We start from the raw sequence: 117166 nt of genomic DNA on the forward strand, positions 1-117166 counted from the left end.
AGAAAATTGGCCGTTGTTCTTGCCTATATTTAGTTATTCGTTTTAAGTATTTGTTACGCAATTCTACTATTCTTCGGCTTTCCAAAACTGCTTGACGTTTGTTTATTATTTTAAATCTAAATCCTAGTTTCTTTCCAATTCTGAAGAATTTTGTCAAAGCAGCTCACATAATGGCCGGAAGTATTCAATTTCTTCCTTATGATTTCAGTTGTAGGTATCTCATTGCTTTTGTAACTCGTATATTGTTTTTTCAATGATTTTATTAGATGAACATTTGAAGGTTTTTTTTAATCCCGTACCACATCGCGTCTTGCGCCCATAAGGTTTGTTTTTGACTATTTAACGTACCTACAGTTGAGAAAGGAATTTCGGTCAAATCTGATATTGCTTGTATTGGTTTGTTTCCCTTGAAAGCAAATTTGAGATGTAGATTCTTATACACGTTGAAACATACTCTCTGTGTTTCAATATTCAAATGCATTCGAATCTTATTCACTGGTATCTCTTTTTCGCATTGTTATTCATCTCTATTGGAATCACTACACAGGAAAAAGGCTGCGTTGTTATCACACTCGTTATTATTATTAGTACTTGTCCAAGGAAGCTACATTTTGAACAGATAACAAAAATTTTAGGTAATTATAACTGCACCAAATCGCGATCAGTTCCTGAGCTGAACATTGACGACACAACGGTGATACTCATTCCCACATTGTATTCGTCACCGTAACATGACTTCAAATTTAATTTTATAATTCTTCAGCCAATCATAAAACTCGATTAGTGAAAATTATCCAATACGAACCGCCAATCCTTCAGTCCACGTGGACTAGTTGGCAGCGGCATTATTTCTCTGTATTGGTTTTTTCGGCCTTTGAGATGCCAATAGCTTTAACTATTCACAATACAAGTTACTGCGACTATACCATCGGTTGATTGGCCAAACCACCAATACCAACACCAAAACTGCAGTGGAATCCACTATTTTTCTTATTGGTCAGGCAGAAGAATTCAGATGGAAAATCAGAGAACAGCTAGATCGAGAACCAGTTCCAACTTTTAACATTGAAAGGAAGTTGTACCAGACTTTGTATGGACTACCTCAGACCGATTATTAGCTCAGCCACTCAAAACTTGTTCAGATTTTTTATTACCAATAATTAAAACACTGCAAGGTAAAACATCATCTTTTGTGAAAAATTCAATGCATTTTGATGAACTACTAGGGGAAATCGAAGAGCAAAGATCAGTTTCGACGTGGAAAGCCTCTAGACTAACGTTCCTGTCGAAGAAGCATTTCAAACCATACCGAAGAAGCTATCCGAAGATGGAGACCTGAAAGACAAAAAAACTTACCGATACTAGTAATCATGGAATTACTAGGATGCTGTGTACGAAACTGCTACTTCCAACTGAAGGACGAATTCTTTACGCGTCACTTTCACCGATTATAGCCAATATATATATATATATATATATATATATATATATATATATATATATATATATATATTATATATATATATATATTATATATATATATATATATATATATATATATATATATATATATATATATATATTATATATATATATATATACAGTGTCACACATAAAGTCTTTTCTTCCCTGTCCAATTTGATATTTTTTCCAAAAAATTTTTACAGTTTTTCGAAAATTTGACATTTGTCGATTTCTCAAATTTAGCCAAACCTCAACAAAATTAGTGCTTTATGCCTAACTTATCTTTCCAACGCATTTTTATTACCAATTGCAATTCTAAATACAACTTATTTCGCAAAAATTTAAAACACCAGAAAAAATTATGCCAAAAATGATGCAAAGTTGATACAGTTTTTAAAAATAGATAAATATTTCACTTCATTTCTACTTTTTGCTTGATACATAAGCATAATCAAAAAACAATATCAATGAAAAGTTAATAATTTATTCTTTACTGCACTTTTCAAACAGTTAAACTTTGATTTACTAATTACGAAAAATTACAACACAATTAAACTAAGGGTACTGTGGAAACAATTGAACTGAACTGAATAAGCACAAAATTTTATTGTCATATGACATTTGTTGAATAACTCAAGATAGTGTTTATCAGTTTTAGATTTAAAATAGTTTATTCGTTGTCTAGTGTGTTGTTGAAAATGCTGAATCTTCAAGAGAAAATTGAAATCGTATTAATATGCGGCGAGAATACCGGTCACCGACAAGTAGCTGATATTTTCAATGCCAGACATCCTGCAAAAAATATTCATCAGTCAACAGTTAGTAGGATAATAGCTAAGTTTAAATCTACTGGCTCGGTTGAGAGTAGTTTTAGAAAAGACATCAGCCTTCTAGACATACTGAAGAAGTGGAATTTGAAATATGTTTGGATGTCGTAGAACATAAAAAACAAGTATTCAAGATATTGCAGATAGAACAGATGTTAACCGAGAGAGTGTACGACGTATTTTACACAAAAATAAATTTACGCCTTATGAACCAAAATTTATCAATACATTAAAAGAAAGGGACTTCGATATGCGCTTGTATTTTTCTTTTTGCTTTCAAGGGGAAAAAGAAGAAAATTATCATTTTCCTTATCAAATTTATGGACAGATGAAGCGACCTTCTCTTCAAATGGCGTTGTGAACTCGCAAAACTGCAGGTGGTGGGCAAAAGAAAACCCACATTTCGTAATCGAATGTCGAGATCAATATTCGTGTAAGACGAATGTATGGTGTGGCATATTAAACGATCAAATTATAGGACCATACTTTTTTAGACATAATTTAAATTCTGCGGACTACCTACACTTTGTGAATATCGAGCTATCTGAAGTTTTGGATAATATACCCCTTCAAGAAAGAAATGTTGTGTGGTATCAGTGTGATGGTGCACCTATTCATACTACAAGGGTGGTTAAAGAGCGTCTTTTGGAAATATTTAGGGGCAAAGTAATCAGTCGCAATATGGAACACTTTTGGCCGCCTAAATCTCCTGATATAACCCCACTAGATTTCTTCTTGTGGGGTTACTTGAAACAAAAGTTGTATAAGCAAAGACCTTTTCGAGATATAAACCATTTAGAGGCAGTTATTCGAGAATGTGTTGTAAGCACGAAACCCCGTAGTATAAAGAATGCAGTTAAAGATGTTTGAAAAAGGACAATTGATTGCATTGAACGTGGTGGAAGGCACACCGAAATGTGACTTTTTATTTTGTATTTCTATTGGTTTAGGCATATGTTTCGATTTGATTTAGTGTTCTTAATTTAAATTATAACTTTATTTTAACAGCTGTTTGTTAGAATTTTTTACGGTTTATTTTTCTAGGCAACAAAATCTTAATTGATTTCTGAAGTGATTTTGTTCATTCATACCTCATAAATAATATTTAGTAAATGTGAAATTACTTTCGTATAATTCCTTCCCTAAGTTTAATTGTGTTGTAATTTTTCGTAATTAGTAAATCAAAGTTTAACTGTTTGAAAAGTGCAGTAAAGAATAAATTATTGACTTTTCATTTATATTGTTTTTTAATTATGCTTATGTATCAAGCTATTTCGCAGAAAGTAGTAATAAAGTAAAATATTTATCTGTTAAAAACTGTATCAACTTTGCATCATTTTTGGCATAATTTTTTCTGGTGTTTTAAATTTTTGCGAAATAAGTTGTATTTAGAATTGCAATTGGTACTAAAAATGCGTTGGAAAGATAAGTTAGGCATAAAGCACTAACTTTGTTGAGGTTTGGCTAAATTTGAGAAATCGGCAAATGTCAAATTTTCGAAAAACTGTAAAAACCCTAAATTTGTTCTAGAGAGCTGAAAATTGGTATATGGGTACAAAATTGAAAAACAATAATCTTTTCTCCTTACCGATTTTCGAAATTTCGAGCAATAACTGCTTTTCTGAACATTTTTTGGGAAAAATGTCAAATTTGACAGGGAAGAAAAATCACTTGATCGGTCATATGCATGTCATTTGGCATCACAACCTAATGGAGATATCAAAAGTTGCTTGAAGAGATGAACAAAAAAAATCCCATTTGATGCGGACTGAAAAAGTGTAAATATCTGGGAATTATTTTAAATAAATATATACTCTTGATAAAAGTTTGTGCATTTCCTAAAACTAAACATGCACCAACGAAATACAGTAAATCACACGTAATATACGAGGAGCCTTCAAATATTTGATTTTGAGACAGGAATAAAGTACTCTTATTTTGAAAAATTTTGAAAGTTGTTCAGCATTGAAAAATACATCTATTATATATATATATATATTATATATATATTATATATATATATATATATATATATATATAGATACAGAGATATAGATATTATTGAGTGTGTATGATATAAATCACAAGGAGGAAATTCGTGGACATGCCACTCAGGAAATATGGAGGCAAACCGCGGACACGTGTTTCTGGCTATTGGCCTCATCATATATATATATATATATATATATATATATATATATATATATATATATTATATATATATACATAAAAACTTGGCAAGTTGACTTGGGTGTCACACCAATAGGTGGTTCCACTTATGTTTCGCTTGCGTTTACGCAGCTATTTTTATCCAAGTACTTTCTTGGTTTTTCTCATTTTGTCTTCAATCCAGGACTGCCTGCCCGGTACTGACGATGCCCAATAGGCTGAAACAGCTTTCTACCGGTGGCTCTTAAATTGAAATCAATATGGGAATGATCAATAAGTACTATCTATTTATTTTTTGATTTTCATGGAATTATTTTCCAGCAGCTTGACTGCATTAACCTTTCTAGATTATATACAGGCTGATTCACGGTGGATGGCACATTAGACGTTTCTGGTGAACCAGACAACGGATCACTTTGAAAATTTAATGGAGGGCATATTCGGACATTTTCTATCCAACTAAAATATTTTCGTCAATGCGGTGTTGCCGCTTCTATTAGAAAGCAGTAGCAACTTTGATTTTTCAAATGGAACACTCTGTATATAATATTATTTTTGGAATCTCCAACAAATGCCCGACAACTTTTCTCGATATTTCCCTATACATATCTGTTACCGTTTTCGAAATAAAAATTAATTTCAATTTTTTTCTTCGAAAATCATGACTTCCAAAAATGCCGATATCTTTTAGTTAAGAAGTACTATGATATCAAAATTTGGTTTGGAGTTAGGTGATACTTGGACACTTTCCACACGTCAGCCTAATCTCCGTTACTTCAATACAGGGTGGTAAAAAAATACAGTTTTTTCGTTTGCTTGAAAAAGTTGCTGAAATTTGATTATTTTAAATAGAACACCCTGTATATTATTGAAAATTCGGAAAGCTGCTGAAATTTGCTTTCTTTCTATGTATATCATACCTATACCTAACTAGTCAAGTTTGGGACTTATGAACATTTATTTGTGAAAATGTCCCTTCGAAATGGTATTTCCATTCGGTATTTGGTAAGCAGGCCATGATTACTATTTGACAGTAGCGTTGTGACATTCTCCTAATAATATCGACATTTTCGTCACTTCAGAAGTTGCAAATACCTTCAAAACGATGGAACAAAACTATTCAAACGAAGTTCTTATGAATTTGTTTATTATTTTTGGACAGTGTGACAAAATTATCAGCAGAACATGTAGAAAGTTCAATGAAATGTATCCGAATCTACCACCAATGAACCTCAAGAAATTTATACGAATTCAGAACAATTTCAATGCATTTGGATCAACTTTAAAAGCACCAAGAAACTTGCCTCGACCCGTAACTTTCGAAGACAACCAGATTAATGTCTTAGCATATTTTCACGCATTTCCCGAGTCATCGATAAGAAGTGCTGAAGAAGATTTGGGTATAAAATATTCATCGGTTCAAAGAATCTTGCGAAGACATAAAATGCATGATTATAAATTCACCAAAATTCAAGCAATGAAGCCTCAAGATCCTCAACAGAGAGTAGAATTTTGTGAAATGTTGTTGACACGCATTCAAGAAGATCCACTTTTTTTAAATAAAATTATTTGGACTGATGAATCGAAATTTTCGAGAGAAGGGATTTTCAATAGAAAAAATCGTCATTATTGGTCCAGTGAAAATCCTCACGTCACAAAAGAAGCCGGATTTGAAGAAAAATTTAGTTTTAATGTTATCTGCATGTTGATGGACAACAAATTGAGGTACGTGATATACGAGGAGTCATTAACATCCAGAAGCTACCTGAATATTTTGGAGAATACTGTAGACAGTTTCGTGGATAATCTGCCACTCGAAGATTATCGAAACTGTTGGTACCAACTAGACGGAGCTCCTGCACATTGCACAAGAGAAGTGAGCGCAGAACTGGATAGACTATTTGACGATCGGTGGATGAGGCGCTTGGGACCATGGAATTGGCCAGCGAGATCACCCGATCTTAATCCATTAGATTTTATTTGTGGGGAATGTTTAAAGAAAAAGTTTACAAAATACCCGTGCGTTCGAGAGATGAATTGTTAGAAAGGATTGCCCAAACATTTGAAGATTTGGATCCCAATGAAATCAGATCTGCCACCACGAAAGCAGTCAACACCCGCATTTTAAAGTGCTTGGAAGTGAACGGCCAGCGATTCGAACATATTTTGAAATATTCCACATGATTGTTTTACTTTTTTATAATTATTCATATCAATATTTCCAATTTCAAGTTTCTTGGTGCTTTTTTAAAGTTTATCCAAACATATTGAAATTGTTCTGAATTCGTATAAATTTCTTGAGGTTCATTGGCTGTAGATTCGGATACATTTCCTTGAACTTTCTACATGTTCTGCTGATAATTTTGTCACACTGTCCAAAAATAATAAACAAATTCATAAGAACTTTGTTTGAATAGTTTTGTTCCATCGTTTTGAAGGTATTTGCAACTTCTGAAGTGACGAAAATGTCGATATTATTAGGAGAATGTCACAACGCTACTGTCAAATAGTAATCATGGCCTGCTTACCAAATACCGAATGGAAATACCATTCTGAAGGGACATTTTCACAAATAAATGTTCATAAGTCCGAAACTTGACCAGTTAGGTATAGGTATGATATACATAGAAAGAAAGCAAATTTCAGCAGCTTTTCGAATTTTCAATAATATACAGGATGTTCCATTCAAAATAATCAAATTTCAGCAACTTTTTCAAGCAAACGAAAAAACTGTATTTTTTTACCACCCTGTATTGAAGTAACCAAGTTTGGGCTGACGTGTGGGAAGTGTTCAAGTATCACCTAACTCCAAACCAAATTTTGATATCATAGTACTTCTTAACTAAAAAATATCGGCATTTTTAGAAGTCATGATTTTCGAAGAAAAAAATTGAAATTAATTTTTATTTCGAAAACGGTAACAGATAGGTATAGGGAAATATCAAGAAAAGTTGTCGGGCAATTGTTGGAGATTCCAAAAATAATATTATATACAGAGTGTTCCATTTGAAAAATCAAAGTTGCTACTGCTTTCTAATAGAAGCGGCAACACCGCATTGTCGAAAATATTTTAGTTGGCTAGAGAATGTCCGAATATGCCCTCCATTGAATTTTCAAAGTGATCCGTTGTCTGGTTCACCAGAAACGTCTAATGTGCCATCCACCGTGAATCAGCCTGTATATATATATATATATATATATATATATATATATATATATATATATATATATATACAGGGTCCTGCAACAGTGGCGCGGTGTTCCATATCTCTATATAGGAAGCAGATAGGAATCTAATTTTCTATAATATTACCTTATTGCTCGAGCTCGACAAAATAAAAATATTGGCGGTCACACAGGGTGTTCGATTTTTTCTGGGCGGATCCCAACTGTGTCTTTTTAAATGGCAACCTATATTTTTTATCGCTTTTTCGGTTTCTTCATAGAAAATAAAATAAACTTTATGTATATCTGCACTTCGAAAATATTGACGGTTTTCGAGATACCTATCTAGCATGACAGGTTTTTTTTTCCAATATTCGTCACTCAGAATATTTGAAATTATAAAGTGGTGCCAAGTCCAGTCGAAATTTTTTTTTGGTCGAATATTCTACATTGGTAACTCTCTCAAACGATATATCTGAAATCGACCTGTGATATACAGGGTATGAAAAACCGCTTGCCAAATATTGTAAATGAAAATTTGCAAAATCTTCCTTATATTAAATGGAACACCCTGTATATTATTGATCCATAAGAAGCGCCAACGAAACCTCTACAAATTTCATTAAGTATTCCCTATGGCTAAGTTCAATAGTTTTTCTTAAATGAGCATTTCTTTCGAAAAATGGTCATTTTTTCAAAGCGAAATCCATTTGACGACTGATAAGAATATACAAAAAATACCCTTTCCTTAAAATATCGCCCATTCCTAAAATTACCTGTTGCTAGATAAACAAGTTGCGAATTACACCACAAAATGGACGTTCTTGAATAGTTACAATAATTTCAAAAATCTCGGAATTTGTGCCATATTCTTTCGGTCTAAAACAACCTTTCAGCGAATGAAATATTTATTGGAAATCAAGTAGTCTGGCAAATGACAGAACAAAATATTTGGCTGCAAATGAATATTGAAATTTTTAGTCAATCGTGAAGTTGAACTGTCGGTATAATTTCATCAGAATGTTGTTATCAAAAAGTGATTTGATTGATATGATTTTCATATTAGGTGAATCAGACAGGAATTGTTTATTGGCAAGTAGAATTTATTCTCAACGGTATCCAGATAGAAGGCATCCAGATGAAAGATCTTTCCGAAAGGTCTTGGGACGATTCGTTGAAACTGGATCTATTAATTATTCCAAACATGAGCGCATCAAGCCAGCTACTAATGAAGATAATGAATTGCAAGTTCTTCTTGCTGTTGAAGAAGATCCTAGTAGGAGTCAAGGACAAATTGGGGAAATAGTGGATATAAGTGAGAGATCAGTGCAACGAGTATTGAAGAAACATCGCTTGCATCCATACCACGTTCAGTTACATCAAGAACTACTGTATGCTGATTTCGAGAAAAGAGTGAGATTTTGCAATTGGGCCATGAACAAAATTCGTCGAAACGAATATTTTTTCAATAATATTTTATGGTCGGATGAATCGACATTCCATAAAAATGGATTTGTAAATCGACATAATTACCATTATTATGCGACAGAAAATCCTCACTTATTGAGACAGGTGGATTATCAACATAGGTGGTCGATAAATGTCTGGGGAGGCATCATTGGAGAATATGCAATTGGTCCATACTTTTTTGAGGGACATATGAATGGTGCAATGTATCTCAATTTCTTACGAAATGATTTACCAGGTTTGTTAGATGATATTCCTCTTGACCTCCGCAATAGAATGTGGTTACAACATGATGGTGCACCTGCTCACTATTCGGCAGAAGTGAGAGATCATCTAAATGAAGTATTTCCCAATAAATGGATAGGACAGAATGGGCCTGTACGGTGGCCCGCTAGATCACCAGATTTGACGAAACTAGATTTTTTCTTATGGGGATACATAAAAAATATGGTTTACGTTGAGCCACCAACTTCTCCCGAAAATATGCGACTTAGAATAACGAATGCTTTTCGCAGCATTACACCAGCTGTCTTGCGCAGGGTAGAACAGTCTTTCAAACATAGACTTCAGCTCTGCATTCAAGAAAATGGAAGACATGTTGAACATATTTTATAAAAGTTTCATTATCAACCTTAATTAAACTCTCCCTTTTGTAGTTTTGTAATTTGCCAGTTGACAAATTTGAATATCTAGAACTCAAGCTCTGAATGAATATAATAACATGAAAAAAATAGTTATTTATAATGTTTCTTTCTTTTAACTTGTTTGGTTTGATATTGCACGATTTATGAGTGAAATTCTGCATCCAATGAAAAAATAATTTTCCATTTAGCAAAAAGTGATAGGTACATACATTTATTTCGTTAAAAAATATTTGTTTGGACACCTTCTAATGTACAAAATTGAAACAAGATATCTTTCGTATATTTTTATCAGTCGTCAAATGGATTTCGCTTTGAAAAAATGACCATTTTTCGAAAGAAATGCTCATTTAAGAAAAACTATTGAACTTAGCCATAGGGAATACTTAATGAAATTTGTAGAGGTTTCGTTGGCGCTTCTTATGGATCAATAATATACAGGATGTTCCATTTGATATAAGGAAGATTTTGCAAATTTTCATTTACAATATTTGGCAAGCGGTTTTTCATACCCTGTATATCACAGGTCGATTTCAGATATATCGTTTGAGAAAGTTACCAATGTAGAATATTCGACCAAAAAAAAATTTCAACTGGACTTGGCACCACTTTATAATTTCAAATATTCTGAGTGACGAATATTGGAAAAAAAAACCTGTCATGCTAGATATTTCGAAAACCGTCAATATTTTCGAAGTGCAGATATGCATAAAGTTTATTTTATTTTCTATGAAGAAACCGAAAAAGCGATAAAAAATATAGGTTGCCATTTAAAAAGACACAGTTGGGATCCGCCCAGAAAAAATCGAACACCCTGTGTGACCGCCAATACTTTTATTTTGTCGAGCTCGAGCAATAAGGTAATATTATAGAAAATTAGATTCCTATCTGCTTCCTATATAGAGATATGGAACACCGCGCCACTGTTGCAGGACCCTGTATATATATATATATATATATATATATATATATATATATATATATATATATATATATATATATTTAAATTGAAATCAATATGGGAATGATCAGAATAGTACTTATCTATTCATATTTTGATTTTCATGGAATTATTTTCCAGCAGCTTGACTGCATTAACCTCTATACATTCATATTAAAAAGTCAAAAAGGGGAACTTATGTCACCCTCTATTCAAAATACTTCCCCCTGATTTGAATTTTTTTTTCATGTCATTGAAAATTGTATTATTGTATTTGATGTTTTTTTTTCATATTCTAGTCAAATGTTAAAAATATTATTGAAATAATTAATTTTGTTTTCAACTCAAGTTATTTCTCTTTTGAAAGTAAATAGGTACTATAAACAAATTCGTCATACATCAATGAGACCTACTATTTCTCATATTATAGCTCAATACGTAATGGACAATCTCTTTGAGAATACACTTTCTAAATTCAGTTTTGGAATTGTATCTGAATTTGTATTACTGCCAGTATTGAAAAGATTTTTTCTGGGATAATAATTTTCGATCAATATGTCTCTGAGAAGTCTAATATTTTTTTGTTTGGGGAAAGGGTGTACTAATTTTTCTACAATTTTATAGTTATATAAATTATCAATTTTCATTGATAATATCAGCAACATATATAGTAACTTACTGGAACTACACCAAAAACATAATGATAATGAAAATCGTATCAATTAATAACTCTCTCTTAGAGTTAACGATTATCCTATTAAATTATCATGCTTCGTTAAAAATGACATATAAGTGAAGGTATACCATTTGTCATGCAAAAAAATAACTCATCTAAAACATATTTTGCTAAAATCGGTGAAATATTCGAACCTATAGATGTTCCAAATATCTGTTCATAGAATTTGTTATTGAAAACAAAATAATTAGTTTCAAATATAAACCTTAGAATCTCCATGAAAATAATTTTGTCCAAATAATAATGTTCTTGGATTTTGAAATATTTTTATAATTTTTCAACTATAGTTAATGACAAATTTGTGTACAAAAAAACGACTCTATTCCTATTATTCGGTACTCTATAATTATTAATGAAAAAGAATCTCTTACGAACTGTGGATTTTCAATTTCAAGAGCATTTGTGAGTATGTTTGTGAGGAATTTTGCAAGTTTACTTTTGAGTGCATCTCATACATGATAATATCGATCACATTGTTGGTTTATGTCTTTTTGGCAAGGAATAAAAACGAGGAGTTATCAAATTATAGATCATGAGAAATTTGGAGGTGGAAATATCTATTAGTTTTCCGTCTATAAAGTTTGTTTTCTGACTGCAATCCACTAAGGATTTATCAAAATTCTGCTTTACTTTCCCGAAGTTTTGCTTCTAATGAGAAGCTTTTTCAGGGCCTATAATTTATAGAATTGTGGATTTTTTCTTTGAATAACATTACAAAATTATATTATTTGCACTAAAGATGAGTAAAGTACTCCTTGATAAGTATAAATTGTACGGTTTTAATCATCAGCAACTTTACTTCCAGCCCCATGTTGCTTCTGCGTCCTATGATTGGTGACAGGCGTTGTCTGGCGTGTCTAGCCATTCTATTCTATGCCGTATGTGAGACTGAAATGTTAGTTTCCTGTCTAGAATGACCCCCAGGTATGTCGCTTTGTTGGCCCACGGAATCTCATGTCACGTAGACGATTGTAGATACTAACAATCGAAACGTCGTGACGTAACTTGGTTTGGAATCTTTCAATTTAAATTTTTTTTTCAGCTTTTATTAATATTTCAATTTTTTATTTTCTGGTTGTAACTTGTATGTTATTTCCTTGTAATTTCAGTTTTTTGTTTTAATAAAATTGTTATTTTCGGTTAATCTTCGATTTTTTTCAGGGATTTCAAATCAATTTATATTATATTAGATAATGGAAGTCCGAACTGATGAAATACAACTATATTCCAGCTTACATTCATCCGCCAGAGAGGACCAACACTATATATTTGTAACCACTAGGAAAGGGTGCAATCACATAGTGGCTTATCAGTCAGCTGTGAGGTTATTCGTCATAAATTTATCCAATTTTATTGCCTCAACGGTGTATAAGTTCTTTGGTTATATCTCACTCTTAAAATTGAAATGTGTCTATGAAAGTTTTTTTATTTGTGAGTATGACCATGCTATGCATCGTATTAATATTTTTCGAAAGAGGGAAAGTGCACGTTATGATATCGTGCACTTTCCCCAATTTCCTAATGGTACTAATATATCCAATATTTACGTTATTTACATATTTTTCAATAGTTTTTTGTTCAGAATATTAGACGCGATATCTAATCTGAAATTTTAGTGGTCCGGTTTTTTGGAAAAGACTAATTTAATTCGAAACTTCGTAGGACATGACCCAGGTGAAACTAGAAAGTTCAAATCATTTTGTTGGCCCGTCATGCACGTACAACGTTTTAATGAAGGTTCATAGGTTTCCAGAAAGGAAAGCAATGTTACCCTAGCCCTACCATTAGCGGCCACTCATTTGCTCCATCTTGTCTTACTGGGACAGTACTCTGTTTTCCCCACAATATTTTATAGAAGGTATTCTATAATGTTTGTTTTAACCTTACATTCACAGAAATTTTCTTCAACTTGATATATTCAGCGTTGTAAAATTTGTCTATGTTTTGGTACTTTATTCATTTTGAAAACAGAATTACATGCGTCAATGAATCTCTAGAAAAATGAGTTACTGTTTTAAAATTTATTGATAATATATATAACTCATGAACAATTTCAGTAAAATAATCAGCTAGGGTATTTCAGGGAAAGAAATTCCTTTTTTCTGTAGAAATATTCATTAAAACGTACAGCTGCATATCTGAAAATAAAAAATGGTTATAGTAAACTGAGTTATGTTCAATATCAGTTTATGATACTATAAATGTAATTTCTTTAGAAGTATCCGGATTTCTGCAAATATTTCGAACTGAAATACTCGGTATAGTTCCATTTTGTATTTATAGTTTGTGACACATCGAGCTTCCATTAAAGTTTGGGATAGGTGGTGAAGTCATCAAAAATGATCTGTACAAAAGATTCAGATATTGATGAATTGGGCTTTTTTGAAATATGCTTCAATATACAGGGCACCAGATAGAAGCGTGGTGTATCAATGTTAGATTTGTTTTAATAAGTGGCATATTTTGTTTTCCATATTTAGAGTCTGTCAGAAAAGTTTTTTTCAAAAAATATTGAATGGTGCGGGTGAATAACAAGCCTTAAAAATGAATCTATTCAACGGTCCATATTTTATTGTTTATTATAAACACTTTTCAAAGAATCAAAATTGCTCGACCTCAGACAACTTTACTTCCTAGGAACTGTTGTGGAAAAACACAAAAAACGAATAAAACTGAACTATGTAGATCACAAGCATAATACAAGATTTAAAACCAATGCACAACTGAACACGACATGCTCAACAAAAACAATCGTTCAAAGAACATATATTCATCTTGCATACCGGCTCTACAATTACTTACCTCTGAAAACCAGACTTGCACCGACAACTATATCATTTGAAAAAGATGTCAAATGTTTCATTTCAGCAACAGATAGAATTTCTATCGATTAATTGAACCTCGAATGCATGAAATGCGATTATGTTCATAATCCTTATATTTCTGTATATTTTTTATACTCCTTTAACCGTATACATTACTTGAGTGTTCCTTTAATGCTGGAAAAATGTGTATATGTCTACGAGTCAAATACAATATTCAATGTCTAACGTCACTACTCCACTCTTTTTTTTTTGATATTATACATATAATTATTCAAAAACCATACACGATGAAAGAACAGCCACGCCTAGGCATTTTTTGCATTTTATTTTTACATATTACCTTTTTATATTCTTACATGATTATATGTTTACATTTAAACATTTCTAACATTAAAGATTACCACATCTTTACATTTTCATAACCTGAATTGTGAAATCCATTTTACTCTCACTGTTCTGATTTATAATGCGATTAAAACAGTAATACCCACACACAGAGAGTTCTTTGTTCAGAATGTTCAAATTGTTATTGACTGATCCTTGTACTGAAAATTGAATAAATTCATATATTATTATTATAAAGATATTTTAAAATGTAGTTTCTTCATTTTCAAATGATTATTTGAACAAAAACATTCTTTATTCACTGGGTGCTTCAAAACTCTCATTTTGATTTATTGAATTCTTCCGTGAAAACCTCTTTCTAAAATCATGAAGTTTCATAACTCTATTTTCTCAAAGAAAACTTTATATGATTTCAATGATTTTTCGTCGTAATTTTGGGGTACACCTGAAAATCTATGAATTTTTCTGGAATTTATTTCACTACGAAATTTCGTTTTCGAAGTTTTTGCTAGAGAGTTCAATGTTGAAAGTATTTCTGTTATTACTTTGGAACCGCTAAGGTATCCACCCATATTTCAGAGAAAGCTTTAGAAGGAGAAATCACATCTTGAATAAAATATAGTGTTCCATTCGAAAAATCAAGAAAAAATTGTTTTTGAATTCCGATTTATACGTGTTTTAGGAAATGAAGGTTATTGTTTGCATTATCATTTTATAATTTAAAAAGAAAACTACATTTTTGATGTTACTTTTGGTATAACTTCTGAACGACTCAACAATTCTATATTTTTCAAAAGTACTTTCCGGGCAGAATCCAAACATGGAAAGCAAAATTTCTCATTGCATTTTGAAAACCTACCATTGATACGATACGCTTCTTCTAGGTCAACCTGTATGTTGAAGAATACTTCAAGAAAGTCCAATGCATTGATATCTAAAACTTGTATACTGAACATTTTTTGATAACTTCACACTTTCATTTCAAACGTCTGTCTATGACATGGCAAAATCATCTTATGTCCTAAATTATCAATTTCAGTTCTTCATATCAATGAGAATTGTCAATTCGTGGTCACAAATCAGTATTGATCAATTAGAGGAACTCATTTTGAAAATATTATTGAGAAAACAACTCCCGTACAATTTATAATAATAAAATCATAAATGACTGATGAAGTGGTGTATTGAAATCACACGTTGAAAGGTAAGACCTCGTTAGTCCTTAGCTCGCACAAGTTTCGACTTCTGAGGGTTGTCGTTCGTAGGGCTGCGATAGCTGGTTAACGGAAAAACATATTTTAAACATATTTAAACATATTTTAAACATTTCAATATCCGTTCCAATAGAGTACTCATTATGATCTATGTTATATGCAATAAGACAAAGGCTCTTGTCCAGAACTACGTCATAGAAATAATGCAGTTCCAATTCAACCTAAAGTTTAGCACGATCACGTACAGTAGAATCATTCAAGAATCACACACTCAGTACAGACAACACACAAAAGGTTCTAGCACTAGTCTAAAAAGCAGTTCTGATGGAAGTTGTCGCGAAAGTTATGCAAAACCTAAATTTGACATAAATATATGAAAATTTGTATGAATATTTTCCATTACTTTCCAAACTTTTTTTGATGAAAATATGCATATAACTGTTGGTCATTGCCTCAAGCTTTTTATATATCATTAGTAACTAGTACTGAAATGTGTCATTTACCACAAGTAGTACATTTTTACCAACTAGCTGAATGGGTTTCTTTAAAACTCACCCTATGTAATCAAATTCGATGTAGGAATGCTCTGCTTGAATAAGGGACCATACTCCCCAAAAAATGTGTGCTAATAGAGCAAATTGATTCACTTCAACATATAATTTCTCTATTTCCAAATTACTTGGTTCCATTTGATTGAACTCACGGAGGTATATCTTCAACCAATCCCTTTGAAATTCTTTGGTAGGATATTTCGCAAAGTCTGGACTTTCCAAACCTAAAACGGTATTATCAAGTCAGATACCTGAATGAAAATATAATAGTATAAAAATATAATGTCACATAGAAGAGTTTTCAGTAATATTCTTGATATATTTCTTTTATATTATATTTTTGTAGTCCCCCTCAATTTCATGAAACACAAAGTAACTAGTAATTATTCATTTCAGACAATTGTGCTGCCAAAGAATATAAAATTTCTCATAGGGAATAGTGATCTCGGTATACTTTACAGAGATTCCAGTGGGAAATATCAAGAAGTCGATATCTTCACCATTAGGTACATTGTGATTAGAGGTGATGATTTCAGGTAAAGAAAGGTTTTGATTTCAAAATAAACTCTGTACGAAAATGGGTAGAACATGTAAAGAAGTAACTTTCAGACACGAACTGGAAAAAAGCCATCTAGCCATAATTACTTTCATATGAACACGGAATTACACAAAAGAAAAATGCCTTCGAAACAGCTACTTTTATATGAACATTGAACATGTTTTCCTATTCAGTTTGTATTCCAAACATTCGCCATGGAATTAAATCTGATATCATTCACAGGATTGATAAACAATGTGGTGTATGAAAGAGGTAAGATTTCACTTATACTGGAACACTGTCATTTTCAATGGCGGCCATCCGATTTTTCGCAATAACACACTTGCCTTTTTGCCTCTTAGCACCAATCTGGATAAAATTGCAAGATGAAGCATTGAATTTGTTCATGGAACTAGGACTTTATGTCACGAATGAGTTGAATCTACTCATGTCATCAAGGACAGTACGTAATGGCATTCATTCGCTTATTTGATTCAATCCCAGCCAAAGGAATATTTTTTTGTAAAAATATACCCCTTTCGATTGTTGTGAAAATTTTATTGATAAACGTGAGGCATGGTTTTTTGGAGGATTAGTTTTGGAGATGTTTATGACTCTGCAAAGATACAGAATTTATTAATTATCCCATCTAACAAAAGTGACATGTCTTTAAATAACTGTGAAATACTCCTACATGATCTCAATATTTCACTATATATGTTACAAAATTCTGTTTACAGCATGGAGTATTGTATTTGTTTATGTTATCTTCGTTGAATAATAGTGACATTGGGTTGACATGAGAGTTCATATGTAAAAACGTTAAAATTCTTTTAAAAAAACCTATAGTAGTGTTAAAGGCATGACCATCACCTCATTATTACCAACGCCGATGGTTTTTATAACTGAAAAATGCTCGTAAACTTATGTGATTACTTTTTGAAGGCATACAGGGTTGAAATTCGAAAAAAATATATTGATAGAAATCAACGATAGTTTTTCAAAGGCTGCCTTTCGCAAATAATTTATCTGTAGAAATTGTTCGAGTCTCAAAGTGGCAAATTCATTCTCCAGCAGAAATATACTTGAAAATCATCAAAACATTATTTATTTAGGGTTGAAATATCTGAAAATCTGAATGAACGCTGGAGGATGGGTAGGGGTGAAATTAAGAGACAAACTGTTGGTAATCAAGATTTATTAGTTCAGCACGTTGAGTAATTTCAGTTTGTGTTCGAAAAACTTACCTGCAAATTCTATGAAATGGTTTCCTATATCGTAAGCCTGGTAGTTGAAACCAGCGTATTCATAATCTATAAAAGTTACAGTATCTTTGCTTTCAGTATAAATTACGTTTCCTAAAAGTAGATCGTTATGTGCAAATACAATAGGAGTATTGAGTTTTTCTAGAATGCTCCTCAATTCCATTGCTTCTTGAATTATTTTAGACTTATGCGTCACAGAAGTTTGATACCTGGAATCAATTGGAAATCATGAATTTCAAATATATTTCGTTGGAACCTTTACTTTTCGCAAGTTTTACATATACACAATCAATTGTTAATCATTACGTATTATTCGTGCCCATTTGCCTGAGAAATATACATACGAGTAGAAGAGGAATATTTTTTAATATTATAGCTCATCGTGTAAAGAATGGAAAATACACAAAAAGGTAAAATTGTAGAATTTTTTGAGGTTTTTGCTGAACTACTGATATTTTACATCACATTATAATTTTTTTCTATTAGAAAGCTCAATCGTATTCACTGGTATGTAGGTTAGTCTGACAGTCCGAGTCTCTGAATATAATGATTTGAATGACATTGAACTGTAAGAAAGCCTCTTAGATATTGTAGTTCATCCCTACTGTAGTCCAACAACTGTTTGGTATCAAGCTTCGAAGGGTAAATAAACGCTTCGAAATGAGCCAACCCTGGAAGATTCAGCCAGAAGTCCATAAATCTTCTTGCCATCCAGGTGTTCAATCTTTGTTTGACAAAGCCTAAAGTGATGCCAATGACAGATTCTGGTTCGATGAAGCTTGCAGCACCCTCCTCTGCAAGGGAGTCAGCAGCCTCATTGCCTTCCAAGCCAGTATGGCCAGGAATCTAGACCAGAGACAATCTGTTAAGTCTTCCTATCGAGGAGAATCGATTTTGGCAATTTGCCACCAATTTAGAGGTTGCTCTGTAGGAGCCAAGAGCTTCCACTGGTATGTAATTATAATATTCAACTGGGACGGTAGCCGGTTGGATTGGCGTGAGTGGTCTGCTCCATTGTGTTACGAAGCAGTTTACTTCTGGCAGTCGCCGAATACGACACTTTCCGAAAAACTTTTTTGAATAAGTTGGTGTAAGTTGGTAAATCCTTCCCGTTGAGAAATGATTTTTTTTCTGAAAGTAGTGGAAAAAACTGGAAAATTTTTCGATTTTTTTTTTACAATGTTCAAATTCACAACACTTTCGATTGGTGTTTCGAAAAAGAAATCTTCACCACACTTTCCGACAAAGAATATGAATAAATTTAAAGTCAAAACACTTTCCACGAGTATTGTATACTACATTCTAGGAACAGTTTACATAACAAGGGAAAACAATTCTGGGGCTGGAACCCGAAGCCTCTCCAAAAAACAGTTAGGTCAAAAACCAAGTTTCTCACTGGACCCCAGACCCCAATACATAAATCAATACATCTGAAAGGTCCGGATAGTGACAGAAAAAATCTGTTAAGTGACACCTCATCACTAGGCGGGCCTAGCAGAGGTGTAGCTGTAAAGAGAAAAAGATATATTCAAAAATCCAGAAGATATCTAAGATCTTCAGTAAACCCAAAACTCACAAGAACATACATGGGATTTCAAGGAGATCCAAAATTGTTGGAGAAAGTACTATCTGACTCTTGACCCCAATTTTGTTCCACAATACGAAACAGAGGAGGGTTCAGGCATACAGGATGATCCCAAAAACCAGACAATTCAAACAAACACAGCAAATAAACCAGGAGATAGCAAAAAGATGGAAGTAACCGACCTGAAGAATAGCGACAAAACTGTTATGCAAAATTTGAAGAAACAAATGGAAGAAGATATCTCGGTAAAATACACCGGAAGATCCATGCTTGTATACACGCGTAAGCGCAAGGACCATTACTCAATCGTTAACACGTACATCCTGCCAGGGGACAAAACACACGCGTTTGTCCTCCGGGGGTTAGACTATGCTCCACCGTTAGAGAAAATTGAGGATGACCTTAGCAACGAACGTTAAGTCAACGTATAGGCCGTATATAGATTGAGAACGGATAGACGTCCCCTTTATTAGGTCGTAACCCACAAGAACGTCACACTCAATTTTCAGAAACTCAACGTCTCACGTGTCCTTTATACCAGGGTCTCATGGGAGTTACAAATTAACAGCAGGAGGCTGGTGTAATGTCATAGATGCCAGCTTTGGTGTGCTGAAGGACACCAGACTGCCGGAAGCCTAGAACAGAGCCGTTCATTCGTGCAACGAATGATTTCTTCAACTTCATGCGGGTGCTACTAGCCCACTGGAGAAGTGGAACGCGTTTGCGACGTTCGCAGGTGTTATCAGCAATTGCAACTTCTAAATGTCTATAAAGGCATGCATGCTGAATGTAAACGAAGTTAGTAAAAAATACTCCAGTGTTGTTAACTCCATTCATCCTCATAATGTTTCTATCCGAAACTAAGCTGCAACAGAAACAAACTACTAGGTTTCACCACTGTCCGGATAGACCGCCCTAGTGGGGTACCTATCTTGATAATAAAAGGTATCGCACATAAGCAGATACCTCAGTACCGGAGCAGCATCGAACATATTGCTGATGGTACCTGCATACAACAAGCCGTATGGACGCTTCACTCACATGATTTGGACAATCTGTTAAACATCAACACTGCCCATATTGTCTGAAGCATGCGGAGGTGGTGTCATCCATAAGTCTGGAAAACGAAAAAGTCTGCACTGCAGCTGGAAGTTAGCCCAAAAACCGTATGGAGAGTTCTACAGAGAAACCTCCTACACCCATTTCACATACAGAGGATCCAAGCTCTACTAGCCAAGATTAATGTTTTGCAGTTATAATTTCTGAGAAACATTTGAAAAACAACCACTGATATTCTCGATCAGAAAACAGATTATTGTGGAGTTAAAATGAATTATGGGAATTTTTTTCACAATGAAACAGTAGATCTATAACTTATATATCAATGATTGATAAGCAAGACTTATGCCAAGTTGTATTTAAATCTCAAAATAGTGGAATTCCAAAGTGAAATTGATTACCTTTTCTGTTTCTTTTCATCACAAAAAACATCTGGGACCAGATCCAGAAACTGCTGTAATTTGTTCCATATCAAAGGTTCAGGTTGAACTTTCTCTTCTCTTAACACGTTGTGTAAGTTTGCCATCCTTTTGGCAACCAAGTAGTATATATTTGGTCGAATTATGGTATCACAGTTTAAAGTATTTCCAGGAATGAACCGGTAGGCTAAGCCATTATCAAAAGTTGCAAAAAGATCAGGGGCCAGTCCTGCCCTGTTCAATAAAATTATATTTCTGGAAGATTATATTAATAGTGTTATAATGAAATCATTATAAGGCATAAAACAATCATTGTGTCTAAATATGTTTGTAAGTCTTGTAACTCGGGAAAGTTAACTAGAATGAATGAAACTATATCATTGGAATCATAATGTCGCTTGATTCAGATTAAAGATAATGTGAGAGTATGATTTTAGAAGCTGTATTAGCCAAAAAGGAGAAATAAATTTGAAGATGGCAAGAAATGTATTTGATTATGCTCCTTAAATGAAATAAAAAACAAATTGGTATGAGACCTAGGAAGAAAACTAATTTAGATAAGATTTTCATATTTGCTAGTGTTATACCGAGTATTACTCAATCTAAAATGAAACAATATAATAACATCATTCTGAATAAACGTAGCCGAATTTACCTATGATTTTGAATTTGTTACATTTTGTTCAAATTTTTCATAGCAGAAAGTAAGATGTTGTGGAATTTATAGATAGGCATAAATTATATTCTCCCAGAGTTTGAATGCCACGAACATTATGGTGAAAAGAAATTTAGTTATTTGATATTTTTTTGAATTGGCATTATTGTATAAGTATAGGCCACAACCGCCCTTTTCTCTTTGTATATATAACCTGTAGTTTTATTGGGTTAAATATCAGCCTGATACAAGTATTTTACACTTTTTCATCTCCTAGCCTGATCATGTTCAATTGAACATTATTCATTATTGGCTTCAATATTCATTTTATCGGGAGGTGAGCCTTATTGTAATCTAAATAGGTGTCTATAAATATATCTAACTTTGGCTTGATAAAACATCACAAGCTTGTATTCGAATCGAAATTCGAAACATTCAACTCTTCCAACGTCCCTACACTTTGGGGAAATCAGACTGAATTTCATTTCTGTTGGAGTTGCGGTGAACTGGATACTTTTTGTCCGCTTGCGGTCTTGTTCACGAGGTGGAGCTGTTTTTTTGTAACTTGGGAGCTGTTTTTTAGTCCAAGTCTCCAGAAGACACTGCAGCCTCTTAGGCTTATTGCGTTTATTCTCACATCTTCTCATGACACCCATTCCATCAGTCTCGTTCCCTGTACTAGTTTGTTCAGGTTCCGTGTTGGATGTTCGTCATATTCTTCTGGGCGTAATTTTGTACGTCTATATATTGCCTGCCTCCTGTGATTCAGTGCCTCACATTTGCATAAGATGTGTAGAGCTGTTTCTATCCCTTCGTTGCATAGTCTGCAGCTGAGGTCTCCGTTGTACAGCCCCATTTTATTCAGGTGTCCTCTAAGCGGAAAATGACTGGTTAGTAACCCTGTAATTATTCTGAGCCGATCCCTACTATATTGAAGTATTTCTTCGGTTCTTTTCTCGGACGGTTCCCTAATGAACGTTCTACTGTCTTTGTTGCCAGGTACTTTTGTCCAGTACTCTGTGTGCTTCTTATTGGTCCATGTCCTAATCTGGTTTCGTACCAATGATTTTGGTACCCTCAGAGCTGGTTCAGGACCTGAAGTTGATGATCCGCGTCTAGCGCATTCATCAGCTTTATCCATTACCTGTGATTCCTGAATGCTCTGGTTAATTTGTTCCTGTTTGCAAGTTCATTCAGTTCTTCATGGCATTCCCAGACCAGTTTTGATGTCACCTTCGGGTTTGTCCGAACCCCTAGTGCCCTCTTGCTGTCTGTAAAAATATTGATCCGCTCATTTCTTTGAGGTCTCAATTTAATAAGCCTTGCACACTGCAAGATAGCATACACTTCCGCCTGAAAGACAGATGTGTATAGTCCTAGCGGATAGCTGTAGTTTAGATGTCTATCCGCTCAGTATATTCCAGCTCCCGTTCCATGTTTGGTCTTCGATCCATCTGTATACCAGGTGTTCTCTCCAAACATGTTTTCGGGATGACTAATGATCTTCCACTCTTCACGGCTTATAATTTTGGCCGTGAAGTTTGTGTTAAAGGTGTACTTCGGTGTCATGTGGTCCGTGAACATATTCAATATGTGCTCCTCCACTTGTTCCGAGATTTCTGTTCGGTCCGATCTTTTGTAGTTCGGTGAATTTTCCAGTCTGGATTGGCCCATCCTGGCCTCCCCCATTATCACAAAGTGTAAAGGAGGTAGATTCAGGAGTGCCTCCAATGCAGCTGTTGGGGTAGTTCTCATTGCTTTCCTCATTCCCAAACATGCAAGTCTTTGCACCTTGCCTAGTTTGTTGATGGCGGTCGCCTGCTTCATCTTTGGCCACCAGACCAGAGATGCGTATGATATCATGGTATATTGGCTATACACCATCCATCGTGTATAGCCAATATACCATGTCTGGTTTTAGCCCCCATGTTTTTCCATAGGTGCGTTTGGCGAGCATCAGTGCTACCTCCTCTTCATCCTGTCCAAGTGTTGGTTCCAGGTCAGTTTGGAATCTAGGATTACTCCCAGATATTTGAACTCCCCCGACACTTGAAGGTGGAGCTGTTACTACTACACTTTATTCAATAGATCTTTTCTCAGACGAAGGTTAGACGAAGGGTTAAAATGTTAGGACTTGTAACTCAGTAGTATGTTATTTGAACTCAATTGCGGTGAACAAAATCGAATGCCCATGAAAGACTTATCCAAAAAACTCAAATGTCTCCCTTATCAAAAATAGTTTGTTGATGAAAATTTCAGAGTATATTCCTCAAAACTATGTCTATTGATGTATTTCAACGACTTCATTTCAATAATACGGAAGGAACGTATGGTACGGAGATCTGTTCAAACACGTCAATAGACATACTCTCAAATTTTCATCATTAAACTACTTATTTTTGATAAGTGAGAAATTTGACTATTTCAGAATGATTAAGTTTCGAATATACGGAACATTTTTTTTACACGGATATACTCTGGATTTTCATCGACAAAATAATTTTGATAAGGGGAAAGACTTCATTTCAATGATACAATCTTGAATATACGGATTTATTTTTTACACCGAAGAAATGTATGGTAGACAGATCTGTTTAATAACGTCAATAGGATTCTTTCAAGAAATTTAATCTGAAATTTTCTACAACAAACTATTTTTGATGAAGGAGAAATTTTACTTTATTTCAATGATACACACTTGAATATACGGAACTATTTTATTGCACGGAAGGAACGTATGGTACACAAATCTGTTCAAACACGACAATAGAAATGCTTTCAAGAACTATACCCTGGAATTTGTATCAAAAAACTATGTTTGATAAGGGAGAATTTTGAGTTTTTTGGATGAGTTTTCCTTGGTATTCAGTGTTGTTCACCGCAAGAGAGTTCAAATGACATACTTCCTAAAATTTCCACCAAGAAACCAATTTTCCAATTCCCATAAGCCACCTGTTTTCGTACAAATACATTTTTCTTAAATAATATTATACTCTCATTTCACATGTTTTCTTGTATTAATGCTTGTATTTTGTATTGGGATAGTTGGCTGACAGAAATAGATTATCTAGAATGCTGACTTATTTATCCGTCATGTTTCAATGATATTTCGTGTTTTTGATTTGATTATGTGCAAACTTTCAACACTGTTCAAAAATTTTATTCCAACCCTTTCAGTGATATAATCAGCCTACGAAAATTTTCAATTCACAAAATGAAATTATAGAAATATAATTTTATGTTTTGCCATTTGTATTGTTTACATAATGTAAGTAGTATTACTGATATATATACATGGATTTTTTTTGTATCGTCTTGACTACCTACTATTACCAAATGACCATTAGGTAATCTCGATTGTAACGCAGCAGAATAAATCCACCATCAACTAGATATATTTTCGCAAGACAAATATCTAGTCAAAGGTGGATTCGAACTCACCACCACTTTTGGATCGTGGGTCGTGCACCTACCACTGCGCTATTTCACCGGTTAAAATATTATTTTATTTTTCCCCAATGTTTTTGCCAGTCCTGATGTTCGAGTAGAAAAATTCATTTGAAACAGATAAATATTACTCACATTCTTCGCATTGATATCTTACCTTGTTTCTGCCTTCCTGTCGATGAGCAAATCGGTTTTGTTTCCATATACTCTGACCAAAATAGTTTCGCTTTCATCCGCTTTCTCGGACTTGCATCCCACCAATTTATTGGTAATGCCATCTGTCAACAGCTATCATATTCATCTTTTATTCGAAAAAAATCAAGTTGGGATATTTTGCTAACATTTCAAAATATAGTTTGAGTATTTTAGAGAAATTTTATTCGAGGTAGAACTATAGCACCATATAGAAGTAAACACAAGTAAGTTCACTCTCCGCCATATTTGGGTCAAGATTCCCCACCTCGAATTTTATGCTAAGCCGACCTATAGCGCAACCGACTGAATCTGATGCGTTCACCAAGCGAGCCAAGTTGAGGCATGGAATATTATTACAGAGTGGAGGTTTTTATTTGTGAAAATTTCGTTACTAGTTTTAAAATGAACAAGTGTCAAGCTGTGGCTTGCTGTAAATTGCAGGGTAATGTCAGTATTACTTTTTTTTCGTTTTTCAATTGACGAAAAAAGGTATGTTTTTCCAGTATTTATTATGTAAGATTGAAGGAATGAATATATAACGAAAATCATACAATAAATTGTTAAATACCATAATAGTGGGATCATTATTATTCAACATTTTTTAATGAAATTAATGAAATTGAACTTTACGAATAGTATATGCCTCACAAGTAAATATGTAAAATGACAAAACAATCGAAGTTCCAGTGGAAATCCACAAAGGAAAATAATTGTTGAATCACATAAACTTTTTGATTTGGCTAGTATGTATCTGTAGGAAAAAAATTACTTCTACAGAAATCTCTGCCAAACCAAAGTATCAAATGTATATCCAAAATACCTTTTTTGGAGCCTACTTTCCATTTATATGTTCCAAATAATCTACTATAAATAGCAAACATGTCTATTCTTACATTCTGTCATCAATAAAAAGGAACATAAGAATTTCATTCGATTGACACACTTCATAATCAACAAACTAGGCAACCTAAAACTAAGAGATCTATATTTTATACTGATTTACAACACACAACCCAATAATATAAAAAAGTTATTTCGGAAAAACGATTCAAAACCAAACTAAATAAACGTTTGCTAAACTACATCTTTCTTGTCTATCTTCAAATTCTGATTCAATCTATTTAATACCATTTGTTTCGATGAAATGAGCATTAAGTCACACTTATTCTACAATATAGGAGCGGATAGATTAGTTGGTTTCGAGAAATAATTGAACAAGAAAACGGCATCCATAGCAGAATATGCCTTGGTAGTCGTGGCAAAAAGGCATACATTCGAACCGGAAACAGCCTGTTGTAAACTTTTTTACCAATTCATCCACATCAATACTGAATATAAAAAGTATTGTGATTAAAGCTCTTAGGCAATTATCAAAAATTGGATTGAGAGTTGGGGGCATCATTTCAGATTTAGGTTCTAATTTTTATAAACTTGCCAGAAAAGATTTCGAAGTGACTGTAGAGCGGTCAAATTTCTTTGTTGATGAGAAAAAAATATTTTACTTTTTTGATACTCCTCATCTGCTGAAATGTAGTCAAAACCATTTTTATGATGACTTTTTGAAATTTGATAAATATACGACGAACAAAAGTCATCTTGAACAACTTTACGACTTGGATAAGGAAAAACAATATAGACTAGCACCCAAACTTACTGTTTCTCATTTATTTCCAACTAACTTTCAAAGGATTCAGATTAAACTAGCCAGTTAAGTTTTCAGTCATTCGGTAGCTACAGCGATGAATAATCATGCCAGTTTCAATCAGATACCATCAGCAGCAATAGGGACGGCTACATTCATTGAAAAAATGGATAAAGTGTTTGATATTTTAAATTCAAATCGATTTGATGATGTCAAAGATTTCAATAAATCTTTTTTCAGAACATCGAAACAATTTGATTTTTCTGAAAGAAATGAAACTGTAATACCAAAAAAAGGAAAAAACACGACAGGACAAATGAGATTCATTGAGGGGTTACAGATAGCAATTTCGGCATTTCTGCAACTTTTGGAAAACCTACATATTGACGAGGAATATAAATCAGAACTGTGTGGAAAATTATTTTAATCAACTGGAAAATACCTCATCTTGTGTAAAGAATTCGTCCTTCGTCCTTCACAAGATGAGGGACTGCCAATGGGATCGCCACTTTCACCAGTCATAGCCAACATATATATGGAGTGGTTTGAAACTCTGGCCATTGAAGAAGCCCACAAGAAACCTCGAGTCTAGTTGAGATATGTTGACGACACTTTCATAATATGGAACCATGGGAATACTGAACTAGACGCCTTCCTGAAACACATCAACAGCGTGAGACCTTCCATCAATTTCGCAATGGAGAAGGAAATCCAAAACGAATTGCCATTCTTAGACGTTTTGGTGAAGAAGACCGACACTAAGTGGGAAACATCTGTATACCGAAAACCCACTCATACGGGACAGTACTGAACTACAAATCCAACCACCATCAATCGACTAAAAGAGGAATCATCAATACTCTATTAGACCGTGCTTTTGGGCTTTGTAATACGAAGGAAGGTCTCGAGAAGGAACTAGACATCATCAAAAATGATCTTCAACGGAATGGCTACTCCAAAGCGATGGTAAAAAATACTTTGGCTAGAAGACAGCAGGAGCCTCGCCCTGTGAGTGCGGAGTGGTGAAACTAAGAGGCCATTGAATGTTCGCATTGCCGAGAACAAGAAACACACACAACGAGGGGAAACCAGCAAATCAGGAATAGCAGACCATGTTTGGACCCATCATTACAACATCGAGTGGTCCCAAGCTGAGATCTTGCACAGAGAGGAGCATTGGTTTAGGAGAAAATTCAAGGAAGCCGCATACATGTTGTCCAACAACGATTCAGCCAAGCCAGCGTAGCAATACGCAACATATGGAAACCCATCATCAAGCGAAAAATGGCCAACTCCCGCCAAAACGGTCATCTCCCACGGAACCAGTGAAGCGGAAAATGGAAAGCGGGGATGAGTGAAAGTACTCGAACGACCTATAAATAGTCATCTCTCGGAGGAATCAGTCCAGTCATCACCCTAAGACGATTGTAGATACTAACAATCGAAACGTCGTGAACTAACGTGACTTGGAATCTCTCCACTTTTCATTTTCTTTTTCCATTTCTTTATTTTTGTTTATTCAATTTTTCTGTTTTTACTTTTATTTTATTTCACTATTATTTCATTTCAGGTTTATTTTGGTTAATATAATTGTTATTTTCAGCTATTCATTTTCAATTCTTCTTGTTTCAGGGATTTCAAATCATTTTATATAGTAGACAATGGAAGTCCGAACTAGTGAAATTCATCATGAAACATTGTCAATCACCTTCAAACAAACATTGATTTTTTTTCCAGATGGCGTCCAGTCGCCATATTAAAAGTTTCATCTGTCATTTTCACTTCAAAATAAAGTGTTCATGCAATAATTTCATTATCCCAAATTTCAATTCCTTGAGTTGAGCCGTTCAAAATATAAAGGGGGGAAGGGACATTAAAGAAATGCCCTGTATGTGAGTAAGTATTGATTGCCGATTTTATGGAACTTCTTCATCATGATGTAGATCTGTCGCATAACGACACAGGTTTCCGAATTTACGAATTATAATAAATTTAACATTCAGTACAGATCATTCTTGAACTAGTTGGCGACAAAATGTTTATTATGCTTTATCGTTCTCTAAGATATCCGTCGAGAAAAAGGAAAGTTGAAACATTTTGCTAATAATCGCTTGATATTATTTCCAACACTAGAAAATTGAACAAAAAAACAGATATTGATAGTAACTGATACATCCTCAAAACAAATATTTATTATTTCACCCTCTTAATATAATCATACAGGGTGGACTTCCTCTTTTCCTCTCGGGAATGTATAGATGGGGTTTAGTATCACCAGTACTTCATATAACTTTTGTTCCTAAAATCCTTCGTTACCAAGTTACGTGCCCTAAAGTTACAAAATGAAAACTGTTTTTGTTTGATAACCTTTCAAATGAATATTCAAAATCAACCAAATTTTGGTGATTGACTTAACAAATAATGATGAGCTTACATGCAGAAGTCAGTTGTTATGCTACAAAGTCAGAAACGGACTACCCCCGATGCAATGATTATGGACATACAAGATTGTTTACTTTTGCGATTTTGTTAGACACGTCACGTGATCTCGTGACATAACAGTGGTGACTTTGGATTGATTCGGTGCTGCACTTTTGAATTTAAATAAACAAATTTTAGGTAAATCCCTTATTAAAATATTATTTTTATATATGATTATATACTTAATATAAATGGATTAATACTAAGTGAAAATTTTTCTTTTATGGATGATAGGGCGAACTATTTTGCCGTTTTTAAAAGTAAGAGATTTCATTAGTTTTTTATTATTTTCGTAAAAACTGAAACTCCTACAAAAATTTTGTAATGAACTTTGTTTTGGATAATAATATTACCTAAGAATTTTTTCTATAACTTTTTCATGCATCTTTTATAATAAATGCTTAATAATCAAAAATATAAATAGGTAATAAATTGTTTATAGTTTTAACAACTTTTTTTATTTATCTGACAGAAAATACATGATACGGTTTTTATTTTTTATTAGGAAAATGAGAAATTGAGATAGAATAATTTGACTTAAACTTTGTTCCATAAATGATGAAATTGATAAATCTATAGTTGAATATATTAAATACTACATTAGAGCAAAAAGGGACTACTTTATCCACTAAATATATTTGAATTATTTTTTTTGCATGAATGCAGAAAAATATATTTAAATGACTAATGTATTACTTCATTTAATTTTCGATTTCTTTCTATTATCATAATTGTTTAAATTTTTTCTTTTAAGTGACCTATTTTCGTCAGCCTTCAAGTTATTATATTTCATTCTGATAAAATTGTTTTCAGTTTACAAAATTCAAAAATAATATTTAAAGGAAAAGCTTCTCTTTATACGACGCAAAGGCAAACCTATAAAAAACATATTTATTTTAAGCAGCAAATTAATAGAATAAATTTTTACAATTACAATTCATTTTCAAGGTCTCGTTCATAATCACTTTCTGTAAAATTTTTGGAAAAAACAAATCTATTTTTGAGAGCGAATTTATCCCCTCTTCTGCAGCGACGAATCCATTCTTTTTGCAAAGTTGTAGAAACCATAATATCATTAGCAATAGGAAAAGAGTGAAATATTACATCAGTAACACCACTTTTCTTTAAAGGCAACTGATTGCTTTTGCAAATTGACACTGCACAAATACGACCAGATATTTTAACTAAAAATTACAAGGTTATTTAATGGTTAGATAATTATTTCTATTACTTACAAAAATGTGAATATTTCCAATTTTTACCTTAATTTAATTCAAAAATGTTCAAAAAACAAAAAAAACATTCCACAATGGCAAAAAACAAACCTCAAAACGGAAGAAAAAACAGAGTCTTATATGGCGTCTACTCGTAACACCAGTTTAAAAAATGTCCGAAAGCACAAAAAAATACGACTTTCACAATAACAAACTCAATGTTTTAGAAACGTAATTGGTATATTTGAATAAAAATTTCAAACAAAATATACATAAACAATGTAATACTGTCCAAAAATGATCCTCAAAAAATGTTAAAATGAAACACAGTCTTATGGCAGTATCCTGTATGTCCATAATCGTTGCCGCCGATGGTCCATACGCCAAACCTTTGAAATGACATATCAATATTTTTCAACAAAATCAGGTTACTTCGATAATTTTCTGAATAAAAGTTCACGTGTGAAAAATTGATCGGAGCAAGGATTTTTGATAAAAATGCACTTTTGTTCGTTGACATCCAACTTGAGATGTCTACCATTATTCGAAAAGATCAATTTTAAATGAAAATAGAAATGATAGGTCAAATGTTCATAACGAATTTTTATAATACAAACACGTTAAATTTACAAAACTCATAGTGTAATCATCAATCGCAAGCCTCAAGAGCAAACAAAAATGAAAAATCCGCTACAAAAATTATTCGATATGACCCCTTCTTTCTCAATACACTGTACTTGAAAAAGCATTCCAGGGTCGTTTCGTATGGCTTCAATATGTAATGTTATTCTATTCAACAAGACATCTCTTGTGTTAATAAGTGTAGCGTAAACAAGCCCTTTCAGGTGCCACCATAGAAAGAAATTCAATGGATTTAAATCCGGGGATTTATTATTGTGGAAAGAATGGTTCAGATCACACAATCAAACTAAAATGAAGAGGGACGCCATCATGATTAAATCACATATCTCTTCGGGTTTGCAATGGAACATGTTCCAAAAGTCCATTCAAATCGTTCTGAAAGAACTCCAAATAACGTTCACTATTCAATCGGTCATGTAGAACGAATGGTCCTATAAGATTGTTTCCTAAGATATCAGCCCAAACATTCACGTTGAATTTTCGTTGGTGTTTGGTTTGCGATATCCCATGGGAATTTTCTACGGCCCATATGTGCAGATTATGAGAGTTGATAACTCCATCTCAACCAATTGGCATATTCCAATCGTGCTGAAAAATCTGTCATGGCATGTACCTTCTGGATTTGATATGGGTGGAGCAGTTGTTTCCTGATTATTCTATGAATAGTAGACTTGGATGTATGGAACTGTTCTGATAGATTTCTGATGCTCAATGAAGGATCATCAGCGACAGCTTCCAAAATATTTCCCTCCAATACAAAAGGTACGCACAGCCCTAGGAGCGCCCTCAACAACTCGTTTTAGCAGAACTGTACCTACAATAATATCGAAATAAAACAACATGCTCCAATGAATTAGACATACCTGTCTCCCACAAGCTGCGATCGACACGCTCGAACGTTTCTATTGCCGGTACCGCTCCTCTGGAAAAATGCTCGGAAAACAGACGATGGCCTTCTGCAGCATTAGAAAATGCTCGTCCATAAAATGCATGCATTTTATTCGTTTTATTGTTCTGCTATATCAACAAAATTCAAAATATCCTATGGAATATTGACAATACAACGTAAACGCACCACTCAAAAAAACACAATCGCATTCTAGTTTCTCATTTTTTTATCAAAACTATTTCATTTCTTCCTTAAAGGTTTTTTGTTAACATCTGTGAAAGAAATGGAGCATAATTATTTCCCGGATATTTTTCACCTATCCATGTGCCGCCATTTTTGTAGTTTATTTGGTTGCTCTTTATTAGTATAGGTAAAGATGCGTTTTTTCAGATAAATTTATCGAGTTTTATAGATTTTCTCCCATCGAATTATCATCAAATTAAATCATCAGTGAATCTCCTCGAAATTTCAGCTGTGAATAAGAATTTGAAACATTCAAATGTTGAGTTTCATGAGATTCAGTTACCACAACAAGAAACGTAATTATTCTACACGTACATACAAAATATGGATTGAATTCGATATTCGCGTAGCTTGTTAGTTCAAAAACACTACGAATCTAAAGAACTTGATATTTAATTTGTGTTATCCTTGTTATGTTGCCTTAACATTATCATAATTATTTCTGCGGTGAAAATATTTCATTTCAAATAATGGTAGACCATCTCAGGTTGGATGTCGTCGAACAAAAGTGCACGTTTATCAAAAATCGTTGCTCCGATCGATTTTTCACACGAGTACTTTCATTAAAGAAATTGTCTAAGTAACCTGATTTTTGTTGAAAAATATTATCATTTCAAAGTGGACCATCGGGGGTAGTCCGTTCCTGACTTTGTAGTGAAACAACTGACTCCTGCATGAAATCTCATCAAAGCAATTCATTTGTTCAGTCAATCACCAAAATTTGGTTTGACTGTGAATATTCACTTGAAAACGTTTGTTTGAAGGTGGTTAAAAATGTTTCTTGGTGCATTTCATCAGTTCAGACTTCCATTGTTAAATCTGATATAAACTGATTTGAAATCCCTGAAAGAATCTGTAAAAAATTAAAAAGGTTAGCTGAAAAATAACAATTTTATTAAGCAAAAAACTGAAATAACAATGAAATAACATACAAGCAACAACCAAAAAAATGAACTAATAACACGAGCGAAAAAATTGAATTATTATTAACAAGAAATGAAAATTAAAAATTGAAAGATTCCAAACCAAGTTACTTCACAACGTTTCGATTGTTAGTATCAAACGATGTTCATTAAACGATGTTCAGGTACTGTTATTCTTGAATATCAAAATTATAAAACGAAAGTGGACTATACAATTTGTCCAAGATACAAAGTTGAACATTTTAAAGATTACTTGAATGACTTTGAAAAAAGTATTAGGCAGTGATTATTGTGATACATCAGTGAAGTTGTCATTAAAAAGGCTAGGTTATACCTGGTGATTATATCTTACTGTATCTGTATCTGTAGAGTAGGGAGGGTGAGTGTAGGCACACAGCACTTAGGCCACGTGTGACTCATTGTACATCTTCCCGAAGAGTTGTCCTCCTAGGTCATCGTCCATTCTGTCCTTTCCAGGAAGGTAGACAGGTCAGGACATCTCCTTTATATCGGCAGGTGTAGGCCAAGACTCGCCGAACACACACTCCCTTATTAACGATAACTCCGGACACTCGCTTAGAACATGCCTGACAATTTCATCTTCTTGTTCAGACATCCTGCGTAGAGGTGTATCCACTAGCCCCATATTATGGAGGTATTTCCTTAGTTGACAGTGGCCAGTCAGAAATCCTACTGTTAGGAGTAGATTTTTCCTGATCATCGCCAGATATTTCTTCGGCGCCAGCTTACCAGGGTCGCCCAGGGTGATCGTGGCAAGATTGCATCCTTTGATTTCATCCCAGCTCTTTAGGAATTGAGCATGGGTGTAACGTTTGACTAGTTCCGCAAGTGTCGAAGTCATCAGGCAGTAGGTGCCACTGGGTCCTAAAATTCTTAGTCCAGCTACTTACTTGGCTAAAGAGTCGCCAATGCGATTACCTTTACTCCTGTCGTGCCCTTTAATCCACCTCAGGATAATGTTATTTTTGGTGGCACTCTAGTACTAGCCCTGAGGTAACACGTTGTCTGTTCAAGTCTAATAGAGCTTGTCTGCTATTAGTGCAGATTGGTATGTTTTTGCCAGAAATTCCTTTTTTGGTTATTTCTGTCGTAGCGATTAGAATACCACTTAATCCTTAGGCTTAGTGATCTGGAGTACACTCCACATCCTGAGCCTTCTTCGGTTTTTGAGCTGTCTGTATATATGATTATTGCATTTGTAGCATCTGACTTTGTGTTTAGTTTTATTTGTATTTTTTAGGGTTCATTAAACACAAACCTGGGTTCAAATGCATCACTGATTGCCTGCAGCAGAGGTTGCGCAGTGAGCGCTTCTCTTATGTCTTACTATCCGTATATGAAAAACATTTTTTAATATATCCAACCAATTACAGTGAGAAGACAAATGAAACTCCTCTCTGACATAATATTCAAAATCAGTTCTTAACAATAACTACTCATCAGCACTTGAGCTTCACATTTCTGCAATTCACTGAAAAAAGGTTACTGTTCTCGCTCCTTCAAGTCGTTTGAACAAGTTTAGTTGCCCAATAAATATATACTATAAAAACGTATACTTCATTGTATATGTAGTTTTCATTTACTTATTTTGAATAATTACTTTCTTCAGTCTATGAAGTTAAATCACATGAAAAAGAATTCGATAAATATTTTTATGTAAAAGAAAAGTATTTTATTTCATTTATTCGAAAACAAATCGTCAACCATAACAGGTTCGTTTGCATTTAACCAGAGGTTATTGAAATATATCAAACTGAACCCTTCTTTCGCCACGGACACAGGACCATCAGCTATACTAGCATAGGACGAATATGTTCACCCATCCCTTGATAAATATGAATTACAACACTTACTGAACTAAGGAAAATACAGTTTCCAGAAGGAAAATCGATTATTTTTTCTACAGTGTAAAAGTAACAGCCAAATATATATGTGATAAAAAAATCAATTAGCGCTACTGTGATAGTCGTATCGACAAACAGTATCATTTGAGTTCAAACAACCTATTTGAATATTATCTGAATTGTTTACCCGATTTGTTTACACGTTTCAAAATAATATTCGCGTATTATGAATTGTGCACGAACAAAAAATACAAACAACATTTGTGGTTTCAGAATAGTTTACTGGAATTATCACAACATTTTTATGCACGTTCTTTCGATGACTGTTTCCACGTAATGTCACGAAATCAAATACAAATGATGATTTAACATTTAAATTGAAAAGGGGAACATTTTGCATGTATTTCATAATGAGAAATGAAATAACAAAAAATTATGAAAAAACAATTCAAAATTGATCAAATGAGAGAGTTTGTTTAATTTTGTCAACACTTCTGGCTGACTGACATCTTCAGGGCTAGAAACACAAATGAATGGACGAAACGTTCTGAAACATTCACTCGATTAACGATATTAAAAACCTCCAATGAAATGATGTATTATTCTGAACACTAGCAGCCTATTGAGGCATAAATATTCGTTTGTTCATTTCCATATATGTCATTCCAATCAATACTTTTTTTCATTAATTTGTTATGAGTGTATGCACATCTCTTTATTATGATAAATTTTTAATCGAAACTGGAGTCATTCACCTGTTCCAGAAGGATTTGGCAAATGCCTGGCTGAAAACATCTACTTCCCGGGCAAATGGTATGACGGACACTGGGTTATACCCGACAGACATTTGTGCAACTTTCCTAACAGAGAAAAAAAGAATTGAGTCTGATGACTGTCGAGGACAGATGCATTAGTTCTAGGAAAATAAATAATTTCTACAAGGTGAAATCTGGCAAAAACCTTTCCCAAGGAAGTAGGTGTTGCTTCTGCCGTAAATATCTATGGAAAATGACTTTCTTTTTTTCATATTTTGAATTCTTTCATAATTTCTATTGATTCATTTCAATAATTCTATTTTTATTGTTTACTGACATATTTCAACCTATTTATTGATCCACTTCCATTTCAGGTCATAATAATTCATTTTGTTAACAAACAAGCATTCTCAAATTTTGAATTTCATACTATTTGAATATTTATTCACAGTTTTTTGAAATTATCCCTTTTAAAATTATCCTTGTCCGAATATTTCGGTTCCGTTTTTTTCTGCATGAATTTCAGATTTTTCAACAAACTCAGGAAATGAAAGTTTGAACCTCTCATTTTACACCAAGAAACACTATCAACCACTTATTTGAAATATAATATTAATAGTTATAATGACTTTCTTATCAACCCAAGGTCATGCAAATTAATGGACATTGAAAATAACACTGATGTTGTGCAGTTATTGTGCTTACCATTTCGACAAATAATTGTTACACTGGATGCCTCCATTAAAAAATATGTTTATAAATTGAGAGGGCTATTTTAATAAAATATTCTTTTTGGGAAAAAAGCTTTTTGGCTTTTATTTCTTCATTTCTATACAATTATATGAAGATAGAAAAATGAACGCCTAAAAGATGTTTCCCCAATATTTATAAAGTTTTTGAATCAATAAAGGTATTGGGGTGACCTGTATCATTCATATAAAATATTCCACATTGTAGCAAACAGATTGAGGATGAAAATGATTGTTTTGGTAGTTTTTTCTTATGTTTAGACACTGTATTCATTATTATTGACAGTCTTCTAGTCTACATCATTATTACAAACAACTAGTTGATTTGGAGGAAATCATATATGCCATAAATTTATTTCAACTTCTGAAGTAGCCAGGACCAGATGACATTTAGCCTGGGCAACTTTGGCTCTAGGTTACGTACTAAAAACGTAAAAACTGATTAGAGCCACCTTCATTCCAGAACCTGGGAAAACTGTCATATGTAGGAATGTGGGAATGTGGGAATATGTAAAGTAACGAACATTAAACATGTTCTTGCACCACATAAACGAAAGCGAAACATGTCGTGATATTTTTAAAGACAAAGTTTGTGAAGATCAAATCGTTAGGTGTAGTTTGCAAAAAATACCCAAAATATATGTTCGACTCAATCTTTGCAGTTGAAGTTTCGAACCGTAAAGAGTGGATACTGAACAACAGTCATCTTCATCATAAAAACATGTTTGGTAGAAACGGGTCAGAAACCGAGGATGAAAAGAGAACCGGAATTTACCTTTCAGGCAGTACATATCAATTTCACAAATTGAACTATATGTAATCTTGTAACGAGCAGGGAACATTTATTTGAGGCCTCATCCATTTGAAATGAGTGTATCAATATTTTCATAGACTACCAGGAAGAATTTGGGGCACTGATGAATCCAAAAGTGACATAGACTGGTCTGCCGGAAAGTGGCAATAAATTGACTCTATATTGGGTGCCAAGACACACAGGCAACAAAAAAGTTTATAAGTGTGCTCGATAAGGATCATCAACTATATATATAACTATGGATCCAAAATCTTCAGTACGGAAAGAACATCAAGAATACTGAGAAAATATATCCGAGAATACAAACGGAAAACATTTATAGAGAGACCATCTGAAAAAAAGGAACTTAAGAATCACTTCAACAAAGCTGGAATTGGCTCAGAACAATTGAAGAGCTACTCACTAAAAGTGTCTATTGAGAGGAAACCTGAATGAATCACAGTTTCGTAACGAATGCATTAGCAGTAGTCAATGCAACAAGGGAACGGAAAGAGCTCATCACATCTTATGTGAATCTGAGGCACTGGGTCATAGGAGGCAAACAATTTATGGATAACCCATACTATCTTTAGCATACATCTAGACATCTAGCAAGAGACCTATAGAAACTAGTACAGGTAACAAGTTTTTGGGAATTGTTGTCATAGAAAATGGGACGGCACACAATAATCCCATGAGGCTGCAGTGTTTTCCGGAAAGTTGAAAGGAATGGACAAATCAGTAGAGTAGGCTCCCAAGTAGTAGGGAAAAACCCCATATTATTTATTCATCTCCATTTCATCGCAATGATTTATTTTCATTTCAGATATATAATTTTGTACTTCTATATTTCTTACGCTTTTTTTCTCGTATTTTGGATATTTTTTTCGTCTTTTTGACTGACTCAGCCAAATCTATTAACACCATTTCAGACAGTGGAAGTTTGCAACTCTAAATGATTGTTTCAGCAATCATTTAGAGTTCATTCTTTCGTATTTTTAAATTTGCTATGTTTGGTATAATCCGAATTAACATACTATTCACAGAAGTTTCCACTTTCCAGTCGTTATCATCAATGAAGTGTTTCAATAGTATCGTAAGTAGATATATGATAGGGTGGATGAATAACAAAATTTAATGAGATAGTCAAGACCTTTCCAGTGCATTGATGAAGAAATATCGTGTATCTGTCATTGATATTGGGGTTATCATTGAAGTCAATTTAATAGTAAAGTCCAATTACTTGATTGATATTCTTCTACCATTTTCTATGATAGAAGTATAAGCAATGGTTGGTTATCACAAATAAGTTTCATTACACGTGGCACTTTCAAGTTCTGGTACGATTCAGTGGAAACAAGTTTGGTAAAAGAATCAGGAAAAGGTCTGGAAGATCCATCATCGGTGTCGTTTTCAATTGCTCCGAGTAACTTAATTATCGAATAGTCACCAAACAGTCATGTCTTATTTTTCACTGAAATGTAATTGAATATTTCAAAAATCATAAAGAAGAAATATCAAATCAGTATCCAGGTATTTTTGGATTTGATATACTTAAAATAGTTTTGATAGGGTTCAGAAAAAATTGTGAGATACATTTTAAAATGTGAATATCTTTTTCTAAGCATTTATATCATTTCTCAGACAATTTACCTCCGACAACAATCTTGAAATAGTTTGATTGACCGGTTTTGACGTGGTAAACGAACTTTTGATACCGTAATCAGCAATAGCTCGATAAGTCAATTTGTGTGTTTGGAAATGGTTGATGTTTCTTAGTAAATGTGACAAGTTCGGACCTTTATTGTCTTACACGATGTTGAAAGATTCGAAATCAATGATTTTTTTTTATTTTTTTTTGTCATTTCTCTTGATTTTTGGTTTATTGTATTTTTATTTGACTTTGAAATCATTAATATATAATTGACATTTCTTTTACCCACTTAACCCATTATCAATTCAATTTCATTTTAATAAATTGATAGATGTAGCCGTTACTACGTGGTGAGAGATCAGCATGAAAAATGAGAAATAAAACTTCCTATGTTTTATACCACTACTATTTGTCACTAACGTTACTGCAGTTTCGTCCTATGAGGATCTTTTAAAACGAATACAAACGAATATATATTGTATTCGTTTGAAAATGTTCTTTTAGGACGAAACTGCAGTAACGTTTGTTACAAAAGTTGGCATAAAAACATGACATTTCATTTCTCATTTTTCACAATTTCATGTTAGGTCATAGTGATTTGCATTTTTTGAAAATTAGTAATCTTACAATTTTTGCTATCCATTTTCACCCAATTTTTTGACATTACTTCTTTTTCAACTCAGTTAAATATTTCGATTCTATTATTTTGTTTTTTTTCAATTATTTATACATTGAATTGATTATTTTAATTGTTCTTCAATAGACTTCGAATCTATGAATATCATTTTAGACAATAGAAGACCGAACTTTTAACGTTCAAGTTAATTCGTTTGTACAGTTTGAATGAAATTTTATATTTCATTTCAGTTGAGTATCCTGTTATATCCTCAAAGGTGTGATGGAGAATCGTGTATTTTCAGATTCATTGGATCGTTCACAATCTGAAAACAGTTATTTTTTAGATAGATTCACCCAAAGTCATTCCAGTATTCAAAACAAGCTGAACATTATTCAAAAAACACACGTTTTTCTCGTTATCTTTCGAAGTGTTTGATCTATGCCCCAAACTTCCTAGTGCATTCTTTGTAGATGTGCTATTAATTTCTAACCAATTATGTCAATCACCTAACAGAAGACATATTATTTCAACTTTATTCTCTTAGTATTGCATTGTCTATCTACACTACAGATTTTCTGAAATGGTTATTTTTCTATATTTAATGATAATTGTACTTTTAAAAACACGCAACAAAGCAAAAAAAAATAATGCAATAATAAATAATGCGATCAATTATGAAATAAACGTCCACAAAATATCATTTCGTGAATGTGAAATGAAGTGTGTTGCCAGATACGATTATTACTATTTTGAATAAAGAATGTGCAAACATACAGCTGATTAACGGAAAAACAGATTTTGAACAGATTTAAACAGTTTTCCATATGTCTGCACTAGGAATCGCACGTTAAAAGGTATGACTAAGTTAATCCTCAAGTTTCGTCTTCTGATGGTTATTGAGGGCGACGGATGGTTAGCGGAAAAACACATTTCAACAGATTTTTCAATAGATTTCACAAAACGGAACACTTTTTACAACTTTTCCTGTTTCTTTCACGAACACTGTTAGGCGGATGATGATGTTTCCTAAATACGGTGAAGGGTATGAGTGGCGTTTGTAGCTACGAGTTTCTAGAGGAATTTTTGAAATAAACTTTGATCTCTAAATTTCAGAGAAACTCAAACCGAAAAATTAATTATTATCAGGATTTGGTAGTGATATGTTATTTAGTCTGTAACAATTCAAACACACAGGAAAGGTGCCATATTTATTAACCACCGTACCCTTCAATGCCATTTACCCTTTAATTATATGACTTTGAAAGTAAATACATTTTGCGCAAATCAAAAACTTTTTTTAGTTCATCAAATTATTTAAATTGTAGATGATTAGTCCTTTTTCAAAATTGGAAAGAAAAACGTCGATCATTTTAGTTTTTTTTTTCAAATATTCCAACTCAGACTTACGTTGGATAATTTAGACTCAATTAATAGAAGATAATTTCTATTACTTTGCAAAAACAAGAAAAATACCTTGAATTCAATGTTATCTTCTTTCCATTCTGGCCTGACAAATTTCACTACTCTCATAGCTCCACTTTCAATGTCGTTTTCGCCAACGATTATTGGAATATGCGGAATATGTCCCTTTTCTCTCGTATCCATGGTAATCAGCTCTTAGTTCATTAATATATCTGCAATGAAAAAAGCACGTTCACTTCGTACCAACAACACACTTCAAATGGTATTAGTGTAACCGCATTAAATAACGATGTCAAACAGATAAGAATGGTGGTGTTGGTTGTGAATATTATATTAGGCCAGTCCATAAATGTAATTGATATGAGGCGTACACTAGAACTAATACAAATTCAGTTTAAATTAATTTCTAACAAGGGGGACGATTTAAAGTAGATGTCAATGGCATCGTCAGTGTCAACCCTTTATTTAAATCTTTATTTATAATGTGTTTTTGTGTATTTTTTAAAGAACTCAAAGAAGTAGCGATTCAACTATGTTCGGTTAATGAATGTAACCAAAGCACAAAGACGAAGCATTTCTGATTAAATACCAGACAATACTGTTTTGACCAGCAATGCATTTATGATTCAGCCTAGCACCGCTGTTTGGACCAATGGCGGGAAAGTGAATCAAGTGGTGTTCTCCAAAAACTGAATTTAGGGTGATTATTTTGGTTTTTTTTTGAGAAATGAACTAAACAAACGGTTTCCCAAAAAATCTTGACAGGTTAGAAAAAAACTTTTTTTGATAAAAATGGATTACCTTAGATATTTTCATGAAACATACTACGCATCTGCTACGTTTCAAAATACATTTTCTGATATACAATACACTCTTCAATTGTTTACAAGAACATTCGTGCGGAATTTGCACTGAATCATTTTTAATATAATAATTCAACAATCATTCAAAATTGGACTCCATTTTTCAAGCAAGTTGAGCAGTTGAAAATTGCAGAGTAAGACTTATGTTAACAATATTTTTCAATAGAGCATTTGAATCCATTATCCTTTTTTCTCATATTTCCTACGCAACTGAAAATTTCTGGAAAGAACCGTGCCCAATAAATTGCAGATTCTTGTATGGATTCTTATATCAAATTCGTGTTACCCTGAAACAAGTGTCTGGATGCCCTTTTTATTTCATTAGGAACCTTAATAACCGTTCACTTATCTTGAACAACCAGTAAGATAGTTTCGTTCCTTCCATTTTCCATACCTCTATTTATTTATACCCACATTCTCCATTCAAAATATCCTGTAATTGTTTCGACTTTTCATTCTGAACAGCTGCGTTGGATACATGTTTCTTTCGTTTATTTTTCATCCAGTTGATTTTTATTTTCTTTTTGAACATTTTGTTCTATCTATCTATCATTAATAGATGAGTCTTTATTTTTGCCACTACTTTCTATTATTTCATTTGCATCTGAAGAACATATCACTTCTTCGATAAAAATATCATTTTCAGTTATATCTTTCGAAATAATTGAAATATTATTATTTTTGTTAATTATATCGTGCCTTTCAGAATTCAGCTTCATTGTCGGTAACTCCGCATGAATATAAGTAAGCCATGCTTTTCGTTGGTCCTTCTCTTCATCGAGTTGTTTGGGATGTGATATACAGGTTTTCTGAAGTTGGATGGATCTTTGCATTTGGGATTCGAAATAGTCGTTTTGGTGAAGGGCGAATTTGATTTCATCTAGTTCATTGGCTGTCAGTGAGTCTGGCAGACCGGTGTATGGGGAATTAAGAACGGAATTCATTTGGGCAGGATGATGATAGCACTCAGCGTTGACGTAGCGGTTAGTATGAGTTGGTTTCCGGTAAACAGTTTGTGAGAAAGAATTGTTGAATTTTGTGATGAGAACGTCCAGGAATGGAAGTGGTTTATTTTCGACTTTCATTGCGAATTTTAGGTCGAGATGTAAGGCTTTGATGTGGTTTAGGAATGTATGGAGACTTTGAAACTCATGAGGCCATGCAACAAAGACATTATCTACGTATTGAGGCCAACACGTAGGTTTGATATCAGACATGTCAATTGCTCTGGTTTCAAAGTCTTCCATGTAAAGTTTTGTAAGGTTAATTGTTTATAAAATTTTCACTAGAGAAGGAAATAGATGCTTGACATGCAGTGGCTAATAAAGTTGAGAGTATCTTGAGGAATTTGGTGTTTCGTTTTGAATACGGACAATGTTTCGAATAGTGGTATATTCGTGAAGAGGTATACTACGTCAAATCTGACAAGGATGTCTATTTGTCGGATATTGACGGATTTCAGAATTTCAATGAAGTGATAAAAATTTTGGATATACGATGAAGACTCTTTAGCTAGTAGTTGGAGAGTTTAAGAAAGCTGTTTGTGGGGGATCCGAAGGAAAGAGACCGGAAAAAAACGACGCCTGAATATGGGACATTCACTACCGTTGGCTGGTATTCTCCCACGAAAAAAGGGATTGTTTTGCAAATATTACAGCGCGCTTGGCACTAATTAATTATCAAAACTATATTACTTCTTGGTCGCCAAAGCATTCCATTGTGAAGTCACAGAGACTATGGAAAAATGTTTGACCTCAGTGAAGACCCTGTAAAAAATGATGGCAACTTCAGGTCATTACTTAAGATTTCAAGTAGAAAGTGGTGATAACCAGCTTAAAGCCAATGCCACATATACAGGGTGTAACTAAATAAGTGTAAAACATTTAAGGAAGTGATTCCTCATCGAAAAAAAGATAGGATCTTTCATATAAAGAAATTTCATTGTAGCATCCCTTGTTGAAATACAGACCCTTAAAGGGGTACATAAAATTTGTATAACAATTTTTTTCACAAGCACTTAAAAAGTTTCAAAATTGAAATTAACCTGACGTTTTGTACTACCAAAAAGACACTTAGCCAGAAATTTATTTGGTTTGCCCCATGGTTGTAAGGGGTGGAAAACGCAACCCCTAAAATTTATTTTCAATGCAACTTTTTGTCTTATTATTTGTTTACCCTATAAAAATTCATTTCCGATAGCCTGTTTCATTCTAAACAAAAAATGTCTCTTGGCTTTTTTGCCCAAAATAAACCAGTTCGCAGCAAAAAATTATTGTACGAACAACTACAGAGATACATCGTCATAAATGCCAAAATACGAAAATAATCTATCTAGTAGGTCGCTATTAGCGATAGTGACAATTAAATTAGTATAACACTGTCAGTTTGTGAATTAGTAATTGATTAATACTGATTGTGTGTTCTTGTTCTGTTCTTAATTTGTTACTTTAATAATTCGCTTGTTATTAAAATGGAATACACAAATGAGGAAATGGCTGATATGCATTACGTTTACGGTCTGTCGCAGGGGAATGGGTTAGAAGCTTCTAGAATATATGCTGAAATGTATCCTCAACGGCAGCATCCTTCACATAGAATATTTGCTCGACTTCATCAACCATTACGAGAATATGGTTCATTCGACAAAAGAACGCTGGATTGTGGTCGCCATCGAGAATTACGAACACCACAGCTTGAGGAAGCAGTACTTAATTTGATTGAAGAACAACCTACTACCAGTACTAGAAAGATTGCTTTCCAGCTAAATGTTGATCATATGACGGTATTTCGAATTTTAAAAGAACAACACTTATACTCTTACTTCCTTAAAGGAAGATTTTGTGGGATCTCCCAATCCTCAAAAAAATATAATCGCACAAACTCTACATTTGTTGAATCAATCATCTCCGGCGAGATCCTCGGACAAACACTTCTAGACTTTATGGAAAAACTTGGACTAAACCTCGAAAACTGTGTTGGAATAGGGAACGATGGATGCAGCGTCAATGTATCAGCCGTTCGAGGGGCTGCACTTGGTACCATGAAAGAAGTGTCTACTTTTTGTAGCATATCCAAACTAATATATATTTTTCAAAAACATTTCAAGCCAGAAATTTAAAAATACTGTCAAATTCGTTAGGTATAAATGCAATTAGTACTTGTGAGTTCGTCACAACTATTCATTGTTCAAGTTTAAGTGCTAAATAGTACAGTTATATTAAGCAAAAATCTCAAAGATGAAAATTTAGACATCAACCATGCTCATCAAAAAGTAAAGTAGGCAAGAGACACGCTACAAAAACGAACAAAGTGTTTTCAGGTCTTCCCACTGGTCAACGAAAAGGCAGGGTAGTCAATGGAAGGCATAGGCATAGAAGAACGTCTTCCGCATTCAGTTGGAAAACAAATCAACCGGCCAAATTATGCTACCAGTTCAGCTGATCCTTCAGATTACTGGAAACGATCGATCTACATACCAGTTTTAGTTTATGTAATCATTCATTAATTCAGAAACAAGGTTCCAGTTAGAATCACTGGACTGCTTTAACTTCAGTCAACCTCGATAAAGTAACTGATATATGATGGAATTTGTCGATACTTGATGAATATCCATAACGTATTCAAAAAACAATCAATTGTGAGATTTTCACTAAACAGTTACAAAAACGCAACCGCGTTTCGCCATACAATGGCTTCTTCGGGCGTGTCTTTAGTAACTAAATTCTACATATTCTATGCTTGATATATTTATTTTACAATTTGAAGTACCTAAATTTCAATTACCTTAGTTTTACCTAGCCAATTAATGTTTTATGTATACCTGAGTTTGTAATGAATGAAATAACTTTAGCTTATGTACCAGTTTCCACATTGGAAAATATATTGTCACAGGGAGTTATTTGATCCTATTTGGTCATTCAGTAAATTAACCGAATTCCTAAATTTATTCATTTCTAAATATTTTAGGCGATCGAGTATCAAACTTTTCCCTTCTAAATGTAACACGTCGTATTCATGATTGCACTCTTGTCCTTCTGCTAAAAGGTGGTTTGCAAATGTGAAATTTGTTTTTATATTCAAGAAATTACTTCTATTCCCTCCAACTCTTTAAAAAAAGTTCTCCCTGTTTGGCCAATATAAAGTTTTGGACAAGAGCCACAAGTCTGCTTATATACTCCTGATCTATCCGACACCAAAGTTTCGTCTTTATTGTTTTTAATAAATTTACTTAGACTATTATTCGTTCTGTAAGCTAAGTCGACACATTTTTTTTTTTCAAAAAACGGGCGATTTTATTGGTGGGTTCACCAATATTGGGTTATTTTTGATAGGGCACTTTTTTTCGAAGATACAACCAACAATTTTGGTAATTTTAAAATTATTAACGTAGCCGAAATAAAAGTATAGCGTACTACACTGGACCTACCAAGTAATACAAAATCTAACAATTCCTTTGGTACCTATCAACCACATTCCGATTACTACAAACGGCTGCAGACATTCAATTTTACTAGTATGTCTCGTAAGTGATCACTGATTGACTTTGTCTATTTGACATGCATTTTCTGTGTTTAATATTTGAAGTCTGTATCGTGAAAGGCTAGAGTAACGCAGAGATGGCTGACTTGCATTTCATTTATAGACTTACTGATGGCAATTCATTGGAAGCTAGGCGGTTGTACAGTAACGATTTTCCAAACGTAATGTGCCTAACAGAAAAACCTTCCAAAGTATACATCAATGACTTCATAAAACAGGAGCACTGAGGCGAAATGGAAATGGATAACCAGGAAGGCTAATGACAGTAAAAATGGTAGAAGTAGAAGAGAATGTGCTAGCCATGATAGAAAAAGATCCAGGTACTTCTACTATAAAAATTGCAAATACTTCAAATGTAAGTAACGGGACGATTTGGAACATTCTTAGAGACTATTTGTTGTACCCATACCTGCAGATTTTTTCCGCGTATTGCATCCTGTCAACGGCTTTTCCGCATATCGGATCTCTTCGAATTTCCATTGCGGCATTGCCAAGTTATTCCAGAAAAACATATTTTGCTGACAATATTTTTTTAATTCACCACTCACATGTCTACAGCAATTAGGTGTTTTTTTTTTTAGAAATAGTTAGTCAATATCACTATGATAATTTCTTCATTTTCATTTCATTCATTTTCAAACATACATAATTTAACTTTTTCAAATGAACATCCTGTATTTTTTTATTTGTATGGAATTTTTCAACATTTCACACAACACTTTTTATCAGAGGTATACTATACGAGAAACTGATATTTTACAAATTATACTAAGTTTTACGTTCACTTACTCAATTTTTTTTTTCGAATATTCAAACTAATCGCTAGTACATTAGCATTTTTCATACTATCTAACGATAGTTATCAGCGGTTTCAAAGGTAAGAAATGCGTAAAATATCTATAGAATATTTATACTGCTTTTTTCTTCGAGAACCCAGTTATCCACGACTGACAAAAAATGAATCTCGGAATTTGTCAATAACGCCATATGTTGAATTTCTTCCGCATGTAGATTGAATTATTTTCATTATGAATTATGTATTGGAATGATAGGAGCAAGCAAATTTCATCCTTATCACATGCAATTGATACAAGAGTTAAGAGGAAGAGATTTTGAAAAACGTGTTCAATTTTACCGATGGGACTTAGAAAAGGTCAATCAAGAAAATGATTTTTTCGATTTCGTGTTATTTTCTGATGAAGCGACATTTCATAAAAATGGAACTATGAATCGGCATATCATGCATTATTATCCAACGTAAAACCCCCATTTTGTTCGTTGTCTGAACCATCGACAGCGTTGGTCACTGAATGTTTGGAGTGGAATTCTCGGAAAAAGAGTTATCGGTCCGTATTTTTTGGATGGGCATCTCACTGGAAGAAAATATGTAAGATTTCTTCGGCACGAGTTTTCGAATTTATTGGACGGGATTCCATATGGAACAAGACTTAGAACGTGGCTCTACAACAAGACGGTGCACCACCACATTTTAAAACTGAGATACGGGAATACCTCAACGATCATTTCAACCAAAAATGAATAGGTGTGTGTGGGCCTGTGACGCGACCACCCAGATCACCTGATCTGACCAAAATGGATTTTTTTCATAGTGGTATATCAAATGGATTGTCTATCAACCTCCTCCAACATCTATAGAAGACATGACACGAAGAATCACTAGAACTTTCAGGGAATGATATGCTGGAACATGTAGAGAATTCGTTTAAAAAAAGACTGACATTATGTGTTACAAAAAATGGTCGCCATTTTGAACATCTTTTCGACTCCTCTATTCAATAAAAAATGTAGGCATTACTGTTCATATTGAAAAAAATTTGAGTAAGTGAACGTAAATAAATGAATTTTTTGTGGTTACAACAATTAATAAAACTGAGTATGATTTTAAAATATCTGTTTTTCGTATAATATACCTCTGATAAAAAATGTAGTGGAATGTTGAAACATTTCATACAAATGAAAAAAATACAGGGTGTTGCTTTTGAAAAAGTTGAGTTATGTCTGTTTGAAAATGGTTTTTCTGGAACAACTCGGCAATACCGCAATGGAAATTCGAAAACAAAAATTCCTAAGAGAGCTAAAAAAATATGGAATCGAATAACGTATTCATATACTGGGTGTTACATTTAAGAAATGGCCACGCTACGCTAAATCAGCCAGTATGCGAGAAAATTATTTTGAAAGATAGTATTCATCGAAATGACTGCAAAACAATCGAGCAATTCGAAAATTTGTTGTCCCTGATAGCAATGGACCGAGGAAATCTTGTTGACTCACCCTGTATAAGATGAAGTCATTTTTGAAAGCAAAGATTTGAGTTTTTATACAGGCATAGACCTTCATGTGCCTCATTTTTCACAATACTCAGCTCAAGTGACAGCCTTAAACTCAGCCTATACTGCGATCCCGCGAAAAAGGCAAATTCTCCATATTTTGCTTCGCATTGAAGATACCGAAAAGTTGCTTGAAAACCGATTTTGACTCCACATATCGAATATCAACTCAAGACAAAATTTGAAATTTGATTTTTGGTTAATTTTCATATTCAAGTCCGATTTTCAATTAATGGTCCGAATAAGAAGCTACATAAATAAAAAGATAGTCAAAATAAATGAAATTGAAAATACATTATTGATTATTATTATTATTTAATCAAAGGTAAGTTGATCGAATTAAGTCTCCTTCACTAGCCTGTCCCCAACTTTGAGTCATTTTCTATTTCCTGTTGAATATGATTGGTTGCGAATTTGACTTATTTTGAATGAAAAATCATCATCCTCAATGTTTCAAGCCAGTCTCATATTTTGTGTTTCAACACTTTATAGTTTGGGCTAGAGTGTCATGCAAACAAATTAAGTATTTATACCTCAAATATCAGTTTGAGACTAAATGTGTCAAAAACATTAACAAAATGCTCGAAGTGGCAGACAAGTTGCTCAAGAATTCAACAGAAGACATCCGCAATGAAATCGTATACGACATTGAACGGCAGCCTCCGTGAATAAAATTTTCCCCTAACCGGAAGTGTATAAAAAAATCATCCAGCTATTGACAATCTACATCGAAATCGAAGGTACCATGATGATGATAATGTGTTGGCTTCAGTTTGTACATGAAAGGTCTAAGCAATTAAATTTGAGTAGAGAGGAAATCAGAAGATGTCTCGTTCGTCTTAAAATCCTTTTAAACCAAAGTTCTTGCACACATTGAAAGAAGGTGACGAATATAAACACTACCAATGGAATAGCATCTGCTTAAAATTGCAGATACTGATCTACTGAAAATCCCCACTGGGTTATAAACTGTAATGACCAGCTAATGCCGCGGTTCTTTCCGTCTGATATGACCTTCTCGGTATTAACGAGGAGTAAGTACTCCGAAACCGGTCTGTCGGTGGTCGTCTCGACCAAATGAAATTAATTTCTGCTTTTCATATATAGAAAATTACTTGTGAGGAATCTTCCAAATGAAAGACGTTGCACAGATGCCTGATGGTTTTACTCCAGCTTTCTGCGCGGCATTAGCTAGGTTAGTTGTTGTTTTGCCACACGTACCTACAAAGTCGTAAATCCACTTGAGAGGCAAGGGGTAAGGTGTTTTTCACCTCAACTTGGGCATGACGCATGCACTTCTCCGGAATATGTTCATTATTCTGACTCCCACCCCGGAGTGTGTGTTTGTGGAATTGTTTCCGGACTATGTCTGCAGGTGGCACAGTGCACATCCTACTAAATCAACAGTTGACAGAGCTTATGACTAGTTGGAATTAATTTTTTTTTGTTCGGGACACTCAAACGGTTCACTCCATCTGAAATGACCGGCCCGGTACTGACGAGGGACAAGTACACCGAAACCGGTATTGAGCATTATCTTTCAGAAGAATGGAACTGAAATTATATTATAATTAATTTAAAAATATTATATGCTATGAAAATTGTTTGAATTTTATTCTACCAAGAGAGTAGATTTTACACTTACTGATCCTTGATCCAAATATACGCAGACTCAACTTAATGCACAGAAAAATAAATGCACACTTGAATTATAAAACATAAAAATATAATTAACTTACTGATGACTTGATAGTGTGTCGTTGTCTGATTTTCCAGGAGACTGGGCACTTTCACTTTTTAAATTATCACTATCAGACATATTTTATTTTCAATTATTTTTAAAAATTATTCATTTAGTAAAATGTATGTATGTATGGTGTAGTAAACAGAACTCTATACATTATAGGCATCAGAGCTTTCAATACTGTTTCATATTTATTAAAATCTGATATAAACCAATTTGCAATGCGACGTTTTATTCTTTAGATTTCATCATCAACTTCTTTTTTTTTTAATACAGACCTCTAGTTTTATCTTCGATTTTTGTAGCCACTGTCATATCAAATCAAAGCGAAGCCAAGAAAATGGCTTCGAAGTTGAAACCGAAACATCCAACATCTGAAACCCGTTTGAAAATGTCCTTATAGGACGAAACTGCAGAAACGTTAGTTACAAATTCAAGTAGAATAAAAACATAGGAAGTTTCGTCTCTCATTTTTCAAGATAAATAATTTATTTTTAAATTCATTTCACTTTTTTCATTCAATTTTTCCAAGATCGCTTGTGATCGAATCATTTCGTTGTTGTGGATAGGGACAAATGTAAATGCAATGTCAGATTATTGTATCACAATTTTGAAGAATACTCGATGTTAAATTGAAATTAAAACGTATATCGTCCACATTCAATGAAAAATAATACCGCTTCTGTATCAAATTTTTGTCGGCGAAGCGATGGACCTCTTATCCAATCTTTTAAAGAAGCGTTAAGTGCGTTATATACACAAAAAATAGAAGTATTGAATCCTCTACAAAAAATGTCTTCAAATAATATGTGATAACTATCATTTTATTAGCACTTCTCCACATCTGTCAGTCCGGCGAGCAATTTACTTTATTTTGAAGTGAAATTGACAGATGGAACTTTCCGACTGGGCGCCATATGGGAAAAAAATTAAATAGAAATGGGGGTCTTGTAACACATCATTTTGAAGCTCCTGACGAATACTTCACAACCCTAGAATATGAACTCAATATCTTCACCTACTACAAAATGACGGAACATTTAATAATTTCCTGAACTCAAACAAATATTCCTTTTTATCTGCCATATGGCAGTTCCGACAACCCGATAAGATTTATTAAGTTATTTTTTGTTTATAAAAACGACAAAAAATATCAGTACAACAATGAACATCATTGCTCAGTTATAAGATTCTCATTTAGTTTTCGATTTTATTAGTAGAAAGGTACCACGTCAACAATCTCTAAAATGGTCAATTCTCGTCCATTGGAAGAAAAAATTGAAGCGATTTTTATTTACGGTGCGACGCGTAACTTTAACGAGACCGAAAGGATTTTCAATGAACATTTTCCGAATCGTCCTATCTGTAGAAAATATTTGAGGAAACTTGTATCCAAATTCACAACTACCGGTAGTGTACATAACAAAAAGCCCCCGTCCATTCCGGAATAACATCAAGTGCAAATAATTGGTGAGATGGTAGTAAATCCTGAACAGTCTACTTATTCCGTCACGAAAGTTTGTGAGGTGTCTCCTTCTACTGTGTGGAGACTTTTGAAGAGGAGTAAGTATCATCCATACAAAATTAAAATGGTACACCAATTAACTGAAGATGACCCTGATCGAAGAACATAATTCTGCGAAATCATGACGGAAACCATTGCAAGGCATCCTAACTATCTCCACAATATTTGTTTTAGTGTACATTTTTATAAACGGCAGTGTTCACAGACAAAATTGCCGTTATTGAAGTGACATCAACCCTCACGTTTTTGGGAAATACATACCCAATATCCAGAAAAATTTAACGTTTGAGCAGGAATATTGGGAAACTATATTGTATTCAAACAAGATGGAGCACCACCAAATTACTCCAGACAAGTAAGAAACTATTTGGATACTACTTTTCCCAGTCGTTGGTTTGACCGTCGAGGTCCTACAGAATGGCCAGCCCGCTCGCCAGATTTGACACCTTTAGAGTTTTTATGGGGCTATTTGAAGCAAAAGGTGTACGAAACTGAACCTGCTTCAATATTGGATATACGGCAGAGAATAATAAATATTTGTAGAGATATTGACGTTACTGTGTTCGAAAATGTTCGGCCTGAAATATCGGATAGGTTGTTCATATGTTGAGAAGTTCAAGACAATAATTTCGAGCATCTTCTGAACTGACCTCAAGCTTATTACCTCATATTATGTAGTTAAATGTCAATGTATTCAGGCAATTATTAAAAGTTCCGCCATTTTGTAGTTGTTGAAGATATTGACATTATATTCTAAGGTTGTGAAGCATTTGTCGGGAGCTTCAAGAAGATGTGTCACAAGACCCCCCTTTCTATTTAATTTTTTTTCAGATGGCGCCCAATCCCAATCTTGAAAGTTTCATCTGTCAATTTCACTTCAAAATAAAGTATTCATGCATTAATTTCATTATCCCAAATTTCAATTTTTTTGGGTTGACCCGTTCAAAAAATGAAAGGGGGGGCATTAAAGAAATCCACGTTACAATACAAAAAGAGTTGTAGAAAATATGTATCTTTGGGGAACATCAGCGTGGATTGAAAATGAATTCCAGAGTGAACCATCGATGATCACTTGTAAGGAATCTTTGAGAAAGCTAAAAAAGCTATGAACAAACATCATCCAATGAGCTATAACACCGAAGGTTAGTTGATAAACTCTTATCCAGATATTACTCTACTGTACTACTCTAAACCTGCCAAATTTGACATTTTTTCGAAAATCCCCAAAAAACCAGTTTTTTGGAAATTTTTTGAATTGCTAAAAATTTGGACTCTCTACTGTCACTTCCACGTTTTTCCAATTTTTTTAATTTTTCGAATCTTTTGCTCTATCGATTCAAACGAAACATACAAATTTCATAATTTTGATAAATACGAAACTTCAATGTCATATTTCGCCCAGAAAATACACGCATTGGTCTGCTACCAAAAAAAAAACTCACCTCCAGAAATTCGTCTTTGTTGTTGCAGAGTTCATATAGTTTTTCCATTTCATTGTTAAACTGATACATTTCAATGTATGGACGTTAATATATCAGAAATCGAATAAACATATTTCTCATATTCTTATTATACTCTCATTCCTTTTTTTAATAGATTTTTATCCAGTTACAAAATTTTGAAGAAAATCTGTTTTATGTTAACCAGCTGTCGCACCCCTACGAACGACACCTCTCAGAAATCGAAACTTGTGCGAGCTAAGGATTCACAAGATCTTACCTTTTAAGAGCTGTTGTGTAATGTGTTTTTGATCCTCTAAGGATTATTTTCGTTTCGGCAAAGTTTCATTTTCTGGTGATGTTTGGAGTTTAGAACCAGACTGATTTTTTCCGAATTCTGTGTCTCAATTCACAGGGATGGATGATACCATTTACCTGGGTTGCTGCCACTACCTTGCTTGCTCGACCATCTGATTTGGCCCGATTACCTGTGATAGGACCTTTGCGCGTCTCCCCTCTTGTTTATACTACTAAGTCTTTTTTCAATTTCGATAGCGTCTTTGATTGTTCGAGAGTAGAAGTTTTTATTGTTTGCTAGTGTTTTCGTGTTCTCGAAATTGATGTTGTGTTCTGTCGCCAATAAGTCTTGGGAGAAAGAAGACGTGATGACTTTTCCCCTCACTGCTGATTTGTGTTCATTTTTGCGTATGTTGATTTGCTTGTTGATCTGGCCGATGTAAGTCTTGACACGGTATTTCGTAAACTCCTTGAGGCCCCAGTGGTACCTGGATTACGGAGCATGTACCTTATTATACGTTCTGGTACGAATGATGATGCTATATTGTGTTGGCGTAGAATTCTGCTGATTTTGTCAATGGTTCCTTCAATATATGGTAGTATGGTTGTTATGACCGATGTATCTCGGGTTTTCTGCGGTTTCTGTGTGACCTTGAAAGCCGCTTTTATAATTTTCTCTGGGTAGTCATGCATTCGTAGAGTTGTCTCGATGGAGTTCAATTCTTGTTGTCTGTGTTCGTTGTCTGCCAGCCTTCTTGAACGTGTAATTAATATGTTTGCCAATGAGTGGATTCGTTTTAGGTCTTGGTGTGAATTTGCTTCCAGATATTCATTAGAGTGCGTTGCTTTACGATATACCGTGTAACTAAATTTTGACAACGAGTCTTCGAAAAGTAACTTCGAGAAATACTTGTGTGATGTGTGTAGTAAATCGATAAATTCGCCCATCTCGTTGTGAAATGTACGAGACCATGGTTGAACATAGCTATCACGCTGAAAAAGAAACCCTCATCCTTGGCTGACGATGATATATTTCAAAATGAGCATCTTCAAAAATATTTGAATACACGAGATAATTTCTTAAAGTGAATCTCAAAGTGAATTATTTCTGTCTGATCCAATAGAACAACACTCAAAATGCCAGAAATATACAATAAAGTATAAGGGTGAGAAAGGCCACTACAATAATCAAAATTTTTCATTGATAACTCAAAATAAGTATGAAAGAAAAATTCTACATTATTTTCTTCTTGTTTTTGAATGTTAAGTAGATCTACAATACCGTGATATTATGTGATGAGACATATCAAGTGTTTGTTCTGAAAATGTAGCAACTTCATAGGGCCATAAAGCATATTTTCGCCAATTGAACTTATTTATATGGAAAGTTCATATTTCAAATTGGACTTCAATCCAACTCTCCATTTAACGAAATTGGCAGATGTTTCCAAAATGTAACGTAGATGAATGTTCTAGGTGCGGCGGACAAGAATAAATTGACCCTCTACTGGTTTCAGGACACACAGGCAACGAAACAACTGATTAGTGTGTCCTACACGGAACTTCAACATCTTTGATACGGAAAATATACCCGGAAACACACAAGGCAAAAACCTTTATAAAGGGACCGTACCACGAGAGAACTGAAGAACAAACGATAGATCGGCTCAAAATAATTACAAGGCTACTCACTGGACACTGTCCATTGAGAGAACACCTGAAGAAAAGAAAGACCTTAGCTGCAGACAATACAAAAATAGACAGAGTCAGGAGGCAAACACTTGACACGAGACAACCCGAATTATGTCCAGGAGAATATGATACACATTCAGCAAAGGATTTGTATAAGATTGTTGGAATGGAAGTCATAAAAAAGATGTAGAGAAAACTCAGTAAGCCCAAGAAGTTGCAGTGTTTTCCGTAGACTTGTGATGAATGGTGAACAAAATGTAGGACAATTACAATTGAAAATGTTTTTCATGGAAAACAATCATGTTCATTAACGAGTTTCAAAATTTGTATGAGGATTCCAACAAATGGAACTGTTATGTTATGGAACTGGGCGTGTTCATACACACTATGAATACGCCTGATGAAGCTACTGTATACCGAAACACGTGTGGCGGCTTTGTGATTATTTTCCTTCAATTGACTGGCCTATTCGACTATTATTCACAGCAACTGATTGAAAGATATATGGTATGGTGTAAGTTGTTTTCAATTAAATAATCATAAGTGCGTAACAATTGGTTGTCTCGTTATGTATTGCTTTATATCGTCTTTTCTCCTGTGATCTTTAAGTTACTGCTAGAATTCTAATAAATTGATTACCATTAATTCATTGTAAACACTTCAATCAAAAATATTATAAATAATGTCACATAAATAAATCACTTCGCCACATTCAATGAATATTATTCAATATTACTCTTCCTCTATTTTAAGATTTGAAATCCTCAATGTTCCAGAAAATAAAACTCCGAACTACTGATATTCTTTCAATTAGAAAACTGGCTAACATTAGTTGATGTTTACAACTTCTGCTATCCGTATTCAAACAAATGAAAAGAGCGTTTTAAAAATCGTTTTTCAATCATTTCAACGAAAATTATAAGAAATTATTTGAAAAAATATGTGGAATATTTACATATAATCATGTAGATATTCGAATTTCCATTATCAAACCTATCACCAGGTTTGTATTCTTGGAAATTAATAGTGTAAAAACTGTCTTGACAGTAGTTGGTTTATGCCGATTTCAGAACCTCCTACTACCACTTTCAACCTTGAAATGACTTCTAAATATATCACACGAAGTAGCCAGGGTGACTTTGAGGAGGTGTTTTGAGTTTGACATTGAATGACCTTGACCTACGTCACAGGACGCAGGCAAGGTGAGTTTGAGGTAGTGTTTTGGGTTTGACCTTGAATAACCTTCATTCACTTACCATATTTTCGACAAGGTGACTTTGACCTCGAGCCAACCACACGTAATGTCGTGTGTTTGACCTTGAATGACCTTCATTTACGTTACACGACGGAGACAAAATTACTTTGTAGTGTTTCCAGACACCCAGCTTGTGGTTGAGAAGCACTTTCCTCTTCTTCAACCAAGTTCTATATATGTTCGAAGGATCACCATTCCACATTCAGATTGAATAACCCAAAGTACTCGAATAAACGAGTGAAAGTAGTACTGAAAAGTGACAGAGAGTATTACGTCAGGAGTATACTCAGCAATCCAGGTGACCATATTGTATATGTCCATACCATAATTTCACTATATTCGAAATGGATCATTTGAAATTTAATATCGAAAAGATCAATTCTGCAATAATTCAACGAACTGAGGCTATGGAGCAGAAGCCTTCAATATCTTTTATTATCGATAAAGGTTATAAAATTGAGAAGACGTCGATGCTGTCTACGCGATATGGTAAATCCATTCAAGTAGTTTTGTTGGATATGGGTCAAAGTTCTCAGGATTATCCTGGTGTCAAACCCCGTTCACTATTCAAAGTCGATATTTTAGATTGAATATAACTTCAATATCTTTGTAAATAGTAGAAATATTGTATATTATTGTAAAATATGGATTAGCTCCCGCGCTTCAAACATGATCAAATTTCAAGTGATTGCTTTTTTGCAATATAATTTACAAACTGATGAATGCGTTTTATGTATTTTCAGAGTTCTTTCTCCTTAGAACATGTGGATGTAATACTCAGCCGAAGAGTGACCGGAAGCAGTAAATTTGGATTCTGCAATTAGGAGGTTGGCTTGGGAATTAGCCGACTTGAGTTTTGACGATCTTCATTCGTCAAACTTTGATTTGAGTATTTGTTATGATGCTGAACAGGTGCGAAAACTTTTGGAGCTCAGCGAGAAGTATGAGCTTGGTGTGGCACTGTGCCATAAATATTCGTATGGAAGCAGAAATTCGGAAGAGTTCTGTGAGCTAATAATTGAAGCAGACATGAAAAATTTCCTTCACGACATATTCGTCTACCTACCACAGAATATCACAGAGTCCCCAAAGCCGGAAGAATCTTTGTGAATATTGAAATTTGTTGTATATGTTATTATTAAAATCATGTTTCAATTCATATTTGTCTATATCTAATTGTTTGGTAGATAAAAGACAGAAGATAATTATTGAGTGTTTTATTATTTATCAATATCAAATAATCCATGGTGAATTACATGTTGATTACAATTCAGTCTGAACAGAGCCATCAAGGGCATTATAAGATAAAACAGCATCGTGGAGGATGAGTGCATATACTTTGGTGTTTGCTGGAAACTTCACCTTGCGTGTTTTGAATTATATTTTGATGTCAACAATAGATGATTTCATAGCATCGGGTTGGTGGAAGCAGTCAATGATGAATTGTGGATTGTTGCGAAAGTTACCAATATCAATCGTCGGCGCAATCATAGCTTCATCGTAATAGATGCGTTGGAAGTTTTCATATGCATAGTAGGGTGATGAGTCTAACTTCTTGTTAAAATCCAGATTCCAGCGCTCACATGGGTATACTTCCGAGTTTAGAGATAGTAGGATATAATTAATATTCGCAAGTATAAATTTTGTCACAACTTTCGATATATTTTCAGATTGGTCGATGTTCTGAAATCCAGAGGCGAACGCTGATAATATTACCGAGGCAAGTTTCATATAGCACAATATGAGGATTCTAAAGCGGCTTTGAGTAAATTGATGATTTTGAATGGTTAAATGAGAGATGCTGAGTTATAATATCAGAAATTCCGATTCCGTAGTTATCAAATCACGAGTATTATTATGTTTCACGTTCAGCAAGATGATAAATGGAAATTGATGTAGCGGTTGTATCATTTGAAGCGTTATATTCCGACGAATTATAATAATCCACAGAATCGAAAAAAAGCATCTCAGTATACACAAATTTGTTCAAAGTCGAGAAATTGAGCAAGTAATCTGAGTTGGGTGATTGAAAATCATCATGCAAAATATTGAAGTTGAATTTCAAACTATACAACATCGTTGACAAAAATGCACTCATCACTTCTGCATCAGCTGATCAATTGAGTAATGTGGAAAAGCGAATTGGCGTTATAACTGAGTTGATATTTTCACTCAGCGGGTTGTTGAAGATGAACTGTAGAGAACTGAATCCTTAACTTCATCAATTCGAAGAAACCATATAGGAGTAATATGAGTAATGCAAAATGGCAGGTGGTGGAAGAAATACATAAGTCAGCACGACAAAATTTTCACCGTCGAAATACAATGATAAAGGAATTCTCTGTCTTGTGGCAGATGGATTTGATGGAAATGCATAGGTACCTAGTTATCAACTGTTATTCGAAGTATGAGTGGTCAAGACCATTGAGAAACAAAACTGCTGATTCAGTTACTGCAGCTATGGCGAGTATGTTGAAAAATGCAAAGCTTATCCTGAGGAACTTACAGTCTGATAACGGTACCGAGTTTTATAATTCAAAATTTTCACCGTTAATGAGGAAGCACCATATCAATCATTACTCAATATTCAGCACAAAAAAGGCTGCAATTACGGAACGAGTTATCAGTTGAAAAGTTGGCTCTATAGACAATTTTCACTTCAAGGTCATTACAATTGGTTGAATATTCTTCCTAAAATTACCAGTCAGAGATAATGATTGGTCGGAGCGGAACATCCTTTTTGTGGATTTTGGGTAGTCCATACAAGTGAGGGGGCTTTCCGAAAAATAGACTTGGTGTTTTTTCAAAGTCTGGTACAACTTTTTTTCAATTGATGCAGTAGGGTCTCTTACGATCTTCATATATTTTTCTTTCTGAAGCACCTCTTCGATCTTCTGTTCGTAGAGATCAGTATCCATCACAACCGTAGCGTTCCACTTATCTGCAGGTAAGATCTTGATGGTGTTGTCTCTACGTAAAAATCAAAAAGATCAACCGAAAAATAACAATTCTCCGCTCACGGACATAGAGGAATCCTTGTTGAGGAAAGGTCTAAACTTCGTCATTGCACCAACATCTGTGCCCACTTTGGAAATAATAACTGCAGTGGAATCCACCAGTTCGCTTATTGATCAGATCGAGGCAAAAGAATTCAGATGGAAAATCAGAAAACAGCTAGATCGAGAACCAGTTGCAACTTCTAACATCAGCAATGAAGAACGAAGAGCATTAAACGGGCTACGTAGAGACAACACCATCAAGATCTTACCTGCAGATAAGTGGAACGCTACGGTTGTGATGGATACTGATCTCTACGAACAGAAGATCGAAGAGGTACTTCAGAAAGAAAAATACACGAAGATCGTAAGAGACCCTACTGCATCAATTGGAAGGAAGTTGTACCAGACTTTGAAAAAACGCCAAGTCTATTTTTCGAAAAAAGAGAAATCATAGCTAACACCGCACCACACTAAGCCCGCTCACTTGTATAGACTACCCAAAATCCACAAAAATGATGTTCCGCTCAGACCGATCATTAGCTCCAGGGATTCAGCCTCTCAGAACTTGTCCAGATTTTTACTACCAGTAAACCACTGCAAGGTGAAACATCACCTTTTTTGAAAAATTCAAGGCATTTTGTTGAACTACTACGGGAAATCGAAGTCAAAGAGCAGGATCAGAAGCCCACAAGAAGCTCCGAGTCTGGTTGAGATACGTAGACGACACCTCCATAATATGGAATGCAGAACTAGACACTTTTCTGAAGCACATCAACAACATAAGTCCTTCCATCACTTTCACAATGGACAAGGAAGTCGACAACGAATTGCTTTTCTTAGACGTATTGGTGAAGAGGACCGACACTAAATGGGAAACATCTGTATATCGAAAACTCACTCACACAGGACAGTATCTGGACCAGAAATCCAACCACCATCAATCGACTAAGAGAGGAATCATCAAGACTCTACTAGACCGTAATACAAAGAAAGGTCTCGAAAAGAAACTAGGCATCATCAAAAATGACCTTCAACGGAATGGTTACTCTAGAGTGATGGTAGAACAGGCTTTAGCTAGAAGACAGCAAGAGCTTCACAAGGAAGCCTCCTCAACCAGTACTTGTACTTCCCTACATCAGAGGATTATCGGAAAGGATAAGAAGGATTGGATCCAAGTATGACATCAGGAGCTGCTTCAGATCTGGGAACACTATCCGTAGCAGCCTCACGAAAACCAGGCCACCAAACGCGGACTGCGATTCCAAGAATTGCATTTACCGGATACCCTGCGAGTAGGGAGAATCATACATCGGTGAAACTAAGAGTTCATTGAAAGTGCGCATTGCTGGGCACAAGAAACCTTACAGCGAGGAGAAACCAGCAAATCCAGAATGGCAGAGCATGTTTGGACTCATCAACATAACATCAAGTGGGCTCAAGCTGAAATCATCCACAAGGAAAACACTGGTTTAGGAGACAATTCAAAGAAGTCGCCTATTCGTTTTCCAACAACGCATTTAGCCAAGCTAGCGTAGAGATACGTAACATATGGAAACCTCTAATCAAGCGGAAAACGACCAACTCCCGCCAAACAGTCATCTCCCGCTAAAACCAATGAAGTGGAGAGAGGGAAGAGGAGGTAAGTGAAAGCACTCGAGTGACCTATAAATAGTCAGATTTCAAAGTAATAAGTCCAGTTATCACCCGAAGACGATTGTGGATACTGACGATCGAAACGTCGTGACGTAACTTGGTTTGGTATCTTTTAATATTCAATTTTCATTTCTTGTTAATCATATTTTTTAATTTTTTCAATTTTCAGCTTGTATTAATATTTCAATTCTTTTATTTTTTTGGTTGTTGCTTGTATGTAATTTTTTTGTAATTTCAGTTTTTTGTTCAATAAAAATTGTTATTTTTCGGTTATTCTTTTTAATTTTTACAGATTACACAACACAACAAAGTTTTTGTTTCGGGGTTGAAATTAGATGATTTTAATGTATTTCCACGTGTTAAAACCGAAAGTGACCATAAAAATTATATATTAGCTCTTGTTTTCAAGATATAGTATCATTATATTATATATATATATATATATATATATATATATATATATATATATATATATATATATATATATATATATAAATGTATATTGAGTTTTCAACAAATGAAATATTTCATCACCAACAGTTGGTACACATGTTTGTTTACATAACACCCCTCTCATCAGCTGTTCTTAAGTAGTAAACATAACCTATGTGAGTTTGTCAATTGTACGCACGTGGTTGCTATTGAAATTATCGTGTGAAGTTGATTTTTAAATTAATTTAAGTGCTGATCTGAAATGCCTCGAAAGTGTGTGAATTCTGTCGATAGCTTTTGCTATATATGTGGTGAAATAACATTTAAGGCTCAGAAACGTAAAATGACACCTATCGTTAAGACAGCCTATGAACATTATTTTGGTGTGAAAGTTGGGGACCAAGATAAATCATGGGCTCCTCATATATGTTGTAATTCTTGTTCCGTCATATTGCGAGAGTGGCTGAAAAATAAAAACCGGGCAATGGCTTTTGCAGTACCTATGGTTTGGCGTGAGCCTACCAATCATACAGACGATTGTTATTTCTGCTTAACTCCTCCCATTAAGCAAGGTTTATCTATGAAGAAAAGAGGAACGGTTAAATACCCTAATCTCCCATCTGCTCTTCGGCCTGTACCACACTCAGACAATTTGCCAGTCCCTTCTCCACCCCAAAACTATGAAATTTTAGAGGAAGGTGATGAAGACTGTTTAGAAGGAGCAACCCATCCTTCTACATCCTATGACCCTGATTTTGAGGTAAGCGATAGGTCTAGTGATCCGCACAGAATTAGTCAAGCAGAGTTGAGTGACCTTATAAGAGATCTTCGCTTGTCTAAGGAAAAGGCTGAGCTGTTAGGGTCAAGACTACAACAGTGGAATCTTCTAAAACATGATGTGAAAATATCTCAGTACAGACAGCGTCAAAAAGATTTGCTTCCTTTTTTTGAGAAAAAAGAAAACCTCGTAGTTTGTTCTGATGTTAATGGTTTGATGGACTGCTTGAATTTGGATCACACTCCATCTGAATGGAGACTGTTTATAGACTCTTCAAAACTAAGCTTAAAAGCTGTACTTCTGCATAATGGAAATCAGCTACCCTCTATTCCTATAGGTCATGCAGTTCACATGAAGGAAACGTATATAAATATGAAAACACTTCTCCAATCAATCAAATATGAACAACACAAGTGGCACATCTGTGGTGATCTGAAAGTCTTTGCTATACTCCTAGGAATGCAATTAGGGTTCACCAAGTACTGTTGTTTTTTGTGTCTGTGGGACAGTCGGGATAGAAAATCTCACTATAAAAAAATGAACTGGCCTACACGAGACCTAAACCCTAATGAGAAAAATGTAGTTTACGAGCCTCTTGTAGATCCTAAGGATGTTCTCCTTCCCCCATTACATATTAAGTTGGGACTAATGAAAAACTTTGTGAAGGCCATGGACCAGGAAGGACAAGCTTTCAAGTATTTGAGAGCAAAGTTTTCCAGGTTGATTGATGCTAAAGTCAAGGAAGGCATCTTTATTGGGCCTCAAATCCGTGAAATCGTAAATGATCCTGCTTTTGACATGATTTTAACAGGAAATGAAAAAAGAGCCTGGGAAGCCTTTAAGGGGGTTGTACATGGGTTTTTAGGTAACAAAAGAGATGATAACTTCACAGCATTGGTTAAAGAGCTTCTTCAAGCTTACCACCAACTTGGATGCAACATGTCCTTAAAAATTCATTTTCTTCACTCTCATCTTAATTTCTTCCCACAAAACTGTGGAGCTGTGAGTGACGAACATGGAGAAAGATTCCATCAAGACATTGCCTTAATGGAACAGAGATATCAGGGCCGTTGGAATGAAGCAATGCTTGCAGACTACTGCTGGTCTGTGTGTAGGGATGCTCCAGAAGTGTTTTATAAAAGACAAGCTAAACGACAGCGATCTTACAATGAATCGGATGGACTTAATTGAAATTTGGTGGTACAAACTTCTTTTATTTGTCAAAACACTAAGAATAATGTTTTTTTTCATTAATTTTGTACTTAAAATATTCTAAAAGAAACATAACAATATTGTTTTATGTACTTTCACTTTTCACGTATAGTATAACTACTCTTTAAGATTAAGTACTGTGTATCTCAAAAACCAGAGCTAATAAAAATTTTTCATTGTTATTTTCGTTTTTATCACCCCAAAATTAGTAGAAATTGACTAATTTAATGTAGGAAACATTCAAAAAATATTTTTTTGTTGTGTTGTGTTATTTTAGGGATTTCCAATCAATTTATGTTACATTAGACAATGGAATTCCGAACTGATGAAATACAAATGTCCTTATACCTCTTCAATATTGTTAGATTGATCAACAATTTGATTTTGGCCGTTGAAATACTCCACCTCTAATATTTCCCACGTCTGAAGTATGTACCTCCCAAACAACTCCATGTTCACTTTCAAGGTATATGATGGAACTGGCCGATACTTGATGAGAATCCATAACTAACGTATTCAAAAAACACTTTATTGTGAGATTTTCACAAAACAGTTTTACAAAAACGCAACACGTGTTTCGCCATACAATAGCTTCTTAAGGCGTGTCTTTACTAACAGTTACCTTGGCTACTTTGTGTAACGCATTTAGAGGTCATTTCGAAGTTAAGAGTGGTGGGGAAGGTTCTGAAATCGGCACACTACTACAACAGCTCATCGAGATTTGTATTCCTAGAGTTACTTTTCGAACATTCTAGAATGAGTAATGAGTAAAAAGACAATGAGTAAAAAGACAAGGCATTTATGAAGTAAAGACAAGGCGTTTATGAGGTGAGAGTTGCTTTAGAAAAAAATTAAGTCGAAAACAAGAACTATGGAGGATGGTTTTGATTATTTCACAGCGATCGTATCAGTGAAAACTCAACATGAATAATGACGTACAGTGATGTATCAAATAGATGAAATATTGACTGATGTACAATATTGTTTCATTTTTTTTTATTGTTTTATAAAACTATATCAATTCATTATTATAGATTTCAGTTATCTAAGAATCCACTACAAACTGATAAATATAAAACAGAACATTATATCAAATCTTTTATAACTTTCTGATTTAATAATTTCTTTAAACTTTAATTTCAAATTTGTTTAATATTTTATGGAATGAAAACAAACAAGTCCACTGAAATCGACGGAATCTCTTCTGAAACACTGGAATCCATCTTTTTTTTTATATAGGAGCCATTGACATTTATTTTTAACAAATATATGGAAAATAGTGTCTGGCCAACATCTTTCAAAAAAACTATAATAACCCATTATTTTAAAAAGGCGATGAGACGAACATTATCAACTACCGACCCAATCACTCACTACACACCTGAACAAAGTATGTCTCAAAATATAATATTATATCTGACCGTCAATTTGAGTTTCGTGAACAATTACCTACCCAAGACGCAAGCTTAGCTCTTCTTTCCGAAATATCATCTGCTCTTAATGAGATATTGGTATACGAGGTGATGCTCTAAACTTGTTCTATCTCGCCAATAGACTTCAGTGTGCAAAAATAGATGACATTTTGAGTGATATATAAGAAACTGTTATAGGAGTCCCCCAAAGCACAGGTCTGGAACCAATTGTATTCAACATATATGTTGAAACAGGAGCAGGGGTAAAATATTGGGCTTCGCAGATGATACAGCCATTTTTTACAAGACAAATAGCTGGGAGCAACTGGAACATTTAGTTCAATCAGATTTGGTTTTGATTAAAAATTGGCTCGAACATCGATTATTGGCAGTGAATCTGGAGAAAACACACTATATACCTTTCAGTTGCAATGATTCTAGCAAACCTTGTTTTTCAGTACTGAATATTGATCAATATGTAATACTTCCCGAAGCTAAAGTGAAATATTTAGGACTAATAATAGATACACATCTTAAATGCGATGCTCATATTCAGTAGGTATATTTATAATAAGTTGCGTTGCATACTTTTTAAATTTGAATTTTTAGTAAAAATATTAACCTCAAAATTTTGTACCATGCACTTGTAGCCAGTAACCTGAGCTACGGAATTGCTTGAGGAACCTACCATACGCACTTTCGCCCTCTTGAGGTGCTCCAAAACAGGTTCCTGAAATTAATATTGTCCTAACCACCTTATTATTCAACTGAAACTCTGTTCAACGAAGAAAAAGTGTTTGATATTCGCCAGCTCTATTATTATAATATTATCATACACCCGTAAAAAAATGATCATGTTATTCCCCAGACACAAAAATCAATTTTCCAACACTCTTATACTTACCTGGCTCCGAAACTGTTTAATACTATTCCTGAGGATATTCACTTGTTTAAAAAAATTTGGATTATTCATTTTTTCTCAACCTAGGATAGTAGTTTCCGATTTTGTTGACATAAAAAAAAATTGAATTCAATGTACATGATTAGGTACTATCATTTCAATTAGGAAACCACACACTACATCGTTTTATTTATATTATATATTTTAATGTGTTCCAATTATTGTGCCAGTTTCTTCTACTAGTATATTATGTATGTATATTATTTGAAAATTTTACTTTTATTTACATTGTATTTTACGTTGTGTAACTGAAATTGCCACTAACGATAGTTATATCTTGAACTCTTATATATCCTTTTTACTATCATTACTGTAATAGATTTAACTTTATTTCCATATATTATATCTGTGTTTCAATCAATTTTTGAAATTGTATTTCTTTATTCAACTATTACTATTATTATTTTGTTGTGTGAAATCTTTCAAATGAATGATTAAAGTTGTTTTTATCATTTTATACAATGGAAATCCAAACATTGGACATTCTATAAGAAGCATTATCAGCCGCATTCTAACGAAATGTCATTCACATATCTTTCTTCCGGTCATAAACAAAAGTAAAGTAGTCGTACACTAGTATGAAATAACTACTTTTTCGGCGGAGTTAACCATTTCGAGGCTTTGAGCGGCAGGTCTATAGGGCCCATTACGCGTTCAGTAATAATGTCATTCCAGCATCATTATTAAAAATGGTCCCGTAACTCCCTGTCATTATTTTTCGTATCTTACATGTTCATTATTATTGATGTTTTGTTTTTATCATTATTATGTTTTGGGTGGCGTAGAAATCACTTAGACTGTGTTTTTATCGATTAGGTATGGATTTTATGAAAAAAAAGATGTCTAGCTATAATTATTGCATTATAAGTATGAACCGTTCTGTTAAACGTCGTTACTGAATGAAGGAATGGTTAAAAACGCGAAAACTATTCACATTTAGTGTTACTGAGGGAAATAAGTGATACGAAGGAAGTGAGTGATTATAAAAATAATTTCAATTCTAACACGAAAAAATACGATTATGAGGAACATTTTACCAGATAATGAAAGATTAGCTTCAACTCTTAGCCACTGGAAGATGCTTTGATGATTTGAAATTTTCAATGCAATGTCACCGGCTTCAATAAGTACAGCTGTTCTTGAAATCTATGGAGTACTTATATCTGTACTTCAAGAATATACGTTGCTTTTTATCATTTAAACGGTCAGTGACGGATGTACGAAACTATACAAGAACTGATATTCGAAAGTAATTTATTGAAATGAAACACGTATGCTGGTGATTTACAAAATAAAACTGAAGAAAAAATTATAAGGGTGTAAAATTAGTATAAAATGTCCTCAGTTCATCTCCAACATGTGACAATTCTTCCTTAGCTTTAGTAGTTGATGAAGCTAAACAGAGGCATTTCTTTGTGGATAGGTGTCCTCATTTATTCTTACGGAGTATCTGTGTAGATTTCCCATAGTAGCCTCAAACAAGATATCATTTATTGCCTTTTCGGCAAATAAACGTTGTTGATATTCCAGTGTCTGTAGCTTCTCACTCCATACTTTTATTACTGCACAGACACCATCTCGAGAAGGTTCTTTTGCCTTCTGAAGATATGTACAAGCCATGGATAGGAGTTCATTCTGTTTGGCAAGGTGCCCAACTTTTCGAACTCTTTTAGGTGGTGGTGCAAATGGCGCCGGCGTAATTGAAGATCGAGACGGTCCTGCATTCTGTGGTGCTTGTGATGGAGTATTACTATCTTTATCTGCATTTTGTGACTCATTATCAGGTACAGACTAAAAAGAAAAAACCCATTTAGACTTTTGTTTTAGTTTCCAAGTAAGAGTGAAGACTGGGCTGGCATCGCGAATGACTTTGAAAACCTACATCAATTCTGGAATTGTTTAGGATCAATTGGTGAAAAACATATCGCTATAAAAAAGCCAGTAAAGTCGGGTTCATTATACAATTATAAAGGATCTTATAGCATTGTATAGCTGGCAGTTGTAAATGCTAAAAAGGGATTCATCGTGGTAAAAGTTGGAGTTAATGGGCGAATATCTAATGGACGAGTTCTATTTCACTCAAAATCTGGAGAACTACTGCAGCATAACTTACCAAAATCTATTCCACTTGCAAATGATGAATATTTTCCATGTTTTTGTTGCAGATAAGGCTTTTGCTTCAGGAATGCATTTAATGAAGCCGTACTCTCAAAAATTTTTAAATGAAGCTTGACAAGAACATAACAGAAGATTATCACGTGGTCGTGTTGTTGTAGAAAATTCATTTGGAATGCTAGCTTTCAAGTTCGAAATATTCCAAAAAGCAATGAATCTCAAAACAAAGAAGGCTACTGTGGTAACAATGGCTTGGAGTTATTTACATAATTTTCTAGCAAAAGAAAGAAAACAATTCTATTTTGATTCGGGTGAGAGGATCTCTGACGAATGTAACCTTGCAAATTTACATAGAAATAGTACCTTGAGCGCGAAAAGAAATTCGAGAAAATTTTTGTGAATATTACAATACTAAAGGTAAAATTCAATACGTAGGAACTCCCATGGAATCCCAGTACAATAAATATTTACTCATTATACTTTTGTGTAAATTAATAAATATGTATATGAAATGAGAAATTCGTATGTTATTAAAAATTTTCTTACATACTTTATATTACTTACTATTTTTACGAAAATTAATAAATAGGTATACTTTTTGCACTCACCTCATTGAACGAAGTGCTTGCGTTGACAGGTTGTTTCCATGTGCAGAGAAATTCTAAAGCGTAGAATACCCACGAAGACGGTTTATATACTTCATCCGTACCATTTCGGGATCGCTTCGATGTAACAATTTTTTTCAGTTCTTTACGGTAATTCGACCTCAACGTGTTTATTTTTCTCCTGACGTCAGGAAGCTTTGCTTCTGGTTTCAATTTTTTGTAAATGACCAACAACTTATTTAGAGCTGCGTTTCTTTTTGTTTTGTTCTTATAAATATCAAGTGACGAATTCCATAATTCGGGAAGGCTTTCATAAGTTTCTATGAAATTACGAAGAATTTCTTCCCTCGTTGAATCATATACCTCTTCTGTCTGCTGTTCAGCAGACACCTCGCTTAGCCGTACATCAACCACGTCGTTTTTGGTGTGTTCACTTTCAGTTTCACTAGCCCCAGATCCTTCCATCTTACTTCCACAATGCTCACTGAAGTACTGAACTGAGTAATGACGAAATAATGATGCCCTCGCTTTACATTACACGATCATTATAACAGATTGTATCCCCTCTCCCTGCTAAGAATGATGTTCGACAATCAAAAAGGGCCATTACACGTTCAATAATAATGTCATTCCAGCAGATCATTGCAGAAACAGCTTTACTAAAAATTTTACTGGCATTCCCTGTTCCCTGTCATTATTTTCCGCACCTTACAGATTCATTATAACTGATATTATTATTTCACCATTATTATGTTTCGAGTGGCGTAGAGTTCACATAGACTGTGTTTTCATCGATTATGAAAGAAAGAAAAACACATGTCCAGCTATAATTATTGCATTGAGTGTGAACCGTTCTGTTAAATGTTGTTACTGGATAAAGGAATTGATAAAAAACGCGAAAATTATTCACATTTAGTGTTACTGAAGGATATTAGTGACACGAAGGAAGTGGGTGATTATAAAGATTATTTTCGTATGAATGACGACACTTTCAATAAATTATCGCGAATGAACCAACCAGTTCTAACATGAAAAATACGGTTATGAAAGATTGGGTTCAACTCTGAGATACCTAGCCACGGGAAGAAGCTATGAGGATTTGAAGTTTTCAATTGTAATGTCACCGGCTTCAATAAGTACAGCTGTTCTTGAAATATGTAATGTTCTTGAACTGAATAATGACGAAATAATGATGCCCTCACTTCCACGATCATTATTACTGACTGTATCCTCCCCCCTGCAAAGAATGATGCTCGAAAATCAAAATATCCGGATATGCTTCATTTACCTTTACACGTTCATTATTGATGTCATTATTTCCAGGTAAAGACATTATTATTGAATTTTTGATGATTGATAAGAGATGAAATTTATAAATTAATAAATTTCAAGCTACAATACTATAAATAATGTGTGTTTAAAAAATAATGTGAATTTTTATTTTTCAAAAAATATTTATTTATTCATCAAATTTTTATTTTGTCGCCTTCAAAGAAATCCCGCTCATATATAATACACGCATGCTAGCGTTTTTTCCAATCCACGAAGCAGTTCTGACACCCACTTTTTGGTATGTCCTTGAGCTATCTCAGCGATTCGGATTTAATCTCTTCGATCGTCGCAAAAGGCCGTCTTCTCATGTGTTTTTTCAATCTTAAAAACAGAAAAAATGAGAATATTGTAACTGACAATGATGTTCATTGTCGTACTGACATTTTTTCTCATTTTTATAAACAAAAAATAACTTAACAAACCTTATCGGGTTGTTTGTATTGTCATATGGCAGATAAAAAGGAATATTTGTAGAAATATCGATATTAATGTGTTTGTCTTCAGGAAATTATTAAATGTTCCACCATTTCGTAGTAGGTGAAGATATTGACTTCATACTCAAGGGTTGTGAAGCATTTTACAGGAGCTTCAAAAAGATGTGTCACAAGATCACCCTTTTCATTTAATGTTTTTCCCAGATGGCGCCCAATCGCATTCTTGAAAGTTTCATCTGTCAATTTCACTTCAAAATAAAGTATCCATGCATTAATTTCATTATCCCAAATTTAAATTTTTTGAGTTGACTCGTTCAAAAAATAAAAGGGGGGAGCATTAAAGAAATGCACTGTATAGATAGATAATTCAACAATGTTTAGTGCTCAAGTTGATTGAAATACGACGATCTTATCCGCACATCATCGAGGCGGTGGTTCTATCCATGCGAAACTAAGAAGCTTTCATCGAAAACACTGGCAACACTGCCTGACAGTAAAAACGTTTAACACTTCGTTAGCTGGCTGCTGAGTAGCATAACTCACCAAAGGCCTCAAATGTGGGATGGCCATCCTTGCTTATTTTCTTTTATTATTTTTTTTTTTCGTAGTGTGCGCTGGTCAGGCCCTATCCCCCGAAGCTCCGATACATTCGGGAGGGCGCGCCAGCATTATCAACCAATGGCCACTCCCCATACCGTGGGGTAAGTGATCATTGGGTCCGAGAATCATGTGCCCTGAGCAAGCGCAGTGAGCCAAGAATGACAGTCTTCTGCATCTGTGTGGCTAAGATTTCGACCTTAGTGCGGCAAGCCGGTATTATTTTAAGATTCGAGAGTAGAGAGGACATCATTCCACCAAGGACTCCAATAATCAGAACAACCATCTTGAGAAAGTGATCTGGATAGAGTCTGCGGAGTTCGAAGAGAAAATCTCGATATTATTTTTTTTTCACTGTAGTGTGCGCTGTTCAGGCCCTATCCCCCGAAGCCCCGATACATTCGGGTGGGCGCCCCAGCATTATCAACCAATGACCACTCCCTCAACCAATGACCACTCCCCACACCGTAATATTACTATTATTATTATTATTATTATTCGCAGAAAAAGCTTTTCAATATATTGTTTGTGGGAATCGATTATTATTCTCCCCCACTTCAAAGTTATTTCATTTATTCAATGATTTGATGAAATCCCACCAACCCTGTTCCTTTAACATTCCTTTCATTCATAGCATAGTGTGGTTTATACAGGATTTGTGTTGAGAAACTGGCCCGCAAAATATTTTTAAAATGCGATTACACACGTAGACCCGACGTAGTCAGGCGTATTATTCAACGCTACGCTGTGAAAATTATGCGTTGTCTCTTAAGAATTAACGCAGATGAGCGAATGCGAGTGTGTGTGGGGGTTGGCTCATAAGAGACAATGTATACGTATGGTCTTTCATTAGATGCTTCCTACCTTTAAATTTGAATAAAACAAAGTGTGTGTGAGATATCATCGAAATTTTTTCACCGTTTGAATATGTCATAGAGTATAACATCGTTCAAATGTCCGTCACGGCTTCTCTGGGTGGAGCGCATCCGAAAAGTCCAACTTTCCGTGACTGGGGCATAAGTCAGGCTGAATTTGACGGATGGCATGGGTTATGTTGGCTTTGAGGACCGCTGTGGTTTGTGGACCCAGTCCAACTGGGTCAAATCGCACGATTTCGTGGGATGACTGTGCCCTCAAATCGCTCATGCAGAATATCCTGTTGAAACCACATGTCGTTGGTGTCTAGATTATCCAAATCAGATCAGAAAATGTTGGTAATCATCTATTTATACGTTAACAGTAATGGCCTGGTCAATGTCATTTTCAAAGAAATAAGGACCGATGATGCCGCCGTCCCAAAATCCACACCAAACAGTGACTTTTTCGGGATGCAGTGGACGCTCTTGGATCTCATATAGATTGGTATCGTTCCAAATTCAACAATTTTGTTTGTTCATGTACTCATTCATCCAGAAATGGGCCGCATCGCTGAAGATAATTTTTCGATAAAAATTGGGGTTAGTCACTCATTCAGTGAATACACGTCGTTGTCTATGATCGGTAACCTTCAGTTCCTGGGTCAGTTGAATTTTGTACGGGTGCAGGCCTAAATCACGGCTCAAAATTCGCCAAGTTGTGATCTGCGAAAGGTCGAGTTTTTGTGAGCGACGCGACCCATTTTATTATTTACACGTGTTGTTGAATGCCATATCCGTCTAGGGTGATTTGGCAAAAAGACTGAATAAATGACAACTTCTTTGACAGTTGTAGCTTCAACAAGATAGCCGTTATCAATTGTCAAAGTTTGGAAGTCCCTGTTGGAAGACCCTACACCTATATTTCAACTACGCCCGTCTCAACTTGGCGCATTGAATTATACGTCCGTGTACATTGGATCCTAAGCGGAATTCGCTTCACGCTTCAAATTCAACTTTCCAATGTTTTTAGATTTCAAAAATACGATTCAGTTGTTTGAATTTTTGTTGGAGAATATAGCTGAAATATGCATGCCTTTAATTCACGCTATTTGGAAGAGAAAGGTATAAAACTTATCTTTCATATAGTACTTTCGAATCAGTTAATTCAAAAATTCAGAATAACTCCTCAGTATAACTAATTGCCATTGAATCATTTTTGAATTTGTCTCATATAATGGAAAAACTATTTGTGTTAATGATTATGATAACCTTTATAATCTTTTTCCACTTGTTTACAACACATTTTGATGTGGTTTTCCATTACATGTCACAAATATTTAGATGAAACAGTAGAAACACTCACTGGTAAATATGAATAGTCCGTGGTCTTTCTTCATACTCGTCTTAAGCTGACTCATATTTTTTAAGGTATGATGCTTTCACCTAATAACACATAGCTTCCAGAAAATAATATACCCACTGGCACTGCTTACAATTGACAGATAAACCTTTGACCGAATTCACAACATCTGGCTAGTTTATTGTCGGAGACATCGATGTAAGCTAAATGGAGTTAGTTGTATACTACAAAAATTCAGTCATCTGAATAATGTTCGAATTCATTCGGGTGGTGGAATATTTTGAATAGAAAAACAATTGACAAAAACTTTCCTTTATCATTTCAAGTCTCAATTAGAATTTTTCAAATAAATTTTTTTTAAGTAGGTAACAAGTAGGTACTGTAGGTATGAAGGTATTATTGTGGAATAAATTGTAGATACTAGAAAATTGCGAAAGAATAATTTTTCAAAGAAATTGATTCCTCATAGAAAAGAGTTCAATTTTGAGTGAAGCAATTACGTGGAAATGATATCCAATTACTGTCACTCAGAGTTTGATACCGATATTTCAAAATGGCTTTCCCAATCAATGAGTTCAAAATGAGAGAATTGTTTTGAATGCATCAACTTCAACTGACAGTAGCCGTATTTTCATTATTTACATTTGGGTATGGATACTATCCTTTCTGCTTTCGTCGATGGTAAATCGCATAGCCCTTGCGCGACTCTCCATGAAATCGATTTCATATTCTACTTCATCATTCAACTACAAGTATTGCGATCAGGACCGGCTTAGTAGTATGGTAACGCAGTTATCAAAAATTTAACAAAGAAAGAAAAGTATAATATTTCAAGTACTCATTCCGAATGACTAGATCTAGCTGGTAGAATATTCACAAATGATATATTGAAATGACAATATAGTAGTAGAGAAGACAAACAAACTGAACAATTAAAAAATGTAAAATTTCCCGGTCAAACATAACTGTGTTAAAGCTATTTTCCGGTTTTGTTATCCATGGTCTGTGAGTTTTTGGGCCATCCAAGAAAATGATTAAGGCCTTCGCAGCCGAGGTTTTCAGTATCACTATTTTCCTGGTTTGAAGGCTGTGGATTTTTGGAATTTATTTCTTCTGAACTAAACGATGTTTAGATTTGTGTGACTTCGAAACTTGGTCAGTCATAGCAGATCACTAAGAAGTCTTCTTCTCACCTGCCACAAGTGAAAAATCTTGAGGTTGTAATAGTGACAGGCTTGTCATCTTTTCTAAAACACTTCGTCTTCTCCACCTTGATAGATCATAGGATTATTCATTCATGAAGATAGTTTTACATAGGTTGCAGCTATTTACCTAATGCAAATAAGTATTTAGATAAAATGAACTTCTTGAATGTATTTTCAGAAATGAATATTCCTCATTGAAAATACTAGGTACACAACATAATTGGTGAAACGCTCAATTTCAATTTCTCCTCTCCGACAGTCAACAGTGTCGGAAACACATCTCTTCCGTCAAAATGACAAATTAGAAATATCTGAATGACAGATCATTCATACTGCTTTAAAACTGAATCTAGTTATTTTGATCCCAGCAAGTTCACTAAGTAACTTTCAGTTTTAAATTTAAAAATGGTCATTTGGGTACTACTTTACTTGGTATTCTGTGAATACACATAAAAATTCAGCACATGTTCTTACTCATGTGTCAAAAGTGACTTTTGAATTCACACACACGATGAAAGAAGAACTAACAAGTATTTGATCAACCCCAGTTATTGGGTGAGCTGTTTCAGTCTGAGGCTGAATAAGGTTAAATTTGTGATACTCTGAACAGGCCATCAAAATCTGAGCGGTTCCCTACTTTGAGAACCGATTATTCCCAAGAGGATTAGATTGCACCAGAATATACTAGTTGAAAAATTATTTGTCTATTATGTAATGCTTCAACCATTAAAAGTTGTTTCGATAGGTTAATGTCAATGTTGATGTTAATGCCAATATTAAAGTTAATATTAATGTTAATGTAAACATACCCATTTGTTTCGACCCTCCATGTATCCAAACAGTGGTGCAAGACTGAAACAAAAAAGCATTATTTAACTCAACTATCCTTAAAGGATGAGCGTGAGTAAGTGAAAGCATCTCTCCTCATCGACACAGAACTCAGTTCTCGAATGTCAAAGATAAACGAGGCTCCCCAAGGCGGTCAATTTCAAAGCCAAGCGTCAGCATTGACCGCCGACAAGATTCGTCATATGTCTTTCACTGCAAAATAAATAGGTGAGAACCAGAGGAAACAATGAATTGATTATAATATTCCGAAACAACGATGTCCGCCATTGAGGATGATAGTGTTCCATGTAAGTGAAATTTTATCACTATATATACTATATTGTATATTCCATAAACGAATGTTTGAATTACAAAATGAACAGGATGAAGTGTTTCTGGTATATCGAAAGTACTTCTTCTTTCATGTAATTTAATGTTTATATAAAATATGTTGTTTCGAGAGGGCTTTTTCTTCCAGTTTGTATCTGAAACAAATTTCTATGCATGATCTACACATCTCTTCATCAAGAGTTTATTTTGAACTAAATTGCTGTCTTCCTTCCTCTGGAAATGTTTCACTTTTTTGTGTGAAGAAAGAATACTAATACTATTTTCTGTAAGATTTTCATTCAAAAAAATTAACAAAAAGTAAAAGAAAGAAAAAAGAATTGAAACTTTCTATGTATTTCACCACTTTTATTTGAAACTAACGTTACTACAGTTTCGTCCAATAAGGACATTTTCAAACTTATATACTGAACTAACAATGATTGATTATATTTAGTTTAATGTTAGGAATCACACGTTAAAAGGTAAGACCTCGTTAGTCCTTAACTCGCACAAGTTTCTCAACTTCTGAGAATTGTCGGTCGTATGGGGGCGACAGCTGATTAACGGAAAAAACAGATTAAAAAACAAAATAAAAAAAAACCGATTAAATGTAGATTACATTTAGTTCAATATATAGGACGAAACTGTAGTAACGTTACTTTCAAATAAAAGTGGTAAAAAACATAGAAAGTTTCAATTCTCTTTGCTACATTATGATTTCCTACCATGTAGTAACGGCTACATCCATCAATTTATTAAAGAAGTAAAACGTTTCCGATTGGAAATATCTAGCAATATCGAACTATACTTTTATAGCCTCTCAATTTAGTCTTCTCCTGAAAATGATAATTTCATTAGCAAAATGCGCAACAAGAGACAGTATTTTTTCTGGTGTAGAAAAATTGTTTTCAATAGTGCTCTCGTCTCATTTCGATCTGTCTTGGCTCGCCTGGCTAGATGAAGTATCGATTTTTTGAGTCAAATGATATCATTAGCTTTCGCAAGGAAAACATACACACTGTCACACTGTTCATTCATTAGCCGGTTACTTTTGCTTGGTTGAAGATGTATTTCAAAATGTCTCGCGAGCATAAATTAAAAGTTTTGAATGCTATTAGAGAGAATCGGTTTCATGGAACCTAAAATATCCACATCATACAAACAATTCAACAACAATGTATGGTATATAAGAGCAAAGGCTTTCACGGCTGGGGTCACGATTGGAAAAAACAAAATCAAGGCCGTGTTCGAATGGAACTTGTAGTACCAAACATTACATCTGCTACTGCGGCAGACGTAGCAGTAGTATGTGCATTTGCTGCGATGACGAAGGTTATATCTCAAAGTATCAGTAACGACTGACTGGCGAGCTCCGCATGTACTCATATTTATAATTTTGGAGGGTATTGGGATAGATGGAGGGTATTGGGGTAGATGGTGGGGATGGCGATGGGTGGGTGATGATGGGAATAATGGTGGGAGTGGGTATCTATTCAAATATTCACTACTGGGATGTTTTGATTGGTCTACGCTGTTGAAAAGTACGCTGCTGGTGGGATGAATACAATTCCGATCGACATTGACATTCCACCAGCAACGTAGCTGTCAACAACGTGAACCAATCAGAAAAACCCAGCATATGTACGGAAAAATGGACGGAAAAATAAATATTTACTTTCAATGAGCAACCTAGCATCCTCCACAACCGCATATGGTTGACATCACATGGCCAATGCACGTCCCGAAACCATTTTAGGTTAGTCAGTACTGGAACACGACGTGAATACTTCGCATTCTCTACATTTACAATTATTTGGATGTTGGTGTAGGATAGTATTGTTGAAGGAGAAAATCACGGTACTTGGGAAATAAAAAGAACAAATTTCAGTTCCCCAAAAAATTCGAATGAAATAACCAAAGCTGTTTTTCTCAAAACGACCATGGTCCATGCAACACAAATACAATCCTTCTGAAGTCCGAACCGGTACTGACCTGGCATAACGAAAGAGCTACCCAATAGTGCACCGAGGCTTCCTTCAACCTACACCAACCCGGATCTCCTCTACGGTGTCTTCAACGAGAGGGGCAATACTGCACTAACATCTGGCGGCCTAAGATGCCTCTGAGCCTCCGGAAGCATTCAAAATCTTCGGTGCTTGGAGTGGACAGGTAACGGCGTGAGTCGCGTCTCATTAGATATCTATAGAAAAAACATGGTGAAGGCTTGTTGTACACGTGTACACGTGTTTGGATGAGTGTTGACTTCGACTTTCGCGGATTCTTCAGGGGTAAAGGGACTCCTGGCTATGGTATTTTGTGACAGGTTCATACAAAATCGGTGTTAATAAATATGAATCCATGAACCTAGCCGGGTACTAGACAAATCCCGGCATCCATCTTCAAAAGGAGTGGCCGAACACTTCAACCACCTGACATCACCGATTCATCAACATGACGCTGGCCACCATGGGGTCATACTAGAATTCCAAAGCACAGTTCTCCGCGCTCTGGAGAATCGGAGAATTTTTTTCATGTGAGAATCCGTTTATAGGACTAATATGTGAATAAACATAATGGGCAGAATGAGTTCTAGTTCCGCACTTGAAACATATAGAGATGCCAGGAGAGAAGAAATGGGATCTCGCATTTCATTTATTATATAGAAGGTCACCCTTTATGACAGCGACACTGGTACCGCAGTTTCGCAAGACACAAAGAGTCACCTTTGCGATCAAATGCGTTGCCTTCTGCGACTCTGGGCAGTAATGAAAATGTCAGATGGCGCCTAAATGAAGTAGTAGCAGGAAATAAAAAAACCAGAAGTCTAGAGTGACCAGAAATCTAAAATGGCCCGGAATTAAGCTACAGTATGTTCTGATGAACACTATTAGCCAGGGACAAATTTCCACAATAACCAATATCAAGCTTACCTAGGTTAGAGAGAACGAAAAACAAAGACCCCAATCATTTCATCCCGAGGTTGAAAGTAGAACTCGGCGCCCTCAAAGTAGGCGTCTGTCTATACCAAATTGATCGGCAAATATTAATCAATAGGGTACTTACAACAAAAATATGCCATCTCCGAATTACTGGAAAAAGTCACAGCTAAGTTTTTCAGAGAGGCTTAAGAGAAAATGTTGAAGCCGACGTTTCCTTCATAAGGAAATTTGGGTAAAGGTTGTTCCCGACTATGACGGAACAGGCAGTGTTTTCCTTCATTGCCCATAACTTCAGCTCAAGGTAAGATGTTTCTTCAGAAAAAGGCCTATGAAAGTGAATGCAGGATTGTACCTCCATATAAAAGGATACTAGACTAACAAAACAAAGCCTGTCTAATCGGGGGAATCTAATACCTCCGACCATGTATTCCACCGATTCGTTTCACCCACCAATCAAGGACTACCCTCAGCAGGGCGCATCATCGCGAATAATATAGTCGTATCATCGGAAAATAAGCCGGCAAATGAGATAAGGGAGCACCACTAGACGGCATAGGGCTGTGCTCCCTAACAAATTCGCAGAATAGCAGATACGCAACACCTGAGACCGCGTCTCTGGGAGAAGAGAATCCCACTAATGTGCATAACCTTCCCAGAATCCCTATCAAGCTCAATGAGCAGGTGGTATCGACCTAAGTAGATACGGGAGCTTCTAGCAACTTCATCAGAGCAGACAAACTACCTCACATTGATATAAATGCGCTTTTGAATTCGGGCACTGTTCTAATGGAATGTGCGAATAATATTAGTCACAGATTGGGTCAACCATTAATAAACATGTCTATAGAAAAACGATTGTTCCCAATTAAATTTACGGTTTTATGACACCTCCAGAAGCAGAAGGTCCCACAAAAATTCCCCGCTGACGTTAGAAAATTCTCAATTTTACATACATGCAGAATGCAGTGACAATTCACCGTCAGAGCGGTTGTCCTCAAATGAATGAATACACAAAAACTGCAACAATCTTTTCGCCATGCGTTTCACTAAACAAACTGGCATCAGAAGACGAACTGAACTAATTACCAACACTCTCCTTTCTACACCTAACAGGGCACAGTTCAAATTTTATTTTTGATGAGTATAAACTAGCGGGCAGTTTTGTCATGCAAGTTCCCCCGAATTTTCAACAGAATTATTCATATGAAATAAAAACATTTGTTATTTAAAATAGGACCTCTCTCACTGTACTTTGATATTTTCAGACTTTCGAAAGTATCCAGAAGTCTCAACAGATCTCAATACTTTTAGACAGAGTTCATTTATTATAAGACCGTTCTACAAGACGTGTTGGGTGGCACTATACACTTTTTTGGTCTCAGAAATCGAATATGAGCAGTGTGTTCTTTGAAACCAGTTTGTAACGCATTCAGTTTGACCAATATTTTTGTTGTAGTCCTCTCAGCTCATTTCACATATACACCTACCCGACATTTCATTTTCCGCCATCTTGTCTTCAGAGTTGCCTAACATTTGTTGTAATGATGAGCAAACAGTTTTGAAAACTACTTTCAAGTTTATTTTTTTGAATCAGTATAATCCAGTAGTCAGTGCAATAAAGTTTGAATCAGTATATATTTGAAAAGTCAAGATTTACAAAAATGTTCCCTTACCTATCTCTCTACATATTTGACGGATACCTATTGCATTCAGTTATGTCCATGATAGCATTTTTCTCAATATCATATCTTTCTTTAATTAAGGGAAACGTAATGAGCCTATGAACAAAAAAGTAGTCCCGCAATTTTTTTGTATGGACAATGAAGGGGCTATCTATTCTTCGTATAGATATGGTTAATTCCAATCACAGAGATATTTGTGAATAGTAGCTTCTTGTTGGTAGGCATAAACAGGCGAGTATTAGAGTTAGAAATTGGTGAAGTTCATCTCCAACTTGGTTAGAGAAAGGCGCCTCGAGAAGAGTTTTGCAGTTCTGGTGTTTGGGAGCAGTGCTTGTTATGAAACCAAATTACCATTTAAATTTCGATGAATTCAGAAAGTTAGAGATTCCAAACATATGATGCAAGGTGTTTCATTGTAAAATTGAAAGTGGATGTGATTTCCTGAGAAACTGGAAATGAAACAAATGTGATTAAGCCAAAGCATTATTTTCAGAAAGAATATTCTATGGTCCAAATATCAAATGAAAAATAGAGCAAAACATGTAGGTCACTGGCACACAGTAGTACCATGGTGTATATAATGGGTAACATTGAATCGATTGAATTAGTAATTTAGTAGCATTTTGAACTCATTATGAAACCTCTTGAAAGTTGTAAAAAAATATGTAGAATTAATGCTAATTTTCTGTTTTACATTCTAGAATTGGAAAAGGTGGATTCATCGAATCATAAACATAAAATCTCATGAAATCTAGTCACATTCTGTTGACAATAAATGATGTACTAATGACAAAAACAAACATATTGTAAATCCGGCGATACTCAATCAGGTTACAATTCGGCCCTTGAAAAATATTTTCTGCTTATGAAATATGCCTCCAGCAAATAACATTTTTCTGCATTAGAGAATGGCATATTGTTGACAACCAACAACTTAAGCGAATACATCAAATATTTACATTTTCGAATATCATAGTAATCCTGGTATTATTTGAATATGAGACCCATATCCATCTAAGTAGCACTCAAAGCTGTGAAAGACCACCTACCCCTGCTTTGTTTATTAAACAATAAATGGAAAACAAATGAATTGAGTGCTCCTTTTGAGCAGTTCCACTTTGTTTTTTGTCTTATGCTTTCATAATTGAAACATTTTCTACAACAAATCACTTGATATAGTGATTTCCAGATGTTATTCAGTCATTTTAATTTTATTCCTTGCATCCTAATGAAACTAAAAGTGACAGTTTTGGCTGGCTTCTTTTCACACAGGTACAGATTTACTAACATTGATTCATTCTATCAAAACATTGTTAATACAGTATGTTCTGATTATGGGATGTTTTTTATCGAAAATGGCATTACTTTGCATTTTAGAGATATTCAGGACTAAGTCATTCTCCTCACAGAAAACAGAAATAGAACCTTCATAATATTGAACAAGTTTGGTGCCCTCGAGTGCTTTTGACAGATAGGAATATTTTCAAGTCTTCAGCATATCTGTCTGTGTGTTTGAAATCTGTTTTTCCGTTAATCAGCTGTCACCCCCATACGAACGACAACTCTCAGAAGTTGAGAAACTTGTGCGAAATGTATACTTAGATTATGTTATTGAGGAACACGGAAAAAAGAGGAAGTCCGAGAATTGAGCCCTGTAGGACTCCTAAAGTGAGTATAAAGGTTTATGATTCACTCTTATTGAATCGAACAAAATGTTCCCGGAAAGAAAGATATGACTTGATAAATGATCATTATTTGTGGTGAAAGAGTAAGAAATGCAGATTTTTCATCGAGACTTCGTAGGTGACTGTCAAATTGCCAAATCAGTATAAATGGTGTCAATTTGAGATTTCCTTGGCAACGTAGTCGATGCCAAGGTTACAGTAGACCTATTATTGATAAAGCCATTATTTCATTGATTAGTACTGTAGTGATATGATGATAAATCTTATTAGAGAATACTTTTTCAAAAAATTTTCAATGTAATAGGTCTGTAGTTTCAGATGAGGCTAGTATTACCTGACTTATGTATTGGTGTTATTCGATAGACTTCAAATCTATTGAGAAGCACGTTGTTCTACAAGGATATATTGAGTATAGTTTGTAATGGGCCTAGTACGATTTCTGCAAATGTTTCAAAGAAGTGAGAATGCCATCGATGGCATTTTTGAAATATTTTTGAACAAGGAAAAAACGTTGTAATAAACATATACTTGACTGCCAGTCTCAATAAGTATTCAAGAACAAGTATTTCAAGAAAAACCTTCTGCTTCCACTTGCCATGACCAGTTGTGAGACAAATTTAGAACTTTTTGGAAATGGAAAAGTTAAAGTCATGAAGATGTTTGAAAAAATACCAAATTTAATGATGATGAGAGACAGTTTTTATTTGGAAAAGTTATTTCAATAGATGCATTTTATACTAGCAATATATGGTGTTCCAAAATCAGAACAAATAACAAAGCAATTTCAATCAATGCCACCTACTTCTTCATCATCTCAACAGCATATTTAACAGGTTTAGTATCACATATAAATCTGGATAGGAAGAGAAATTGATCCAGAACAGTGGGGGTTGGAAGCTGAAAAATAACATACATCCAGTAACAAATTCATTACCTCTTGCATCCAATGAGCTACTAGAAGCAATATTTTGTAATTGTGAAAAAGGTTGTGGCAGCAAATGAGAGTGTAAAAAAATTGTTTCTGAAGCTTGTGGACATTGCCGTACCAAGTAGGTATATTAAAATTTGGACTCCCCTAATGATAATGTAGATTTAAATATGAAAATAAATCCACTGGATATTTTATCACCATCTGTGAATGATAGAGAAACTGACCTGATCGGACGATAAACATTTTTTTAAAAACCTTCATTGACCTCCAAAAACTGAAGTCGATTTTTCACATTGTCTTTTGAAAACCGTAATGTAATTTTCCGCAGTTGAAATCAACCTACAACGACTGGACTATTGAAATGATCAACAAATGATTCACAATGACTGCATTTCAAAAAACTAAACTCTATTTTAATATCCACAGATCACCTTAAGCAGATGAAACAAAATGAAAACAAGAATTGATAAAACAGAGATATAATGGAATGTACAAATTATTTATTTTCAACAAAATTTTGCTGTTCCCTTCTTACAACAGAACCACTCTACATAATATAATACTCTACAACAATGGGATTAACATCTGCCTATAATAACTAACCTGTTCAATAAGCAGATATTTTCCCAACAAGCTTCACATGCTGACAAAGTTGATCTATGTCAAAATGAAAAAAGGAAAACTACAGGGTAATTGAATAGTGATTTTCCATTTATATTGTGTTTTCAGGAGTTTGTATAGCACCCTTCATCAGCCTTCAAATAAGAGCCGAGATAAATAATTTTAATCGATGACTTGAGACAAAATTTAAAGGTTACAAAGACAAGTGGAAAATCAGCCATTTCCACAACAACCCTGTATAACATTTGTATGGTCTAAGGACAAAAAAGCACAGCCAGCTAACAATTATTTTCGCCATTTTTTCAGGTGGGTGTGCTTTTTTTAAAAGCTAAACTATTTTTAGGCTAACACGTATAACTATGGACATCAAAAACCATCAATACACTCATGTTGTCATATTTACAACAATGTTAACTTAACAAGACCAATTTATGTTAGTATTTGGAAGGTGACTGAACATCTCACAAAACTCTTGATAATTTCAATTTTGTAAATTAATGAGCATGGATTCAGAACCAATTTTTGATAAGTTCAAATATTCGATAAACTGTAGACTTGAACCTTCCAACTAACAGTTTCAAAAACAGAAAACTTAATGGAATTGAATTGCATTAATACTCGCTTGAAAATGTATATGAAAAAACTGCCAAAATAACATTCCTTAACCATAAGTGTTGTAACCTGCCCATATTTCTAAAGGCCATGACCTTGTTGAAACAAAATAAAAAATTAATTGTGCTACTGTTTGTAACTTTATTCAAATACTTGGTAGACTCAATAGAGCCTTTTTTCATAATTATATAGGAAAAAGATGATAGATAACCTAGAATCTACAAATAACTATACAATTAATTTACTGATAGGAGGTGACTCGCTATGAAAATGAAGCTGGAGGCATCTAAGTCTGTTTAAAATTATTTACAATGATAGTACTGGTATAGAAGAGTACGAAGCAAAATACACAACGAACAATTTCACTCAGACAACCTATTCAACCGCAGTCTTTGGCATGAGTATAGTTTATTTTGTCTCGTACTTCTAAAATAAGAGCCCTATCAATACTAAATTATTTACAACCCCCATCTTTGTCACTTTCACCGCCTGTTACCGATTTTTTACAATCATTTTTTTTTACACTTATTGAAATATTGAAAACAAAATGATCGGGGGCGAGAGGTGCAACATTCGGTTTGCGATGTTGGGAAGATGATGAGGATTTGACAGTTTAAGATTTGGTATAGAGGAAGATAGCTACAATGAGACCGTACAGACCTAATACCTCAGCGAAAATGAGAATCAAAATCATTCCCACGAAGAGTCTAGGTTGTTGTGCTATTCCTCTAACCCCAGCGTCACCTACAATACCAATAGCAAAGCCGGCAGCAAGTCCAGAGAAGCCTACTGATAGTCCTGCACCCAAATGTACAAAACCACTGAAAAAAATGAAAACACGTTATTAAATGAGATACAAAGTTTTCCGGGCAGTAAATACTAATACTAATAAATAAATACTAAATTTTGAATTTGTTTTGTATACTTCATTATGTTTTAGTGATAGTAATAATAGTAATAATCTCACGACGTGGGAAGTGGTCAGTGATTAATGATGCCGGAGCTCCAAATCGACGATTTCCCTACTGTTGCTGGTCGCAGTGACAACGGGCGTTTTGAGAGGACAAGCACACTGAGGGCAGCCTAATGCATTGTTAAGAGTGTAGCGAGCCTGCACGAGGAGAATACATGGCGAGAATGCATGCTATATGGTGTTGAAATACAAATTAAGCTTGCTGTCCTTTCTACCCAAAATCTGAGGGAGTTACATCGTCGACAAGGCTATGTAGCTCCACATTACCCTATAAGCCCTATATACTAATAAGCCCTTCACGCCTGCGGTGCGGCAAATAACCACTAAACTAAAACGTGTCCATCACATTTTCAGTCAAGAAATGTTGCTAAAGCACCAAGCAACATTGTCTCAACCCTATACGAATGCTAGTGGCGGCTAAAAGGTAACATTTTCTGTCAAGAAATGGTGCTAAGCACCAAGTAACATTGTCATTTTTTCAAGTCAGCTACTCGAGTAGCCGATTTGAACTTAGTTTAGTTTTCGACACTAAACGAGGTAACCAGAACTGTGTCAGCGAGATGGAACTCGTTCAACTAATAGCCCACATACAAGCCGCAGAGATCAATGTATACCTAAAGCTTTATAATAATCCGATGCAGAATGTTCTTCAAGAACATTGAAAACCTTGGCTTCAACAACTCACGTGGGTTTAAATCAACCATCAAGGGATGCAACATGTCTTGTTTGAGTAGTGACACTAAATGCAGGATCAGCTGTGAGACGCATGAGACTCGTTTACATTTTGTGTCAGCCTGTACCCACCAACAAAATCTGACATTGAGAGTGCTATATTACCATTTTCGACATTTCTACGAAACACAAGTATTGCTTTTTGCTCCAGGGAATATTGAATGCGTTGTGAGATTTATTTTAACTACTCATTTTCTACTCTCAGGCAGATACAAGCTGATATAGACCTTCTCGACCATCAAGGTGAGGCGATATTCATCGTGGAGTTTTTCACTCTGGATGAACCGATAAGAGGAGGGAATCTGTAGATTCTAAATCTGTAGATTATATATCTTGGAAAGGTTGCCTTATTATATAGAAGTCATTGGTGGAATAATGTCTACCCTACTCTCAAATCTCAGGGTCATACACAGCTTGACCAGCAATTTGTTTTTCATACAAAAAATTATAAATCATAATAATATTCAAAAATACCGGTGCATTGGACTTTTTCAAAATATTCTCCAATATGGTTTTGGTTTTTAATTGAAATGAGATATACTGCTTTACCTGCTAATCCCAATAGGTGAAGCAAACTGATGAAAACAATTTTATTGAAATAGTTATTCTTCTCAGAAGACGATTTTGAATGTTTTTTTACATTGTTGAAAAGTAATTTTACTGAAATTCTGGAATTCAATGAAGGGAAAACGTTTCTCTTTTTTTTTCAAGAAAACGTTGTTATTCATAGGGCTTAAATAAACCTAGTTGATGATGTAGACTCTTTTGTAGATTTTTTCCATATGGGTATACTCAATAATTTTCAATATTTTTTTTGTGTTTAAAAACCGTCTTTACGTTATCAAAATTGAGTCTCTTCTTTTCATATTTCCGGACGAGATCTATCAGTTTGTATCGAATTTATTTTTGAAAATAGGATAAAGAAAATAATTTCAATCTGATTCCTACTAAGTTTCTATTTGTTACGACCGGTTTCTGTTTGTTAAACCATTCTCAAGTAAACTGATACATTCTGTCACAACTCCCTAAATATACATCGATACGGTCAGGTACCAGGTACCTACTGGGCACCCTGTATTTCGGGGATTAATTCAGAAAAGCTCAATGCACTGATATGTAAAACTTTCATATGAAACTTTTTTTGATAACTTGACTATTTCCTTTCAAACCTAAAATGAAAGCTCGATGTGACACACACTGTATCTACAGGAACAATATTTACAATCGTTTCATGTATAAATAGAAATTGAATAATAACAGACAGTGATATCATAAAACAATATACATTTGCAGTCGTATGTGTCAGTTAAATGTTAGTTCTGATTGAATTTCTTCAATTGAAAAGAAATTAATCGACGATATTGATTTTTTTATATTACACATCTTTTTTCTGATTTTCCTTTAATAACAAATGTACAATCCTTTCTGAACAATTCATCAATTGATATAACGAATCCCTTATGTTAGAGATTCGGGCTTCCTTCATTTAAAAAAGTGTTTGATATCTATGAGAGAAAAAATTAAGTACCTACACAAATACCAGGACTGAAATATTGAGTTAGTTATAAAAAGTTGATATCAAAAAAAGTTATAAACAATGAGTACAAAATTTAAAAACATGATAACGCTTTAGGGAAAGAAAGTTTTTGGCTTTCTACTACTCCATCTGATACAAAAAAATGGATGAGAGAATCTTCCAAAGAAAGGAAGGAAGTAATCAATTTGAAAATAAGTAACTCTATACATGGATGTGTAGATCATGCAAAGAAGTAACTTTCAGACACAAACTGAAAGAAAGTCCTCCTGAAACAGCTACTTTCATATAAACATTGAATTACACGAAAGAAAAAATTCTTTCGAAACAAATACTTCTATATGAACACTGAATTATACAGAAGATACTTTTCTCTATTCAGTTTGTATATCGAACATTTGTTGAGGAATAACAAATGTTCGATATACAAACTGAATAGAGAAAAGTATCTTCTGTATACTTCAGTGTTCATATAGAAGTATTTGTTTCGAAAGAATTTTTTTCTTTCGTGTAATTCAATGTTTATATGAAAGTAGCTGTTTCGGGAGGACTTTCTTTCAGTTTGTGTCTGAAAGTTACTTCTTTGCATGATCTACACATCCATGTATAGAGTTACTTATTTTCAAATTGATTACTTCCTTCCTTTCTTTGGAAGATTCTCTCATCCATTTTTTTGTATCAGATGGAGTAGTAGAAAGCCAAAAACTTTCTTTCCCAAAAATTAATCACTCCTAAAAATATAACCCTTTCAAATCAAAAATGATAACGCTTATTTGTGAAGAAAACTAATTATTATGAACTGAAATATTGATGAATTAATGGTTCAAACAATAAGTGGAATGTCGATAATATGTAAACAACAAAATAAAGAAATGTGAAAAAATCTAAATGAAAGGATTTCCAAGCAGGCTACTTTTTGATTGTATTATCCACGATGTTTTCACTGTTAATATGTATCCACATGTAACATATGTAACATGTATGCAGCTTCCTTGAATGTTGTCCAACAACGTATTCAGCCAAGCCAGCGTAGAAATACGCAACATATGGAAACCCATCATCAAGCAAAAAATGGCCAACTCCCGCCAAAACGGTCATCTCCCACGGAACCAGTGAAGAGGAAAATGGAAAGCGGGGATAAGTGAAAGTACTCGAACGACCTATAAATAGTCATCTCTCGAAGGAATCAGTCCAGTCATCACCCGAAGACGATTGTAGATACTAACAATCGAAACGTCGTGAACTAACGTGACTTGGAATCTCTCTACTTTTTTATTTTTATAATAATAATAATATAATTTCTTTTTTCATTTCTTTATTTTTATTTATTCAATTGTTCTATTTTTACTTGTATTTTATTTCACTATTATTTCATTTCAGATTTATTTTGGTTAATATAATTGTTATTTTCAGCTACTCATTTTCAATTCTTCTTTTTTAGTTGTTTCAGGGATTTCAAACCATTTTATATAGTAGACAATGGAAGTCCGAACTAGTGAAATTCATCATGAAACATTGTCAATCACCTTCAAACAAATGATCAGACATATTAATAGTACCTATCGATGTTTTTTTACGAAACATTTTTTTCATACATAATGAAAAAAGCAATTAGGGGGACAGTATCTTTATTAATAAATACAGTGTCCCATTAGAAACTACATTGAACGATTCCAAAATGCAGTAAAAATTATTTACATTAACATTTTCATAATAGAGAGGAATTATATTAAAATCACTCATACATAAAACTTCATTAATACATGGAAGAGGCCTAAAGTTTCCTCAAATTTTTCTAAAAAAAAAGAATTTGTTTGGTGGAGGATTTGCAAATCACATCAATTGCTGCACTAATTTTTTGAAACACGACTTTAAGCCACACTTGTTCGCAAAAATTTCTCCAGTGGTCCATTGTTACACATTTTAATTTTTTTTTAACATAGTAATCTGTGATAACCCCCCTTAATTTCATGCAGTAATGGTTGCATTTAAACAACGCACTTTGAAATGATTCATTCAGTCAAATGAAAAACAGAATACCTAAAGAAAAAGGTGTAGACTATATAAAATTTCGTATAAATAACTATAATGTTCGAAACTGACTTATATAAGTAGATACTCTTCGTAGATGTTTTATTCACATTTTAAAAAACTAAATAATACGTAAATAGGAAAACCGTATCTCTTTGACATTTCAAAAAATAAGGGCTGGGTGCCCGGTATTAATGACCTAAAGTTCTGACTTTATACTTCAAATAACCTTTTTTTATACTGTACTTTCGATTGAGAAAAAATTGTAGAACGTTAAGACAAAAGCCTTATCTAATACGAGTATTATATACTCTATTATACACAAATTTAAATATCTGTCCGCCTGTCACATGCAATGACGTAATGATAAGCGACTGACGCTAGCCTTATCTTGTTGTTTGTTAAGGATTGTATCACATGGTACAACTTATCTTTGATGGGTTGAATAACAACATGAAAGATTAAAACTATCTCTCTAGGTAAAAAAAAAGGATCATATAGCATCATAACAAGATTTACAAAACTCGACTAGACTCGAAAACCACTACCACTCTTCTGAGTGCTATGCCCGATTATTAAGTTCTGGCTCATCACATTCGCCTCGGTATTTCTACGATAAATGAAGAGAGTTGGGAAAAAACTTTTAGCACAGTCATATGTGGGTCCATGAGGAGCATATTCCAAAATTATTTTGAAATGTATAGTGTGACTCCCAAAAATGTTACACACCAAAGTTATATTTGTTCTTATGGAACACCCTCTATTTTTTCATATTTTTAGATACTATAGATAAAATAAAGGTGAGTTACTATTATATTTCCCATACTTTAGACTGACCGTTTCTGAGAAAATTTGAGAAATTTAAAAATATAGACCATAATTTAATTATTGTTTTCACCCTGTAATGTGTAACGAGCTGCACGTGATTAAATGTACTGCTTAGCTCAAAGATTAAAGTTAACTACCACATGAAATTTTTAATGCAATATTATTCAGAGTGGCAAAAAAAACTTGCCTTAAAATTTGGACACACATTTAATTAAATAACTTCTTAAAGTTGAATGAAACACCCCGTATTTAGATGCGTAATTTGATGCAGAAGTAGATTCCCTTCAAAACTATATTAGTTTCCTATACTTATCACTTCTGTTTTTTACACAAAAGGCGTTTTTATATTTTACTTATGAGTAATTTTTTCATCTTAAAAATGGAACACCCTGTATTGTAATGAAAAGCAAAAAAGAATTTTTGAAGTCATTGTATCGAAAAATTAAGAATCTTAAATAGTTTATTACGGAATCAATGAAGTCGCCCCGGAGAGCCCATTAATTTTTATTGTTGTTTTTATTTTATTTTTATCGTTGTTTTAGAATAAAATGATATAGTTTATTATTTTAATAAATGCTCAAAATGGTGTCCATTATTTTCGATGCAAAGGCGAACTCTTTCTTGAAATGAATGCTGAACTCTGGATAACATATTTTGCGATATAGAACGAAACGCTCTTCTTAATTCGTACTTTCATATCCTGAGGTGTCGTTGGCGGTGTATTGTGAACAATACTTTTTATATATCCCCATAAAAAATAGTTGGGATTTGTAAGGTCCGGAGACCTAGCTGGCCAGTTCTGTGGACCTCCTTGTGCTATCATCTATTTGGATATTGTCGATCTAACTTGTTTCTAACACGTCTATCAAAGTGTGCTGGAGCACCGTCTAGCTGCATCCACATCCGTTGACGAATATTAGGAGGTACACTTTCCAACAGCATAGGCAAATTATCCCTAATAAATCCGAAAATCATGACGCCGTTCAAATGATCTCCAAAAAAGTAAGGACCTACTACTTGCATTCCAATTATTCCAACCAACACATTAACAGATCATCCGTGCTGGTGATCAAGGGTTCTAAAAATATTAGGGTTTTCGTCACTGTAGTAATAAAAGTTATGTCTGTTAAGTAATCCGTAGTTATGAAAAGTTGACTCAACGGAAAAAAGCATATAATCAAAAAAATAATTTTCTTCATCACCAAACTTTTCTAAAGTACATAAACAAAAATTCAGTCGTCGATTATAATCTTCTCAAAAAACTGTTGATGTAGTTGATTGCGATACGGGTGGAATTTGTAATTTTTAATTATTCTTTGGATAATCTGTCTGCTTATTCCAGTTGTTTCACATATTTTTCGTTGACTTGTGTGAGGATGTTCAATTAGGGATAACATCACTAAATATTTTTGGGAAAGAAAGTGTTTGGCTTTCTACTACTCCATCTTGATACAAAAAAAAGAAGGATAAGGGAGTCTTCCAAAGAAAGGAAGGAAGTAACTTTATACATGGATGTATAGATCATGCAAAGAAGTAACTTTCAGACACAAACTGAAAGAAAGTCTTCCTGAAACAGCTACTTTCTTTCAGTTTGTGTCTGAAAGTTACTTCTTTGCATGATCTACACATCCATGTATGAAGTTACTTCCTTTCTTTGGAAGACTCCCTCATCCTTCTCTTTTTTTTGTATCAAGATGGAGTAGTAGAAAGCCAAAAACTTTCTTTCCCAAAAATTAATCACTCCTAAAAAAATATAACCCATTCAATTCAACTAAATATTTATTTCCCTCATTTCCAGTAACCGGTTTTGTCGTTCTTGCATATTATAAGATACACTGCCTGTTCTTCGGAAAAGCTGCAGCAACTTTTCCAATGAACGTTTGTTAGGATGACTCCTGTTAAGATACCTTGACGCTAATAAACAGTTTTCTTCACACTCACCGATTATCGAAATCATAATTGTAAGACTGACTATTGTATGTACAATTTTTCTGGTTTGTTTGCAATTAACAACTTATTTGTGAATTACCTTCTTTTCTTTCTTGACTAGTCTGATAAGTGTTATGTATGTGTATGTATAATGCCTTGTATAAACTTTGATTGATGAATAAATTTCTATTATTATTATTATTATTATTATATCAATTCGTTCTTCCTGGGGATGAGTTCTCATTTTACAATATTTCAAAATGACAATTATTTTAAACTAGTTAAAACAATGATAATGGTTTGATTAACAAGTTGTGTCACCGTCAAATACTTTTTGTTTCATAATAATAATTAACGTCATCTAGGCCAGAGCCTATTATTATTGAAAAAATAGTAAAATAGGTTTTAGGAAATCGTAAATGTATGCTTTTATTGTCCCCATATTGTAATTTTGGTATTTATTTCACTATAAAGTCTAAAATATTTGCTAAGAAACAAGCGAATTTTGCCTCAATAATTGAAACACATGCATCTTCTTATTTTGAAGAATGCTTTTTAATATTTCAGAAATGGCAATAAATTCGAGTTTTAACATTTGCCTGCAGTTTACTTTAGATACACCTTATTTTCACAAATTTAAACTTGTGCTTTTAGCGAAACTACGTATTCTTTAATAAAAAGGTTTTTAAAACGCTTTTGAAGCTTTTCATTACAATACAGCGTGTTTCAGTTTAGAGATAAAAAAATTACTCATAAGTAAAATATAAAAACGCCTTTTGTGTAAGAAGCAGAAAAGATAGCTATACGGAACCTTAATATAGTTTTGAAGGGAATCTACTTCTGCGTCAAATCACGCAACTAAATACGGAGTGTTCCATTCAACTTTAAGAAGTTATTTAATTAAATGTGTGTCCAAATTTTGAGGCAATATTTTTCACCACTTTCACAATATTGCATTAAAAATTTCATGTGGTAGTTAACTTTAACCTTTGAGCTAAGCAGTACATGAAAACAATTTTTAATGAGCTAGTGGTCAGCTAAGGGATTGCATTTCCCAAATTTTACACCTCTCTGAAGATGAAGCTAAATGTCAACAAGTTCCGGTATCAATAAATGGTACCTTGATAGAATAAATCTCATCAGCCTACTAAGTTGGTATATTTCCAAAGCCAACAAAAATATCCACCAAATGTTCCAGTCCCAATGCAATACAGGTATTGCATGACACCAACCTCATAAAAGTGCCTCCAGGATGCGAATTTGAGACACCGAAGCCACCTACATGAATTCTAAGGATTTCACAAATGAGCAGTCGCTACCTTTGCCAAAAGACCAATCCATTTTATTAGCATTCTGATGAACTTCACACAAATTTACAAAGCCCTTAGGTATCAGTCGATAATACCCACTTTTGAAATACCCCTGTATTCATACTGCAATGTCAATTAAAATTTTTCTATTCAAATTACGTCACATCCTACGATGCCAGAAGACCTTTGTAACACAACCAATACCACTTACCAGAACTCAAGTTTTATTCGTTCCTCATATAATTTCAGGGAATGAAGAAATTCCAATCTAAATCCCCGAAGAATCGACGACTTTCATGATGGGCTAATGATGAGTCAGCGATAACCAACACAACCGACGAAGATGAAACTCTTGAAATTGCATTTTTTATTGTTATGAAGATTTTTATTTTATATTATCAGTTATTACACGAGTTTTTTTAATAAAATGGACTTATTGTTGAGAACTCGATAGTATCGAATTGTAACTTCAATCAAATGAAAGAAAATTAAAAAAAAAAAATGTGAATTTACAAAATATGGAGAATATGTGAGATAACTTACTTATATAAGCTGTAGGTTGAGTTGTCGTTTACGCTACCAGAGATTAGTACGGCAATGACCAACCCGTAAATGGCAACAATACCCGCCATGACAACGGGTATGATACACTTCATAATCTGTTCAGGCCTCATGACGGCCATGGCAGCGATACCTGTGCCGGATTTTGCCGTTCCATAGGCTGCTCCCAACGCTGAAAATGAAGAATAATTAATATTGTGATGGAATCCCAATGTTTCGGATTCATTATTCAATGGCAAACATCTCTTCAATAATTTAGGCAACAAGTTGAAAAACGTGAAAAATACATATAAAGCTTCTGAAAATGTGAGTAAGGCTTTATTCGATTCGGAATGAGGACTAGAAAAATATATTTAAAGGATTTTACAGTAGGTAACAAGTTACGAGTGTTGTAAACTAGTATTCCGTTTTTTTGTTAATAATATATATATATATATATATATATATATATATATATATATATATATATATATATATATATAGAGATTTTATCGAGTGTGAATGATATAAATCAAAAATGAAAAATTCGTGGATACAACACTCCAAACAGGGGGGCAAACCGCGGACACGTGTTTCTGGCTATTGGCCTCATCAGCGCGGTGCAGCCAAGTGTGAAGATGGGCAACACTTGTTTGCCGAAAGCAGGAAACAACACAAACGCACGGAGTCAACAACAGGAGCCAACCGCACATTTGTGGTTCCAGTTAGAAGACCTAGAATTCCCAGGCTACATCTAACACGACCACGTAGGCAGCTATAGATACCTGCGTGACTTCCGGGTCCAGGATATGAATACAAATAGAGATTTTATCGAGTGTGCATGATATAAATCAAAAATGAAAAATTCGTGGATACAACACTCCAACACTCATGCACACTCGATAAAATCTCTATTTGTATTCATATCCTGGACCCGGAAGTCACGCAGGTAGCTATAGCTGCCTACGTGGTCGTGTTAGATGTAGCCTGGGAATTCTAGGTCTTCTAACTGGAACCACAAATGTGCGGTTGGCTCCTGTTGTTGACTCCGTGCGTTTGTGTTGTTTCCTGCTTTCGGCAAACAAGTGTTGCCCATCTTCACACTTGGCTGCACCGCGCTGATGAGGCCAATAGCCAGAAACACGTGTCCGCGGTTTGCCCCCCTGTTTGGAGTGTTGTATCCACGAATTTTTCATTTTTGATATATATATATATATATATATATATATATATATATATATATATATATATATATATGTAAGGATGAAAAATCCAATAGTTTTTTTGGTTGACTAATAAGTTGCCTGAAGGTTTGTTACCATTTCTCATATTGAGATTAGATATTGAATTTTGGGATAAAATAATGAAAGATAAATGAATTTAAAGTATTATAGTGGTTCAACATTTCTCATTTTGAATACAATTACAAATATGGGAGCTATTTTTCTTCTTATTGTTTAAATGATACAATTTACATTTTCATCTAGAATAATGAGACCAAAAAATTAGGCGCTAATATTTTCTTTATGGACTTCAATTGGATCTTTTAATGACATAAACATAAGAAGATTTCTGAAAATTCAGTGACATTTTATGGCATTGAAGCCATACATATATCTGATCAAAATCTTTTAAAATATTAATTTTGATTTCTTGTACACTATTTCCATTGTAAATTAAAGTGGTGTCATCAGCAAACATTTGTGATTTGCTAAATGAATTTACTGTAGCCAAAGAATTGAAAGATTTTTTTTTTTATTTTTTGAACTAATTATGTCGCCCGTATAGAATATATTGCTTCCTATTTAATGAATTATTTTGAAACCAATTATAAACTAAACTTCGGATACCTATATAATAATATATTATATAATCATTTATATAATTCATAGAAACGATATACAATGTAATAATATGAAAGAATGACGATATAAAAGTTCACTTATATGGAACACTATCATCCACAATGGCGTACTTGGAAATTTCTTAATAAGGCACCTGTGTCACCTCATTTCACATTTCTTGGTAACATTTGATAACATTACAAGAAAAAAAAACGTATTTCATTCACAAAATTACGACTTTATGTCACGGATACGACAAGTCTACTTGTGTCACGATAACAAGTCATTGATAGCATCATTTTATATTTCTTCTTCATATTCAAAATATTTGCTGTCCTATTAAACTCACATCTTCTTTCATCTGTTATCGATACTTCTGAATAATTATTTAACAATTCATAGCAATAAACAAGAAAAAATAGTTTACCGTGAAGTAATCATTATTTTTCACAAAAAAAAAATAAGTACTTGGGCAATGCATCAAAACAATCATTTTGTTTCCAATGAAACCAAGCACACTTGATGTTTTTAACTTTTTGTGTGAAACTAATCCCCAATAGATAGTTCATTCCAAAACTTGGGACAAGAACGAATATTGAATTATGCTTTGAAAAAATTATCTTTATTTTGTAATTGTGATTTCATAACCACTGTAGTGCCCTACAATTTCCTTCAAATGGAGTATGCTAGGTGTTGCTAGGAGATGTGTTTGTTTAGATGATTTTGTTGAGAAAATATAATAAAAAATTAATAAAAACTTGAATCAAAAACGTTTTTTAAAAGTGGTTTAAAAACTACAATTGTTGACCCCAAGAAGTGAATAGTTCTTATAATCATTTGATAAAACCATGGTCAAGTTACTTCAAAACCAACTGATAAAAAAATTCAAGGAATTATAGAATACAAAAAGCCAGAAGATAATAATGGACTGAGACGGTTTCTTGGTATGGTCAATTTTTATCGAACATCTATACCCAAATCAGCTAAAATTCAAGCACTCCTGAATGAATTCCTGAAAGGAAATCCAAAGAAAAATGAAAAACTCTGTTGGACCATGTCACAAGAGAAAGCTTTCTTGAAAATTAAAGAGGCAATAACTAACGCAGCTTTATTAGTTCACCCATCGATGACTAGTCCCTTAGCCTTGATGGTTGATGCTTCAAATGAATCCATTGGAGCAGCAGTTAATCAGTTCGAAGAAAATTTTTGGAAACCTCTGGGATTCTTTTCTCAGAAACTCAAAAGTTATCAGATCAAATCAGTACTTATGACCGGGAACTACTGGCTATTTATGAAGCTATCAAATATTTTCAATATATGTTAAAAAGTCGACAATTTGTCATTTATACGGATCACAAACCAATCACTTTTGCCTTCGAAAAAAATAACGAAACTTTGTCACCAAGACAAATTCGTTATTTAGATTATATAAGCCAGTTTTCAACAGATATTCAGTATATTTCTGGGAGTCAAAACATAGTAGCTGATGCCTTATCAAGGATTTATACTATCAGTTTAGAGAACACAATCGATTATGAATATGGGAAAAAGAACAAGCAAATGATGCCCAACTACAAGATTTGCTAGAAGGAAATACCATATTAGTGTTGAAGAAAATGGAAATTCCTGTTACTAATTTCAACATAATTTGTGATATTTCAACCAATTATATCAGACCATATGTTCCTGAACCTTTCGGAAGAGAGATATTTGATAAAATTCACAATTTGTTACATCCAGGTATCAAAGCCTCGCTGAGACTGATGAAGAATAAATTTGTTTGGCAAAATATCAACAAACAAATTAAAGAAATTATATCATGTCAGAAATCTAAAGTAACCAAACATATTGTGAGCCCAACAGGCTATTTTGCAATACCTGATGCCATATAAATATTGAACATATAAATATTGATTTAGTTGGACCACTACCCCCATCTAATGGATTCTCTTACTGCCTCACCTGTATTGATAGCTATTCAAGATGGGTTGAAGCTTTTCCAATTCGAGACATATCAGCAGAAACGCAGTTGCCAAAGCATTTTATGATGGTTGGATCACTCGTTTTGGTATTCCTTCCAGAGTAACAACAGATCAAGGAAGACAATTTGAAAGTGCACTTTTCAAGTAGTTTTCAAAGATCATGGGTTTTCAACATATACATACTACACCTTACCATCCAAGTTCAAATGGAATGATAGAAAGGTTTCACAGATCAATGAAATCTGCACTCAAATGCCACCCTATTGAAAAATGGTCCGAATATATCCCCACTGTGCTATATGGTATTAGAGTTTCTCCAAAAGAAGATTTAAATGGTTTAAGTAGTGCTGAAATATTGTATGGTTCTACGCTACGTGTTTCAGGAGATTTTGTGTTAACTAATGGAAAAGAAAAGAAATTATCGCATAAAGAGTTTTTGAAAACTTTACAAGAAACCATGAGAAACATAAAAATCAACGATCAGTCCAGTCATCATGGAGAGAAAAAAATGTTTGTACATAAGGAATTGCGAAACACCTCTCATGTTTTTCTAAGAACAGATTGTGTTAAAAAACCATTGCAAACTCCTTATTCTAGTCCCTACAAGGTTTTAGAAAGAACCGAAAAATATTGTACACTTTCAGTGAATGGAAAAAGAAAGAATATTTCGATTGATAGGTTGAAGCCAGCTTTTATAGAATCATCAAATGAAAATTTACCTGAAAATGCAAAATTTCCAAATACACCAAATGGAATTCTCAAGAAGAAATCAGAAAATCAAAATGAAAATCCATAAAAATCAAAGTATGTAACCCGCTTTGGAAGAAGAGTTCATTTCCGCGTTTAATATTTTTTTAAGGGGGGGGGTGTAATGTAGTGCCCTACAATTTCCTTCAAATGGATTATGTTAGGTGTTGCTAGGAGATGTGTTTGTTTAGATGATTTTGTTGAGAAAATATAATAAATAAATTATAAAAACTTCAATCAAAAACGTAGTTTAAGAACTACACCACTGATGAAAATCATATCTCACTGAACAGGGCCGTTTGTATTGGAAACTCTTGTCATTTCACTTCAATGTTATAGGTACCTACTCTTACATGTAGGTACGTAGATAATTTTAGATAAATTAAGTTTGATAAAATATGTTTTCTGTACTATCCTGCAGTAAGAGCTCGAGTAGAAGTGATTCAAGTATGAATTTGTTGTTTTAATAAAAATGTTTCTTATAAGGAATGATTCTTTTTGATGAATACCCTAATAAATATCACTTCCAACTGCCATCTAAATATTTGAATCAATTCCTGATTCAAGAGCACGTACAAAAAATTTCATCAAATAGGTATAATTTTTTTTCATAAATTCACAAATGAAGAAAAACCGCTTTTGAATAGAAGATTGGTATTCGTGCTAGAAATCGCACGGTCGGTAGCCGGGCGATTCGACGTGGGTGCTTTGTTCACTCAGTTAATCGGCCGATGTGTGAGTCCATGGTTCAAGCTCCAGGCTAAACGCTTGATTTTCACTTGCTATCGTCCAACCCGTGTTAGGAATCATACGTTAAAATGTAAGACCTCGTTAGTCCTTAGCTTGCAAAAGTTTGCTTGTCGTTCGTAGGTGGGCGTAGCTGGTCAACGGAAAAAAAATTATCAACAGATTTTTTAACAGAGTTAAACATCTCCTGCTTGAAATAAATAATCTCGGCCTCTCCTTAGGTATCCTAATTAATAATGGATATACAATATGAATAAGGATAGTCTTTTTACGCATACAAAAAAGAACTAATTCCAACTGCAACGAAAAAACCGTTAAAACATACATGCAAGCCAAATATGAACACAATCGGCAGTTGCTTCAATCGCACGAAACACATTCCTCGTAAACTGCTGACTTTCGTAGAGCGGAGTCATATATAAGTAAGACAAAATTTTGATATATCTGTCATTAGGTAACAAATGTGGTAACATGAAGTTTTAAAAATAGATCATTACCTTTATATTGAAAACATCACAAATGATAATTGCGGATCTTACAAAAACATTTATTTGAAACGTTAATTGCAAAATTATGAATATATCATTCTATAATTATTTTTGACATTTTTTGACTGGGGTTGTCAATTTGTTTATTAAAATTGTTATTTGAATGTACCTGAAAAAAATTCACTTGGCCACTATTAAATATTATTTAATATGAATTTACCAACAAAAACACTACTTTTCATGTGTTTATATATATCACGAAAATATATTTTTTGTAGGAAAATGTGTCTAGTTTTAATAACTGAAAGATTTTCTCAGGTCTATAAATTCTATGCAAAAAATGTCATATGATAAAGGGCATATATGTACTAACTAATGTGTAGACGTTCTACCAGACTAGATATTTCCATAATGAAATATGAAAAAACAAAGACATTTTCTTGATCGTCATTTATTTTATGCAATAAATTTTAGGCAAGATGAAAATTCCATATAATATGAAAGTCAGTCCAGAATCATCTCAAGCATATGACAACCGAAAAAAAAAATCAATTCGGCGCGCGGTGTCTCCTGAACAACGAAATATTTTTCGCATCACAAAACGATACCCCAGTCATCACTCCGAAAGTCGATCCAAAATAGAACGACTACCGACCGATCCTGTGTAGGCATAAAATCCCAATGACCAGGCTAGACATGTTTGATAGACATTTGGTAGCGTTCCAACTCGAAAAGGACGACGACAACACCATTTTCATGCGGATCATTGTCTCGGAGACATTACAGTTTTGAAGCAACAATAGAAAAAAATTTACTTTTACTGTAAAACGTTCTATTCTGAAGGTTTGAAAAATACTCTCTAATGAATAGCGCGTATAGCTAATCTATTTTTAACAGTGTCTCACAATACATCATTCTAACCGTAGGTATAAATAATTTAGCCAGTCAGATAGATCGTAAAATACTACTAGGTATCCGGACTACTATTATAGGGACATAATAACATACGCAGTTCTCAATGCACATTCCAATTTCACTCCAATTAATCTGTTTTAAACAATGAATAACAGTCGAGGCGGTCAATGGATCTAAATAATAATTGCTTCCTTCAAACCCGTGAAACCTTTTGAACAAAATCGATATTCTGATTAATTTTTTCAGGATATTTGTGACTTCGCCAGTTACACCCCAAACAAGGATAAGAAATACCCCAAATTATTTAAATAACACTAGGAAGTGGGTATCGAGTAAAATGTATTAACACCTTTGAAATTTTGTTAAATTTGAGAATTTCGACTAACAGTTTTGTGAAAAATTACAACCGCCTCCGCGCCTATACAATAATAACGCTTCTTTCGACATTTATACATTTTGAAGTATGTTCGGACTGATTCCACAAATCTTCTAATAGCGGTGGTTGGGTTATGTTTATTCAATTTTTTCCATACCTCCAAAAAAAAAAATTCAATACTGTCCCGTTTTGAAATCCAGTCCCGTAAAAAAGTTGATATAAATAATTTCAAACAAACATCAAATGACCATACAATTGATTTTGACCAACATTTGAAAGATGAGGCAGTAATTGAATGCCATCCAAGGTCAACAAATTTTTCTTCTCTATATTTTTTTCGTTTAAAACGTAAACGGTTCAATCTCAAGAGCACGACAGCGAATTTAGAAAATTTTGTGTCAAAGAATTGCCGCTGAATCACTCGCTGAATGTTTCGGAATATATGCAAGAACTTTTCGAATAAAATTATTATTGATTGGAGTTTTCTCATTCGAATATATTAGATTGAAAGTCATTCACGTACAATTGGATATAAATCTGTTTTTCCGTTAACCAGCTGTCGCACCCCTGCGAACAACAACCCTCAGAAGACGAAACTTGTGCGATTAACGTGTGTTTCCTAACAAAAAAATATCATACCATCATCTAGTTGGCAAGCTTATCGTCATCTTCAAGGCTACACGCAAAACAAATACATAATTTCTTGTACATTTCCAGAAATACTTCAAACAATGCTATTTTTTGAGGACCCCCCACTCTAATTGATATCATTATTGTTAATACCAATAACAATTAGATTTTTCAAAGTCTATAAAAAATTGAACAGTTTTTCATTTTAACATTCATCGGGTCGTGAAGGTTTCTCTAAATTATCTGGTCGTTCCATGTGTCTTCAAAATGTACATTCATATCATGAATGTATCATCTTTTCCTCCAACAACAAGAGGATTGTTCCGAATTCTTGGGGCTCTTGTTAATTACTTTTCGTGAATAAAACAATATAGTAGAAGATCCGAACCTAAATCGACCTTCACCGAGCTGATAATAGAATGAAATATATTTTATAATGAATTTAGTATATTAGAAAATATGTTAAAAATGGGTTCGCTAAAAAATCCTGGACAGACTATTTTTAATTTTTTTTTTGCATTATTATTTTATTTAATTATTTATTTACATTCCGAGCATGCGCACTTTCTAATATTCAAGGTCCCATTCGAGGCTACTACGGTGTTGGGTCCTTTATTATTACACAGTATACTTACCTCGGATCTCTCTGTCACAAATTTCCACGCGCATTGAAATTCAAATCTTCAAAGTTCGCAAACCCCTAATAGGACCGAATTTTCTGGAGACAACCCTATATTAACGTGTTCGCAATGAAACAGCGCTTATGATGATATATTTTTTTTTATTATCTAATCAGTGAAAGTAACTGGCATCGATATACCTGTTTATACCTGACAAACCAGTAGTTCGCCCAGGTAAATAATAAATAATAGACAACCCAACGGCTGCACATTCTATACGTTTTATACTTCAAGTAAGGACACAAATTTTCTTATTATCTTGATGTTGCAAAATTTAATTAAAAATCATTTTTCAAAAAATGATTAAAAATAGTCTGTCCAGGATTTTTTTAGCGAACCCATTTTCAACATATTTTCTAATATACTAAATTCATTATAAAATATATTTCATTCTATTATCAGCTCGGTGAAGGTCGATTTAAGTTCGGATCTTATATAGCAGAATCGATTACTCCTGACCGATCTGGATTGAATGATTCCGTAGTCTATCTCGACTTGTGTTTGTTAATCTTTTGCTGGAAAAATCCTCACTTGTTTACTTTGTAGTAGCGAAAACGTATGTGAATTTCTGGAACTTCAACTAGCGTTTCCTAATATGACTAACAGTAAGCTTTGCAGTCCGTGCAAAGCTTACTGTTAAATCATCTGAAAATGGAACTTTTAACAGGTGATGATCGACTGCATTGCCAAACATACGCCAAACTAACTGTTATAAGAAAACAAGTATATCTGAGGCACCAGTCAATCTAATAATAACACTGATGATCTTCAAACAAGACTCAACCTCTGACGGAAGCACCAAACTCTTACGAAGGTTCGAAATTGATGAACTCTTCAATCTAGCAGACGATTGATTCTGCAACCGTGTTTGGAATCACACGTTAAAAGGTAAGACCTCGTTAGTCCTTAGCTCGCATAAGTTTCTCAACTTCTGTCGTTCGTATGGGGGCGACAGCTGATTAACGGAAAAACAGATTTTAAACCGGTTTTTTTTTTTTAAACAGATTGTTATAATCTTCATGCAGTCATTGTTCACTGTGGTTCTGGCGTTGAATCTGGTCATTATTACGCCTTGGCCAAAGACAAAACGGACTGGTTTGACGATAGTCATTTCACTAAGTGTTCTGGCGATGTATTGAATTTATTGGAGCCTCTGGGGACAACCTACATTTTGTTTTATGAGAGAGAAGACATTGGCAGATCAAGATCTTCAGATGATGGTGCTGCAGGTTTTTCCGGGTTTTCCTGCAGCTTAGAAAGCAAATGCGCCACTGGAATCAATGAAGTCGCCCCGGAGCGCCAATTAATTATTGGTGTTTTAAAATTTCATGATTTGTATTTTGGAAGTGTTATCATTATAATAATATCATGTGAATAATAATCTATTTTTAAATAAATGCGATGAAAAATTCTTCAATTCAAAAACAGCACAAGCATACAAGTAATATTCTTTTCTGTTGGAAAATAGCAGTGACCAAAAATTTTCTGATAATACAATATTGGTAATCACAAAGAATGATTCAATTTATGTTCAATTGCCAATAACTATTTTTCAATCTCTTTATTATCTTACAAATGATCCGTGGTCATCAGTTTGAACATTTGATCGACTAAAAAGTGAGCAGCTAAGATCTTTTGGAATTTTTTATAAAATTATTGGACAGAAATTCAAATTTCAAATACCACCGTGAACAATTTCATGTGCTTTAAAACATCTCAAGATGCGTATTCACCAAAAAAGCGAGCACGAGCGAATAAGAGCGAACAAGAGTGAACGAGCATTCTGCATCAATAATCGATTGATGAGAGAGCGAACGTATGCTTGTTCGCGTTCAGAAAAGATCGAGAAGGAGGCGTTACTACGAACTTGAAGATATTCGCTCTGGTGTGAACGAGACATCAAACACGAGCGAACATACACGAATGCTCGCTCATGCTCGTTCGTGCTTGCTTTTTTGGTGAATACGCACCGTTGATCGACCATGCCATTGAAATATTTTGGGGATATTATAACCCTCCCTTGGAGGTGAAAGTGGCGGAGTGGTCTATGAAATGTGGACGCAGTTCCCGTAATAACTCTGTTTAGTTTTCGGTTGAACACCCTGTATGAAAAAACTGCAAGCAAAAATTCGTATCCACATTCCACGAGCCTGTAACGAAAATGAAAAACTACTATTTTTAAAGTAGGTATAATCTCCACGATTTGTTTAGGTTATACTTGTTACGTGAGATACTCCAGTTAACTTCATGTGTCTATCTTAATGAATTTTCTACATTTTTCTAATGTGAAATTATACGAGAGAGTATATGAAACTCTAATTATAGACAGCTAATAAAAAGTGTAAACTGAGAATCAATGTAACAGAACTGATGTGGTTTTAGAGAAAATTGAAAATGAGAAAAACATGGTTAATAAAATATAGAACTGTAAATGTTGCTTCCTAATTAATACGAGTTCAATAGAATGTCACCATAAAAAGGGATCTGAATCATATTCATTGAGAATTTGATTTAAGTAATTTTGTGTCCTCTATGGGTAGACGCAATCTTAAGGTAGGTAATAAGGGACCTCAGTTTCTCATTGTGTGTAATTTTCACATAAATTAGGCATAAATATTTTTTAAATATTGTTAGTTCTTAAGTTTACTAGGTTTTTGCTTGGTTTGCATTAGTTTAACTGAGTAGTTCATATATTTTCATTGGCGTATTATGTAGTTCCATGTCTTCATTACCCAAATGAGACAATTGTTGGTGACCGGAACTGTTTAGTGGTAAAAAGTATTCAAAAAATAAAAATGATAAAGCGCTTGGTTATCTAGGTATCTAGCATATAACATTGCTTTCACTTTCTTATTAGAATAACTATTATTCAGAAAGTTATTTATATTGTTCCTTAAACAACATAACAGTGACCGAGGTAACTTTCAACAATCACCTAAACTATATCCATCCAACAAACAGATTAACCCAAACAAAGATGGATGTGTGATCAAAATAGACAAGCCTCCTTACACTGGCCAATTAGATGTAACTGCAATCGGCTGGCGGATTGTCAGTGTCGATGTGGTCAGTTACGTTTTAAAGCATGTGGTGTGTACATATACGGTATTTTAAAGTTTAAAATTTTCAAAATGTAAAGTACTGATACGGCCTACACTCCACCTAAAAATGTTCCTATACCCAGCCGCATATTATTGAAAAAAATCGGTCGTTCATTAGTGCGACTCTGTACAAGCAGCCTTGTCTGGGAGATCGTGTGCATTATGCATGATACTGTTTTGGAGCGCTCTATTGTTTAGATGAACTGAAAAGTTAATGACATCACAACCTGTGAACCACCTCCAATAAATGAATAAAAACAACAATTATTAGATGCAATTCTAGTATATTAACCAATTTTTAAAGAAAAGCGGCGCATCTTGATTCTGATGTTTTCTGTAAATAAATTGAATACTTACCTAGAAAAGAGTTCAGTGTAAAATTTTCAGCTCACCTGAACATATTCCGAAAATTTTAATTGTTTTTTTTGTTTTCTGGTCCATTATCAGCAACTATTTCCTAATTCAACGATTAAATGTTTTTCAATTTTTGTTCGTAGTTTTTAATTTGTTGAAAATTATAGTATGGTGCAATAACAAAAAGGAATATTTGTGATATTTTTTTCACGAAATAAACATTTTGTAAAGTATTTTCTTGTTTTTCAGTAAGGTCCAGAGTTAAATTTTCAACCGTTGACTATTTCTCAAAATATTTAATTTTAACCCAGTAAAACAACGATAAAAATAAAATAAAAAATTATAAAATATATATATAAAATAAATTATATTCCTTGGTAAAAAAAAAATCAAAATATTTGTGACCGCATCTATAAAGTGTATACTAGAACTATTCAAAAATTCAGCCGGATGTGATTTTATCTGTGGCAAAGTCTAGTAATCCTTGAGTTCTGTTAGAATTCTTACGAGATACAAACCAATCCAGATGAAAATCTCAATAAAATTAAAGCAAATGTTTCGAAAGACAACCTAAACTTATTCCTTGGTTCATTTTTGTTCTACAACTGTCGCAAAGGACGGTGGGTGAAGACGAATATTAGCAAAGAGAATAAGAAGGAAGGTAAATTTTTTATTCAAATTTCTTTTTTTTTAGCAATAAATTAAATATAAATCAAAACTTTGAGCTTTCCGTTTGTCGTTTAGATAATGGTAAGCCTATGTATATATAGCAAGGATTTACGAAAGTTGAGAGATGACAAACCAAGTGATTTCTAAATTTGACCACTACATTGGTTAGTTTCGGTTTCAATCTTGTCGCAAAGTAAACCCTATGTAAGGAAAAGAAAAGAGTTGTAACTTTCTAATACATATTCCTAAATTGAAACTTTGAGATTTAGGAAATGAGGAATCTGAAGCTACCTATATAAATATTCAACGAAAGTCATTTTTTGTGGAGGAAAAAATCAGTTTTTTATCGACCTTTTTTTGGGTAATTGTTACCTATATAATAATATGTACCTATGTTTTTATATTTTCCATAAAAACGCATTACGATAATTTGTATTATAGATTTTGGATTAGTTTTTTTTCAGGAAACTATCGAGGAGTTTACTGAAAAACCACGAATGGAAAATTAAATTTTTTGATGATTCTAGTGAGCCAGCAATTTCTCTTTCCGTTGATTCGACCACGGGATGACCACAGGTCAAGATAAAACGTTTGCTTCATCTCTAGATGATTCAGGAAATTAAATTTACTTGTCATGAATTTAAAAAAATCAAAACGAATTAAAATATCGTATTTCAATCTCATAAAAAAGTATTTTTGAAAACTATTCCTCATGGAAATGACAAGTGAAAAAACTCATATTCCTATTCGAAGAACTATTTCATCTCAAACAACTATATTATTTCGGAATATTTAAAACCGGGTGACCCAGAAAGTGAATTGAATATTTTTTTCACAACCAAACACTGATTTGAACTTCTAAACATTGAAAAAGCTCTTCTTTCACTGTCCTGAGACACAAAAAAATAAGAATAGAATATATTAGGGTTTTCTCCATTTCATCATTCTCTCCAATTACCTGAAATGCCGCAGATGTGAAATGAGACATAGTCACAGATTAGTAAACTACATATCAGAAGCTCCGCCTTTTTCCTCTGATTAATTTGCCAGCCTTTGTGAACTTTGGATGTAGACATTCAAATGTGTTGCGAAAGTTGCCAGTTTGATTAACAGATTCTAAAGGCCATGAATGTCAGCCCTTCCTTAATTTATTGAAGTTGAACGGTGGGCTAGTATGAAGTTATGATCATAGTTTCTTTGGCAGTTAACAGGTAGCAAAGTTATATAAATTAGTAAACTGAAAATCGTCACAGTATAAAATCCACAATTTCCTAATAATTTATTCGGAATGATATTAGAAATCACGGTATCAATTGCCATATACTCAGTATCGTGCCGGACCCCTAAAAGTTATTAATAAATTGTAAATATACTCACGTTATAGTATAAAAACTGAACTTCATGAATGCTATTTGGATAACTATTGGAATATATTAATGTTATGTTTTTTGGAGATTTGAGATTTGTTCAGCATTTTTACATAAAACAATATTATTTTGGCACTACCTTTCGCGGAATTATCACATCTGCCATGTTTAATGACTCGAAAGATGTGTGCCAAACATCACTGTCTCACTCGCATTCGCTTGATGTATTACCTCGCACTCTCACCTACAGCTACCCTTTAGAACGGTGTTTGAACTATCGAACCTGCCTGGCTACTTAGGAAACATTTTCCAAAAGTTACACCCAAATAACGTATAATATAAAATTCAGTTTTTATACTATAACGTAATAGTTATTTATGTATCAAGGGAATTAGGAGGGCCTTAATTACCGATGGCAAAGTTTGCGTCCCGAGGGCCTCTGGCCCGAGGGACAGCAATTGCCTGAGGTTATTAAGGCTCATTAATTCCCGTGGTACATAGATAATTTTATTTCTGACCGATTTCAATAAAATTTTGTTCATTTTTGAAACGGAAAAATGTACCAATTCATTACCTTCCCGGTATATTTGAATCAGGTACCGTTGATTATAGTAGAGTTTTCTTGTTGCTAGGTTGTTGCTATGTTACTTGTTTATTAACAGAACTTTGTTATCAAGCTGTGTTTGCGGTGAAAACGTGTTTTCTACCCCAAATATAATGGAGGATATTTTGAAAAAAGCTGAACAAGCAAGAGAATCATTAATTCCATCGAAAAGTGAAGCCGTATACCAAAAAGAATACAAGATATATCTGGACTGGCTGACACGGAAAAATGTTATGCCAAAAGATGTAACTGAAACTGTATTTCTGGCATATTTTCAAGAACTGGTAAGGAATTTTCTATGTTTTTCGGTAGATTTGGTAGTAATTGTGTTTATTCGTTTCAGTCAGAAACGTATAGTCCGAATTCTTTATGGACTAAATGGTCAATGCTAAAATCGATGGTGACTATACATGAGAAACGAGATATCACCAAGTTCAATGAACTACAGGCTTTTTTGAAACGGAAGAGTAAGAGTTATAAGCCGAAAAAGTCTGCTGTTTTATCTCCTAAAGATGTTATCAGATTCCTAAAGGACGCTCCTAATGATATTCATTTATTGCATAAGGTAATTTTTTTCTTATTTTCCTTTTTGTGTGTATTTATTTCCTTTTTTTTGTTATAGGTTGTTTTGATTATGGGTTATTTTGGAGGATACAGAAGTCAGGAACTTTTGAATATGAAGATATCGGATATAGAGGACCGGGATTCCGTTATGGTAGTAAACGTACCGGAAAGTAAAACTGGTGTATCGAAGAAATTTACAGTTGTGGATGAAAAAGAGTTCTCCGCTTTGCCTTTATTAAGACTTTATATGTCTTTGCGTCCTAAAGGTATTGAACGATTTTTTTTGAACTTCCGACAAAATAAATGTACATCTCAGCCAATTGGAAAAAACATGTTTGGGAAAATCCCCAGCAAAATCGCAATGTATTTAGGATTGCCAAACGCATCTTCCTATACGGGACATTGCCTTCGTCGCACTTCTGCTACTGCTCTAGCCAATGCAGGAGCAACTATGACTAACTTAAAAAGACACGGAGGTTGGAAAAGTTCCACGGTGGCGGAGGGGTATTTGGAGGATAGCATCGAATTGGGAAATAAAACGGCGCGTATGTTGTCTACTTTGTCATCAGAAGAGGCAGGTACCTCGACTATAGTGAACAGAAGCTCCAGCCATACAAAAGAAGAAATTGTTTCCAGTGGCGGAAGTAATTTTCAGGGAACATTTCAAAATTGTACATTTATTATTTGTAATGACGTGAATAAATAAAATATGGTTCAGTTTTCATTTCTATTTATTTTTACTTGTGAAAGGTAGAGGGAATTATAAAATCTATAATGTCCCAAGGGAGTTATGACCCTCTTTATTGATAGAGTAACTATGACGATATAAGCTTATAATATCCCGGTCAGAAATAAATATAATTACAATTTATTTCAAGGGGGTCTGGAGAGGGATTACCCTCGAACTGAAGAAGTTATAAGAAAAGTGTTTTTATTACAATTTTTAGGGTGCTAATTTATACACCTTCGCTACTTGTTATCTGCCAAAGTCACGATGATCCAAAATTTCATACTAGCATGCGCTGGTTTTATAAAATAAGGTGAGTCTGCCATTCACAGTCTCTTAGACTATTCCGTTTGGGAGTAATGGTAATAGATTCAATACTTAAATTATAGAAGTGGCAACACAACCAGAGCGTCAGGCAGACCGGACCAATCGCAGGCAATCTAGGCACGTGGTGTATGAATTCAACTCTCTCTAGTTCAATTCGTCTTCATCTTTTCATTTTTCAACTATATGACGTATCCACATCAAGAATCACGTGCACCATTTGTATCACCATTAGAGGGCAGTTGTTTCCTGAGATCACATCTGCTTTTGACAATGTTTTAGACTTGAACGTGGTTAGTTCGAAACCGAAAGGACTAAAATATCCTGGTCAAAGCATATCGTCATTTGTTATTATTATAAAAAAATGCGGAAAAACCCTCTGTGCAAAAAATGTATGGCATTTTTTCGTCTACACATTACTCCTCAATTGAATTAGACTAGTCAAAAAAATTTAGCTTTCCACAAAGAAAGGTTTGTTACCCCCGCTTGCTAACCGGCAACTTTATAAAAAGATATTACGAGATAAATTCCTTAGCAAACCACTCCAATGAAATTCAGACTGTGATTTTCCTGGCGGCTGTGCAAGGACATTCACTGTCTTAGGAATCACACGTTAAAAGATAAGACATCGTTAGTCCTTCGCTCGCACAAGTTTCGACATTTGAGAGTTGCTGTTCGTAGGGGGGCGACAGCTGGTTAACGGAAAACAGATTTTAACAGATTTCCTTGACCAGTGGGTAGGGACCTCATACCGTTGAGTAACGGAACATTTTGAATTGAGACTAGTCATTTAGCAAACAGTTATCGATGTTTTCTGATAAGTCGATTTTACTGCGATTTGAAAAGATTCATTAAGTGCGTTGTGTAGATAAAACTTGTTGAATCCTGAAGGAACTAATACTCCGTCAATTATGAGATAACTTTTAGGAATTCTAGAAGTAGCTGAGACCGATAACCTCATCATTATTATCTGATTTGAAACTTGACAGTGTCATAGTCGACGATTTCCTTCTCTAGAACTAAATCTCGATTATGTGCCAAATATTGAAGCTTTTCATCAATGGAGTAGAAAGACTTTTATAGGAAGCCGAGAACAATGCGCCAGAATGACTTTTTTCTAGGTCTATCATTTCCGTAATTGTGGATAACGATTTTGTGCAAAATCAGATTTCGTCTCTGATCAGAGAACAATAAGCTCGAAATCAGCCACGATAGGTATATTTAGAACTGATTTCATATTATGAAATGGTCGTCTTGGAGGGTAGCCTCGTATACTCCCAAATTTTTTAGAGGGAGGTCGCCATAAAGCACACTGAAAACTTCGAATTGGACATAAAGGACGACAATGAATGCAGTCCTTCCTGAGAAATAGTAAAGAACCCTAGTGGTTATTTAAGAGAATATGATCGGCTCTGTTAGCCGGTCTAGGTAGTTTTCGGTTTCAGGATATATTAATTCTTTTGTCAGACTCTCCCATGTCGATCAAGCAGATTTCTCAATGGTTATATTTCTAAAGGTGTTTCGGAAAAACAATCAAGATCCATTAACAGTATTGTTGATTCCCGGTTACTTTGAATCGATGATACGACCTTGACCTAATCCCTATTGACGGGGATCCACTAACTTTTGCATTTCAATCCTCCAATATTTCATACGAGAGGACCGATTCTCAAAAACGGATCAGTATAGGATAGGTATCAATTGATCCACATCCCTATTAAAAATGGGGAATGACACCTCCGCTTGAAGGATTGAAGGTTGCAATGGTTTCAAGGTCAAAATTCGTTCCCCTTTACCTTGCAAACGACACGTTTTTATAGATTTTTGCGAAAAGTTTTCCCAGACAAGGCTCGCTTACTATAATATGTATAATGTACACAAAGATAAATGTTAAACTATGACGAGAAAAATAAAAATATAGGTTTTTTTGAGAATGGAGTCGGGGGATGGTGGTGAAATTGTGCTGAACTACAACCCTTGCCACTTTGACCTTGAATTTTGACTTCAAGATTCAGACCGAAAATTCAACACTTCCGGGCAGCAGTTAGCCTCAATATATTTATCAATGACATGGGCAGTCAACTGATATATTATTTAGAAGATTGCCCAATAATGGTCTTGGCCAATGGCCCTACAATAATTCAGCCCATTTTCCGAACTTTCCTTTGCATTATTGTATTGTCCGAGGTCAGCAATCAGCATTTCCTTACAATTATCTGCCGACTCACAGATATTTGCAGGAATTATAGTGAAAACTTCTACCATAAAAGTCCACTTTTGAAAGTCGAGCATTCCTGTTTTTTCATGACAATTCCTCCGGAAACCACCTTATATTTTCATAAAATTTGATGCTATATGAAAGGAGATATGAATACCAAGATCAGGAAGACAATGGGATTTCTGCCAAACAATGTTATGAAAAAAACATATTTATATTGGTTATTTGGGTATTCCATATATGTTGAAATTTTGGAGCCTATTCTCTTAAGCATCGAGAAAGAAATGTAACAGTAAGAGATCAGGTGATATAACAGGTTACCCCACTAAACCACTTTATCGATCCAACGCCTGGCAAAGTTCTTTCAAAAAAATTTTATGAAATCATGGAAAAACTATCCACTTGTATCTTCAAGTGGATGAACGTTTTCCCAGGCGGTGGATAAGCAAAGTTGTTTAGTGGGGTAGCCAGCTATATCACCTGATCTCTCACCGTTGTATTTCTTTCCTGCAAATATACAAGCTGCGACAGGGATTGGTCAAGAAACCTTTCATATGATTTATTATGAATGTGTGAAAATATATGGGGTAGTTACCACTAGCAAGGAGGTGAAGTTTCGGGTATTAATTTCTTGAAACAAGAATTGACTTGTTCCTTCAAATTTTTGATTACACGACCGTTTCTGTTAGAGGTTCAGAGGAGGGTCAGTTTTTGTTAGAATAGGCTGTGTAGGTATATAGCAAAAGTAAATGGTGATTTTTCCTCGTTTCACATGTGTTGTTTTTCAGGAACAATTCACGTGATTTCATTGATACCACGCCCCAACCGGGAAACAATTTCTATACATGAAAAAGTAGTAATCAATTCATTCCGATAAATACTCCTGAATAAAATAGAACAACTTTTTCAAATGGAGATTATCTCCTGATACTCAAAAATGCAATGTTAATGTTCCAAATAATCAATGATTTGCTTTTAATGAAGTTAAAAGAGTAAGTGTAAAGTGTAAAAAGTGTAAAGACCCAGAGAACTTCGAGATTATTAAATATTCTCCTAAATTCAAATAAAAATGATTCTGGAAGGCTAGATACCTTAGATTTTAGATGATAAAAAACATTTATAAACTGACATGTCTGGATAAATTCATTAAACGGCAATGTAGACTTCAACAACATCTACCTATTTTTCTTTGAATTAAAATTGAATCATGTAATTCTACAAGTAATGTATTGATTTTCCACAAACAAAACAATTGATAGTTTCTCCTATGGCAGATTCATGTGATTAATATGTAACTCCCTTCAACTCATGTGATTTCAGATGAACCTTGAAAGTCACATGATGTGACAAGTAGGTAAATCCACCTGTTAAGGAATACATTTCAGTTTTTTTTCAACATTTTCTCTCTTATATGCCTATTTTTTAGCAGCATCTAGAGTGTTTTCTCTATTAGGTACATTATTAGTAAAAATAACAATGAAATGCATAAAGTAAAATAAAACATTCCAGAATAGAAAATACAACCCAACTTTTTCGATATCAATAGATTTATTGCAAAACGTTTATGATTTTAAAAGTTGAATTATTCCATCTATCTATTATCTCTTATAGGTAATACCTGGACTCAAGTCCAAAATGTTGTAGAGATTTAGAGGAACTTTTTTGTTTTAAATACCCAGTTACTATTTAAAATTTTTAAAATATGGTACTGATATTTGCAAATCAAATATTTGTTTTTGATATTAACAGGGAGTGTTAATTTTTATTGGGGTGGGTCTTCATGACATGTGATCATTTGAAATATGACAAATGAGTAGATTTATTTACTTATTAAGATAAAGAAAAATATAGATCTTGCAAAAACTGGATGTTTCATAAAATCGATTTTTAAAGGCAGAAGAATCTATGTCGAGAAAACTTGGCATATGACTATTCCACGACGCCCATGGTTTGTTTCAAATTGAATTGGAACTCAAAGGATGCTTTGATTTTAACAACTATTTTTGTAACTAGTCAAAATACATGACGATTCCCCGTTTATTACAATAGTAATCAGTAGTTATAGAGAACTGAAGAAGTATCCCCAGACTCATTCAGTGGTATAAAATCGATATCGAGAGTTCACAACTACAAAAACCTACTTACAGCTGAATATAATAGCCGAAGCTGCTCCCATAACGCCAAAGAAAGGCCCATAAACGGGATTTGTTTCAGCGTTAACAACCATTTTTCAGATTTTCAAGAATATTTACAGGTCAGAACGATGTTAAAGACGAACAACACATTACCGAACTAACGAACCCACTGACAAATATGGCTTACGCAGCTGCGACCAGCAAGAATGGGTCATATGACGATAACAAAATTTCAGGTGGAGTTTAGATATTTCAACCAGCTATTGGTGGGATTTGGGTTTAAGGACGTATAGTAACCAATAGGACGCCAGGCTGGTAGATGACTTGTTAAAGTCAATACAGAGTTTGTGCACATGATGTGACAAAATGGTAAAAGTTAACACATAGTCGATAAATCCACATCATAAAAATTCTCAAATTATTTTTCTCAATTTTGACAGGCAGATATTGAAAAGTTACGAGGTTAAAAGTCCGATTAGTTTTGATTTGAATCACATGACAGGAGGGCGTTTCCCGTTGTCGACACTAAATCCGATGAGCGGCAAGTTTAAAATTATAACATATACATATTCACTTTATATCTAGTTTTGAATTGAATTTCTTTGCTTCATAATTCAAAAACTGGAAAAAATTAATCTGACAAATATTAGGTTGAAGGCGAGTATTTTTATAAAATAGTGTCAACATCTTGCAGAACTGTTTTAAACTTTTCAATTTGTCTAATTACTGGACTATCCATCTCATATTCTATATATGTATGTAATAACACTTCACTTCAAAATATAATTTACAAAACTGCAAGAACCGCCTGTCCGGTACTGACGATGCCCAACAGTCTGAAACAGCTATCTACCGGTGGCTCTAGTCGTAGGAAGCTCGGTAGCCGGTTGGTTTGACGTGAGTGTTTTGTTCACTCTCTCAATCGACCGATGTGGGAGTCGGTGGTTCAAGCCACAGGCTGAACGATCGATTTTCACTTGCTATCGTCCAACCCGTGTTAGCAATCTTACGTTAAAAGGTAAAACCTCTTTAGTCCTCAGCTCGCACAAGTTTCGACTTCTGAGGGTTTCGTTCGTAGGGGTGCGACAGCTGGTTAATTGAAAAACATATTTTAACATATTCAACAACATAAATCAATATGGGAATGATTAAAATAGTACTTATATTATAGTCCGTACCATCATTAGTTACCTACCGGCAAAGGACCGGAACAAGATCGTAACAGTTAACGACGGCTCACTGCCATAGACAATTATTATTACGTCACTGTACGGTGCCAAACGTTGAATCGCCGATTCAGTACCGTTGAGATAAGGTTTGATTGGCGTGTCTTGGTAGGAAGGGTAGCCGATTCAACTCCCCAAATTTAACTAAAAAAATTTTCTCCCGGGTTATCCATTAACCTACCTAGATTTTATGGACTCATCACAAAGTTTATGAAAGAACAATAGTTGTCAACTGATTTTGAAGTTATTAAAATGTCAGTCGAAAAATTTCACACAAATTTTTTATTTCCATCCCAAATACAATACTTATACCTACATATTTGTGGTGATCGTGACAAGACATATTGGCGATGGAAAATCTAAGAAAGGAAAGGGAACAACTCCGAAGATTTCAATAAATGTAGCAGAGAACTAGATCCTAGATCTAGTACTTGCAGATGACTCAAAAAGTAAAGAAAAAGTGGTAGTATCGATAAGACAGGTGGAGGATAAGAGTTGCAGACTTTCACTTGACGAACTCATTCAAGGAAAGTTATTTTCATCTACTATAATTATAATCATCTAATCTAAACTATTCTCGAAAGAAAAAGCAAAACACGAGAACCAAACATATTCGCAGATTTCCATGAAAGTCAAAGTCAGAAAATCCGGGACTCAAGGCAATCGAAGAAGACACATTCAGACATTTCAATGACACCATTAGAATTATTGAGAATAACAGATACGAATAACGATACAGGGCATGCATATCTTCAATGAAATGAATAAAAACACTTTTGTCTAATTACCACTAGTTGATTTTATTTACATGCAAATCTTACCAGTAATGAATATTCGGCGAAAACGCATCTTCAGAATACCACGAAAAATTATTAATCCTGAATAAAACCCAGGAATAAGAACAGGCA

General features: G+C 34.1%; 3 protein-coding genes across 6 annotated transcripts; 1 reads left to right on the forward strand and 2 right to left on the reverse strand.

Annotated features, from left to right (window-relative positions):
• Positions 1–13415: 13415 nt before the first annotated feature.
• Positions 13416–74097, reverse strand: eas (ethanolamine kinase 1). 4 transcript variants are annotated; one of them, XM_074182343.1, is made up of 7 exons: positions 73854–74011; positions 41450–41610; positions 25470–25600; positions 21193–21465; positions 18130–18356; positions 16349–16568; positions 13416–13547 (listed from the first exon to the last, which is right to left on the reverse strand). In XM_074182343.1, exons 2-7 carry the CDS (start codon positions 41579–41581, stop codon positions 13475–13477), a joined length of 1056 nt encoding a protein of 351 aa, XP_074038444.1. In that variant the 5' UTR covers positions 41582–41610; positions 73854–74011; the 3' UTR covers positions 13416–13474. The 4 variants fall into 4 exon arrangements, with proteins under 4 accessions (XP_074038444.1, XP_074038445.1, XP_074038446.1 ...); XM_074182344.1 differs by lacking the exon at positions 73854–74011 and having other exon boundaries at positions 41450–41703; XM_074182345.1 differs by lacking the exons at positions 41450–41610; positions 73854–74011 and adding an exon at positions 36162–36216 and having other exon boundaries at positions 25470–25590.
• Positions 74098–83913: 9816 nt separating this feature from the next.
• Positions 83914–115236, reverse strand: LOC111509167 (Vacuolar H[+] ATPase 16kD subunit 1). Its single transcript, XM_023164856.2, has 3 exons — positions 115043–115236; positions 94564–94753; positions 83914–85504 (listed from the first exon to the last, which is right to left on the reverse strand). Exons 1-3 carry the CDS (start codon positions 115122–115124, stop codon positions 85297–85299), a joined length of 480 nt encoding a protein of 159 aa, XP_023020624.1. The 5' UTR covers positions 115125–115236; the 3' UTR covers positions 83914–85296.
• On the forward strand, positions 108879–110348 carry LOC141485493 (uncharacterized). The gene is made up of 3 exons (XM_074182304.1): positions 108879–109348; positions 109408–109629; positions 109687–110348. The coding sequence occupies exons 1-3, from the start codon at positions 109178–109180 to the stop codon at positions 110332–110334; spliced, it is 1041 nt and encodes a 346-aa protein (XP_074038405.1). The 5' UTR covers positions 108879–109177; the 3' UTR covers positions 110335–110348.
• Positions 115237–117166: the final 1930 nt, after the last annotated feature.

This window comes from Leptinotarsa decemlineata, unplaced genomic scaffold (assembly GCF_025532065.1).
Source record: "Leptinotarsa decemlineata unplaced genomic scaffold, Ldec_3_MD MMD2_tig00026328_RagTag_RagTag, whole genome shotgun sequence".
Lineage (NCBI taxonomy): Eukaryota > Metazoa > Arthropoda > Insecta > Coleoptera > Chrysomelidae > Leptinotarsa > Leptinotarsa decemlineata.

Coding starts and splice junctions, on each gene's coding strand:
- LOC111509167 (XM_023164856.2), bottom strand. CDS start 115,124: ATGGTTGTTAACGCTGAAACAAATCCCGTTTATGGGCCTTTCTTTGGC. Junction 94,754..115,042: donor TTCGGCTATTATATTCAGCT/GTAAGTAGGTTT, acceptor CTTCATTTTCAG/CGTTGGGAGCAGCCTATGGA. Junction 85,505..94,563: donor TCAACCTACAGCTTATATAA/GTAAGTTATCTC, acceptor CATTTTTTTCAG/TGGTTTTGTACATTTGGGTG.
- LOC141485493 (XM_074182304.1), top strand. CDS start 109,178: ATGGAGGATATTTTGAAAAAAGCTGAACAAGCAAGAGAATCATTAATT. Junction 109,349..109,407: donor TGGCATATTTTCAAGAACTG/GTAAGGAATTTT, acceptor TATTCGTTTCAG/TCAGAAACGTATAGTCCGAA. Junction 109,630..109,686: donor ATATTCATTTATTGCATAAG/GTAATTTTTTTC, acceptor TTTTTGTTATAG/GTTGTTTTGATTATGGGTTA.
- eas (XM_074182343.1), bottom strand. CDS start 41,581: ATGGATACGAGAGAAAAGGGACATATTCCGCATATTCCAATAATCGTT. Junction 25,601..41,449: donor AAGATAACATTGAATTCAAG/GTATTTTTCTTG, acceptor TGAATATGATAG/CTGTTGACAGATGGCATTAC. Junction 18,357..21,192: donor GATGAAAAGAAACAGAAAAG/GTAATCAATTTC, acceptor AATTGATTCCAG/GTATCAAACTTCTGTGACGC.